This window comes from Caretta caretta, chromosome 10 (assembly GCF_965140235.1).
Source record: "Caretta caretta isolate rCarCar2 chromosome 10, rCarCar1.hap1, whole genome shotgun sequence".
Classification (NCBI taxonomy): Eukaryota; Metazoa; Chordata; order Testudines; family Cheloniidae; genus Caretta; species Caretta caretta.
The window spans coordinates 67,126,847-67,271,025 of NC_134215.1; the positions used below are offsets into that span (position 1 = coordinate 67,126,847).

General features: G+C 43.6%; 2 protein-coding genes and 1 long non-coding RNA gene across 7 annotated transcripts; 1 reads left to right on the top strand and 2 right to left on the bottom strand.

Moving 5' to 3' along the window:
• Positions 1-16,029: 16,029 nt before the first annotated feature.
• Positions 16,030-47,273, top strand: TM6SF1 (transmembrane 6 superfamily member 1). 5 transcript variants are annotated; one of them, XM_075133135.1, is made up of 11 exons: positions 16,034-16,295; positions 17,994-18,040; positions 20,165-20,268; positions 21,859-21,956; positions 23,286-23,389; positions 24,496-24,578; positions 26,053-26,174; positions 31,621-31,725; positions 34,376-34,468; positions 35,751-35,870; positions 46,404-46,771. In XM_075133135.1, the coding sequence occupies exons 2-11, from the start codon at positions 18,015-18,017 to the stop codon at positions 46,593-46,595; spliced, it is 1,047 nt and encodes a 348-aa protein (XP_074989236.1). In that variant the 5' UTR covers positions 16,034-16,295; positions 17,994-18,014; the 3' UTR covers positions 46,596-46,771. The 5 variants fall into 5 exon arrangements, with proteins under 5 accessions (XP_048722351.1, XP_048722350.1, XP_048722349.1 ...); XM_048866394.2 differs by lacking the exons at positions 17,994-18,040; positions 46,404-46,771 and adding an exon at positions 46,992-47,273 and having other exon boundaries at positions 16,030-16,295; XM_048866393.2 differs by lacking the exons at positions 17,994-18,040; positions 46,404-46,771 and adding an exon at positions 46,909-46,987 and having other exon boundaries at positions 16,030-16,295.
• Positions 47,274-48,947: 1,674 nt separating this feature from the next.
• HDGFL3 (HDGF like 3) lies at positions 48,948-105,742 on the bottom strand. The gene is made up of 6 exons (XM_048866396.2): positions 105,117-105,742; positions 67,224-67,300; positions 64,026-64,164; positions 59,306-59,464; positions 57,135-57,281; positions 48,948-50,209 (listed from the first exon to the last, which is right to left on the bottom strand). Exons 1-6 carry the CDS (start codon positions 105,198-105,200, stop codon positions 50,204-50,206), a joined length of 612 nt encoding a protein of 203 aa, XP_048722353.1. The 5' UTR covers positions 105,201-105,742; the 3' UTR covers positions 48,948-50,203.
• On the bottom strand, positions 51,113-53,037 carry LOC142073405 (uncharacterized). The gene is made up of 2 exons (XR_012670276.1): positions 51,768-53,037; positions 51,113-51,233 (listed from the first exon to the last, which is right to left on the bottom strand). It is a non-coding gene; the product is annotated as an uncharacterized LOC142073405 (long non-coding RNA).
• Positions 105,743-144,179: the final 38,437 nt, after the last annotated feature.

Consider the following 144,179-nt stretch of genomic DNA (forward strand, 5'->3'; position numbering starts at 1 on the left):
ACCGCTCTGGACAGCGCTCTCAACTCAGATGCACTGGCCAGGTAGACAGGAAAAGAACCGCGAACTTTTGAATCTCATTTCCTGTTTGGCCAGCGTGGCAAGCTGCAGGTGACCATGCAGAGCTCATCAGCAGAGGTGACCATGATGGAGTCCCAGAATCGCAAAAGAGCTCCAGCATGGACTGAACGGGAGGTACGGGATCTGATCGCTGTTTGGGGAGAGGAATCCGTGCTATCAGAACTCCGTTCCAGTTTTCGAAATGCCAAAACCTTTCTGAAAATCTCCCAGGGCATGAAGGACAGAGGCCATAACAGGGACCCGAAGCAGTGCCGCGTGAAACTGAAGGAGCTGAGGCAAGCCTACCAGAAAACCAGAGAGGCGAACGGCCGCTCTGGGTCAGAGCCCCAAACATGCCGCTTCTATGATGAGCTGCATGCCATTTTAGGGGGTTCAGCCACCACTACCCCAGCCGTGTTGTTTGACTCCTTCAATGGAGATGGAGGCAATACAGAAGTAGGTTTTGGGGACGAAGAAGATGATGAGGAGGAGGTTGTAGATAGCTCACAGCAAGCAAGCGGAGAAACCGGTTTTCCCGACAGCCAGGAACTGTTTCTCACCCTAGACCTGGAGCCAGTACCCCCCGAACCCACCCAAGGCTGCCTCCTGGACTCAGCAGGCGGAGAAGGGACCTCTGGTGAGTGTACCTTTTAAAATGCTATACATGGTTTAAAAGCAAGCATGTGAAAGGATTACTTTGCCCTGGCATTTGCGGTTCTGCCTTTGCAAAAGGTTTCTGGGGAGGGCAGCCTTATTTCGTCCTTCATGGTAGGACACTTTACCACTCCAGGCCAGCAACACGTACTGGGGAATCACTGTAGAACAAAGCATTGCAGTGTATGTTTGCTGGCATTCAACCAAAATCCGTTCACGCGGTGGGAGGAGGCAAAATGCGACCTTGTAACGAAAGCACATGTGCTATGTATGTAATGTTAACTTTCAAGGTTTACCCTGAAAGAGTGTAGCCACTGTTTTATAAAATGTGTCTTTTTAAATACCGCTGTCCCTTTTTTTTTCTCCACCAGCTGCATGTGTTTCAATGATCACAGGATCTTCTCCTTCCCAGAGGCTAGTGAAGCTTAGAAAGAAAAAAAAACGCACTCGCGATGAAATGTTCTCCGAGCTCATGCTGTCCTCCCACACTGACAGAGCACAGACGAATGCGTGGAGGCAAATAATGTCAGAGTGCAGGAAAGCACAAAATGACCGGGAGGAGAGGTGGAGGGCTGAAGAGAGTAAGTGGCGGGCTGAAGAGAGTAAGTGGCGGGCTGAAGACAGGGCTGAAGCTCAAAGGTGGCGGCAGCGTGATGAGAGGAGGCAGGATTCAATGCTGAGGCTGCTGCAGGACCAAACCAGTATGCTCCAGTGTATGGTTGAGCTGCAGCAAAGGCAGCTGGAGCACAGACTGCCACTGCAGCCCCTCTGTAACCAACCGCCCTCCTCCCCAAGTTCCATAGCCTCCACACCCAGACGCCCAAGAACACGGTGGGGAGGCCTCCGGCCAACCAGCCACTCCCCCACAGAGGATTGCCCAAAAAAAAGAAGGCTGTCATTCAATAAATTTTAAAGTTGTAAACTTTTAAAGTGCTGTGCTTAAAGTGCTGTGTGGCATTTTCCTTCCCTCCTCCACCACCCCTCCTGGGATACCTTGGTAGTCATCCCCCTATTTGTGTGATGAATGAATAACGAATGCATGACTGTGAAGCAGCAATGACTTTATTGGCTCTGCAAGCAATGATTAAAGGGAGGAGGGGAGGGTGGTTAGCTTACAGGGAAGTAGAGTGAACCAAGGGGCGGGGGGGTTCATCAAGGAGAAACAAACAGAACTTTTACACCGTAGCCTGGCCAGTCATGAAACTGTTTTTCAAAGCTTCTCTGATGCGTACCGCGCCCTCCTGTGCTCTTCTAACCGCCCTGGTGTCTGGCTGCGCGTAACCAGCAGCCAGGCGATTTGCCTCAACCTCCCACCCCGCCATAAACGTCTCCCCCTTACTCTCACAGATATTGTGGAGCACACAGCAAGCAGTAATAACAGTGGGAATATTGGTTTCGCTGAGGTCTAAGCGAGTCAATAAACTGCGCCAGCGCGCCTTTAAACGTCCAAATGCACATTCTACCACCATTCTGCACTTGCTCAGCCTGTAGTTGAACAGCTCCTGACCACTGTCCAGGCTGCCTGTGTACGGCTTCATGAGCCATGGCATTAAGGGGTAGGCTGGGTCCCCAAGGATACATATAGGCATTTCAACATCCCCAACAGTTATTTTCTGGTCTGGGAATAAAGTCCCTTCCTGCAGCTTTTGAAACAGACCAGAGTTCCTGAAGATGCGAGCATCATGCACCTTTCCCGGCCATCCCACGTTGATGTTGGTGAAACGTCCCTTGTGATCCACCAGAGCTTGCAGCACTATTGAAAAGTACCCCTTGCGGTTTATGTACTCGGCGGCTTGGTGCTCCGGTGCCAAGATAGGGATATGGGTTCCATCTATAGCCCCACCACAGTTAGGGAATCCCATTGCAGCAAAGCCATCCACTATGACCTGCACATTTCCCAGGGTCACTACCCTTGATATCAGCAGATCTTTGATTGCGTGGGCTACTTGCATCACAGCAGCCCCCACAGTAGATTTGCCCACTCCAAATTGATTCCCAACTGACCGGTAGCTGTCTGGCGTTGCAAGCTTCCACAGGGCTATCGCCACTCGCTTCTCAACTGTGAGGGCTGCTCTCATCTTGGTATTCATGCGCTTCAGGACAGGGGAAAGCAAGTCACAAAGTTCCATGAAAGTGCCCTTACGCATGCGAAAGTTTCGTAGCCACTGGGAATCGTCCCAGACCTGCAACACTATGCGGTCCCACCAGTCTGTGCTTGTTTCCCGAGCCCAGAATCGGCGTTCCACAGCATGAACCTGCCCCATTAGCACCATGATGCATGCATTGTCAGGGCCCATGCTTTCAGAGAAATCTGTGTCCATGTCCTGATCACTCACGGGACCGCGCTGACGTCGCCTCCTCGCCCGGTATCGCGTTGCCATGTTCTGGTGCTGCATATACTGCTGAATAATGCGTGTGGTGGTTAATGTGCTCCTAATTGCCAAAGTGAGCTGAGCGGGCTCCATGCTTGCCGTGGTATGGCGTCCGCACAGAAAAAAGGCGCGGAACGATTGTCTGCCGTTGCTCTGACGGAGGGAGGGGCGACTGACGACACGGCTTACAGGGTTGGCTTCAGGGAGCTAAAATCAACAAAGGGGGTGCCTGTACATCAAGGAGTATTTCAGGCAGGACTGCACGGAGGGTTCCAATAAGAAATGGTGCACCTAAGTTATCGTTGTTATTGGAACAAGGAGGTTAGCCTGGCCTCTGATTGATACATGGCTAGATTTACCTCGCTGCACCTTCTCTGTGAGTGACTGCAGTGTGACCTAGAGGAATGAGTCCCCTAGACAGGGGAGGAGGCAAATGAGTACAAAACAAATCTGGTCTATTTCTTGTTTTGACCCACTCCATCTATCTTTTACATCTTTGGCTGGCAGCAGACGGTGCAGAAGGACTGCATGCCATCCACATCTCATGGCTGCTTGGCAGAAGATGGTACAGTACGCCTGCTAGCCATCCCCATCTCTTGCCTGCCTGGCAGAAGATGGTGCAATACGACTGCTAGCAATCCTCATCTCTTGCCTGCCTGGCAGAAGATGGTACAGTACGACTGCTAGCAGTCCGTATCGCCTGCCTGCTCACCATAAGACGGTTCAATAGGACTGACTGCAGGACTAAAGAGAATGACCTGGTCAAGTCACTCCAAATTTAGTCCCTGCGCCCATGTCTGCCCAGGCGCTCCCAGCCGACGCGGCCAGGAGCACCTCGGACACGATGAGGACGACTACCAATCGTATTGCACCGTCTGCTGCCAGAAGGCAAGGGGTTGCTGCTACTGTGCAGCAAAGCCGTACCGCGTCTGCCAGCACCCAGGAGACATAGGGTGACGGTTACCTGAGCGGGCTCCATGCTTGCTGTGGTATGGCGTCTGCACAGGTAACTCAGGAAAAAAGGCGCGAAATGATTGTCTGCCCTTGCTTTCACGGGGGGAGGGAGGGAACGGGAGGCTGACGATATGTACCCAGAACCACCCGCGACAATGTTTTAGCCCCATCAGGCATTGGGATCTCAACCCAGAATTCCAATGGGCAGCGGAGACTGCGGGAACTGTGGGATAGCTACCCACAGTGCAACGCTCCGGAAGTCGACGCTTGCCTCGGTACTGTGGAAGCGCTCCGCCGAGTTAATGCACTTAATGCACTTAGAGCATTTACTGTGGGGACACACACACTCGAATTTATAAAACCGATTTCTAAAAAACCGACTTCTATAAATTCGACCTTATTCCGTAGTGTAGACATACCCTAAGGGTGCTTAGTTAGTGTATGACTCCTGCAATTGGGCACGTGTCCTGTCTTCTGGAGGGAAATACTCAAAATATCACCTTAAATAATAAGAGGGAAAAGCACAACTGCACAAAGTGTACAGAGTTGTGATAGCTATAGAAAGTATAACATAATACACATGGGACTGAAAAACTCATATTTACAGTTTAATAATTTTAAGATAAATATTTTTGCAGTTTATTGAAATTCTGCAGTTGAAATATAAATCAATGTTTACCACATTAATATTTTAATGTACCTGTGACAAGCAACATAAAACTTTAAGTTTAATAACTATTTTACTTAAAATATATTGCATATGTGCAGTTTTGAAATAATGAAATAGAAATGATTATGCACTTCTGAAATTAAAATTCAGTGAATACAGCTGAGGGTTGCAAATTTTGGCACTGAAGCTACCATCCAACAGGATCTGAAACGCCTGGATCAGCGATGTGGAAAGATGAGGTGCAGCAAATTCTGAAACAAAGACCACCTCCTTTTTAATTTACTACTCCTATGCCTATGAAAAAGGGAATGCACGTTTTGATTGGGAGACAAAAAATGGTACACTCTCAGTGTCAATTTCTGATGTCATGTGCTCACGGTACTCTAGTGCAGCCACACGCCACAATGCAGCTGTAATGGACAGGAAGGCGAGGGGTAATTATATTCTGCCTACCTACCATTCCCCACATAAATTCAGTTAGATAAAATGTCCTTTACAACATGCCCAACTAGAAAGTTGTATATCAGTAAGACTATGGAAGAAATTGTTCGGAAGAAACTATATTAATTCAAGATCATTAGCACAATAGTCTGGCAGAGAAGTATCAGGTGAGAAATAACCTGGATCCTTTTGCCATCTGCTGGAGTTTTGCTGTAGTACAACAGCAATCTTAAATTACTTGTGGCACCTTAGAGACTAACCAATTTATTTGAGCATAAGCTTTCGTGAGCTACAGCTCACTTCATCGGATGCATACGAAAGCTTACGCTCTAAGCTGGTTAGTCTCTAAGGTGCCACGAGTACTCCTTTTCTTTTTGCAAATACAGACTAACACGGCTGTTACTCTGAAACCTTAAATTACTTGTGGCACTTGATGCCATTTATCATCTCTCATGGCTTGGCAGGCTTTGTGGAAGCATGTGCCTATCAGAGGAAAATAATATGTCACCGTCCTGTGTGCAGGTTTATAATTAGGACAAAACTAAGACAGAGAAATAATGGACTATTTCAGTGAACAGAAGACCCTAGAAAAGGCAGAGGCAATTTCAATGTGATAGGCAAAAGCAGGAAAGGACACAACAAGGAGAAACAGCATAGCAGTCACTGGCCAGAAGTAGCACTGGGCAGGGGATCTATTTTCAAAATGCATTCACTCTACTCACTTAAGAGAATACAGCTAGAGAAATCATCACCTCTATGCTTCTCCTGATCTGTGGTGCAGCTGGATGGACATGGATGTACACAGGTCCCCAGCGACACTTAGAGTAGTGGTAGGGCTGTAATGCAACTTTTAACAGGAGTATGCCCCTCACCACTATCCCACTCCATCCCACCAGAATGATTCTAGTGGAACTGAAGGCACCAATGCTGTGCCCTTATTTGACAATTCATTTGTGGGAGTCAAGAGCCAGATTTAAAGGAGGAAAAGGAGTCAGTTGCCATGGAGAGATGGTACAAACCATGAAGAGAAAGAAAGAAGCTGCAAATGAGAGCAATGAGGCTATATAGGAGACCAAACTTTATTTTCCATGGATGCTTTTTCAAATCAACAGGCGATCTGGGCATCACTGGGGGGAGAGGTTATGGGCATTTTTATTTTCCCCTCTTCCCTTATAAAAAGAAAATAACCTAAAATTCACCAGAGCCCCTGCAAAACTGTCTATCAGCTGGGGGCCCTAGCAGCCTCCAGACTTCCTGCTTATTAAAATAATTCTCCCTGGTAAAATGTATGCAAATTGCCAGTTATGCACCAGGAAGAGAGGAGAAAGGAGTGGGGAGGAGAAGAGAAAGCAAAGATAAGGCAGTGAACTAGGGTAAAGGAGAGACAGAGGGAAAGGAGAGAAAAATGGGGCTAGAAGATAGAGAAGCATAGACAAGGTGGGTAACTGCAGAGAGAGAGAGAGAAGGATGTGCAGGAGAGACAGAAGGGAAAATAACTTTGAGACAAACACAGAAGGAAAGAAAATTGATAGAGAAAAAGAGAAGGGAGAAAGGAATGAGAATGAAAATAAAATCACAAAAATACACGGGAGACAACAAAGGAAAAGAGACATAGAAAGGGAGAGAAAACATAGGTATATGCAGCAGCAATCCACAGGGCTAAGAAAGAAAACTGTTATCACAGCTGTCTTTGTCAAACTTGGCTTTCCTGTATGTGAACACAGAGGATCAGACATTTGTTTTACCGTGTAATCTTTGTGCCAGCTCCCTGGTTCAAAAATGTTGGCCAGTTTTCTTTGGCGGTAGCAGCATGTGGATCACAGCCATTTTTAAAGGTGATGTCATGGGATTGTACTTATCCTGCACAAATCAGAAATAACACACAACACACTTCCCAAAAGGGGTACAAGTAAATGTTACTAAACCCTTTTCTGTTCTTTGCTTTCTTAGTACACTCAGTTTCTATCTAGGAAGTGCAACATAAATTAATAAAGAGGAAAGTGTTTATATGAAACATACAGTATTAATTGACCAAGAGCAACTTTTCATTTGATTTCATTATGTATATGGAATGGCTCAGCTACAGATAAAAGATTACAAAATTCATATGGATGAGAAGGTTTTGCTGATCAGTAGCAAGCACTACAGAAGGTCAAAGTGTGGCAGAGCATTTGAGATACAAGCTTCTGAAGTTTGCACAATAGCTTAAGCCAGCACAGGCTGACCATGGTGCCTTTCTTGTTTAAGAAACCATTGGGAGTAGGCGTGACATTCCCCTGCTGTTATCTGGACTGGTGATGCACTAGGTCACTCCAGTCCTCGACTTTGGGAGCCAGCCTTACCCTGCTCTGCTGTGAGAACCCCCACTCCTGGGCTGTTCACTCACAGCCTCTAGCATGTAAGCTGCTTCCAGCACATGAGTGAGCACTTTTGGCCAGCCGCTGCTTGGATTGTGCAACCAAATTACACTGACAATATCTCTGGTCCCAGACACAATCCTAGGAACCTCCGTCTTGCATTGTCCGGTTATGCACGCTGGACGATGCAAGCTTATTTGAGTTCATGAATTTAACAAAGAAATTGATATGTACCAGGCTTGTTATCCCAAGGGGAGTCTCTGACATGCATCAAACCAAATGCACTGCTTCAGGTAGAATAAACAAACAAATTTATTAACTACAAAAGATAGATTTTAAGTGATTATAAGTCAAAGCACAACAAGTCAGATTTGGTCAAATGAAATAAAAGAAAAACTCTGTTCCTGGAGAGTTTTGCCTGGGTTTGTTTTAAGCCATGAGGACACATTTTCAGCCTCATAACCTATGAAATTACAACCTATAACATTATTATAACAACAATACTCAGTGCATCATGAGCTTTCCGAAGACACCCAACATGACAAACTTTGCATTGGATACCACACAATCATATTATTAGGATGAACATGGGGGTGCAGGGTGTTCCCCTGAGATACAGAGTGTCACAGTAGGACTTTCCCATGATGGGTTTTCCTTTGAATCCTGTCAGGGTTGGGGTGAAGGAGGAGGTCTATTTGCACATGATACAGAAGAAGCAGAAATTCAGCTCTCATGCCTCACAGATTCCTGAGATAAGCACGATTCTTGGGGATCTACCAGAAGCACAAAGATGTCTGCCAAGTGGCCTTGTTCTACTTTACTGGCAGGGCAAGGCCAGCTCTTTAACTGAGATCTCAGAAGGTTTCTGCTGAAACAGGGTATTGTTTTCAGCCATTTGTTCCTGGAATTATTTCATTCTTCTCTCTTACGGATCTTGTCAGCTCCTCATTTTCCCCACAAGGGTTCAATTTTGTGTGCATGTACTCAGTCAATGTTTGCTGTTCTGATGCGAGTTTTGGAACTGGCACATATTTTTTAAATTATTACAGATTGTTCCGATAAGCAGTCAGCATCCTTTCCCCACTACCAAAACAGAGAGAATGCTTCATAGCAAATAATGTATTTGTAGCTTATTGTGCTCCCTGGTTAGGAATAATAATAATAAACCTAGCTTTAATATTGTGTTGTTCATCAGTAGAGCTGAAAGAACTTTACAAAAGAGGTCAGTATAATTGCAAAGGAGGTCAGTATCTGGAACCATTTGATGGAGTCCTTTCCTTTTCATATTCAGTTTGATGCTGATAAACATTCATGTATCTGATGGATGTGATTGTTGTAACTGGCAAAGGAAGACACTCATGTTGCCACCGTCACAACTCCTATGTTACACAATTTCCACAAATTGTGAGTTTACAATAACAATAATTTTAAAAAATGATAAAGTTATCCCTTCCTTTAGAACTCTTTGTGTGTCCTCTCTTCTCTTAGGCACTGCTCTTCCACAAGAGTCCAGGCAGGCAACCCCCTGCAGCTGCATGGAGCCTAGATTAATTAGTGGAATTCTAAGACTTCTGCTTGTCAAGAGACAAACACAGAATCAGGGCCTGAGATTCACAGCTCTTAGGGGCAGGGACTGACTTTATCTTTGTGTTTTGAAGAACCCCAAGCACAGTGTCAGTACAAAAAGTTAATTGTGGTTAGATATGTAGGTCACGTGGTATGTATCTGTTCCCTTCCCATCTTGGATGAGTGTAGTTCTGAGACTCTGGTTTTCAGTGAGAATACTCATGTTTACAATTTTAAAGTTTACTTACCATAAATATGTTCTAATGTTTGCTTCAAATCCATGGATCATTGATATTCAGTTTAACAATGAAATGGACTTTTATCATTGTTTGCTTCTTCTTTGCATGTTGCTCCTGTGTTACTGAGTACAACTGGAGGGCTAGGTGGCACAAACAGCATACACAACAAGCAACTGTGAATTATGGGGCTGTAATTCCATTGAGAGGTTTTGGTGATACCACTAAACTGGAAAATGAAATTCAATTGGCTTGTGAGCCAACAGAATCCTGAAAGATTGAATTACAGCCCTGTAAAATTTACCAAAATGTGTCTACAGGACCAAATCCTGATCTCATTGAAATTAATGATACTTTTGTCACTGGCTTAAATGGGATCAAATGTTGGCCTCTAATGCATGGATCGAGCAAGTGACAGTCTTGCATAGGCTGTCTCTATGCAAACTATGAGCTTCTATCTATGTTTTCTGCTGCTAGTTACTCACTACTGTTGGAGTTTCAGGCACACCCCTGAATATGATGGTGGATTCTTGGAAGTCATCAATTTATGAGATGTCTTTTGGTTCACATTGTGCACTACATGTTACAGTGAGCTAATGGTCTTTCACAACACCTCTGAAGTCTTTGGATCATATGCTTATGAAAATAAGTTTAGAGTCTGGATTTTTAGCCCCATTTGTCCAAATCACAAAAACATCATGCTGTTCTTATTTACATTATAGTAGCACTTAGATGCCACTACCAAAATCAGGGCCTTGAGATTTATAATAGATGTATATATAGTACCTAGCACAGAGACAGTCCATGTCCCAAAGAGTTTACAATCTAAAAGGCAAACAAAATAGATGCACAGACAAGTGAAGTGAGGTACCCAAAGGTCCACAGCAGGACATTGGCAGAGCTGGAAACAGAACACAGGTCTCCTGACTCTCGGTGCAATGTCACATTGCCTCTCCAAAAACTGGTGCTCCATTTGACAGGATTTACAACATCGCATGATTTTGTGCAATGTATGGTTCCCAGTCACTAGAGCTTCAGCAGTGGAATAGGTTGGATTCAGGACAGTTATAGGTCCACAATGAGGTGTGTAGGGAATCTTATGAATCACTTTGCTTATTCTTATCATCTGCATATTCTCATCTGCTTGCTTTCATGATCAACAAAGGGCCAAATACTAAGATAATTTCCTCCCCTCCCGCCACACACACACGCTATTGTGCAGCATTGATGTGCAAAGTCAAACAGTTATTGTGTAGCATCCACAAGTGGTGGCATTCCAACTGCTAATGATAAAGTTCCTATTTATTTATTAATCAAATATAATTTTGCAACATTAAAATGACAAATTTCAATGCATAAGTGACAAGAAATAGAAAGATTACAATTCTCATGGCAACAATAACTCACCAACATTGCACATATATAATATTCTGAGTACGAGTTAGACTGTTAAATGGACTGTAAACCTACCTTCATTTATACCGTAAATGTTGTTATTGCACGTGTCACCAGGTGGCACTATTACACATAGTCTTCAAAGAAAACCTGGATTTGTGCTGGAAATGGCCCACCTGTTGATCACTTTAGATAAGCTATTACCAGCAGGACAGTGGGGTGGGAGGAGGTATTGTTTCATATTCTCTGTGTGTATATAAAGTCTGCTGCAGTTTCCATGGTATACATCTGATGAAGTGAGCTGTAGCTCACGAAAGCTCATGCTCAAATAAATTGGTTAGTCTCTAAGGTGCCACAAGTACTCCTTTTCTTTTTGCGAATACAGACTAACACGGCTGTTCCTCTGAAACCTCTTCAAAGTTTGTTTTCTTCATGTGCAAGCAAGTTCTTAAATCTTGGAAGAAATGTGGGTGCCTGTGTTAATTTAGGGGTATAGAAGGTTCTGGGCAGAGTTTGCTGAGTGAGTGGCAAGAAAGTAATTGCTTTCTGCCTTGGTCTCTGATTAGAGCCAAACCTTGAGGCAAAGTTGCTCCCTGAGAGATGGTCAGGGGTGTAAAAGAAAGGATTGCCAGTATCTCTGTTCTAGGATTAGTGCATATAGTGTAAATAAAGCTAATTACACTTGGACTATGCCCAAACTGTATGTCATTGATTTCTCCTGCACTGAGAAGTCAACCTGCAAGACCCTTGACATCTGCTACTGCTTGGCAGAGGGAAAACGTTGTCAGAATGAGACAAGTGGTTGGAAAAAGAGGCAATAGTATATAGAGTATATGCAATGTCACTGAGTTGTGGGAGCATATATAACAGGGGATACAGTGAATGGTATTCTCTCTGTTTTGACTGAACAAGGAGGCAGGACATTTTGGGAAGGGATGGTATATTGGAATCAGAAGGTTCTGTGGCTGGCGGGAATGACCCTGGAGAGCCTCTCTAAAGCAAAGGCTGGGATGCTGAAATCTTTGAATGGTCTCTGCCTGTTAGGCATGACATCTGGAGGCCCCTTTGAGAGGAGAATGGGTGGAATGTTGGAGGCAGAAGGTTCTTTGACCATGGGAAATGACAAGTGGAGCTCTTTTAATAGTAGAAGGAATGCAGTATTGGAAAGGGGGAAAGCTCAATGGCAATAGGTCCTGTAACTGGAGACGGGCTGGATTGTTTGAAGCTGCTGGTTTGATGGTGGTTGAGAAGTCAGTTGGAGTTCCCAATAACAGGAGAAGGGATGGAATTCCCACTTCTCCACTCCTTTCATCACTTTCATTCTTATCTCCATGCATTCATCTCCGCCACCCCTCTATACCTAGAGTTTATTTCCAACTCCACTGTGCCAGGTACCCACTCTCTTTTTTGAAATCCAAAATGAAAACTCATGTCTTCTGTGAAGGCCACAAACACTAATCCAGATCAGTAAAATGCTGCCACCTTCCCATATATAAATGAATGTCAAATCCCTACTTTAAGACAGAACCTTCATGATCTCACGCAGGGTGTGGCTGAATTGGTTGTCTGACTATACAAACTGCAAGCATCTCAGGGCTTGTGTATAATACTGAGCACATTTTTGAGTATTGGCAAATAATAATTAATAGTAATGATCACAATCTTGTGGAGTGATAGGGCATATAGGGGAAAGGGAGAAGTATCAGTGAAATGTGCACAGTAGAGGATGGAATTGGGAGCCAGTAAGCTGGCTGGAAGACATGCAAAGAGAAATAGAGATGGAGACTCTGTTAGCAACGAGGACAAGACTTGTCTGGGGTCACAAGAAGCTGTGTAAAACATTAGATCATTGCTGTCCCTCACAGCCGCACACACATATTGTTGAGCACATGCAAGAGAATGGAATGGGCCATGATGAAGAATAACTGAGCACTATTATGGTAGCGGAGAAGAAGACAGCCTCACTGGAGCCTGCCTATACTCACCTCACATAAACTTTGTTATGGTTTGGTGTAATCTCAGTCCTGCTGTTCCCCATTACAGCTGTTCATAATAGGTAAGGAGGATTTTCCAGGGAAGACAAGCAGAGTTACTGCCACAGGAGATCTGCTGGAAGAGGCTACCTTGGAAGATGTATTGATTCAGAGCCTCTCGTGGGTTCCTGGATCCTGTTTCCCTGGGCAGCCCTTCTGTAACTGTATTGTGCAGCCCCAGCTGAGTGGAGCTGTGGCCAGTCTGGGTTACTGCAGCCACACTGTGGGAGGATTTTCTGCTACTAGACAGAGACAGGCAGTGAAACTGCTCCCTACTCTTTAGTGGATATTTGCTCACCACACTGTTTGCCATGATTGGGACTTTCTGCTCAAGGGCTGGAAGAGGGCTGGAACAGCAAGGGGTGTTCCATGACAGTATTAAGCTGCCTTGGCAGAGCAGTGATGGGAACTCTTGCCTGCACTGAATCTGGCTCGAGCCCATCCACCAAAATTCACACAATTTAAAATAAAAAAGTTATAGATTGATTTATTTGTACATGATGGTGAAAGCCAAAGAAATTCTTCTCACCCTCAAAAAGTTATCTGTTCTCTGGCCCTAAATGGTCAACAGCTTAAGAGCATAAGAACCTAAGAATAGGCATACTGGGTCAGACCAATGGTCCATCTAGCCCAGTATCCTGTCTTCTGACAGTGGCCAATGCCAGATGCTTCAGAGGAAATGAACAGGATAGAGCAATTATCGAGTGATCTGTCCCCTTGTTGTCTAGTCCCAGCTTCTGGCAATCAGAGGTTTAAAGACACCCAGAGCATGCAGTTGCGTCCATGACCCTCTTGACTAATAGCCATTGATGGACCTATCCTCCATGAACATATCTAATTCTTTTTTTGAAACCAGTTATATCTTTGGACTTTACAACATCCCTTGGCAATGAGTTCCACAGGTTGACTGTGCATTGTGTGAAGTACTTCCTTATGTTTGTTTTAAACCTGCTGCCTATTAATTTCATTGGATGACACCTCATTCTTGTGTTTTGTGAAGGGGTAATTAACACTTTCTTATTCACTTTCTCCACATCATTCATGATTTTATAGACCTTTATCATATCCCTCTTTAGTTGTCTCTTTTCCAAATTGAACACTCCCAGTCTTTTTTAATCACTCCTCATATGAAAGCTGTTTCATAACCCTAATCATTTTTGTTGCCCTTCTCTCTACTTTTTCCTGTTCGAATAGGTCTTTTTGAGATGTGGTTACCAGCACACAGTATTCAAGGTGTGGGCATACCATGGACTTATATAAAGTTATTATGATATTTACTGTCTTATTTTCTATCTTTTTCTTCATGGTTCCTAATATTCTGCTAACTTTCTTGACAGCCACTGCACATTGAGCAGATGTTTTCAGAGAATTATCCACGATGACTCCAAGATCTCTTTTTTGAGTGGTAACAGCTAATTTAGACCCCATCATATTGTACGCATAGTTGGGATTATGTTTCCCAATGTGCATTACTTTGCCTTTATCAACACTGAATTTCATGTGCCACTTTGTTGCCGAGTCACCAACTTTTGTAAGATCCCGTTGTAAGTCTTGACAGTCAGATTTGGACTTAACTATCTTTAGTAATTTTGTATCATCTGCAAACTTTGACACCTTACTGTCTATCCCTTTTTCTAGATAATTTATAACTATGTTGAACAACACTGGTTCCAGTACAGATCCTTGGTGTACCTCCCTCCCTCCACTGTGAAAACTGACCATTTATTTCTACTCTTTGTTTCCTTTCTTTTAACCAGTTACTGATCCATGACAAGACCTTGCCTCTTATCCCACGACTGCTTACTTTGCTTAAGAACTTTTGGTGAGGGACCTTAGGCCATAATATTTTCCTTTGAACAGTTAATTTGCTATATATGTTATCACTCACCCTTTACCTTGGTTTGCAGCTTTGAGAGCTTTTATGTGGCTGAAGTTTCTCATGCTTGTACAAGTATTTTCTGGCTTATGCATTACTTTATTTTGGGACAAACTAAATATATTTCATTTAAAACAAGTTTTCCACACTTAAAGGGAAAGTATCAGGTTATAAAACAATTCTAAATATAAATTTCCATATCTATTTTGCCTAATAAAATGGTTGATTGCTAAAGCATAAAGAATTTTAGAACTCTCATTTACTTTTCACCATTCTTGCCATTTGTTGAACATAAGAATTGTCAGACTGGATCAGACCAGTAGCCAATCTAGTCACTTATCCTCTTACCAACATGGCTGCTTCAGAGGAAAATGCAGAAAATCCTGCATGATACAGTTATGAAATAACCTACTCACAGGAAAAGTTTCCTCCTTATCCCATTACTAGCGATTGCTATATATCCTGAAATATGAGGATTTATAGATCTCTTCAAAACAAAACACCCCCTCCCCAAGAATTTTGGGTTTGGTTTTTTTTATCCTTGCTATTATAACTCTGGTTATAATCTATATAACCTTCCCATGATCCCTTCTTGAATCCTGAGAAGCTCTTGGCTTCAATGACTTCTAGTGGCAATGAGTTCCACAGGCTAAATGTCCCCTGGACAGAATATTCCTTACCAGTTTTAATTATGCCGCCTTTCAATATAATTGCCTAGTCCCTTTGACTTTGTGTGCTTCACTCAACTTGCTGGAAGAAGACAGACAAGTCGGTTTCACTTTTGTTTCTAGTCCAGTCAGAGAGCTTGCTTGTGGGTTTCGTGTATTCAGCGCTACAACGAGAATACTGCTGAAGTCCAAGCCCAAGTCTGGTTTTACTCACATTTTGTTTAAAAAAAAAAGTGAAAAGATTGCTATACCTATTGTTACAAACATGGGGAGAAAGGGGAAGACGGCTCTGTTCTAAGTGGCTCTATCTCTCTTTAACCACTGCAGCTGGAACAACTGCCTTGCACGCTCACTGTCCCGTTGGGGACGCCTTGCTCCAGTCCACTGAGCTAATAACGCCCCGCAGTAGTTTGCAAGGACAGCTAGCCTGGGACGATAAAGACAAGTGACTTTTCCAGGCTTCCCCGTCCCGATCCCCCAGAGCCCGGCCTCCCTGCCGTCTGGGACCATGTGCCGCCGCAGGGGGTGATGACTGGCTCTTGGCTCGCTCGGGCCAGCCAGGCCACAATAGCTCTCATGCCGCTGGCTGCGGGCGGAGGGAGGGGAGAGGTCCCGGGCGGGCGGCTGTGGAATGAAGCGAGGCAGCCGCAGTTGTCAGTCCCGTCACTGCTGCTGGAAGAACAACGGGGGGCTCCGGTTTCTGCCGCGGGGGGGCGGAGGGAGCGGGGGGGGGGGGCGCGTTAACCTTTGCGGCGCGCAGCCTGCCAGCGACGCGGGGGATGAGCGCGGCAGCCGGGCTGAGCCGCGGAAGGCAGGTCTAAGGGGCAGAGAGCGGCGCTCGGGCGGGGAGAACCGCTGAGCCGGGCCAGTGTCTCCGACCATGCCAAGCGCCCTGTGAGCGGAGCAGCTGCGACCGCTGCTGGGATGAGCGCCTCGGCTGCCACCGGGGTCTTCGTCCTGTCCCTCACCGCCATCCCCGTCACGTACCTCTTCAACTTCCTAGCCGCCAGCAGCAGGTGAGCCGGGGGGGGGGTCTCCTGCGCCCGGGCTGGGCTGGGTAGGGGGAGCCGAGCGCCCGCGGGGGCCAGGGCAGGGCGCGCTCCCAGGCTGCTCACTGCGTAGCGTATTTTTAGAAGCTGGGCAGGGGAAGGACAAATGTGGACCCGAGAGAGGTACAACAATAGCCAGCGCCAAGGGAGTGGGCGGGCGAGGCCGCAGGGGCTGGGAGCTGAGGCCCCGCGGGGCGGGGAGCGGAGGCCAGGAGGGTTGGAGGCTGAGAGCTTGGGGGTGGAGGGTGGGGTTAAGGGGGGACCTCGCCAAGTGATTTAGGCGGGAAATGGGGGCAAAAGGCTGAGAGCGGGGATCTGGGCTTGGGGAGCTGAACACTAGAGCCGGGCTCCAGGGTGTGGGGCTGGGGTGCTGGAGCAAGGCGTTGTCCTGGGTTGGGGCAAAATATCTCAGGTAAAGCGATGAGATTAAACAAGAGGCATGGAAGGACATAGAGATCCTATATCAAGTTCTCACCTGTCAGCACCCTGGCTGTGGAAAGGGGTGGAGGAGAGATCGTGGGTGGAATTCCCTTTGGAAACTGCAGATCCAAACCCAGCCCCAGTAAGTTCTTAATGGGTTTTTGTGCCCAGCCACAAAAATCCTTCAGGGTTTTCCCTTTCAAAACTGTGGAAGTCCCCACATCACTGGATCATTCATAGTCAGTTCCAGAGTCATCAGAGCCTAAGGTCACCATCATGCCCCCAAAGAAGTCACTTAAGGTTTTGCTATTGACATCAGTGGGTGAAGAATCAGGCCCTAAGTCTTACTGCATGGGAGTAGTTTCAATTTTTCTGTACCTCACCCTCCAAACAGGGCCGGTGTAACCACTAGGGCGCCAAGATTTGGGGGCGCTAAAAAGCAGTGCTCCCACATTTTTTTTTTACACTATTGCTTAGGGGCAGGTACCTGTCAGTCTCCAGCGCTCGGGCCGTGCCAGGGCCAGCAGCCTCTTCACCTCGGAGTCTCCCCCGCTTGCCCGGGGGCCACTCCTTCTCTCAGGCTTCCCGGCTGCTGCCGCCGCAGCCGCCCGGGAGGACGTGAGCCGGGGGCGCCGCAGTGGAGGAGACGCAAGGGGCCGGGCTCAGCTGGGGCCCCGCACCTGGCGGCCGAGAGCAGCAGGAACCGGGCGCCGCTCGGGAGGAGCCAGGTGGCCCGAGCCCAGTGTGGCGGCAGCCTCCGCAGCAGCAGGGGCAGGCGGGGAGCACAGGCGCCCTGGGTTCGGGCCACCCGGCTCCCCCTGAGCGGCGCCCGGTTCCTGCTGCTCTCGGCCGCCAGGTGCGGGGCCCAAGCCGAGCCCGGCCCCTTGCGTCTCCTCCACCGCGGCGCTCCCCACCCGCGTCCTCCCGGGCGGCCGCGACCAGGAAGCCTGAGAGGAGGAGTGACCCCCAGGCAAGCGGCGGAGATTCTGAGGTGAAGAGGCTGCTGGCCCTGGCGCTGCCCGAGTGCTGGAGACTGACAGGTACCTGCCCCTGCCCCATCCTGGTACCACCTGCCCCCCAGCCCAGTGAGTGTTATCTGCCCCACCAGCCTCAGTCCCCTGCCCCATACTGTCAGACACCCCAAGCTCACTGTTACACCAGCACCCCTGGGCAAAGGGCCCCCTGACCTTCACAGCTGTCATCGCAGGCCTGACAAACTCACTGCACCCCACACGTTTCTTACAGGGCACCTACCTACAAAGAGGAATGTGGAAGGGATCCACACAAGGCTGGTAACTTGTCAAGAGTGAGAATCTTTGTGAGATGTGTGCATGGGTAATATTGAAAGAATAACGTATTTACCTTAAAAGTCTGCTTTACAGACTTGGAGTAGAAATTAGTCACCAGGGGATAATGGCCCTTTGGGGCAAGGGGGATTTGTCACCCTGCCTAACCTGGCTGGTGATGCAGTGCAAGGCTCAATTGTTTAGCTTTGCACAATAGTAAGACTTTGAGTGGGACACCATCAGAGGCAATGGCAAACAACTGAAACGCCTTAAGGGTAAAAAAGAAACATTACAACAGCCCTTCTGACAGGCTGTTTATAATGCTAAGTTTACTAGTTTTCGGAGGTTGGGGGGGGCGGGGGACAAGGTGGAAGTTTCACCTAAGGCGCAAAATATCCTTGCACCAGCCCTGCATCCAAGGGAGAGTTTCCTCAGCTGCGCCCTACAAGATGTCCCTGAAGATTTTCCAGTGTTCTACAAAGTTCTACAAAAACTTAAGAGAAACTTTGGATTTAAAATGTAGAAAAGGATCCCAAGAGTCTTTCTCCTAAGACACTTCAGGACTAATGGAGCATAGGGCCACAGTTAGCATCAGACATGTCAGTATGCTCCACTGCCTAAAAGTTTTTCAAAAAGTCAGTGCATGTAATAGACTGTGTTGCTGGTTTGGGTTGGAAGGGTCCAGGTACTTCAGATATTTTTGTAATATTCAGTGTGCAGATTTCTAAAAAGTTAGTGCATGTTTGATTCATTGCCAATATTTCTTTCTAGTAGGTACACACCACTGTGCAGAAAGTCTGCATTTTATTCAATTGAAGTACTCAATCCTTACTCAATAAATAGATCCAGTGCAAGATCCACTAAGGCTGAATAGCAGGATTAAGATTGAAGGAGCAAGTCTGAAATGTAAAACCATTCTTAATTTCTTGTCAGTTTTCATATTGTTTAAATATAACTTTCTAATTTATTTTCTTGAGGAGAAAAATCAGACTTGTAACTAGTGTATCTTCTGAAACCATATCCTGATGTCTCCAATATTCAGAATATGTTTTTTGAACAACCTTATGGTTTACTTAATTCTCCCCATATTATTTTGTATGTAAGCACAAAGGGGATGGATTGATCTCAAGAATCTGCCCTAAAGTGAATTTAGAACAATTTGCCAATCTAGAGATGTAAATAGATTTTAAATGAATTCTATTGAAAAATTTTTTTTCCTTGGGGAAGCTAATGTTTTTCTCTTTTCTCTCTGCGTCTTGAGTATTTCCATCATTTGTCCACCAGCACTTTACACAGCCTCTGACATTTATCCTCCAGGCCTTGTATTATGGCCTCCATCCTTATGGAAAAGGAAGCCCTCCCTGCAGAACCCCATCAACTCTATTTGCAAAGCATTCACCATGAGTCACACATAGCACTTCTCTCCAGTGCCTGAGAACACTTCTATAGCATTTCCTGCCCCTGGCAATCTAGGGCCTGGGAGAGGGAGGCCAGAAATTGAACCCAGAGCTATCGTGAGGCACTGCACAATGCTACCCCCAGTTCACCAGGCTGATCAATTTGTTTTTTTGTAATTTTACTTTGAAAACATTTCCTTTCACAGCTAGGTACTTTACTGTGGCAGTTAAACTAGATGTTCATAATGGCCCTTTCTGACCTAAAAATCTATGCATATATGACTTTCACAGCCTATTTGTCCTAGTTTTTGCTAATGTCAGCATAGAAACTGAATTTAGTCTGACAATCTAACTTTCTGGACTAGTTGTTTATCAAGCTATTTTAACAACAAGGAGTCCGGTGGCACCTTAAAGACTAACAGATTTATTTGAGCATAAGCTTTCATGGGTAAAAACCCCACTTTTTCAGATGCAGCTTGTTATAGATGATGACATGTAACAAGCAGGCATGGAAGTTCTGAAAAACAGTAAAAATGTATAATATTATAAACTTTGCAAGGATTTTAAAAAGCAAAATTTTTCATTAGTAATTGCATTTAATTTAAGAATAAGGGGGTACACTTTTGCTTTTGAAAAGTGATCCTTTTGAGGTTAGCTGATAAGAAAAACTGCAGAGTTGAAGGGGGCACATGGGTGCTTGTTTTTAATTCCCTGTTTTTAAAAATAATTTCAGTTCCTGGGCAATTGTAGCAGTTGGATCCCTGATTCTGATTTTCGTTGGTCTAGTAGCTCGTACTCTGGTCAAAAGAAAACCTCCAAAAGACCCACTATTTTATGGTATGTATTAGTATAATCAAAGAATTTATTCATTGGTTTGAAAGTTACATCTCATGTGGACATACTTTATGGCTGTTACCATTTGTGTCTATAGAAGGGTAACATGCCTTTAACCTGATAGAAACCTTTTAATAACTTTGGGCCCGATGATGTAGGGTGCTAAGTGGATCTCAACTTCCACTGGAAGTTGAAGGAGCTGAGCAGGGGTTGAAATAGGGGGTGGAGGGAAAGGTAGTGCTAATCTTCAGCCTCTGCCAACAAACCAACTCCACCACTTGAAAGCCAAAATGAGATACTCACAGTGGACTGTAGAAGAGTTAAAAATCTGCTCTGCTGGGCCCATCCAGTTTTGTTCCCCTTGGTGGAGCTCAGGTGACACAGTGGAGCTTATTGAACACATCAGGCCTGGCTCCTCCCCATTAGGACCCATTCTCCTAATGGACTCAGTGGGCTTCTTTTGCGGTTTGTGCCCCTGCAGGAGGGTTTGGATTCCCAATTGGGCTCTATAGGGCTGGCTGCCCCTAGATGATACAGATTGTCATAATCTGATCATCTCTCTTCATTCTTACACAATAAATATTCCACTAATAATATCTAATAACCATCACTAGGCTTCAGCGTTAACACCAAAGTGTGATGAACGGAGTTGTTCTCACCTCTCAGTGCTATCGTTTTAGGCTGTCCACAGACTCAGGCAAGCATCTCAGCATCAGTATACTCTTTTCATATTTGAAGGTTATTGTCACTACCTTAAGGCCGGGGAGATGTAATTGTTTTTTAGTGAAAGCTTAGATTCTGGAGCACCATATGGCAACCTACAGGAAAAACTACTGGCACATTTAGTTGCCTCAAGCTCCAGCCCTAGACCCCTTCACACCTTGCAGGCAGAGCCCATGGCCCAGACCTACTATGTATTTTTACCCTCTGCTACTCATCCCATAACCATACACCTTTATCCTCCAAGGTACTGCATATGTTGCGTGGTGCTGACAACTCTCAGTTCATAAAAGTCACTCCCTATTGAGTCACTGAACACCTTTCAGACTAGGTTTCCTATGTGGTCATGGCTCATGATGGCAAAGCAGGTTCGCCCTGCTCCACCCCAGAAAGGGCAAGTCACATTTTCCTTTCCTTTTCTGCCAGCCCCTCCCCTTCTTTCTTCTGAGTATAACTGGAATGTTCAGTTTTCCTCAAGCAAGACCAAATGTTTGCAATTGAGGCTGTCTACATTATATGGTAGTTTCTAAGGGCTACCCAGTCCTCTTAAATGTGATGCTGATCACCCACTGAGGTCTGTAGGTGCTGTGCATGTGGATGTATGGAGTACATGTAATTAAGTGTAGCTATCTTGAAGAGTACACCTTGTGGCAAAATATTGGTATCTTAAAGTATTTAAACTAGGTATTGCTAGGTAGCAAATTATATTGTCCATTATATATCTGTCTGGATGTTTTCCTTACAACAGATACATCTCCCCCCAGTTAGATGTTAATCTTTTAACAGTTTAATATTTCAGATTATGTACTGACTACCTGCGATTTGCAAGCCTTTTTATATACACTAATTTCTTTTCTTTTCATATTACTACAGTTTATGCTGTATTCGCTTTTACCAGTGTAGTGAACCTTATAATAGGACTTGAACAGGATGGAATTATTGATGGATTCATGACCTACTACTTGAAAGAGGTAAACAATCATTCAGCTTATGAATTTAAAATCTTTACTATTGATGATTGGATAAAATCTTTATTATAAAAATGCCCAAGGCAGAAAAAAGCCATTAGAAAGTTAACAGGATATGAAGTTCAGTATTATAATTTATTTCATATGCCTTGGACATTGAAGAGGAAGATACTGTCATTTATTAGTTTTCATATAGGCTATGAAGTATATTTACCACTGCAATTTGGCTTTTCTCTTAATAATATAAATAAGAGTACTTATATGTCCAAAAGAATCTTCTTGGGTTTGATTTTACTCTCATTAAAGTCACTGACAAAACTTTCATTGGCTTCAAGCCCCAGCATATTATTTCATTTAGTTGCAATAATACTGTTCATAGGGGACTTCTATGGCATCAGTGTAGTTAATGCATACATTTCTACTGAACTAGTTAAAGCATGCATTTCTGCAGAACTCCATAGAAATTCAGCAGTCATTAATGGAGAGCGAAAGTGAAATATTACAAAACCTGTAAGCTTAGCCTAGAAGAAAAATAATGAATCTTGTGTTTTTGCTTAATCCTTTTAATAAAAGGAACCAAAATGGAGTGAAAAACCTGATGGTGCCAGATATCAAGTTGGCAGAATCTGTTCCCTGCTGAATCTCAGTGTCCACCAAAAATAGCACAATGAGGGTCCGATCCAACATTCACTGGTGTAATTGAAAAGACTCTATAGACTTCAGAGAAATTAGTTCAGCCCTATGAGCTTAAATATTACCATCATTAATGTGCTCAACACTATTGTTGGGTCTCTAGATTGATAAAAATATCTTTGCTGAATTAAATCAACCAGTCTTTACATTTCATCACTGATATATATATGTCATAACTTCAGATTTTTGAACATCAGTTTTTTTAGAAACAGGAATTTCCCATAACGTTGCAGACCAATGATTGCTGTTTCAGTACTGGATCCCCAGATACTGATTTAGTTGGTGTTGGTCCTGCTTTGAGCAGGGGATTGAACTAGATGACCTCCTGAGGTCTCTTCCAACCCTAATATTCTATGATTCTATAAGAGCAAGGCATAACCCCCTCCCCACCAGAATGCACTTACTTTTGCAATACTATACTCTAAAAGGTATGTCTATATGGAAGTTATTTCATCCTAACCCCAGATGATGATATGGATGCCTTGAAACGAGAGTTGACAGCCAGAAAAAAAGGGATCCCTAGACTGAATGAACACCAGTCACTTTATTCCAGCCTGTTTACCGGCTATTCTTAATACAGTTCTAAAGTTTATTGAATTTCCTTTGCCATTGCACTGTTTTAAAATCCATTTTCTTTAGGGCGAGCCTCATCTGAACACTGCATATGGCCATGTGATCTGCTATTGGGATGGCTCTGTGCATTATCTGATGTATCTCTTAATGGTGGCAGCTATTGCGTGGGAGTAAGTCAGTCTGATGTTTGTGTAACATTTGTTTAGCTTTCCACACCCCTGTATAAGCCACAAACAAAATTAATTTCCTGTGGCTATGCAATGTTTAGATGTTTGAGTTTTTTAAATATTATTTTGTACTGTGTAAATTTGTTGGGCCAAATTAAGCCCTACTGAAATTCCATTACTCTCTGCAGAGTTAGATCACAACTGGATTTGGCCTCTTGTTTCAGATGCACAAGGGGGAGCAAATAAACAACCCGTGTTCTCTTGCCTATGCACTATAATTCAAAATGGACACAGTTAATTAGTTTGGTTAATGAGTGTTTTGTTGATGGTGGTGGTTTTATTAATTATTATCATTATTGCTGAACTTGATGTAGGCAGCAGAATAAAAATTCTACCATGACTTTTATCTGGACGATTTACTGTACAGGACAAAACACAGTGCATTTGTATAATTTATATTAGCTAACCAGAAAGTGGAAATCCTAAAGAGAATGCATGTTCAAACTCCGTGGTATAATTATTTCAAGAGAGCAGAACAGTGTCTTGGTCAAGACTACATGGTCTTCTTTCTTTCATTTCTACCAGGAAGTACTGTTTAAATAAAGAGGTAGTAATAATTTCTGGAATATAAGAGTCTTATGTTGCTTACTCTTGTGGAAAGAGTTAAAGAAAATAATGATTTAAATGCACATTGCAGGGGAAAATATTTCAAAATATACTGTTTTGAAACATCAACCTTCTGGTAACAATCATTAAAGCAAATTATTTTCAAAGCCTTGTACAACAGGTGCCCACTGAGCCCTTCTGTGAGTAAAACCTCCCACAAAACAGGTAATTAAACACACAATCCCATATTGCTCATATAATTATCTTGTTTATACACAAAAACGCAGTGTCCCCGCATAGGTTTGTTTCTATCACACCTCTGTGTCCACCATTCACCACCACATTAGGCCCAGATCTTTAAAGGGTGCTAGGCATCTAAATACCTTTGAGGATCTCAGCCTTCTCCCTTAAAATGCTATCAGCAGAAATCAGTATAATCTGAGGACAGTTTTTGATAGTAGTGTTCTAGGGATTGTGCATTAAATCAATTATTTCTGTTTCAGAGAAAGTTACAGAACCATTGGCCTATACTGGTTAGGATCCATTGTCATGAGCATTATTGTCTTTATGCCTGGAACTATTGTGGGTAAGGAGATTATTCATATAACCAACTTTCCCATGTGAAGCATTAACATTGTTTTGTTTTCTACTTCCTATATTGGGTTAATAAAAAATAAGGCTACCTAATCTCATAACCAAAATATAGTATATTGCTCCTTACTTTAATATAACCTTGGAGGGACTTCAGGAATATAAACAGATCAGTTAACCAGATACCAAGGATTTTTTTACTTTGGGAAGTTTGTGGATTTACCATTCATTCCATGGCGACAAGAAAAAGTTTATCATCTTATTTTGCTATCGGCAATAAGGCCCTGATCCAAAGCACACAAGTCAATAGAAAGATTCTCATTGAATTAATGTGCTTTAGTTTGGGATATGAAAAAATAACTATATCTGTTTGTTATTAGTGTTTAAAAATTGTTCATCTATGGATTAGCATAAAGAGCACTTGTTGCTTTACAATACAGTTGTCAGGGGTCAGGCAAAAGGCATCCATAGGCACTTTTGGACAAATGAATTCACAGCTGCTGCGGCTTGAGAAATCGTTATTAAATCATGTTTATGTCATACAATTGTTGACTTGAAATGCTTTAAATTTTTCTTACATAAATAAATTATTTCCTTCTTGCAAAAAGCCTAACATTATGATTTTTCAAAGATGATTCGGGCGAGAGGGAGGTTAGACACACTACTGCCATAAATGAATGTTAATGTGTTTACAACCACTAGTTGGCTTTGAAAATCTCAGCCCAGGTATTTATAGCTAGGATGGAGCATTCATGGTTCAGCCTGATTAGTCCATTGCCTCTCTCTCTCCACACACATGTTGCATGTTTACTATGCCACAGAAGCTCTTCACCTCTCTCCTATACAAGCTCAAGATCTCTGATTTTCAGGGAGTCCTCTCTGCCACTGATTTTGACATACAGACCAGATCCTCAGCTGATGTAAAAGGCACAGTCTCCACTGATTTATAGCAGCTGAGGATCTGGCCCAGAATTTTTTGTGACACTTTTTCCAAGCATTGTCACTGCCCTGCATTAGAAACCAAGATTTAGTAAGCAGAGCATATCAGACTTAAAAGTGTCAGTTTTTCCTTTGTGAAAGATGCCTTTATCTAGAGCAGGTTGTATTAACAGCTTTCTGAGCTCTTCCATCCCTGTGGGTATGTAGAAAAGAGGTCAGCTGAGGCAGCCGACTGTCACAAACAGAAAATCTCATCTTTGAAACACGCTGTACTGTATCTAGTTGTTACCTGCTTGCATGTGGCTCTTCCATTTGCCAGCACAGGCTTTTCCAGATTTATATGCTGGGTTGCAAGATTTATATGCTGGTTTACAGATTTATATGCTGGGTTGCAAGCATTTAAAAAAGCTTTTAACATCCAGCATTATTGTAACTGTTTGGTGTGGATGATCCATGGGATATGCTGTAATTGTCTGCATATACAGTTAGTATACAAATTCTTCACGTTTTATGATTATTTCTTTTAATAGGTAAATATGGAGCAAGAATGTGTCCTGCTTCTTTCTTAAGTGTACCGTATATTTGTCTTCCTATATGGGCTGGGTTCAGAATCTATAATCATCCTTCAGTGACTTACAATACTCCCATCAAGGTAATGTTACTATATTAAATGTAAACTACTATACTAATAGCATTAAAAAGACTAAAAACTTGCTCATTATTCCTGCAGAGTTTTAGTGGAGTGCACTGTAAAGATTTATTATGTTTGTAATAGAGATAATATTTTAGTTAGTTGTTTTGTTAGTTTCATTGTGGAGTGCAGAGGGAAGCAAGGTGATCGCTGGTTAGAATGAAGGACTAGGGGTGAGGATGTGTGTATTCTGTTCCTGACTGCCATTTGCTCAGGGCAGATCTACGCTTAAAACCCTGCCGTGGTGTACAGTAGATGCTACTATGCTGGTGGGAGAGCATCTCCTGTTGGTATAGTTAATCCACCTCTGCAAGACACAGTAGTTATGTCAATAGTAGAAGCCCACCTGCTGACATAGTGCTGTCCACACCAGGGTTTTAGGTAGGTATAACTGCATCGCTCAAGGGTGTGGATTTTTTTTTTAACATAGTTTTACTGACGTAAATTTTTAACATAGGCTTGGCCTCAATCTATGACCTTTATAGTCCCAGTGCCTCAGTTTCCCCATCTGTAAAACAGGGATAGTGATACTTCCCCAGCTTTGTAAAGCTCCTTATGATACTAAGATAAAGGTGCTATATAACTACAGATAGTAATATTATGGAGATTACTGTGAGATTTCATATAATTGGACACCTGCTTGCTTTTTAAAATGTTTGTATTGCTTGCTATTGGGTTTTATAGCGGAAATATATCATCATGCTAGGTAGTAAGGAAGTGATTTTGTGTTAAACACCTTATACCTATCCAAAGCTCATTTTGACAATCATCTTCATCTACAGAGATGGTATCTACTCACAAACTAGCTAGGACTCTGTAATTGGGCAACAATAGGATTAGTTGGTCAGTCACAATATGCAACATTTGTTTATGCACAATTTCATGCATTGAGAAAAATGGTTACCTGAAAAGTAGAGCAAAGAATGACATGATGTTTAGCTATTTTGGGCTAGAGGCGGCCAGGCTTACTGCCAGAGTACATTCCAAACCCATTTTGAGTGTCAACATATAATGGATTAATGGTATTTGTATTACAAAAACACCTTGAGGCCTCAGAAAGGTCCATTTTGTGGTAGGCACTGTATATATGGATAATAGGAGACAGGTCCTACCCTTGAACATTAAGAAATCTAACAAAAAGAAAAGGAGTACTTGTGGCACCTTAGAGATTAACACATTTATTTGAGCATAAGCTTTTGATGCATTTGATGAAGTGAGCTGTAGCTCATGAAAGCTTATGCTCAAATAAATGTGTTAGTCTCTAAGGTACCACAAGTACTCCTTTTCTTTTTGCGAATACAGACTAACACGGCTGCTACTCTGAAACCAGAAATCTAACAGGCTCTCTGCGTACAGGTGATCTTGCAGGACACACTAGTTGAAGATGATGCACTGGAAGATTTTCAAGAAGCTTGTGAAAGACACATCAATAATGGTTATAATGCAGTAAAGGATTTTTGGGGCAATGAAGCAGGTACAACTCCTAAATCTGAGTCCCAGGAGGCACTTCTGAATATCATTATAAATTAGGATTCATTTCCATGGAAGCCAGATAGGGGAAAGCTCAGTGAACCTTCCAAACTGCAACTGTAGAGAGGATTTGAGTAATATGTAAACAGAACGCTCAGAAATCTAACGAAAGGCATAAAAATGGGATAGAGTCAAGCTATATGGACCAAAGCACTGTTTGGTCATGTTGATGGTTGCTCCTTATGCAACAACATGCATTAGTGAGGTGAATATGGTGTTCGTGTAGAGGTGGATAAAGCTTTCGATTTGCCCTCTTCCTATCCCCAAGAACTGTACAGAAATTGCTGCCTATAATATGGTAAAATATGGTAGCTCATTTGCAGAAGCATGGCCAAGCTTCTTATGTTTATGAGATTGGTAATTACTACTACTTTGTTAACCAGATTTAATGTGTCACATTGATGCATGTTTCAATCAAGCTTAACTTTAAAAAAAAATTGTTTAAAAAAGGCAAATGCATGGAAAGCAAGTGTTGTAAACACTTCTTTTTTTTAATTTACGTTTTTATTGAACAGCTCTTTTGTGTGTAAAAATTGAGCCTTTTAGTTTCTATTCTCTGAAGGTCATAGTAAGTCCTCAGTGTAATTCTAAATATAGAATCTTTTCATCCATGCTTTAGATTTTTTTCATGAAATTGCCTTTCCTGAGGGAAAATAGAACTACATCTTCACAGCTAATTTATGATCTGTAGAAGACAAGAATAGTTGAGAACCTAGCACACATACTTATGTTTAGTAACTGTATACTTCAAAATTCTGTGAAAATGAAATAAAACCAATTGTAATATTTTAGGCTATCCTAACTGAAATCTAGTTTTCAGAAAATAGTTGTGAGTTATTAATACTGATTTGTTTAATTAACAATTAACCACACTAAATCCTACAATGATTTGGCCCCTTTTCAGCAGATCTTTTAAGTATTTACAATCAGCTTCAAAATCCAATTTTAATTTTTGAACTAGCATTATTCAGAGACAATAAGGGAGTTAGGAAACAAATGGCATGATAGTTCTTAAAAATGTACAAATATATACAAAGTACTTACATTAAAACATGATTGGAATCAATTTATATACTGTTGCGTAAGCCATTTATTGTTACAGACTTACTACAAACCAGTTAAATACATACACTTGGATAACAGACAAGCTTCAGTTGTTCTCAAAGCAGAGGTAGAAGCATAGGGGAGTTATGCCACAGTTTAGAATCAAACTGAGCTGTAATATGGTATTTACAGCTCATGGTGGATAGGTCTATAAATGTACTAGTAACTCAGGGAACTGTCTCAAGTAATTTAAGTTCAGGAAAAGTTAATGAGCTGGAGGGCAAAGCATAAATTCAGCTTTGCACACGAATTCTGGTGGGACTGGTTTTGTTGCATTCAGCCTGTTGATACTAGTAGATTGTTCTGAGCTCTTAAAGCTTGATCCTGGGAGGTGCTCCAAACAAGGCACTCAGCAAGGATTAGGGAATTAGGAGAAAATTCTAATTGCACCTGCAGACTTCCTTCCGACATACAAAACAGCAGCATGAGCACGACTTGTGAGGAGTTGGTTTGTTGTTTTCAGCAGAAGGGAAGCCAGCAGTGGATCAACTTTGATCTGGCAGGAACTGTTGTTTAATTCATGCCAGGGTACATTGGTATGACTTTGCTGTATTAAAAAGAGAGAGATGGGCACAATAACTCAGTAGACAAGGTATTTCAGTCCAGCACTAAGCCTTTGCACAATGTGTTGGCCTATCTTTCTACTTTCTTTAGAGCTTTACATTTGCATTGCCTTTATGTAAATATATACATACAGAAAAGAAAAGGCATGAGTTCTCTTCTCTGTATCCCTACAGCAACTTAACAGACAAGTTCTATTGGGTAGGTTTGTCCTCATTGTCACCTTGGCTAATCATTCTATCTGCTCTGTACATAACACAGTGCTGTGGTTTCATGTCACTCATAAATATGTATGTCAGGTTACTGTTTCCTTTTAGAAAAGGGTGTAATATATACAGTTAAAGTTCAGCCTTCACGCAAACGTAAAATGGAAACAATCCATTGACTTTACAATTATTCTTTTATAGTTCCATCTTAAAAGTATTTGTTACACTACTTCCTTTTAAAGCCCTTGTTTTTCCTGTTAATACTATTGGGTTAAACACATTCTTTGTCTATGATGTTGTAAACACTCCTACAGCAGCAGGCTTTGATACCTTAAATATTCGTCGCATCTGACGAAGTGGGTATTCACCCATGAAAGCTTATGCTCCAATACATCTGTTAGTCTATAAGGTGCCACAGGACTCTTTGCCGCTTTTACAGATCCAGACTAACATGGCTACCCCTCGGATACTAAATATTATAGAGTAACACAGATCTAAATCATACTTGTCTTACTCACATGAGCCTACCTATTGATCTAGCATGAGGAAGCAAGAAGAAGACACAGCAGAACTGCCTCGGAGATCTGTTTCTGAAAATTTACCATTGGTTTTAACAATTTTATGAAGTAAACAGCCCTACATATAGGAAGTTTTTTATTTTTTGTTAAACTATGAGCCAAATTCTGTAGTCCTTGCTTTGGAGTTTTGCCTGAAAAATATTTTCTTCCATTCTGTCATTTGAACATGAATGTTTATGATTATGTCATTGTACAACATATTTTGAGACAGTAATGCAATCATGTATAATAAGGAAATCCGTTTTGTAGGAGGTCTTTTTGTTGTGTGCATATCAATGCATGGATTATCGTTCAAAAGGGAAGTGGAAGTGAGTGAGTCATATAAATGCAGTGCTTTTAAATGAGGAAGATGGCTTGTTCTCTCAATTGCAAGGAGATTGCATCTGGTGTGTGCATGTTGGGCAAGAGTGCATAATGGTGAAGAAAAAAAAAAGCATCCTTGAATGTTTGAATGAAAGTTTGAATGAAAACTCTGCAGTGAGTGAGCTCTCGTGATTGCCCCAAACCAGGTTTTATCTGAGGTACTTACATAGCTCCCATTACATCAGCATGCCTCACATATTTACCCCCACATTTACCATTCCTCTGAGGGAGGGATCATCTCAGTTTTACAGCAAGGGACCAGAGGCTTATGACAACTAAGCAACTTGCCTAACATCTCGTAGGAAGTCTGTGTCAGAATAGGGAAGTGAAACTGGGTCTCTGGTGTCCCAGGCTCCCACTTTAGCCACTGGGCCATCCTTCCTCTCCTGGTCAGCCCTTCGATAAGTAAATATTGGATATGGATTTATGATTACATAATACATTTTCTTATGACCCCACGTAAGTGGATATGCACTATGGTTTTTAGAAATAAAATGGCATACGTAAAATACTCAGTGGCACAATAAGAGTGGGTATGAGGAAGCCATTTTATTATCTTTGTGTAAATTATCTTGTAAAGTGTCACAGACTGATGAAAGGTAAGCCATTCAACATGAAGATTGACACTGATCCTCACTCAGGTGGACCATTAGAGAATCTACTTAAAGTTTGGGTTAGCTTTAACTTTGAATGGTAGGAGCCTGATTCTGCTTTCTGTTATATCATTGTAACATTGTTACAGTACTTCATTACATACAAAAAGAAAAGGAGTACTTGTGGCACCTTAGAGACTAACAAGTACTCCTTTTCTTTTTGCGGATACAGACTAACACGGCTGCTACTCTGAAACCTGTCATTATATACAGAAATGCTGCTGCTCCCCCTCATACACTTAAATCAATAGAGTGACTCTGCATTTACACTAGAATAGCTGAGAGAAGATGTTGTCCCTTTGGCTCCTGTCAGGGTGTTTCACCACCTTAACTTTCTTTAGAGACAGATTTGAAATGAAATACATTTAATGTAGAATTTGTGATCTACTCTTAATCTTATATTGTATTGTAGGTGATTCAGAAAGTCCAGAAGAAAGGACTACTGAGAAGACCACTAGATCTAATGTTGGCTATATATCTCATCCTAGCAACTGGGTTTTGCATATTTAGGGGCATGGTAAGTGTAAGGGGCAATAACAACCTGGGATCTCTTAAGTTTTATTCACAAAGCTTTTACATCTGTTGCTCTTCAAAAGGAAGTGTACTATATGCAAACCAAGGGCCCAGTTAGCTCCCAACTAAATGGAAAACTTCTCAGTGGGAGCAGGACTGGGCCCTAAGAATATGAAGGAGAAATGAAGTGTCTGTGGCATTATTAGAGAGACAAGGTAGGTGAGGTAATACCTTTTATTGGTCCAACTTCTGTTGGTGAAAGAGATAAGCTTTAGAGCTTACACAGAGCTCTTCTGTAAGCTCCTCTCTCTCACCAACAGAAATTGGTCCAATTAAAGATATTACCTCACCCACCTTGTCTCTCTAATATCCTGGGACCGACACGGCTACAACACTGCATGTAGCATTATTGTAATTACTGTAGCTTTGCCTCTCCATTTGCATTGTGTGAAATTGGTTTTCTGAAAGAGACTAGCTATATGACCCCCAAAGAGCAACAGAGTAACGATAGCCCAAGTGTGGCTCACAGTGACCTAAAAAGCATGGCATTCATTGGTTTTTTTTGGTGGTCTACTGTTAATATATTAATGAACAATACCATGGATGCACACAAGCTAAATTAAATCTGCATTCATGTCTTTCTAAAACATAGACACGTAACTAAACTCACATAGAAAAACATGCAGCTTGCATTATGAGTGAGAGAGTAGAATCTTTTTATCTGAGAACTATGTTGGGTTTATCCCAAGTCTCCTGAAATTGTAAATGTCTCATTCTTGCCTATCAAGTATAGATTGTTTTAAATTAACTTTGTCTATGGATTTATAATACATCTGATAGCTTTGAAATTTCAGAGGGAATCACACAGAATTTAAAATACTTTCTTCTTGGAGCAGTGGTAAACCTACTCCTAGGGTCAGTTTTGAAGTATTTGCTGCCCTAGGCAAAATGGAAATTGCACACCACTGAGTAAACAATCACTAAACATTTTGGTGCCCTAGACAACTGCCTGGTCTGCATATTTGGTTGCGCTGACCCTGTTTAGACCTTAATTCATATATCAGGTGATCAGAAGTAACTTTATCAGCAATTTGTTCTACTTAGTGCATGTCACTCTTTTGTAGTTCTTCTGGCTTGTATTATTGCTTTACTTTTGCTCTCTGGTCATATTTCTGAGAAAATTTGCCTTCAGAAATCTTTTAATTTTTGTTTACTTCTGTCTTGTTACTGGCATCTTCATTTGTTGCCGCTCAGGACACTCCCTAGTTCTGTTGGTGCTGGCTAACTGAATAAAACACAAAGCAATGTGGAAAGAGATATGACACATTTTTCACAGTGTAATCTCTTGCCCAAGCACCCAGCTACAGGCTGCCATGCCACTTCCTCATTTTTTCTGAGCTTCTTTTCCTATCCCATTTCACTACCCAGTTCTTCTCCCATTGTAGGAACTGTTTCAGTGACATCACTTTCTCAGCCATGGATGGAATGAACAGCTTTCTATTAAGCTCCAGTAATTGTGGCAATATGTTATTGGCCAATAAACTGTGGTTCCTCAGTGCAGACATACACCTGTTTTTCAGATGTGTCTCCCTCTCCAAGATGTGCCATTGGCATGTACAGTGGGAATCTTTGTATTTTTCCCAAACCCAGACTTACAAAAGCCAGTGTAGTTGGCAGCTGCAATACACACAGCTGGGCCTTGTCAGTAATTTAGACACCAGCAATGTCTCCTGGGAAAGCTCTTATTAAGCTGCTGTTGAAACTGATGGATCATTTTAGAAAAGTATTGAGTACTTTGTAATCATTGCTTGTTATCATGAATTCAGCTCCTTGACATAGTAGTTGGGTCACCATGGAGTTTTTTGGCAAATTTGTTCTTTACAGTTTGTTGGATTTTCTCTCTCTCTTTTTTCCTCATTACAGTTTTTTATAGTAGCTGGTTTTGGAGTTCGCATCATTCTCCACTATTACCTTATTGCAGCACAGCTCTTGTTTAAATCTCTACATAAACTCTACAGTATATGCTTACCTGATTTTTCTACTATTGGGTGAATTTCCATTAGGCATTATGGATTGGGTCAAAGCCTAGTTGTCAGTACAAATAAAATAATGTTACGGACCACACATACCTGGTATACTAGCTTAAAGACTTTCCAGTGAAAAACTAAGGCTCCTAATGTTGTCCCAGTAGCTAGAGCACTAAACTAGGACTCAGAAGTCCTAGCTTCTATTCCAGCCTCTGTCACTGATCTGCCGGGTGACCTTGGGTAAGTCCTTACCCCTCTCTGTGTCCCAGTCTCCTCATTTGTAAAATGGGGACAATGATGCTCACCTTCCTTTATAAAAGTGCCTTTGAGATCTACTGATGACTATACTATCTAACTGTTATATAGCATTTTTTTGCTCTATGAACCATTCAAGGGACCTGTGAGGCAGGCAAAGGGAAGACTAGATTTCAACAGTGACGTCAGCCCATTTCTGTGATGGTGACCAAGTGGATCACCTTGGCAAAGGACCCAGTCCCTTCTGGCCTGTAAGCAAGCCTTCTGTGTGGCAACCGCGAGCACAGTTGTAGAGCCCACAATAGCAAGGGTCAGGTTAGTTTGGTTTAGAGTGACTTCTTTGATCACATGCAATTTTTAACATCTCTGTAGATTGCTTTGGATTGCCCTGCTGAACTCTGCCGGTCATATATTCAACTTCACGAGCCCTATATCAAGGATCCTGCTGCTTATCCTAAACTTCAGGTAAAGAACTAACTATTACGTATGGGATGTTCTAAAATTATGGGTGAACAGGCACAAATATGAAGCAACAGGTTTCACTGGGCTTACCAATGAGGGTGCTAACTGTGATGTGGCATCTGCCCACTGGGAGTGAGACTGAGACCATTGTGCATTTCACATCGGCCTCTGAACAGCCATGACAAGATAACATTTGTTTATCATTGAGCTGGGTTGGATTCAGACTGGGGACCTAGCAGTGTTGGATTACGTATTTTATCACTTGACCACCCAGTCCCTTTTAATATATTCCCCAGGCCAGATCCTTAGCCCCTTTTTAGTCCCCTTTGTGCTGCTCTGCATGTGCAAAGTGGACTTAAAGTTGCCTTTAAGGCACCAAATGAGGATTCCCCTAGTGCAGTGGTTCCCAAACTTGTTCTGCCGCTTGTGCGGGGAAAGCCCCTGGTGGGCTGGGCCGGTTTGTTTACCTGCCACATCCGCAGGATCAGCCAATCATGGCTCCCAGTGGCTGTGGTTCGCTGCTCCAGGCCAATGGGAGCTGCTGGAAGCAGCACGGGCCGAGGGATGTGCTGGTCGCCGCTTCCAGCAGCTCCCATTGGCCTGGATCAGCGAACCACGGCCACTGGAAGCTGCGATCAGCTGAACCTGCGGACGCGGCAGGTAAACAAACCAGCCCGGCCCGCCAGGGTCTTTCCCTGCACAAGCGGTGGAACAAGTTTGGGAACCACTGCCCTAATGTAATAGCAACCTAAACAGGTAAAAGGGTGGTGTAGATAGGAAATCTAGCCCTATATTTACCCTTTCTCTTCTGTATCACCACTGACACATTCCTCTTTCCTGTAAAACCACACAGCATCCTTTGCCAAGCCTGTTTACTTGATCATCGCATGAGGGTTGACCTGAGGGTTCTTAATACCCACAATACTTCTATTTTTAAAAATGACAAACACTGAGATGCATAGTGTCATTTATAGGGAGGCAACCAAATGAGTAAACCTCAAATGAAGGATTTGCCTTTTCTGTGAGAAATCCATTCTGGCAACAAGCTGAATGAAGAAGCTTCACTCTGGAAAGTGGTGGGGTTCTGGAGTATTATGATTTCATTATTTGGAGAATCTTTGTGGAGTGTTCTGTTTATCTACAGGGATATCTTTCATCATCTGCAAACATCCTCTAGAGAACATAATCTTGGAATATTCCAATTTCTCTGTCAGCAATTGGCTGATTCCTAAATAGACCTCTCTCTGAAAACACAAAACAGCTCATGTTTCTGTTTAAAATGCAGATGCTGACATACATGTTCTACTCTGTGCCTTATTATATGATCGCACTGTATGGCCTACTGGTGCCTGGTTGTTCTTGGATGCCTGACTTAACCCTTATACATGCTGGAGGACTAGCCCAGGTATTATAGTTATTTCTTTGTAAAGATATTCATTGGTGAATTTCTAGTTGATAATGCTGTAACTAGAGAAATCTCACATAGGTAAGGAGCCCCAATTCACAACCTTATGCTGGTTTTATGCCAAAGTAATTCAGATGACTTCAACAATTACACAAGCATAAAACCACCATCAGGGAGTAGAGAATCAGGCTCAATAGGTGCGTCTCAGGTGTGACATCATTGCCTTGGAAGACAGTTTTTTCTTTAGCTGCATATTTTTATCTGGCTTGTTTGTATTATTTAAGCCTTATTAAATGCTGTACATTTCCCTAAAGAAACCAAATATTTGGGGTAGGATGGGGTGGGGGGTGTTAAGCCATAACATCTACCCACTTTTTAAAAAGATAGTTAAATATTCTCATTGAGACACTCAATGTTTTGGTCAAGTGAATGGTTTAAAAAGAGTCTCATTGGTGAGAACAGCTGTTAGTCGCACGGTGGACAATATCAGCTATTTTCTTAGCACTACAGCTACTTCTACAGCACAGGGGAGCTTCCAGTGTCATTTCTAACATATATTCACGTTCATCTCCAAAAAATTTCATGTTCTTCCCAAGACCCACACTTGCTCAACTCATTCCATCCTGATTTTGTTAAATAAATGTTTATGATTAAATGGTGACTTATATAATGTGCAATAATAATTAATGGACACTGGTGACACAAACCATAAGACAAAATAATTTGTCAAAAAAAAAATTCCACACAGGTAAATTGACCTGGCCTAGAGTACACATACGGAGCTATTTACCATTTGAGACAGGACACTTATAAAAAGTCTGGTATAACACATCTAATTGATTTGCCTTATATGTGGCAAAATGAAGGACCCCATAATATTTAGAGGATGGAGAAAATTTGGGCCTGAAGCTGTCACAACAACTCGAGGATAGTGCTAGAACACAAGGATACAAAGGTAATTGTCATGCTGTTGGGCTAATTGAGATTCTTGAATGAACTGGTGCATCTGGGCCATAGATGAATATCTGTGATTACATGGTTAGATTATACATGCTTACAACACAATTTAACTACCCAATACGGTGATAAGAATTGTCTTTAGCAACCGAGTAGTAAGACTTTGTCTCAACTACAAGCTGTTAGTATACAGTCCAAGATTGCCAATTTTTCCCAGCATGGAGATAGCATAGAATCATAGGACTGGAAGGAACCTTGAGAGGTCATCTAGTCCAGTCCCCTGCACTCATGGCAGGACTAAGTATTATCAAGATAATTCCTGACAGGTGTTTGTCTAACCTGCTCTTAAAAATCTCCAATGATGGAGATTCCACAACCTCTCTAGGCAATTTATTCCAGTGCTTGACCACCTTGACAGTTAGGAAGTTTTTCCTAATGTCCAACATAAACCTCCCTTGCTGCAATTTAAGCCCATTGCTTCTTGTCCTAGCCTCAGAGGTTAAGAAAAACAGTTTTTCTCCTTGCTCCTTGTAAAAACTTTTTACATACTTGAAAACTGTTATGTCCCCCCTCAGTCTTCTCTTTTCCAGACTAAACAAACCCAATTTTTTCAATCTTCCCCCATAGGCAGGGCCAGATTAACTCTCCTGTGGGCCCGGGGCTATTAGATTTTGTGGAGCCCCTGTATACAAGTCTTTTTCCTAATTTAAAACAAAATGATCACAATTATGGCATCGAGGCTATTAACGCTATACTAAACTTGCCTTTTAATTAACAAAAAGCCATTCTGTGGTTACATTTCAGTCTTAAAACATGTAGAATATAGTTAATTTAATTTAAAATAGCCTACTTCTTACCTTAGAACAGCTGTTATATTAGTTTCTTTCTGGGAGAGAGTTTGAGTGCAGGAGGGGATGCGGGCTCTGGGGGGTAGTCTGGTGCAGGAGGGGATTCTGACCTGGGGCAGGGGGTTGCGGTGCAGGAGGGGGTGCAGGGTCTTGGAGGGAGTTTGGGTGCAGGAGGGGATTCCGACCAGTGGCGGGGGTTGGGGTACAGGAGTGGGTGCAAGGTGCAGGCTCTGGCCGGGAGATGCTTACCACAGGCAGCTCCCGGCCAGCGGCACAGCAGGGCTCAGGCAGGCTGCCTGCCTCCATGCCGTGGCCTCTGCTGCTCCCAGAAGCGGACGGCTGCTGGCACGTCTCTGCCTGCCCCAGGAGGGAGGGGGACAGCATGTCTCCGTGCACTACCTGTGTCCGCAAATGCTGCCCCCGCAGCTCCCATTGGCCAGTTCCAGTATGGCCACGGCATGCAGGCAGCCTGCCTGAGCCCTGCTGCGCAGGGGCACCCTTAGCCCTGGGCTGCAGCCCCTAAAGCCCCTGCATTAATCCGGCCCTGCTCATAGGTCATGTTTTCTAGACCTTTAATAATTTTTGTTGCTCTTCTCTGGAGTCTCTCAATTTGTCCACATCCTTCCTGAAAAGTGGTGCCCAGAACTGGACACAGTACTCCAGTTGAGGACTAATCAGCTCAGAGTAGAGTGGAAAAATTACTTCTCGTGTCTTGCTTACAACACTCCTGCTAATAAATCCCAGAATGTTGTTTGCTTTTTTTGCAACAGCATTACACTGTTGACTCATATTTAGCTTGTGATCCACTATGACCCCCAGATTCCTTTCCTCAATATTCCTTCCTAGGCAGTCATTTCCCATCTTGTATGTGTGCAACTGACTGATCCTTTCTAAATGGAGTACTTTGCATTTGTCCTTATTGATTTCATCCTATTTACTTTAGACCATTTCTTCAGTTTGTCCAGATCATTTTGAATTTTAATCCTATCCTCCAAAGCACTTGCAACCCCTCCCAGCTTGGTATCATCCGCAAACTTTATGTGTACTGTCTATGCCATTATCTAAATCATTGATGAAGATTTCGATCAGAACTGGACCCAGAACCAACCCCTGCAGGACCCCACTCGTATGTCATTCCAGCATGACTGAACTACAGATAACTACTTTCTGGGAACAGTTTTCCAACCAGTTTTGCACCCACCTTCTAGTAGCTCCATCTAGGTTCCATTTCACTAGTTTGTTTATGAGAAGGTAATGCGAGACAGTATCAAAAGCTTTACTAAAATCAAGATATACCATGTCTAACGCTTCCTCCCTATCCACAAGACTTGTTACCCTGTCAAAGAAAGTGATCAGGTTGGTTTGACATGATTTGTTCTTGACAAATCCATGCTGACTGTTACTTTTCACCTTATTATCTTCTAGATGTTTGCAAACTGATTGTTTAATAATTTGCTCCATTATCTTTCCGGGTACAGAAGTTAAGATGACTGGTCTGTAATTCCCCAGGTTGTCCTTATTTCCCGTTTTATAGATTGGCACTATAGTTGCCTTTTTCTAGTCTTCTGGAATCTCTCCCGTCTTCCATGCTTTTCAAATATAATCGCTGATGGTTCAGATATTTCCTCAGTCAGCTCCTTGAGTATTCTAGGATGCATTTCATGAGGCCCTGGTGGCTTGAAGACATCTAATTTGTCTAAGTAATTTTTAACTTGTTCTTTTCCTATTTTAGCCTCTTCTGATCCTACCTCATTTTCACTTGTATTCACTATGTTAGACGTCCAATCACCACCAACCTTCTTGATGAAAACTGAAACAAAGAAGTCATTAAGCACCTCTGCCATTTCCACATTTTCTGTTATTGTCCCCCCTCCCCCGCATTGAGTAATGGGCCTACCCTGTGCTTGGTCTTCCTCTTGCTTCTAATGTATTTGTAGAATATTTTCTTATTATCCTTTATGTCTCAAAGGATGTCTCAAGCTAGTTGGATCTCATTTTGTGCCTTGGCCTTTCTAATTTTGTCCCTACATACTTGTGTTATTTGTTTATATTCATCCTTTGTAATTGCAATTAGTTTCCACTTTTTGTAGGACTTTTCTTTAATTTTTAGATCATTGAAGATCTCCTGCTTAAGCCAGGGTAGTCTCTTGCCATACTTCCTGTCTTTCCTACGCAGTGGGATCGTTTGCTCTTGTGTCCTTAATAATGTCTCTTAGAAAAACTGCCAACTGTCTTCAATTGCTTTTCCCCTTAGACTTGCTTCCCATGGGATTTTATCTACCAAGTCCTGTGCTTTGGACGATTTGTTTGTTGTTGAAAAAAAGCCTCATCCACCTCTTTTTCCTGGTTCGGGGCAGTGAGTTGTATGGGCCCATAGTGCCTAGGCTCCAGCAAATTCAGGGCCCAGGGGGCCTGGCTCCACCAATGTTCAGGGCCGGATCTCTCCCTCTGCCCTGCCTGCCGCCCCCGCGCGCTTCCCTCGGAGTGTCCCCCGGCCCCACCTGCCGCCCCCATGCGCCTCCCCCTAGCGTCCCTGCCTGCCCTAGGCAGCAGGCGGCTGCCCCCTGCAGCTCCACACTGCACTCCCTTGCCAGCCGCTTCCGGCTACAAGGGAGCAGCGCTGAGGGCGGGCTAAGGCAGCTGCTGCACCTGCAGAGGGAGGAGGTGCATGGCAGCCCTCCCACAGCAGGCGACTCTGAGCGGGGGGACGGGACTCATCCTGGCTGGACCTCCTGAGCAGCAGCCTGGGGGGGGCTTGGGTGAGTGTCATGCTGGGGGGACCAGGAAGGGCCCCCCCTCCCACAGAGCTCCCTGTTGCCGACAGGGAAAGGGCTGGGGGGGGGAGTCCTCTTTGGCCCCCCACCCCAGCCCCAGGGCAGCCTACCTGCTGTACCCCAAACTCCTCATCCCCAGCACCCAAACCCCCTCCTGCACCCCAGCCCTCTATCCCAGTCCAGAGCCTGCACCCAGCACCCAAACCCCCTCCCGCACCCAAACTCCTTCCCAGAGCCTTAGGTCGGAAGGGAGCGGAGAGGGGGGAGAGACTTGGACCTGTTCTGGGCACCACCAAAAATTACACAAACCTGCCACTCCTGTCCTGGTTAGGTGGTCTGTAGTAGACCCCTACCATGACATCACCCTTGTTTTTTACCCCTTTTATCCTTATCCAGAGTCTGTCTCTTATTTCCATCTCAACCTCAGTCCAAGTGTGTACATTTTTAATATATAAGGCAACACCTCCTCCCGTTTTTCCCTGCCGGTCCTTCCTGAGCAAGCTGTACCCTTCTATACCAATATTCCAGTTGTATATTATCCTACCAAGTCTCTGTGATGCCAATTATGTCATAGTCGTGTTTATTTACTAGCATTTCGAGTTCTTCCTGCTTATTCCCAGAGATATATGATAGCCACGTATATCATAACTCACATATCAGAGTGGAATTTGGCAAGATTTGTAAATGGAAAGAACCAGAGCGTCAAAAGATATCAGAATTGATGTTATATGCTTGAACTGGCACAATGCAAACAAGCTAATATAGGCAAGCCAGTGTCAACATGTCCAGCAAAAGCATATCAGTAAACCACATCTTTTAACAGATTACTCAGGTTTCACTCATTCTTGGGGAAGAAACAACTTCTTCAAACCTTATTTACCATGAGGAAAATGAAATCAAAAGTCAAAACACATGTTGTGTCTTTCTGTCATAGCTCCATAAACTTCATGTGCAGACATCAGACTGAAAACTTTTCTCACCATATGTTTCTCACAGCAAATATTCATAACTTCTGTATGCATCTGGGTTATTAAGTCATGTGCAACATTTTCTTGCTGAAGGCCGAAGAACATTGTTTGATCTCGTTTGTGGTCTGGCTAAAGGACACTGCTGATTTAAAAAAGGAGGAAGGAGAGGGAAAGCCACTTGCAATGCAGAAGTGAGGCTTACAGATTTCCTTTTTAGTCATTTAAGCAAATCTGGGACCCGAGCAAAAATTCTGCTGATTGATAGCAGTAGCTAAACCATTTGTCAAAAGTGATACACATTGTAGCATAACTCCCAAACTCTTCCTTTCCCTACCCAAGAACGAGAACACATGTACCAGCTTGCTCAACATTTAAGCAGTAGTTTGCAGTTACCAATATGCAAAGGCATTTCCTCTAAATGGTTTAGTGCACTGCAGAGTGAACTGAAATAATTGTCCAACTAAAAGCAATTACACTGATTTGGTCTAGAGCCCATACCTGTTAATTACTCAGGAAGAAAATGAGGGAGACAGGTTGTGTTTTAAAGGAAGTTGGGGGGAGGGGGTGTCATTTTCCATCTTTTTTTGGTCTTTTTAATACAAGTGACACTATTTCAAGAATTGTATTTGCTAAATTTTAAAACACCTGTAATTATTAATTAAAACTTATGGTTTGTGTTCTGTTATGGACAAAGAGCCACCCCCCCAAAAAAAGTAGAAAACTAAAGATGGAAAGCCAAAGCATTTTATCCCATGGGAATCTCCCTGGTGAGAGTTCACACAGTGCTACTAAGTGGGAGACTTTTGTTTCTGTCCTTTTGCAATTTATGTGTTTTTGCAAATGTAAATCTCAGAATAGTGTCTCCTAGGTTAAAAAAAAACACCTGAAAGGGCCAAGCCATTAGCATGGGAGAGGAGACATCTTTCTCAGAACCCTGTCATTTTAAAAGTTACGTAATGGGCCGCAGTTTGAATTACACTGCAGTGTCAGTTCACTGAGACTCCAAATATGGGTTATGACCTTCTGGGGTCACTGATCTTGTGACGCTACTTAACAATCACAAGAGTAGCACTTTAGGAGCCTTGATTTTACAAAGACTTTAGTTATCCTCTAAGACCTCACTAAAACGAACAGTTATCTATATGAGAAACTGAAGACAGGACTTACATGTCAAGTGATGAAAGGTTCAGCTCCTGTGCTGCAGCAAAACAGTTCCCCTCCCCACCCCATACAGACATAGCCCAAGTAATTCTCCCTTCCCAGATCTGAGCAGCAGGAAGTTTCTCTACAGGTTGCTAATCAGGCCCAGCTGTGGAGTATAGAGGCCAGGCCACATTCTCCTTCCTCCCTCAGCCTGTCTAGGCCACTGAGACATAGAAAAACCTGGCCCACTCAACCCCCGCTGCTTCAGTGGCTAGTCTGCAGGCTCTTATCTAAATGAGAACACACAGTGCTCAGAAGGGTTTGCTTGGTTGCCACATATCCCCTGTCTTTCCCTGCTGACTTTCCTTGGCCTTACAGAGCTCAAAGAGCCTGATGCAACCCCCTTGGAAATCAGTGACAGTGTTTCACTGATTTCAGTTGGCTTTAGATCAGGTCCAGGATGGCGGGAGACCTGCCCCTTCCCCTTGTCCAGCCCAGCCCTCTTTTCCTGTCTCAGCCTGCTTTGTTGGTTGCAGAACAATACAAACACCAAGACACCAGCCAAACAGCATTCGTAATAGGTCTGCAGCCAAAATGTGGGTGAAAAAACATTTTCTGTAGATGAGACGCTTTATTTGTGACTGCCACCTGCAAACTGCCACCTGCACCGCTGGCATTTAGCAGCTCAGAAGTTGCTGTGAGCTTCAATGACCAGCAGATTAGTAAAGGCTGAGATATGGCCCTCTTGCTGACAGGGTGACCAGATGTCCCGATTTTATAGGGACAGTCCCAACATTTGGGACTTTTTCTTATATAGGTGCCTATTACCCCCACTCCCACCCTGATTTTTCGCACTTCCTGTCTGGGCACCCTAATGGTCCAGCCTGGGCTTCAGCTCTAAAGGGGTCTCCATGTTAAACCCCTACATTCCCCATTCTAAAGGTCTGATATAAGAGGGTTCCTAGGAATGGCTTATTCCCTGATGACGTATGATTATAGAAATCCTACACAGCAAGGCAGATCTTGCTCTCAGTTATACGAGTGCCAGCCCATTGGCAAGACGTGCACATCTTCTGGATGTCCCTGCTAATGCACTGCGAACAAGGGGAGAGCTAAATTTTCATCATCTATTGGAAATACATCCTACACACAAAAAGGACATGTTATTACCCTCTACGGGAACATTACATGTTCATGAGGGAAAATCCTTTGTGTGCATGAGTGTATTGCATAAAAAATGGGACATGGCACACTGGCACTCTTAAATTTACACAATCGCCCCCCCCTGCTCCGTCTCACTTGTCCAGATCCCTTCCCCATCTAAAGGATTTTTCCCCATCCAGTCACTCACAATTCCTCTATGACCCACCCCTCCACAGAACCTTCACCTTATGTGGCATAGATTTGCCAGCATTATATGAAAACCCTTAGCCATAAATGGAAATCTGGACCAAGCAGCCCTAGATTTTCTTGCCAGCTTGGTGCTAATGCAGTTGTCAATGTGTATTTTATGCCCCACCTCCTGCCCCTGTTTCTAGTTAGAGAGCATGGGTGAACTCTGGACCCCAGTGGAGTGAAATCTCCCTTCCTGCAAACTGGGCGTCTGCAAAAAGATGCACAAATGTGGACTGACACATTCCTTGCCATTTGAGCCCTAATCTGGCTCCCAATTTAAATGAATGTGATTCTGCCCATTGCCTATAATTACAGCTAGGTCGGGCTCTTGGTGACTGACAGGCAGATAAAGCGATTTGATTTTTTTTTAAAGGAGAATTCCATTATCTGAATTGATAGCAGCAATAGAAAAGGCCCAGAGCAGATCAATGCAAATGATTAGCGGCATGAGACAGCTTCCAGACGAGGAGAGAGTATAAAGGCTGAGAGGAAGATGAGTAAGTGACACAGTGGAGGCACACAGAGTAATAAGGAGAGCAGATCTGTCGGGTGTGCCTGTTGATCCTCGCTGCTAATACAAGAAACAGAGGAGCCATAATGAAACTGAAAGACCACAAACCTAAGACTGATAGAAATAATTCATTTTACATGATGCATAATTAGTCAGTGAAACTCAGTCCATGGAGCTAGAAATAAGGCCAAAGATAGGATCCAAATTCTATTTTTGTGAATAATAAAAATAGCCAGTTTCATTAAGCTCAGATAAAAATGTAGAAGGGTTATAAACCCTTATGTGTCAAGCTCTCACTGCTTGAGATGAAGAGGAATGTTCTTCTCTGGTCCCCTAGATACTTCAGGGTGGCCATAAGTGCCTAGACAGACAGGCCCACATTAGACAGCAAAGAGCCTTCCGCTCCTTACCCCTGCTGCTGATGTTTTCAGCACCTTGCCCCTGGCCTTTGCTGGCTCTCTGAGCTGCCTGCCCCAGTGCAGTTCCCAGTGTGAAGTAGGGAGTGGGGTTGGGGCCCCGGGAACAATGGGAGGTTGAGCCATGTTCCCAGCAGTGGTGAGCTGCCAGGGGTGGGAGCTAGGAATGTGGAGGAGACAGACTGAGTTACTAGGTTATTAAAAAAATGCAATATATGGAGTGCCCCTGAGTGAGGCTTGCTTGGTAACAGATACTTAGGGAAATACCAAGAGCCACTCTGCTAACATGGGTTTGCATTTGATTTCTTTGATTACTCTGCTTCCTGACTAGGGCTTTCCAGAGCAGCTCTCCCCTGTCAGCTGGGGTGGTTAAATATACTGAAACCACTAGTACCTTTTCTGTTTTAATGCACATTCTCTATGTAACCTCCTTGCAGAAGATGATGTATTAGAACAAGCACATAGACTGTATGCATCTTGCACCTTTCTGCTTTGCTAGGCAAAGGCAAAATTCTCTGCTTTCGGACTCCTGGATAACTCCTGCTGACACCAGCTGAGAGCAGGGTTTGGCCCATAGTCTAATACTGCATTAAGTTCCAGTGTTCCTTTCCCTCACTGTCCCCTCAAAATCAAGCTGATGTTTATCTTCCCTTCTTCCTCCTGCTGCCAAACCATCAATTTGGGCAGATGATAGTTAATTTAAGTGAGATGTTGCTTGATATAGTAGATAACAGATGGAGACAAAAGACAGCAAGTATCCTGAGTGCTTCTATCTATAAATGTTTATTTATGCTAAAAATATGTTTCAGTGCCGTGAGCTCTCCTCTAGATATAACCTTAGCTGTACAATTAACCTATATTCCAACAACTCCCAGCTCACTAGCCCTTCCGGGCCCGATTTTGCAGAACTCCTACAGAAGTCAACAGGAGTTTTACCAAAGTCAGGTGTACAGGACTGGGGCAAAACATATTTTAGTGAGACTTAATTAGCTCCTTAGTTTTCCTATTTTCTAACATTTTAATACAAACTAAGGGTCAGATCCCGCACAAATTGGTGTCAACAGCAATATTACCATTGATTCCTGTGGGTGTTAGGCAAAATCTATAGACTTGCTACTGCATTGGGATCTATTAGCGCAGACTCTGTGTCCATGAGGACTTCACTGGCACATTGCATGGGTCCATGTCAGTGGCCCCTCCTGTATGAATAGGGCCTAAGACGTATGGGAGAGCGGTAGAGAATACTGAATTTGTTCACAAAATACAGCTGCTACTATCACATGGGAGGTACCATTTATTTGTATTATATCAAGGCCAGAATGATGTCAGATCAGAGAGTATTTTTATACTGCAGTCCAAAAGAATGATGGAGAATTGGGATTCAGGCATAAAGTGGGCTGCACAAAAAATGTTATTGGTAATGTGTGCATGTGAATATAGTAATGCAGATTATGCTGTCATTCCAAAATGTACATCATGCTTACCCATTCTTTTATATATATATATATGTATCTGCCACAGGCTCAGTTTTCCCATATTGGTGCTTCTCTTCATGCTCGAACACCTTACATCTACAGAGTCCCCGAAGAGGCAAAATTCTATTTTCTAGTACTGAACATAGTGTATGGAATCCTTCCCCAACTGCTGGCTTATAGGTGTGTCAACAAACCAGAGTTTTTTATGAAAGCAAAAGAAGAAGAAAAAGCTCAATAGAAAGATTGCTTCCACCTCTTCTTTTTTGCTATGTATATAATTGGTTTTTGAGGTAACTGGACTCTCTTATAGAATCCAAATGACATGTGGTTTATCAAAAATGTGTAAGATTGCCCAGTCCGCTTTGTGTATCATTACTGTAAAGAGAGAAAATAAAGGGAACTGCCTTCAGTTAACACTTCTCAACATTTTGCTTTTACTCTGTCATGGAGATAATTTCTAAAGCTATCCTTGAGTAAGTAAGCAGTTTGAGTTTTATTATTAATACCACATGGAGCTAAGTAATAATTATTTCAATGTTCTGCCCGCACAGACTACTCCTGGGAGAATTCTACGCAATGCAGAATTTTGCAGAAATTAATGTTGTGCACGCAGAATTTCCTTTCTTCCCCACAGAAATGGGCTGCAGAGCTGTTGGCCGTTACTAGGGTCCGCTAGACCTGGCAGAGCCCAGCTTGCAAACAGAAGACAAGGCTGCGGGAGAGGGAGGGAACTGGAGGGTTCCCAGCAGCTGCGATTCCCAGCATGCCCTGAAGAAAAGAGGCAGTAGCATGCAGGAAACTCTGTGCAAGACCGGGACCCAGCATCAAGCTGTTTCTCCCTTGGATTCCTGGGCTCTAGGGGTAGAGGGTGTGCGTGTCTGGGCCAGGGGGGGTCCATGGCTAGGCTCTGTGGGGGAGAGTGTCTGGACTGGGGAGGCATGGCTGGGCTCTGGGGTGGGGGGGCAGGGAGGGTGTGTTTGGTTCCCCCAGTTGGGCTCTGGGGGCAAAGTAACAGGAACTGAGTTGTCATAAGGATTTCTTTAATTCTACTATTCTATTCTACTCTACTCCTATTACAGACATACTCGCTGACAAGTATTTTGAAATAAATTACCAAAATAATTGAAACTGGCATGATTATATAGTATTATTTTGACAAATTTGCAGAATTTTTAATTTGTTGGTGCAGAATTCCCCCAGCAGTAACAGACTGGATTGTTTCAGCATTACCAATTCTCATAAAACTATGGTGGATTGTTTTGGTTAATATTTGGAAGTATGAACAATTAACATACATAACATGGTTACGAACATGTTTTATTGATCAAAAAGTATTTCTTGCAGATCAGCCCTGTTAAAAATCCTGAGAAATCTCTTAAAGAAGACTCTACATGCGAAAAGCAAATCATATGGTTCTGGAAATGCTGTTTAAGCATTCAGTCTTGCTCAAGTGGTGAGCACTCCAGGTCTCATCCAGCTAAGCATCTATGCACATGCTTAATCATTGAAATTGACAGGACTATTCACATGTTTAACTTTAAGCACATGGTTAACTGCATTGGTGAAGGGGGCGTCAGAGGGCTCAGCACTTCGGAGAATCCAGGTCTTAAACATTTCCAGGTGTTTTCAGAAGAGTTTTTCCACTGAACTTCTCTACACAGCTGCTTTTGCTCCTGGTATTTTGCCATAAACAGGCAGCAGCTAATATAGAATTTAGTAAGGCCTTGGCTGGTGGAGCGTACGTTTCTATTTGCAGTTAGAAGTATTTCTATTACATCAGAATATCTTTATACTAAAAATAGTACATTTCTGTCTCATTTATGGATGAAAATAGAGGATAAACTTAACGGGAAACATTTCATGCTTGGGTATTCTAGAATTTCTAAATTTGGAGAGTTCTTTTTTTCTTTTTTATAGTCTAAACACAGTGTTTGGCTCATCCATGTGCATGTTTCAACCTATACGGGGGGACTTACATACTTTAACTGGAGAATGTCAAACCCTGAGGGGAAGTTCACAGCAGTGGTCAGAAGAGGGTGTCTACGCTTTACAACTCTAGCCAAAAGGGCAGGATTCAAGACTCCCAGAGCATGTGTTGGTTGCAGTTTTGTTGTAGCCGTGTTGGTCCCAGGGTATGAGAGAGACAAGATGGGTGAGAAGCTCTGTGGAGCTTCAAAGCTTGTCTCTTTCACCAATAGAAGCTGGTCCAATAAAAGATATTACCCCAGCCACTCTGTCTCTACCGTAGCACACGTCAGTCAATGTTTGACCGGCAGAAAGGAGCTCATAACATTTATTTCCTCCAGGATCCAAACCTTCCTGGGTGTAGAGTCCTCCCTTATATATTTGAATTCAGCTCCATCCCAGCACATTCTCCCCAGGAAAACAAAACAAGAGCTGTTCAGCCGTCGCAGGATTTACTGTCTCACAAATAGGTATCACGCCCCCAATGTTTCCTCTAGTGCTTTCAAAGAAACTTTGAATATGGTCAAGGTGAATTTAATAACCTCTTGTTATCCAGAAAAAAAAAGCAATGTACAGAAAAAAAAAGATCTCACCTGGACTTGTATCTATTATTGTCAACTCAGTGTTAACAGAATGTTTTGCTTTAATACTTGAGTTACATTAATACCTCACATTATTACACGTATGAAGCCAAATATGACGCTAACTTAGTTGCTTACAACCTCAAACCTTACTCCCAATACACATTCCAATAAATTTATTCTGTAAAAACAATACATTTTTTGTTTTTGTTTTTTTTGTTTTGTTTTGTTTTTTACAGTAAACTTGTCAACTACAAACCTTGAATACGCAAAAGATGTTCCAAGGACAAGCATAACAAGGATTGATAAAACCAGACTAAATATGTTTTCACAATAAAAGCTGGCATAAAAATAAATAAAATTCTCTATTATCACAATAGCAACAATAATGTACACAGAATAATGGTTTTGGAATGCTTACTTCCTAGTCTAGATCTATTTCCAAAATTAAAAACAAAAACCAAAAACCAAAAACAGAAGAATGACAGGATCCTTTTTTAAGCCTTTCAATACTGAAAATTCGATGTTTTGGTTTGGTTTCATAAGGTTTCTGTATCACAATAAGCTTAGAAATGGAAAACATCCAAATGAATGAGCTCAAATTGTGTTGGCATTGGAAAAAATCCTTGTATTAATCTAAAGAAACACAAAAAGACTTTCACTAACTCCACATATAGGTACTAAGCCAGATAGTGTACATTACATCGTGATTTTGAGAAATATTAACGAGTATAACTAGCTAGGTATTTCTAATAAGGAAAGATATTTTATTACAGTATTGACCGTTGCAATGATCTCAGCTGAAGAAGAATTTTTCTTTCATTTTGTAAACGGATCAAAAAACAAGAAAGGATGGATACAGTGTAATTTAAAGTTATGTTTGTAGGTGGAATAGATTCTTGTGGTCTTGTATGTAGGGGATTAATTCCTACGGTTTGCTTGTTTTACAAAAATGCAGATTTTGAACTATTTAATTTGGAGTTTCTGCCTCTTCTCTTTAGAAAAGGCTTCTACCACATGTACAACTCTGCAACATCTCCATAAACCTCAGTCACTGGAAAAGGGCAACTCCATGCAACCAAATAATATGAAAATCAAAAGATATCCCTTAGAAAAAGGGTAAAATGTCATTTCTGCAAACACAACAGATAGGAATGTGAATAATGTGCATACAAACTGGGATGCTGTTGATGATACCAATGAATAGATGTGCTGACTCATATCAAATCCAAGAATATTAGACAACCAAACACGTAACCTTCTTGTGTTTTCCCTTCATGTGCAGCAGTCAATATGTTGGTTAAGTCTGAAAGAGAGGAAAAAATGTATTTAATGTAAGATTTAATGCATCAAGCTGCAGAGAACAAGATTCAAATGAATGCCTTATCTTTACATTTCAGAGTCACAGTTACACTCACTGCATGATACATGGCAATAGCAAGATTATTTTTAAGGAAACAGTTTGTGTTGCGTCATAAACACACATTATGACAAAATATTAAAGAACCTGGCTTGAGCATTTCGGACTTTATTCAAATAAAAATCTTTGTTCCATTTATGTTGGTGGATTTTGTCTCCCTGCCCCCATAATTTCATTATGAAAGGTGCAGGATACACCAAACACAACCAAGTTCTGTAGTTTTCTGTTTCATCAAACCCTTGGTATGCATCACGCAAAAGGTTAGATCACTGCTCTGTCCACAGGAGCTCCTGGGCCTTGCAAGAAGTCACTAGAAATGGCTGTGTGTTCTGCTCAAGCAAATGAACACTTGCCCACAATGAAAGAAATACAAAAACTGAGGGGTGTGTATGTTATTCCTGAAGATATAGCCTGGCTTGGAGCGCTCTGTGGGATGAAAAACATAGGCGGGAGAAACTCCCATGTTACTATTGAGTCAAGGCCAGCTCTTGTGCCCATTATCATTAATAGGAAGAGAATCAGTCCCTTTCTGTGTGGTCATAGCAAGTCTCTTGTCTTCATGTCTCAGTTTCTCCATGTAAAATGGACCTAGTGATACCTACCTACCTCACAGGGATCCATTAATTTTTGTCTCTCTCATGGGAGATGCTATATGAGTACTGCACACTCAGGCAGGGCTTCCCTTTGGGGACTGTTCTAGAAATCACTTGTAAAGAAAGGATTCGGAATGTTACCTGACCTATCTACCTACACACAAATTATTGAAGGAAAGAACCACACCACACACAGTCAACGTGAAGCAATCAACAATATATTTGTTTTTGTTCATTCCGAAAAAATCAACATCAGGAAAAAGGGGGCCAGAGGGTGAATCCACAGGGAATGGTGCGGTTTTCATTTTACACAGGATCTGGAAGGGAACAGGAAAAAGAAAACATTTTAACACTGTAGCAAGAGCAGCTCCCGCCCTGTACAAGCCCTTGCGGCAGTGTTATTCATCAATCACACCATGGCTGTGGGTGAGCATGTCTCTCTGAACCAAGCGGTTCAGCTGACTACTGCTGCCAGCTAAGGGAGCTCACTAGCACAATGGGCCCCCAGTCTGGCTGTAGCCTATAGCTGCTTATGGCTCTCTGGCACAGGGACCGCCTTTTTGTTCTGATTTACACGACAGCTGGCACGGTGAGGGCTTGGTCTGTGACCAGGGCTCCTAGGCACTCTGCAATACCAATCTAATTAGTAGAGGTCTGTGCTTTTGTTCCTGCTTTCTGTCCCCTATCCCTGGTAGGGATTCTTACAAAATATGTCCCATACCGCATGTGCAATGTTCTTCACGGCCCTTCCCCCTCCATTTCCCAGGCCAGTGATGCTTTGCTCTCCAGAGCTCCCACACTAACTTTCTTCTCTCTCCTGTTTATGTGTCGCTCGCTAAGGTTATACTTACAGGTGTGTCAGAGCCTTTGCCTGGAGATGCTCTCATTGCTGTTGTGCTTCCTTCCGGAGGGAGGTGCAGACACCCGTTAAAACAATTACAGACCGATTAGTCAACCAAATCCCGGTTGCCTTTTACTACAAATCCCTACTGACATGGTCGTTCTCCTGCATTAACGAGAGAGGCAGGGGCTGCACTAGTCAGTCCCTACAATGAAAACGTTACATGAAACATACAAAGCTATCCCACCATAGTGTTAAGGCTTTGCTCTTGCCAACGATAATGTGCCCATGGGGTTGAACTGAGGGGGCAGTGGTGGCCGCAACTATTTTCTCGGACTCAGTCGCACGTTAACGCTGCAACTCCTCCTCACAGCTCAGAATTACGACTTAAGTGCTGGGCCATAGCTTAGCACATGAGATAGAATAAAGACGAAGGGGTCGGATCCTCCCCAACATGGCTGCTGCTGCACAGGTGACAGAAATTCAGTCTGATACCACCCACACCCCCCGCCCATCACAGGGCATGTCTTGCCTACTCACAAATGTAGCAGGGGGTTTGGCCCCCAAGCCCGCAGCTCCCCTGATGGCCCACACTGCCCTCTGGAAATCTGTGCCTCTGCTCAGGCTCCTTGATCTCCCACTGCTCCTGCTGAAGCCATGCTGCCAGGCTCCCCCACTGGCTGCTGCCCCAGAATCTGCCTTCCAGAGCCGCTCCACTGCATGGATGGGGCAGAGGTTTCGTTAATGCTGACCCTAGCAGTGTTTACATACTTGCTAACGTCCGAAATGTAGGGCCCTACCAAATTCACGGCCATGAAAAACACGTCATGGACCATGAAATCTGGTCTCCCCCTGTGAAATCTGGTTGTTTGTGCGCCTTTACCCAATACTATACAGATTTCACATGGGAGACCAGCGTTTCTCAAATTGGGGGTCCTGACCCAAAAGGGAGTTGCACGGAGATTGCAATGTTATTTTAGGGGGTCGTGGTATTGCCACCCTTCCTTCTGCGCTGCCTTCAGAGCTGGGCGGCCAGAGAGCGGTGGTTGTTGGCCAGATGCCCAGCTCTGAAGACAGCGCCCCGCCAGCCGCAGCGCAGAAGGAAGGGTGGCAGTACCAGACCAGGCCACCACTTCTGCACTGCTGCAGGTGGCGGCTCTGCCTTCAGAGCTGGGCTCCCGGCCAGCAGCCGCCGCTCTCCAGCTGCCCAGCTCCGAGGCAGAGCCGCCACCAGCAGCAGCGCAGAAGTAAGGGTAGCAGAACCGCAACCCTCCCACGTAAACTTGTCACCCCCCCGCCCCCCCACACAACTCCTTTTTTGGCTCAGGACCCCTACAATTACAAACCTGTGAAATCTGAGACAAATTGAAATTATGGAATTTATGATTTTAAAAATCCTATGACTGTGAAATTGACCAAAATGGATCGTGAATTTGGCAGGGCCCTACCTGTGGGGCTTGGGGGTAGTGGTGGGCATGATGCTGCAGGGAGCAGCCAGCACCACAGGTCTGATCAGAGAGCCTCATCCCCATGGAACTGATGGACAGAGGATTATGATGCTGGGAGGATGGCTATCCCCCTGCTACCCTACCCTGGTGCCCACCCTGCCCCAGATCAGCGAGGGTTTCAACACGACGGTGTCCACGCAATGACAGCTACAACTTTGAGTGCCTTTATTTGCGTTGCTTTGAGTCAATCACTCATCTTGCTAGTACAGTGCAAAACCACCCTGGCACTGAAGCAAACAAAACTGGCCTGAAAATCAGGGACCTGAAACCAGCTCCCTGCTGCCCCACCATCCCTGTTGCACCTACCGGAAACTGGGCACAAGAGAATCTGGCCTCCTGTAGGTAAAAAATGTGTGTGGAGTCAGGAAAGCTGCACATGGAAGTACGGCAGAAGAACAGAGGATCCAGTCAGAGAGGAGCTAGTGGCCTGGGCGTAGGGACTACTGCCAAGTTCAAATCCTAGTGCTGACACTTCCTCCCTGTGTGGTGTTAGGCAATTCACTTAATCTCCCTATGCCTTAGTTTCTCTACTTGTAAGATGGGAATAGTGATATTTGTTTACCTTCTTCATACACGTGACAATTAATCGGGCATTAATTTTGAGGTCACAATGATTGCAGAATCCAACCCTTACTAAACATGCTGCGACGCAAAGTTGTTATTCTAGTTTTATACAGTAAAAGCTAAATGAAATTAGAAATGAGAAATGTTACACTGGAATATTCTGCTTAGAAGGTATTTTGAGGAAGCCTAAACATAGGTACGCAGCAAAGGGTTCTATCCAATGGGCAAGCAGTCTCAGTGGCTGCGAGCTTATAGAAGCCCTGTTAAGATTCATATTAGCCAACAGACTTTTGAGGTTCAGGTACAAGATGCAGTAATTCTGCGGTATCATTTTGGAGAGGCAGCCATGCTAACAGCAGCAGCAAGGGAGGGGAGACAGAGGATCCTGGGAATAGCTGGGAGGCTAGTATGAATTTAGCAGCAAGCCTACAAGAGGAGCTGAACCTGTGGGCTGGTGTGATAGCCAGCAAGCCTGGCTTATGATCTAATATCAAGGTGGTGTTCTCTGGCTAAACAAAGATCAGTCAGATGGCGAAGGTTTTTAAGGGGCGCTATGACCCAAGGGCACATGTTGATCTCCTACCTCTCAGTCAAAGCAATGATGATTAAAAGACAAACCCTGTCCCCTTAGAAGATGGGAGAGGTGCCTTCAGCACACTGGAAAAGCATCCAGGCACTATATAAATGGAGTGACTACTGTGATATTATTAAGACAAAAAGCAGTCTGTGTCCTCTGGGTAACTCATGCATGGCCACAGGAGGATGCATGCTGGGAGCACCAGAGACATGGAGTCTCATCTTCAAGAGCTCTCCTCCTCTGGGCAGCACTGCAGTTAAGTTAAGATGAATGTTTGTAGGCCTCCCATCATTCTAGCAGGTTTCCATGGCCTTCCACGGCTTGGGAGGCCACGCGGCTAGGCAGTGATCCTTGCATGGTTCAGCACCATACCAAAATGGTGGGGCTGACCAAGCACATTCCAGAGAGCAGCTTAAAGAGGCTGTTTGTTATATATAATTAGAGGTGCCAAAGTCAGCATCTTTTCCACACTGAAAACTGTAACAAAACAACTAATTTTCTAATTCCAGTCTTGCACAGGAACCTGATGAAACCTGAGCTTCCCTAACATAGAAAGGGCAGCCTAAGGTATATTTTTGTATTATGTTCCTGGCACCTTCTTATGACCAGATAAACCCACAGAGCTTGATTTTCCTCCCCACATAAACCAGGTCTAACTTCACTGAGATAAAGAGAGTTGCATTGGGGTAAGTGAGAAGAGGAGCATGCCCACTCTGTTCAAGTTGTGCATTACTGTTCAACTGCTCTTTCATAGATTGTAAGGCCAGACGGGACCATTAGATCAGCTAGTGTCACCTCTGGGTGAAATTCTTTGGTCTCTGATGTATCAGTTCCTGTGTCTTGAGCTCCATAACGTGTGTTTGACTAAAGTACATCTTCTAGAAAGGCATCCAGTCTTGATCTGAAGACATCAAGAGATGAAGACTCCATCCCTTCCTTGAAACAGAACTTTAAGAGCTACTGGAAAGCTCCAAAGAGAAATCCCGAGGAGGACTGAGGGTGAAATTTACCCAGTGTACAGGGGCGCAGAAGTCCTGTAGCACAGCAGAACCACAGTGGTTCCACTACATACGAGGTGGGCCGCCACTAAATAAGCATGACTCTGGATACCATGCCCCCAGTGCTCTTTATCAGCCCCTCAGAAACTGTGGTGTGGCAATGTCTGTAGTGGCCTGGGGACATAGCTCTGAGTGAGTGAGTACAGTGCTTATAAATCCCCATGGAGGAATTGTGCAGGGATTGTGGACCCCCTTCCAGCACAGGGCTTGGAAGTGCTGCAGGACAGTGCCTCTCCCTGTGTGTGGGTTAGGGTGGTGGATTCCATCCCACTCCAACCTCCATGTAGTTATAACTCTCTCACACATTTGATGCCATAGTTACTCACTGAAACTGGTCATTAAGCATTTCAAACCTGACCAAGAGACTAGGTACCGAATCCTGAACTTTGAAAAGTCATCCGGTCTTATTACTACGAGCAGGCAAAACTCCATGCATGGTAGTACCTTCTGACCATATGCTGAACATGGGATGTAGCTAGGGTGACCAGATGTCCCAATTTTATAGGGAGTGTCCCGATTTTTGGGTCTTTTTCTTACATAGGCTCCTATTACCCCCACCCCCGTCCCGATTTTTCACACTTGCTGTCTGGTCACCTGAGATGTAGCCTACCGCCATGTTACTCCCACAGGTATGTGTCTGGGAGTCTGACCCAAGCATTTGGCATACACTTTGCACCAATCCCCACCCCTAGGATCAGTGCTTACTTAGTGTTCTGTATGCCAGTGACAGAGCCAGCTCCCAGTATACTGGACAGCATGCCCAGCAGTTAAAGGGGTATAATCATGACAAACCCTCCTCAATCATAAAGAGCTCTGAAGGGGAGGTCGGAAGATACATTTGAGTGTGCGGTGTCCCACTGCATCATTCCCCACAACCCGGCCTGTTATCTGTGCAGTGTGAACAGAGTAGGACAATACAGAACAGGAGTAATTGTTTTTTTAAAGGTGGCTGCCGTTTGCCCATTGGGACAGGCCAGGATACGATCTAAACACATCAAGACACATCAGTTCTCCTGACCAACACTCTCCTTGTCTGTTGCTGGGCTCATAGTAACAGTGCCAGGGAGTGCAGTGGGGACAAGTATATGTGGATCAAGCTTGTGAGGCATGTGCAGGTTACTTCTTTGTGCCAGCTGCCCTGCTGCTCTGGGGCACAATGCCATTACATGCCCCCTTCAGCACAGTGAAACCCAGAGCAGGATCAGCCCAGAAACCTGCACGCACAAGGCCTGATTCTCCTCTGACTTAAGCCTGTCTGAATCAGAAGCGGCTCCAAAGAAACTGGCAGAATTATGTAGGTGTAAATCATGTGAGCGAACAAGCAAGCCCACTGCATTTAGTACGTCACAGTACAGCATGCACAGGCCCTGATTCTGCTCTCGCCTCAGTTTTGTAACAGCGCAACTTCACTGGAGCTACTCCTGATTTACACCGGTGTCAGCGAGAGGAGAAATCATACCCAGAGTGTTTGCTAAGGCTTGCTCACTCATCTAGGTTGAAATTCATCCCTGTTCAGGTCTAATGCCACTTACACCCTCAAAGCAGGAGTTGAGCAGGACTTATGCAGTGTGTATAGGCCTCTGCACAGGGTGCACTTCACCCCCGAGGGTCTGAGTCTGAGGATCAGTGGTAACAAACTGCACACAAAGGGAATGTGAACGGAAGATTACCCCTTCGCTGGTTTTCTGCAAATCTGAAGAAGTGTTTCTTGTGTCATTGCCTGCGTCTCCCGCATCAGAGCCGCTCTTATTTTCTTCCTCTTTGCAGTCCTTATCATCTTCATCTCCGGGAGATTTCCGTGACTGCTTGGAGGATTTCTAAATAGAACAACACAGTTAACAAACAAAAATCAAACTTCAGGGTGAGAAAGACATAGCCTGTGTTTTACAATGTGCGTGCAAGTCCATTCTTCTTGTCCTAGCTCATGGGCCCCTGTTTGAAGCTCTTCCTAGATACAGTCAATGGGGGTGGAAAGCATAGATTGGTTTCAACGTTCAGAGTTACAGCAACCGATGAAACGAGGAGAAATTAACAGCTGAGATAGGTGGGTAGCATTGCTAATCAGAGGTAGAGATGATAACAGGAGAAGGGTCATCTGTAGGTTTGGTTAGTTAATGAAATGATGGTGCCAGACTGACAAAAGTTTTGATTAAACACAGAGGTGCAAAACGAGAGCAGAATTGACAGAGCTGCTTTCCATACTTTCTTGGTGCTGTCAGTTTTAATATATGAACATTAAAGCCATACGGAACCATACATCATTCTTCTTCCCTTTATGTTATGCAATTCTCCAGCACAAAGGGATAGACCGTGGCTTTACTAATTCTCCATTTGTGCAGAGTCTTCCAGAAAAAAAAGGGGTAGACAGGACCTGAATTTCTAATGTGAAACACACACAGGGGAAAAAAATCTTTTTATGTATTTTTTTTTAAACCTACAAGTTCCTGAGTGCTGAGATCTAAGGTTTTTGTTCAGATCCTGGCCCATCTCTCATGCAAAGCTCAGCAAATCTGAAACTAGTCCTGAAATAATTAATGGAATATTTTTCAGTGACATTGTAAGAGGCCAGATTAATAAGACAAAATAAATCAAGCACTAATTCTTATAGGGGATTTTTTCCCTTGATTTCAATGGGCTTCAGATCAGGCTCATGATTAAACCAGGTTTAAAAAAGAAACGAAAAAGAAGAGCAAAGCCATCTTGAGCTGTTCTTGAAAGCACATTAATCAAAACATGACTGTTCTGGCAGTTTCATCATACACTCGATTATAATCAGTGCCCATGTATTCCTCAATTCTACAGTCATAGATTTTTGCTGTGGAATCCACCCCTTGTTGCAGACTCATACTACAGAACCCAATATTTCGTTAAAAGAAAAATATGGGCCATATTGTGCTACCAGTTTTTAACTCCCTGGGAGCTCTGCTTAAAACCAATGGCATGATACGGCCCTATGTTTCTAGTTCTTATGGTTGTGAAAATAACCTTGAAATGTGAACTGGGTGTAAATTAAAGCATAGTTTCCAGACAGCTTAAAATAAGAGCTCAGAGAGGGGTGAACTGCCTCATTCATCCCAGTACAGAGTTAGTTCTGAAAACTGAAGATGAGAATTCAAATGTTGACTTTGTTAAATGTTTCCCTCATCTATATTTATATTTACCTTATTTAAATGTGCTTGTCCCACAACCCCAGCTGCCTTGGTCCCCACTCAGCTACTAATGCCAGAAATACCCATTACACAGCTGCCAACCATCCAGCTTCCCTTCACCACCACCAATTTCTCTGATCTAATAAAAATGATAATCCGGGAAGTGTGTAAAATATGTTGGGGCAGATCCACAGTTGGTGTAAACTGGCATTGCTCTGTTGGCTTCCATGGAGCTGTGTTGATTTAAACCAGCTGACAATCTGGCCCACTGAATAGAACACCAGTGCTACTGTGCTGACAGACAGACAGACAAATATGAAAATGAATAATGATCTCAAATACTTACGTGGCTCCCATTACCACAGTGCCTGAGCCCCTGGCAAGCTTTAATGTATTTATCCTCCCAATACCCCTGTGAGGTAGGGAAATGCTAATAACCCCATTTTACAGATGGGGAAGTGAGATGCAGAGAGACCAAGTGACTTGCCCAAAGTAATATATTAAGTCTGTGGCAGAGCAGGAAATTGAACCCAGGTCTCCCAAATACCAGGTTAGAGCCCTAACCACAAGACCAGCTTTTCTCTCTAGTTCAATAAACCCCACTATTTTGGAACAGAAATCTAGACCTGCAGAAGGCCGGGCTAAACTGCCATTACAATGCACAAGTGACAATGGAAAAGCTTCTGGATCACCTTTGAAGTGTAAGATTTTTTTCGTTTTGAGCCTGCTTTTTCATTCTTTCTTTTGCCTTTTCCATCCTCTTCTACCCGATCACCTTCCTCCTCACTGCTTGCATCGGCCGTATTTCCTCCTTCTCCCTCAGTTTCTGAAGAGCTCTGTTGCTGGATTGCCTTTGAAATAATAAATAATAATAATAATTAACTAAAACTTCTCCCAAATAATTAATTTTTGCCATGTCCCATATTGCACAGGGAGATCCTAAGAAGAGAGAGCTTGCACTTCAATCATTTTACTCAGGAACAAATCAGCCTGATCTTACAACCATCAAAATAGAGGGCTGGCAGAGGCAATTTCTTCAGTAGCCACTTGAAAACAGTTATCAGATGCATATTCTGAGATGACACGCTCAGAAAGGTTTACAGTATGGCTGTCAAGCAATTAAAAAAATTAATCATGATTAATTGCACTGTTAAATAATAACAGAATACCATTTATTTAAATATTTTTGATGATGTTTTCTACATTTTCAAATATATTGATTTCAATTACAACACAGAATATAAAGTCTACAGTGCTCACTTTATATTTATTTTTCTTTACAAGTATTTTCACTGTAAAAAAACAAAAGAAATAATATTTTTCAATTCACCTAATACAAGTACTGCAGTGCAATCTCTTTATCATGCAAGTTGAACTTACAAATGTAGAATTTTGTAAAAAAACCCCAACCTTCATTCAAAAATAAAACAATGTAAAATTTTAGAGCCTGCAAGTCCACTCAGTCCTACTTCTTGTTCAGCCAATCGCTCAGACAAACAAGTTTGTTTACATTTGCAGGCGATAATGATGCCTGCTTCTTGTTTACAGTGTCACAGGAAAGTGAGAACAGGCATTCTCATGGCACTGTTGCAGCCGGCATCGCAAGATATTCACATGCCAGATGAGCTAAAGATTCGTATGTCCCTTCATGCTTCAACCACCATTCCCGGGGACATGCGTCCATGCTGATGACTGGTTCTGCTCGATGACAATCCAAAGCAGTGTGGACCGACGCATGTTCATTTTCATTATCTGAGTCAGATGCCACAACAGAAGGTTGATTTTCTTTTTTGGTGGTTCGGGTTCTGTAGTTTCTGCATTGGAGTGTTGCTCTTTTAAGACTTCTGAAAGCATGCTCCGCACCCCATCCCTCTCAGATTTTGGAAGGCACTTCAGATTCTTAAACCTTGGGTCGAGTGCTGTAGCTATCTTTAGAAATCTCATATTGGTACCTTCTTTGTGTTTTGTTTAATCTACAGTGAAAGCGTTCTTAAAATGAACAACATGTCCTGGGGTCATCATCCGAGACTGCTATAACATGAAATATATGGCAGAATGCAGGTAAAACCGAGCAGGGGACATAGAATTCTCCTCCAAGGAATTCAGTCACAAATTTAATTAACGTATTTTTTTTTAACGAGCATCATCAGCATGGAAGCATGTCCTTTAGAACAGTGGCTGAAGCATGAAGGGGCATACGAATATTTAGCATATCTGTCACGTAAATACCTTGCAATGCCGGCTACAAAAGTGCCATACAAATGCCTATTCTCACTTTCTGGTGACATTGTAAATAAGAAGAAGGTGGCATTATCTCCTGTAAATGTAAACAAACTTGTTTCTCTTAGTGATTGGCAGAACGAGAAGTAGGACTGAGTGGACATGTAGGCTCTGAAGTTTTATATTGTTTTGCTTTTGAGTGCAGTTATGTAACAAAAAAAATCTACATTTAGAATCATAGACTTTAAGGTCAGAAGGGACCATTATGATTGTCTAGTCTGACCTCCTGCACAACGCAGGCCACAGAATCTCACCCACCCACTGCTGTAACAAACCCCTAACTTATGTCTGAGCTACTGAAGTCCTCAAATCGTGGTTCAAAGACTTCAAGGTGCAGAGAATCCTCCAGCAAGCGACCCGTGCCCCACGCTGCAGAGGAAGGTGAAAAAACCCCCAGGGGCTCTACCTATCTGCCCTGGAGGAAAATTCCTTCCTGACCCCAAATATGGCAATCAGCTAAACCCTCAGCATGTGGGCAAGACTCACTAGCCAGACACCCAGGAAAGAATTCTCTGTAGTAACTCGGATCCCACCCCATCTAACATCCCATCACAGGCCATTGGGCATATTTACTGCTAATAATTGAAGATCAATTAATTGCCAAAATTAGGCCATCCCATCATATCATCCCCTCCATAAACTTATCAAGCTTAGTCTTGAAGCCAGATATGTCTTTTGCCCCCACTGCTCCCCTTGGAAGGCTGTTCCAGAACTTCACTCCTCTAATGGTTAGAAACCTTCATCTAATTTCAAGTCTAAACTTCCTGGTGGCCAGTTTATATCCATTTGTTCTTGTGTCCACATTTGTACTGAGCTTAAATAATTCTTCTCCCTCCGTGGTATTTATCCCTCTGATATATTTATAGATAGCAATCATATCTCCTCTCAGTCTTCTTCTGGTTAGGCTAAACAAGCCAAGCTCTTTGAGTCTCCTTTCATAAGGCAGGTTTTCCTCAGATCATCCTAGTAGCCCTTCTCTGTACCTGTTCCAGTTTGAATTCATCCTTCTTAAACATGGGCGACCAGGACTGCACACAATATTCCAGATGAGGTCTCACCAGTGCCTTGTATAATGGTACTAATACCTCCTTATCTCCACTGGAAATACCTTGCCTGATACATCCCAAGACGGCATTAGCTTTTTTCATGGGCATATCACATTGGCGGGTTATAGTCATCCTGGGATCAACCAATATTCCGAGGTCCTTCTCTCCTCTGTTACTTCCAAGTGATGCGTCCCCAGTTTATAACAGAAATTCTTGCTATGAATCCATAAATGCATGATCTTGCACTTTTCACTATTAAATTTCATCCTATTACTATTACTCCAGTTTACAAGGTCATCCAGATTTTCCTGTATGATATCCCGGTCCTTCTCTGTATGGCAACACCTCCCAGCTTTGGGTCATCCACAAACTTTATTAGCACATTCCCGCTTTTTGTGCCAAGGTCAGTAATAAAAAGATTAAATAAGATTGGTCCCCAAACTAATCCCTGAGGAACTCCACTAGTAACCTCCTTCCAGCCTGACAGTTCACCTTTCAGTGTGACCTGCTGTAGTCTCTCTTTAACTAATTCCTTATCCACCTTTCAATTTTCATATTGATCCCCATCTTTTCTAATTTAGCTCTTAATTCTCCATGTTCAACCGTTATCAAATGCCTTACTGAAATCGAGGTAAATTAGATCCACTGCGTTTCCTTTGTTTAAAAAATCTGTTACCTTCTCAAAGGAGATCAGGCTGGTTTGACGCTATCTACCTTTTGTAAAGCCAATTGTATTTTGTCCCAATTACCATTGACCTCAGTGTCCTGAACTACTTTAATTTGTAAGGTGCACTTTCATGACAAAGAGATTGCACTACAGTACTTGTATGAGGTGAACTGAAAAATACTATTTCTCTTGTTTATTATTTTTACAGGGCAAATATTTGTAATAAAAAATAATATACACGTTGATTTCAGTTACAAAACAGAATACAAGATTTATGAAAATGTAGAAAAACATCCAAAATATCTAATAAAATTCAATTGGTATTCTATTGTTTCATGGTGTGATTAAAACTGTGGTTAATCGCAATTAATTTTTTGAGTTAATCAGGTGAGTTAACTACAATTAATCGACAGCCCTAGTTTACAGAGAAACCGAAGTGCTGGTGACGGCAGTCGGCAGAGTGGAAAACCAATGACTCAGTCCAATAGGATCTATCTGTCATTTTCTGGTTTGTGCTGGGCAATGCAAACTCGGAGATCTTGGCTGTATGGGAAAGTGACCCAATCAGTAGAAAGGGTGGCAGCCCAAAAAACCAACATCTCCCTAGAGGGAAATTTCAGATCTGACCAGGAGGTGGAGAACTCTCACCCTGTCCTCCTCCAGCAGTCCAGAGGCCCCCCTGAATACCACCCCTATCAACATTCAGATCATCTTCTGCATGACTGAGAATGAGGGACAGGAATACAGGATAGCAGGATCAGCTGCAGACGTTCCATACTTTGGAAAGTGCTCATTGGATAACAGTTGTCCTCCATCTTTTGGAGGTGGTTTATGCTCTTGAGGGACCATAGAAGATAATCTGGGTTTCTATAGCCCCTTGACTGTTCCTCTCTGGCTGACTGACTCTGTCCCTAACATATGACAGGGACAACTGTTAAATGCAGTCACTGCTCCTATCAAAACCTCCTGCTCTGCCTTCTCCCCTCCCCAAATTTCTATAATGCTTTATGCATTGTCAATGCAAAAATCCTCAGCCCATTGACAATGTCAAGTTAGAGGGCAGCACAGTGCTATAAAAATAAACAACAAAAGGAACTGGTCACCAAATATTCATGTTTACATAGAATTCAATAAACAGCCTCTATATTTTAATTCACCTATACCTGCTGCAGAATTTTCCAGACTACTGCACAGACCGAGGGGCTGTGCTGTACAATTAAGATCCCATTTGTCATAGAGTACGGGACCATGCTTATCTTTATGTTATGCAATTACATTCCCATCACCAGCTCAGAAACCCCTCAATACTATCCAAACCACGGCCTTCTAGCACCAGCCACCCAGTAGTTACACGGATAAGACACCCTCAAAAGGAATATAAGTAAGATAAGGAGGAATGGAAGGGAAGCTGTCATTTACCTGGTATCCAGTAAACTTGACTCCAGGGTTGTTTTCTATTTCCCACAGTCCTTCGTTAAATCCTTTTCGTTTGTTCGACTTCCCAAACTTATCTTTATATTCTTTATATGGGAAGAGGTCTTTGGGCCCCAGAAACGCACTGTATTTTAACAAAATTGACATTCAAAAACTATTGTTAGGATTTTTTTCCCTGTAAGTTAAACCCATATTGCAGATGTGATGCCTATTCTTTTGTTCATCACAGTAAATCATTACACTCTGGCTGGTTTTGTGTTAGTGCTGTGAATCTGAATTCAGGACCTCAGCTTTTGATGTTACGAAATCATGCTGTGCATCTCTACAAACAATGATTACTTAGTCTCATGTATTATATTAATTACTGCTGAGAATTCTGCAAATCGGTAACAGACTAAAAATAATACTGTATAAAAAATTGAAGTGCATGGAGAACTGCTAGAACCCATGCGCCACAACTTACCCCTTGGTTATGTGGCCATAACGGCTGTCGTATTTATTATTATTACCTTAGGGGCCCCAATGTGCTAGGCGCTGTACAAACACTGAATAAAAAGATGGATCGTGCTCACAAACGCTTACAACTAAGTATAACAAGAGACAACTGATAGGGGATACAAGAAAACAATGGGACGATATTGGTCGGCATTACTAGCAGTGCTATCAACACACCTGGTGCCTAATTATTGCCAAGTTATTTTGTAGGCATCACAGCTAAAAGACTTAGCACTATGCCCTTTCTGCCGCAGGTCAACCCATCCCAAAAATGGACATCACGATGCAGGGAGGAAGAAATAAAATTAGCAAGAATTTACCTACAAAACCCATGGCTATCATTGGATTATAAAATCCTACTCACATTCTAGGCAATTCCTGGCAAAAAGAAACTTTGGAAAATATACCAATAATTTCATACATAAAACCTAAAAAAACCCATCATTTCTTCTTCGCTTACTATTTCTCAAAGACTAGTATTTTTACACTTCCATGGCCAGTCATAATTTGTATCAAGCATGATGGAGGGAAAAAATCCACTTCATTCCCATTGGAGAACCTTCTGCCCATCAAAATAAGCTCATAGCTACCTAACCACTTTATCTTTTACTGTAACCCTTTTCCTACCTCCTACGCACTTTTATGGCCCCCATCACTGTAGAGTCTCAGAACTTCACAGTCTTTCATGTGTTTATCCCCACAACACCCCTGTGAGGTAAGGTAGGGCTAATATCCCCATTTCACAGATGGGGAACTGAGGTAGAGAGAGACTAAAAGACTTGGCTAAGGTGACAGAGGAGGTCAGTGACAGAGAAAGGAATTAAACAAAGATCTTCATCATCCCATGCTCGCACCTTGACCGTTGGGCCATCCTTCTTCCCACTTGTGCAGCTTCAGTTGAACTAGGCCTTGATCCTTTTTGCACTTATGCATGTGAGTAACTTTATTCATGAGTGGTCCCATTCCCTCAGGGGCCTGACAGCATGGAGAGAGCTGCTGTACTGAGGCCTTAAACTGTAGGCTCTTTGGGGCAAGGATCTGCTCTTACTATGTGTCTGTAGAGCATCTAGCACAATGGCACCTGGATCTAATGTGGCCTTTGAGAAATCCACACTTGTACAATAATAATACTAATGTGGAGAATGTACATTTACTTAAAAAGCTAACGAGTAATCTCCCAACATACATGATAAAAGTGACATCAGAGCAAAGAACCCCAAGAAGTTAACTTTCCTTTATCTCTAAGAAAGTATTCCCTAATTTTGCTGCTACTGAGAGATCTCTCTTCATATGGCCAAGGGCTCACACCAAAGCTATAGGGAAAACAATTACAGCGGATCATGTGAAACTCACCCTGACACACCTGAATTTATCTCATCCATAACATATGGAAATTTTAGTTCAGTTTTTACACACAAGGTAAAAAATAAAAATCATCCTTCGTGGAGGAGGATAGTTTTCACTGCTCTGCCATAACAGAGCTAACGAGACGCACTCTGCAGTTTATTATTAGTTATTCTTTCTAAAATATGGAGATAATTGCACAATACGTTTCTATTCCTGAGGTAAAAACCAGATCACAGGCTAATAATAACTTTGAGGCAAACTAAGTCATTAGCCCAAAATTAAGCCTCTGTAGAGTTAACAGTAAGCAACATCTAATTAATATTATTCTTATTCTAAGATGTGGTAATTAATTATTTAGAGACTCTTTACCCCTCCTCATTTCCCCCCCCCCATTGCCCCACCCAGCTCAGTTCTTCCACCCTCCCTTCTGTTCCACCTTCCTCCACCCCACAACACAGAAGAATATTTATTTTAAGCACTAAGTGGAAATAGCGTGAGACTCCTGTTTCAGCTTTGCTCTTTTTCCATTTGCCCACCACCAATCTTCTCACCCTATCCTGTTCTATGTTTATGTAGAAATACAAGCGTACAGGGCCAGATTATTAAAAGTACTTAGGTATCTCACAGGATTTTCAAGTGCACCCAGGTGCCTAAGATCCCACTGATTTCAATGCATTTTAGGTGCCAAAGGGCTTTTGAAAATCCCACCAGGTGCCTAAATACCTTTGAAAATCTGGCCCATAGTCAACAGAAAATCCTTGCTCTTTCACTGACTTTGAGTCAGTTACTTCCCCCAAATTAATATTAACTTGAGCTCAAAATTAGAGACACTCAAGTTTCAATTAAGAAAAAACACTTTCTAAACCACTCTTTATTGCTGAAGGGACAAATTCTGATCCCAGTGAAGTCAACGGGAGTTTTGGTACCAGCTTCAATGGGATCGAACTGTGCCCAAAAAGGTGTTTGAATACAATACATTCATCTTGGTTACCTCAAGTACAATGTACTTTTATCATAGATCTAGCTCCCGGTGATCCATTAACAGTCATGTCAAAATGTGTACATGAAAGAAACCTGGGCCCTGATTCCCATTGACATGCAGGCCCCGATGCACCACCCTGGCCCTGTAGGATGGCATTCACAATCACACCCACGTTAAGGCTCCTTTACACTACCAATGCCAGATTCAGGCCCATAGTATCTACCTCTAGTCTCACACTGGTTTCAATCAAGATTTACTCCATTAATGTTAATGGAGAGACACAGGAATAAGAACAGTTTGAGTGAAAGGAGATTCAGGCCCACACATTTCAAAAGAAACCACCATGTTCATTCACTTACGTTTCATGAGTCCCAAAAAAGAAGATAGGGTACTTATTTGCTGGAGGCTTCACAGCTCCCTCAGGGAGTTCATCAATCTGTGGGATAGAAAGGGACACCGGACTGTTACCATGTTCCATCCAATCTCAGAAGCCAGACAAACCACAAAGGTGTGATTGGAGATTTCACAACTTCTTGGAGGTCCCATTCTGTGCTTGGGGCTTGTTTATTTTAATTAGTTTATATTTTATAACAAGTGTATGTGTCTGCGAAGCACCTCAGTGGCAAAACTGAAGAGTCAATTCCTCAATTTAGCCACAGAACAGGGACACTGGGGCAGCCATATGGCAACCTTCTACCACCCTGCACTACCTATGTATCTATCGATGGTACTTATATGGCTCCCATAACCACAGTATCTGAGGGCCTCACGATCTTTAATGTATTTTTCCCCACAACACCCCTGTGAGGTAGGGAAGCATCATTATCCCCATTTTACAGATGAGGACCAGACAGACTAAATGACATGCCTGAGGTCACACAGGAAATTTATGGCAGTGGAGGGACTTGCACATAGGTCTCCTGAGTTCTAAGCTAGCACCCTAACCACCGGACCAACCTTCCTCTCAACCCTCTTCCAGAGAAGTCACATCTCCTGTTCTATTGGACTGGGAATGATAACTTCATCTCCATACCCCATTTGGTCCGTGGTCTCTGCTGAGGCTACTAACAAGGCTACAAAGGAATGCTCCTTGTGCTGCGGGTTTTTGTGAGGTGTGCACTTATCTCCCAAGAACTGGACAGAGACCACCAAGCTCATGTCACACTCGTCACCAAACAGACATAGGGCAACAACTTTCAATACAGAACTAGGGCCAGATCCTCAGCGGATGTAAATCAGAGTAGCTCCAGTGACTTAAGCCTGGTGGTGCCACATTACATCAGCTGATGATCTGGCTTCTGAGCCAGCAAGGAACCTGACCTTCTAAGACATTTCATGAAAACTTTTCAAAATTTTGTCTACGCGAATGTAAGTGTTAGGGATCTTATTTAAACTCATATAAAGGAAGAGCAAAGAGTGACTGGGGGTTCAGACTAGTAGCAAGTCCTTAGCTGACCTCAGTATGGCCGCTGGCAAGAACTTCACAGCTATTCTGTGCATTCTTCAATACCAGAAACAGATGTCCAGGACGTTACCTAAGCCCCGGTTTTCACTGACATTCATAACCTGTTTAAATGAGGGCCCACCAATCAGATTATTTCCTGGTTAATTCCTATTTTAAATACAGGTACCAGACTGTAACTGCAGGAAAAAGAATGTGAAGGGAAACATTCAAACCCTGCCACTCACTTACAAATGCAGATTGGTAGCCAGTCAGGGTTTCCATGGCTTTCAGATTGCAACAAATATTATGTTACTTAAAGCTAGAAGTGTCTAAACTTCATACTAACAAGGTCTACAATGATAATTTACCAGGAGCCTGGGGGATGCACCCAATTTGCAGGAATGGGTCATACTACAGTCACCCCTCATCTTCAGTATGAACAGGAGAGAAACTAGGTCCAGAATGGGCCAGACAATGTGGCTAAAAGGAGCACTGCACATGGGATCACAGTGGCAGTCTCTGCAGCTACATCTCCATGTTAAATTTGAAGTCAGCCATGGACTGCATTGTAGAAAGATGTGGCGTACAATGCCAGTGGAGTTTTTCCTGGAATAAAACTAACAGCTGCAAATCATCTGAGGAGTGAAGACTGATATTGAAGAGTGAAGACACGCTTAGCGTTGAATGCTGATCAGGAGGAACTTTTCTTACACAGAGTCCCAAGGAAGGATATTCACATGACCCTGAGACTGGGGGATGGGGTGTTATATCAGATGATGTTCTGGACTCTGCAGGAGTGAGGATCCTCTCCCGAGCACTGTCTGCAGTGCAGTCAGACCACTTGCCACATTCCCTGGCAGCTTCTGTTGCCAGCTATGAGCAGCAACGAGGAGGTATGGGGAAGGGAGGTGTTGAGTTCTCTCTCGGTCTTGCTGCTCACCTGTTCTCTATTCCTCAGTACGTTCATCCATTAACTGACCACCCCACTGCCTTTGTGTCATCTTAGGCAGTCATCAAAGAGCTTTTCACTGCTCTAGAAAATTGTGCACACCACAATCTTTCCAAAAGTTATTAAACGTAAATCTGCACTGGACAGCTCCAGGATGAGCTTGTAAAGCTCCCACTGCCTTACATGTACACTCCAACCTCCTGTTGTGTTGCCGAGGACCAGACACTTCCTACCTTCACTGACAGGGCTGTGACCTACACCCTTCAGATTAAGGTCTCTCTACTATATGGGGGTGGAGTCCATCTCTAAGGGTATGTCTACACTGTGATAAAAAACCTGCGGCACTGAGTTTCAGAGCCCGGCTCAGGTGACTTGGGCTCGCAGGGTTCAGATTGCAGGGCTACAAAATTGCAGGGTGGACATCTAGGCTTGGGTTGGAGCCCTAGCTCTGAGACCACGCAAGGGGGGAAGGTCTCAGAGCCCAGGCTCTGGCCCAAGCCTTAGGGTGACGAGACAGCAAGTGTGAAAAATCGGGACGGGGTGGAGGGTAATAGGAGCCTATATAAGAAAAAGCCCCAAATATTGGGACTGTCCCTATAAAATCAGGACATCTGGTCACCCTACCAAGGCTGAACGTCTACAGTTCAATTTTATAGCCACACAGCCCAAGCCTGGCGACCTGAGTCAGCTGACTGGAGTGAATCGTGGCCATCCCATGGGTCTTTTATTGCAAAATAGGCATGTCCTTAGTGTCATGCAGGACCCCATCCAGTTACTGTTGAACTCAAAGGCAAAATTTTCATTGAGTTTAGGGGGAAACAGAACTCAGTAATACCAGGTTCTCTGTTCTTTTGCGGTTTGATAAGACACTGTGCAGCCTGCTCACGTGAGACTATTAGGGGAAAACCTGCATGACCTGCCATACAAAAGAAAAACATGACGGGCCCCTTTTGATTGACTGCTGAAGGTACAAATGCCTCTTATTTAACTAACTGAATAACTTCAGCACTCCTTGAAAACGACTACTATTTTCCACAAAGGGATACTTAGGAGGACAGCAGCCACGCCGCCAGCTCCCTGCTGCTGAGCTCAGCCCCAAATCACTGCCACTCTCCAGGATGTTTTGATTAAATCCACTAAGATTTGGATCCGCTATTTCCCTCAATGCCAGCAAGATCAATGCAAGGGGGGCAAAACCCTGAATTGCTCAAACCGGGAACAAAAGAGATAAGTGCACCCATGTTAAGACAGTGTGCTGTAGTCACAGAAACATAGTGAATGAAAGGAGCATCTGTCTACTACACCGCCTAACTGCTGCTTTGTTTTGTTTCTGGAAGGAAACAGACAGATTTTAAAGTGCCTGGTATAACCTGCAATCAAATTGGAGGGGGTTGTTTTTTTCTGAAGCAAAACAGACGGTGCACTGACTCTTGAGCCACGCTGTGCATGAATCTGATCTGTGCATTGACCACATCATAATCATTTAGTTCAATTACCCCTAAAATAAAGCAGGTGGTTTCAGATTTCCAGTTTTCTCTCCTTTACTTCTGTTGCTTTCATCTGCTTAATGAACAACAACAGCTTTCTTTCTAAACAAGCTTAGCACAGTAGTGCCTCCCAGCATTTGGTTGCTCGCCAAATGGCCCAACTTTGGAGCCCTTTTACTAGGCTTGTGGTAATTAAATGCAACGTGCGAGGTGCAGGTCTGCAAGTGGAACATGCACTCCCCACATTGAGTGGTACATGCACCCCCCACAGCACTAGTTGGTGCAGGGGTTTTAGAAAAGCATGTTGCTAAGGTCAACAAACATGAGTAACAGATCAGACAATTTCTGCAATCTCCTTGAAAGACCTTATTGTATTCAGTTTATATATGATTGTGGGCTGGGACTGTACGTAACTTCTGTGGGGGCAGATGGGACAGACTATACTGACTAGACCAGAGGTGGGCAAACTACGGGCCACATCTGGCCCGCGGGACCCTCCTGCCCGGCTCCTGAGCTCCTGGCCCAGGAGGCTAGCCCCCGGCCCCTCCCTGCTGTTCCCCATCCCCCGCAGCCTCAGCTCGCTCCGCCGCCAGTGCAATGCTCTGGGCAGCAAGGCTGCGAGCTCCCGGGGCAGTCCAGCTGCAGAGCCCAGTGCTCAGTGCTACGTGGTGCGTGGCTGGCTCCGGCTGAGCGGTGCGGCTGCCTGTTCTGGTGCAGCCGTGCCGCCAGCCACCGGTGCTCCAGGCAGTGTGGTAAGGGGGCAGGGAGCGGGGGGGGAGGGGGTTGGATAGAGGGCAGGGGAGTTTGGGGGTGTGGTCAGGGGGCGGGGGTGTGGATGAGCTCAGGGCAGTCAGAAGGCGGGGAGCAGGGGAGTTGAATGGGGGCAGTCAGGGGACAGGGAGAAGGGGTGGTTGGATGGGGCAGGGGTCCTGGGGGGCAGGCAGGAATGAGAGGAGGGGTTAGATGGGGCGGCAGGGGGCAGTCAGGGGTGGGGTTCTGGGGACAGTCAGGGGACAGGGAGCGGGGGTGTGAGTGGATGGGGCAGGAGTCCCGGGGGGCCATCAGGGAACGGGGGGCGGGGGGTTGGATGGGGCAGGAGTCCCAGGGGGGGGGAGGCATCAGGGGGTGAGAAGCGGGGGATAGGGGATGGGGGCCAAGCCACGGCTGGCTGTTTGGGGAGGCACAGCCTCCCCTATCCAGCCCTCCATACAATTTCCAAAACCTGATGCAGCCTTCAGGCCAAAAAGTTTGCCCACCCTGGTCTAGATAATACTAAGAATGTGCCAGACCAGTATGGATTTTTGGGAAAATAAGTGTTAAGTGGATTTCCCGGGAAATCCATATGGAGAGGTTAATGCAAAAACCGAGTCATTTGACACTATGCCCTCAAGAAAGGGTCATTGTCTGGTGATTACCTGTTACAGAAGGCCAAGAGCAGAGGCCCGAGCTGTATGAAGAAATGGCTGATCTGCCCAGCCTTGGTTCTGAAGCAAAGATGGATGAACTTGTAAACAAGGAAAAAACCTCGTTGTGGGGTTTGAAGCACTAAAACCTACCAGAGTCCTAGGTTGGAGTTGGGGTGACCTCTGGGGTAAGCCTTTTAGCATGTGTATAGGTGCTTTTCTTGTCTTAATGTTTTCTCTAAAGCGGTTTCACCTTAAGAATCAGTGTGCTTGCTTAAAAGGAGCTGGGTGGTAACTTATCACTCTTGGCAATACACTGTTCATCGCCTTCAGAGTGAAAGCGAAGTGCAGACACTGGCCTGTTTAGGCAGTCTGGCTTGCTGGGGATATCACAGTGTCGAGCAGGGAGCTGTGCAGCCTTAAAATCCCTGGTCAGGAGGGAATGAAACGTGAGTCTCCACCCAGAGGAGAGGTGACTGCTGGGAGCAAGAAGGCTAAAGCTAGTGCCCTTGGTGGGCCATGGAGGAAGAACACAGGTGCAGTTGTCCTGAAACTGCAAAACCACATAAAGGACAATTTTGCCATAATTTTTCATGCACAAATCCTTTTAGTTTGTAAACAACCTCAATAAGGGCCCAGTCTTGCAGCATACTAGCTGGCTCCTCATGTAGTATTCCCAACTCATTCCTGAAGGCTGGATTCTGCAGCACTTAACCCACAAGTAGCTCCACTGGAAGCAAGGAGACTGTTTGGAGAGTGAGGTACTAACTCTCTGGGCTACACTGTGGCGATTAAACCACAGTCCTGTCTGGGGGTGGTGCCGAGCTCCGCGTTCCTAGGAGAAGCACTGGCGAGACTGTGCTCCAGAGAAGCCCAAACCTTCATAGAGCTGCTTCTTGCACATGGGGGAGATGCAGCGTGCTCCATCCACTAGGATGGAAGAGATTGTTCCCTTTTGTGTGATGCCCCACTGTGCAGGCTAGTGCAGAGTGGGGGGGGGGGCGGGCAGGGGGGCCATGACCCTTCCTCTTCCTCCCTGCCCCCCTTTTCGGGTGTTCAGCTTCCCAGCAGGCCCTACGGTCCCTGGAGCTCAGGGGCTGTTACTATCAGCAGTGCTTGCACAGCTACCCAAGGGAGAAAACAGCAGATTTTGGCCCTACATTTGGAATAATGGAACATTTCCTAGAGCCCCACTAACTTACACCTGGCCACCAAGGGTCTATACAGGCAGTCGCAGCACATAGTCATCCCAACCACATCCTCTTTCCCTTAGGAAGGCCTCCTGTGCTGGGAGGTAGCACGGTATGCAGCCACGGCTCTGGCTCTTGGCGGTGTGGCAATCACCCCATGTAGGGGGAAGCAATCAGCTGAGATGGTTTTCTGGCTGCTTGGTGCCATCAGAGCAGAAGTTGGCCCATTATGTTTGACAAGGTATTCTATATGGCAAATGTATTTTGCTATCACGAAAACGTGACGCAAACAGGAAAGATTAACTTGACTGTGCATAGATACATATGTGGATGTAGAAACCACAAAAACAGGGCATTTAAATTGCAGAGCAGTAACCACTGACTTATGATATGCAGTAAGTGCCTTTGACTGGAAAAAGCACACAGAAGCACTGCAGAAATCCAAATCTCCAACTGAAATTTCTGGAGTCAGAGTACAGCAATCAAGTCAAACTGCAAACTGGTTAAAGTTGCTCATTATTACCAACAAAGACAAAGCATCTTGATATTCTGCAATTAGCTAATTAACAGAAAGAATGGCTAAAAGCAACCTTATTCAGAATCTATTGGTGGAACAGATTACTCGCTTTCCACCATGCTGGCGTTTTTATCTCCATCAATTTACCCACTTCAGCTAAAGAAGGAAAATACATGTTTTTTAAATAGAGTAGTGTAAGCTACTGGGAGCCACCAGAATGAACAGATCCTTTTTTCAGCAATTATTTAAAATAATACATCTTTCAACAAATGTCTAATATCATGTCTTTCTTCCCAGAGGAACCCAAAGTACTTCACAAATTATGAACATATTGCTTTAGTGAAATGCAATCACCATCACAGCTTCACCAAATGTAGTCTTCCTTGCACCTTGTGCTATGGAGGGCAGGTCTAAGTAATCAGGCAAATACCAGTTGTGCATGGATATAATTTCCATGCAGCATACTTTGCATGTAGACCTTCACCTCCATTATTTGAAACTCTGGTCCAACAAATGTTTTCCATCACTAGTTTCTATTATCCTAATTCTGTGGTACTTAAATCAAGCCAAACTTCCATAGAAATTGCCTAAGAACTGCAAAATTTGGCCCTCGATTTTCAAGACTGCATATCACTTTAACCACAGCATAATTCTTCCTCTGCTGTGGATCATACCCTAAAACTACAAGTGGGCAATGCATTTTTCACCGGCTTTAAAAAAAAAAAAAAAAACTTCACAAAAGGGTGGGACTAGAAACAGAATCTAACAATAAAAAATAATTACTCTGCTCTAAAAGTGAAAAAAAGAAAAGACTCTAGGCATGTGAAAGTAGAATCAGCAAAAAAAAAAAAAGAAAAAAGAGCAAAATGGCATCTCTGCTGCTGGAAGTGACTGAAGGTTACTGTACACACAGCAAGAAATGACAATATAAAGGCATCAATCCTTCCTTTGCTTCTGTGCATGCTCAGGACCACAACAAGATTTAAAGAAGACAATGAAGAGTTAACTGAAGCCCAAATAATCCAGGCGGGCATGGCCTTGCTAAGCAGAAGCAGCAGTCCTGCAGTTGAATGCATCTCTAATTAGCACCATATTTACAAAAAACCCGAAAGTTAAAATTTATTAATGGCTGCGTTGCCTTAATCTTCAATATGAAGCTGGGACCCAGGAGCTTATGACTCTGATCCAACAAACCACTTAAGCATCTACATAACTTCGAAGCCAACAAGACTATTTATGTGCTTAAAATTATGCATATGCTTAATTTTTTGGCTGGATCAGGACCTACCCTTCCCAGAATGCAATGTTCCACCTTGATCCAGATGGTCACATGAAGGCAGCTGCAAATTGCTCCATTTTCTGCTAACAAAGTGTATCCACAGCAAGCTCTCAATGATGTTTTTGCAATATTACTGTTAGCCACCAGGTGGCGCAATTGCTAGGTCTGTTTCTTTGAAGGTATAGGAGTTGAGTTGAGAGAAATCTTGTTGCTAACTTTGGAGGTTGGTTAAAACAACAAGTAAGCAGAGTAGAATTTGTTGTGCCTGAATTTCTCTGTCTGACTGAATCACTTCTGATGCAGAGACGTTGCCTGCAGGTTATATCCACCCAAGCAAACCAAGCTTCACATGTTGCCAAAACAGGACAGTCCTTGAGTGGGCAAAATTTGGCCACCCTGGTTTGTGGTCTTACCCCTAAGATATAAAGGTTTGTGAATCCTGAGTAAAGAATAAACGAGCTTGAAAATAAAAACCAAGGTAGCTAAGTTGTTGAAACAACAACAACAGACAAATTTTACAGGCTGCATGAGCACAAATACCTCCATTCTCTCCTGCCAGCTTCATTCTCATGAGCCAGTGGGAGATTAAAACTGACAAAAGTCCTGCTCTCTGCTATGCTCAGAGATCAAAAATTCTGCCACGTTCTACATCCTGTCTGCCCATAGCTGTCGGGAAGGGTGGCCTGAAGGCATGATATGCTCATTCACAATACTGGGTTTGTTATTGTTGGGTTTTACAGTGTTGAAACTGCGATTTTATTACTTTACTGGGGAGCAGGGATAAAGTGGGAAATGTCAAATCAGGGCTGAATCAAATATTTGGGCTTGTCCACTGGATCATAATTCTTTCATCTACATGAAGAGTGCTTTGAGTGTGGACCTTTGGCCAAACACATAAAACCAAATTCTTTAACCAGAGCCTCATGCATTCCACACCCCTGTGCTCCAGAATCCAACTTTCATTAACAAAAAAAACCCAAAACAAAAAAAAAGTTGCTAGCCCTTACAATGGTGAGGGTAACCTCAAAAATGTAAACAGCTCCTGTGCTGACTCCTGTGGTCTGCGGACTGACTTTTACTAATCATTTTCAGATTTAATTAATTTTTAAAAATCCCTCCATTTTTTAATATGGGCCTGCCACACCATTTCCAATCTGCCACAGCCGATGTCAGGAGTTTTGCTGCAGAGTTTCAGTCCAGCTTACTGCAGAATACACAAAGCCTTGTATATTATGTGGCCCAGGACCAGCCCTATTTGAAAAGGCAATGGGACCTAGGGAGACTGCAGGTATCAGAATGCCGAAGGGAGCTGGCAGATCCTAAAAGATGTAATACTAGAGGCTCAACATCAAGCTATTGTGACGCAGAGGGGAGATAAGAAGAGCCACAGGAGAACAATATGGTTGAACAGGGAGCTTTTTAGCGATCTAAAAACCAGAAGGGATACATACAGGAAATGGAAGGAGGGGCATGTCATCAAGGAAGTTTACACGGGAATAGCACGAGAGTGCAGGGACAAAAATCAGGAAAGCCAAGTCAAAGAATAAGTTACAGCTAGCAAGAAAGGTTAGAGACAACAGGAAGGGGTTCTACAAATATGTCTGACAAAAAAGAAAGATCAAGGATTGTGCGGGTCCGCTGCTCAATGGAGGTGGTGAGCTGATAACAGAAGATGATAGGAAGGCAGAGATGCTCAATGCCCACCTTGCTTCAGTCTTCTCACAAAAAATAACATGTGACTGGATGACTAGCGCAGTTACCATAGACAATAAAGGGGAAGGGATGCAGATCAGGATAAGTAAAGAATAAGTCAGAGATCTCCTGACTAATTTGAATGAATTCAAGTCAGCAGGGCTTGATGCTACTCACCCCAGGTGCTGAAGGAATTAGCTGAAGATATTGCACCATTGGCAATAATACTTGCAAATTCCTGGATGACAGGAGAAGTCCCAGAACACTGGAGAAGGGCTAACATGGTGCCCATCTTTGGAGAAAAGGAGGAGCTGGGGACCTATAGACCAGTCGCCTGACTTCGATATCTGGGAAGCTACTCGAGCAATGTATAAAACATTCAATTTGCAAATACCTGGAGGATGAAGGGTTGATCATGCATTTACTAAGAACCAACCACGCCCAGGGCCAGCCCACAACATTTCGGCACCTGAGGCGGGGAGCTCAAATGACGCCCCCATGCCCCCTTGCTTGGGCCAAAACTTTGAAAGGTCTCAATTCTGCCTTCTTCCTGTTCTACTCCTCTCATGGTACTGCTCTGTTACCTACCCCAATAAAGGAGAACAACTTAAAATGCCTTGTTCCAAAATTTGAAGTAATACTTAACTTTCAAAGGCCTGAACAGCAAATGTAACTTTTCTTGTCTGCATAGTAAACACTGGCATTTTTATCTGTTTGAATAATCAAAGTGGTGCTTCTTGTGCAAAGACGTGAACTGCTTCCTGAAAGTCCAGTCTGGGCCAGCTCATGCTCTACTGAGATGGTTGCAAGGCCGACCAGCCTCTCCTGTGTCATTGTGGAGCGTGGATGTGTTTTTATTAACTTCAGCTTGGAGAAGCTGCGTTCTCCACTGGCAACTGTTAAAGGAAGTGTTAGAAGTATGCGCAGAGCAACAAAAGCATTTGGAAAGAGGGTGGTCATCTTATTTGTGCACATATATTCCAGAACAGCCTTTGGAGTTGATCCTGCTAAAATGTATCTTGAAAGGGCTTTCAGTTCATCACCTAAATCACTCGCATCAATATCGCGCATGTCATCATGTGTCAACACTGTCTCTAGTGCCCTGCATTGCTGGTGTAGGTCTTCTTCAGGTATAGTGAGGAGTTTGGGAATATCATACAACATCCCAAATATACTGCTGTGTTCCTTGAGCTACATGAAACGTTCAACTGCTTGTATTGCACAATCTAGCACCTGGTTAAAGAATTCAGCTTTGAATTGTTGTGTGGGGTCTTTTATGGGATTATCCCGTGTCTCGTAATCAAAATGTTTTCTTCTTCTTCGGTGACTCTTGTATTCTTGAATGGGTGGGAAAATAGCTTCAGTGTGAAGTTCCTCTGCCAGCTTCTGCGCACTCTTCAGAACGTTTTGAAATCCCTCATCTGACTGGTAACACTGTCAGTATGACTTTGCTTTGTCCAGTTGTTCCATTGTTCCAGATATATCAAGGTCAACACCTTGGAGTCTCTTGCTTACAACATTTATTTCAAACAGTATGTCATGCCACAACACTAAGCCACACAGAAATTTGAAGTTATGTATGTTTCTGGTGATTCCATTTCCCTCTGCCACTGTTCTCCCACGAACAGTTCCTGTCATAGCATTATCCTCCATAATGGCAACTATGGCATCATCTATCTTCCCAATTTGGTGTTTGATAGGCTTTATTGCCTCTACTTGACTTTCCCATCATGTGGCACTCAGTGGTTTCAGTGTCAGAGAGGATGTTCCCAGATGTTGCTTCAAAATTTGCCATCGATGAGTTGATGCAGAGAAAAATACATAGATGCTTTGAATTACATTAAAAAATTCAGCAGCCTCACTAGAAGCTGATGCTGCATCACTGACCACCAAGTTCAGTGAATGAGAACTGCATGGGACAAAAAAAGCTTGAGGGTTTAACTCTTGGATCCGTTTCTGCACTCCTCTGTTCTTTCCTCTCATGGGCACCATTATCGTAGCCCTGACCTCTCATGTCAGCTATTGCAATTCCTGTATCTTCCAGCTTTTTAAGAAGCACATTTGTCATACCAGCTCCTGTAGTATCATCAATGTCAATATATTTTAGAAAATGCTCTCTGACAGTCACCATTGCAGGGACATTTTCACTAGGTTCTGTTGTTGTTACAAAATGTACCATTAAAGTCATTTGTTCCGTATGGCTGATGTCAGGTGTGCAGTCCAGAATAACAGAGTAATATCTTGCTGACTTCAGATCTGCCACAATCTTCTGTTTGACTTTTGTTGCCAGTAACTGTATGATCTCATTTTGAATTGTTTTTCCAAGGTAGTTGTGTGTGTACATTTCTTGGGTGGTGACTCTTCTTAGATGCTCCTGGAGTACAGCACCAAACTCAGCCATCAGCTCCACAATTTTAAGGAAGTTTCCATTGTTTGGCACATACAGCTGATCTGAAGTGTCACACTACGCTAGGTTTTGGGTAGCAAGCATTCTCACAAGGGCAATGAGCCTTTTCAGAACATTTTGCAAGTAAAGAGACTCTGATGCAATCTTCTCTTGATGCTCATCATCTATGGTGGCCTTTAACCTTTGTCTCATCTGAAGCTCTTTCCACCTATGGAATGCTCTCTGGTGATTTGCTGCCTTCTCATGGCATGCCAGATTTCTAGCCAGATTTTTCCAGTCCTTTGTTCCTGTAGAACCCAATGTGGCTGGAACATTAGACTGGAAGAGTTTGCAACAAAAACAGTATGCAGCATTCTGGGTTTTTGAGTATATAAGCCATGGCCTCTCCACTTTGTCACCATTGGGGATTTCACACCAGTAATGTGTTGGATGGAAACTTCTATTTTCATTGTCTTTGGGGAACACGAAGTTTTTCACTTGCTGTGGCCCATGCAGTACAAGGAAGTCCCTCAGGATACTGCTCGAGTGGGTCCACAGTCCTGGATCATCTAGACTTAAGGAACTAAACTCAGCAACAGCTGTTTCTTGCCCCTCCACCACTCTCTTCTCTGATCTACACTTTTCTTCAGGAATGTGCATGGTTACATCCATTTGAGATAGAGATATGGATGCTGCAGTAGCTGCCAGGTTACCCGCACTCTGACTAACTAGAACATCAGGCACCTCCTCACATCCTCACCGGGGCCGGAAGGCTCACTGTGAACATTTGTGTCTATATATCTCAGGAGAGCTCCTTCCTGCTTAGATAGAAAAGCTTCCTTTGCTTTCTTTCTTTTTCTGAATGCTGCCCCAGAGGGGCGTTTTCTTCTTTCACTCATGACTGCTGTTCTGTGCCAGCTATAGAGGCCCTCAGCACTCAACTGAAGGGGACAAATAAGCAGGCTGGTAGCAGGGCCTGAGTGAGGGAAGATATCAGCATCTTAAGGGCCTAACTGGCTCCTGCTACTTCAGTTGACTGCCTGTTCGCCTCAAGTGGGTTCAGGGAAGCAGCAGGAAACAGGAAGCTCCCTGAGGAGCTGGTGTTAATCAGTCCAGGCTCCTGGGGGTGCTAGAGAGGTACATAAGGGGTTCCTCCTTCTCTCTCTCCCTGCAGCTCCTGCTGTTTTCTGTTGTTCCCTCACACCTTTTCTCCTGCCTGCCTGTTATGTCTCTTGTGCCCTCCTTCCTCCAGCACAGCACTCCACCATCTCTGTGCATCTAGAGCAGAGAGAATACATGTGCACCAGCAGTAGACACAATTTTCTACGCTCTGGGTCCTAGTGGTGCCCCCCTCCTCAGTTTGCCTCATGGTAAGGCCAGCCCTGACTATGCCAAACCAACTTGATTTCCCTCTCTGACAAGGTAACTGGTTTGGTGGATAGGGGGAATATGGTGGACATAATATACCTGGACTTTAGCAAGGATTTTGACAGTCCCACATGACATTCTCATAAGTAAGTTGGGGAAATGCAGGTTTGGTAGAACTATCATTAAATGGATACATAATTGGTTAAACAACTGCAAACAAAGAGTAACAATTAATGGAATGATGTCAGATTGAAAGGAGGTCTCAAGTGGGGTTCCACAGGGGTTTTTTCTGCGTCCGGTGTTATTTAACGTCTTTATTAATGACCTGGATGTACAAATAGAGAGCATACTGATCAAAACTGCAGATGACACAAAGCTGGCGGGGGGGGGGGGAGGGGGGGTTGCAAACACTTTGGAGAATAGAGCTAAAATTCAAAGGGATCTGAATAAACTGGAAAACCGGGCTATCCACAACAAAATGAAATTCAACAAAGACAAAGTGCTATATTTAGGGCAGAAAAACCAAATGCGCAAATACAGAATGGGAGATAACTGGCTTGCTGCTGGAAGCACGGCTGAAAAGGATCTGGGAGTTGTGGTGGATCACAACCTCAACATGAGTCAACAACGTGATGCTGCTGTAAAAAAAGCAAATGCAGTTTTGGGTTGCATTAACAGAGGCGTAGCATGCAAGTCAAGGGAGGCGATAGTACCGCACTATTCGGTGCTCGTTGGGCCTCAGTTGGAGTGCTGTGTCCAATTCTGATCACTGCTATATTAGAAAGGATGCAGAGAAACTGGAAAGGATCCAGAGGTGAGCGACAAAGATGACCAAAGGGATGAAATGCAAACCATATGAGCAAAGGCTGAAGGAACTGGGGATGTTTAGTTGGGGGAAAAGGCGAGTAAGAAGGGACATGGTAGCCCTCTTCAAATACTTGAAAGGCTGCTATAAAAAAGATGGAGAAAAATTGTTCTCTCTTGCCGGGCAGGACAAGAGAAAATAGATTCAAACTACAGCATAGCAGATTTAGATTAAATCTCAGGAAAAACTTCCTAACTGTAAGAACAGCTGGACAATGGAACAGACTGCCTAGGGAGGTTGTGGATGCTGCTTCACTGGAGGTTTTCAAAAAGAGGCTGGATAGCCATCAGTCTTGGATGGTTTAGATACAACAAATCCTGCATCTTGGCAGGGAGTTGGACTAGATGACTCATAACGTCCCTTCTAACCCTATTGCTCTATGATTCTAATGTGATGCTCCACTTCGTTGTGAATGGACACAAACATACTAAAGATGAGGGAGGGTGCAATCTGCTCCATCTTCTGCAAATTAAATGCAGCCCCCAGGCTCCATCCAGAGTGGCTCCCAGTTTGACACTCTTGTATCAGATACTATTTGGGGCTTTGGTCACACACTTAATTTTATTCCTTAAGGAAGGTGTAACACAAAATATGCCTGCTTGCCCCTCACTTGCCTGGGTTGTTAGTGCATGCCTTATAGCTACAGAGTATGCTGGGATTACTGAAACACTCTTTTTCTTGAATTGCAAGCAGTGAAAATACTCCTACCTTGAAAAAGAACATACAATTTCTGTCCCTCAAAAGCACTGATTACAAGACCCACAATGTTGCAAGCTGTCAACCGATATCTCTTTTGTCTGTGCCTTTCACGGTGATGGAGCGTTTCATTCTTCAGTGCATCTCCCTAGAAGTGGATTCAATACTCAGCGTTGAGCAACCAGACTTTCTGAGAGGTTGGAGCACCTAAGATCAAGTGCTAGCTTTGACAACATTAATCGAAAATGGCTTTCAGAAAAATCTGAAGATGGGAGCCATATTTCTGGACCCGACAACAGCATATAAGAGTTTGGCACATGGGGCTCTTAGTCAAATTGTCAAGAGCACTCCTAGCATGGGAAGTCATTGACCTTCTCTGCAACAGACATTTCTGAGTGCACACAGGAGACAGATTTAGCGCATGGAGAAGACAAACCAATGGTCTACCTCAATGCTCTGTGCTGCCACTGACAACTTTCAGCCTGTACACAAACAACCTTCCACTTACTGAGTCCCGCAAGTTCATGTACACAGATGGTATTTGCCTTAGGTGACCAAGCACTGTCATGCCCAGAACTTGAAGATGCCTTAAACGCTTACTTCATTAAGATGGCTGAATTCTGTAGTCAGTGGCATTTACAACCAAGTATAACCAAGACAGTTTTGAGTGTGTTCCACCTTTACAGCTCCAGAGCAGCCCAAGAACTGGACATCGTTCTCAATGGACATCACTTGAAACACGAATCCCACCCAGTTTAACACAGACCAACCCCTATATAGATCTCTTACATGTTTAACCACCTGAGGAAAACTGCGGCTAAGGTGAGGTTTCATAACAACCTTCTAAGCAAATTGGCCAGCACTTCATGGGAAGCAATTGCTCAAACTCTCCAAGTATCCAGTTTAGCCTTCTGTTACTCTGCAGCAGAATACTGTGCTCCATTCTGGTTCCATTCTTCTCACGTCAAGTTGGTTGACGCACAACTATATTCAACTATGAGCATCAAAACTGGGACAATTCGACCCACACCAGTCCTGTGGCTCTCAATGTCAAGCAACATCACTCCCCCACACGTCCGCCATGAAGATGCTACAGCCAGAATAGCTGAGATGTTCAGGCCAAACTCAAGCCTACTACGATACACAGACCTCTTCTATCACCCAAAAGCACACTTGTCATCGAGGCACCTATTGTGGGCCTACTTGCCCTGCCCAGATTTCTCTGTGACATCAATGTGGCAAGAAGAATGGTCTGCAGCTGATGTCAGAAACCAGTCTCTTATAACTGACTCAACCATGCATGTGCCAGGCTTTGATTTGCCATGATGCTCCTGGGCCCTTCTGAATGGATTTTGAATGGGCCAGGGTCAGTGTGCAGGCAGTCTTCACACGAGGCCAACAAGAAGATCCCACATGCGGCTATGGCCAAAGGCAGTCATTGTCTCACATCACTGACCACTGCCCTCTGACCAGATCTGATAGTGGGCTGAGGCCTGTGCACTTCGCTAATGAGTCTACCACAAATTGCCTTGACGAGCTCTGATCCAATAAGATGACAATGGATTACAACATTGTTAGTGCCTTGCAACACAATACTGTTTTGATATCAATTCTACTTCAACACTACAGTGTATTCCAGGGGTGTATTTGTCATTCCAACAGGAATGGACAGACACCTAACAGACACATGATGGGTAGCAGTGTTTTGCAAGGGCCGGTGCAGAGCCTACTTATTTAAAAGCACAGGTGCAAACGTCCACACCAATGTAGCTGTTTGCAAGATCTGGGCTATTGTTAGTTTCACAGTTCAGTCACTTGGGTCACATTCTTTATACTCTTATTTACTAATTTGTGTAATACCTTTCACGGAATAAAGGTGTTAGTGGCCAAGGGTGAAATTCACTCTGGAGACAAAGGCACTCTGCAACAGATGCACTAGTGCGGTATCACTCGAGTGGCCACGTGAAGGGGTGGCTTCTGCAGCCCCTGGATGTTATGGAGAAAGTCTTTGCACTGGCCCATACAGACTTGTGTTGAAGACAGGCTGGAGGAGGGGCCACAGGATTCATGATGACGTGGCTCTCATGGTCCTAGTGTCCAGTGTGGATGGCCTGCAACTGTTATTCCAGCCCAAAGGTTGGAGTGGTGACTCCAGGGGAGGGAGGAGCTATGTACTGTAGTCTTGCGTTCTAGCCTGGGGAGTTCCAGAATGGATTTTGTCTCCCAAACTAAAGTCTCTCCATAAAGCCCAGTTACTCTTGTTTATTTGCAAGTACAGTAACTCCTCACTTAACGTTGTAGTTATGTTCCTGAAAAATGCAACTTTAAGTGAAACGATGTTAAGCGAATCCAATTTCCCCATAAGAATTAATGTAAATAGGAGGGGTTAGGTTCCAAGGAAATTTTTTTTTTGCCAGACAAAAGGCATTATGTACATTTTAAATAATTTTAAACAAGCAATTTAATACAGGTATAAGTTTTAAACAATTTTAAACAAGCAATTTAATACTACAATCATCATTGCTGAGTATGAAGCTTGGTTGAGGTGGTGGAGTCAGAGAGTGGAAGAGGGTGGATTGTCTGGCTGCTCCTCTTGCTGAACTTTCGGAACTCGAAAAAACACATCTAGAGATTGTTGTTTTGCTTTACTTTTTTTTTCTTGGTAAATTTCTTTATAGCAAGTCATTAGATGACCAACTCCCCTAATCACTTTGGAGCTGTCAGGATCGACATCACTTAACCCTCAGCCCGCCCACTTCACCCCCTCTCCCAAGCCCCCACCCTTGACCCGCCTCTTCTCCCTCCCCACCTCCTCCCCCTTTATTTTGCATGCTGTGTCCTCGCTCCTCCTCCCTCCCTCCCTCCCCTCCCTTCTGAACACGGAAAGCCAGCTGATTGCTGCGGGCAGGAGGCAGGGAAGGGAAGGGGGAGGCGCGCTGAGTCCTTGCTCCTCCCCCCTCCCTCCTGCCCACGGCACTCAGCTGGCTTGCAGCATTTAGGAGGCAGGAGGGAGGAGCGACGACTTGGCACGCATGCTCCCTCTCCCGCCTCCTGACCAGGGCAATCAGCTGGTTTGCGGTGTTGAGGAGGCAGGGGAGAGAGGGGGAGCCAGCGCGCTGAGTCCTTGCTTCTCCCCACTCCCTCCTGACTCCGAAACAAGCCAGCTGATTGCTGCGGGCAGGAGGCAGGCGGAGGAGGAGGAGGAAGGCGCTGATCCGTGGGGTCTGCCAACGGGTGGGAGGCGCTGTGAGGAGGGGGAGTAGAGAGGCTGCCAGCTGTGGAGAAAGCAGGCAGCCAAACAACATAATAGTGGAGCATTGCACAACTTTAAATGAGCATGTTCCCTAATTGATCATCAATGTAACAATGAAACAACATTAACCAGGACGACTTTAAGTGAGGAGTTACTATGAAGTGAACTGCACCAACATGAACCCAACATGGAGGAAAAATTATAAACGCTAACTGAATAACAATGAAATTGTAGAATGAAGTGTGACTGTGTTTAGCTTAGATCGAATGATTCCTTGTTAGCCTCCCAGTAAACTCGAGTGGTAAAATTAAGCACACGCTTAATGGTTTGCAAGATTGGGGCCTTAATTTGCAGTCCCCCTCCCCTCCAAAAATGTTAATATATTTATATTTTCCTATATAAAATACATGTTATGTTACATTTATGCAACCTGACTTTAGACAGCCTTAACTTAATCTAATTTGTTGTTTTTCCATGCATGTTAATATTAAATATTATAATTGTTTTTCCTTTAAAACAGAAATGACATACATAGTATGCAAGAGAACTTGGTTTTCACCATGCTGCTACCACAGTAGGTGATCAAAAACATGTTTTACATCAGTTTACTATTTCGTTTCATACAGCAGCTGTGAAGAAACAGCATATTACACTAACTCATCTTGTGCAAATGACTAGGCAAAGGCAATTACATAGAGAAGAAGGCATGGTTACTAAGATATATGTTTGGAGCTGATAAGAACATCAGGGAACACTAAACGTATATAATTCATGCTGGGATCCAAATACTGTGCTGAATTAGACCTCATGCATCTCTATGGAGTTCAGATGTGTGCCTGTACGTCTGCTTTCACCATTTTAATCCCCAGGGTCTCTCATTTTGCTACTGTAACCCACTGGTGAGTGTGTGTTACAGGTCCTCCTCTGTGCCTTTACAGCGAGTATATAGAGCCAGGGGCACGTTAGCTCAAGCTGTAACAAACTATGCTTTTTAGCTCTGGCTGTCCCCAGTTCAATTCTTCAAGTGTTGGACAAGATGGCAACCATCTCATTATGTTGGTCTTCCAGACTATAAACTTTGGGGCAGAAATTATATTGATATTTGTGTCATGTACAAGGCCAACCCTATTGTTGGTGCATGACAGGTAACTAACAATAACAACAATCATCATCTAGCTGCAACTGCCGTAGAAGCTAACTTCCAATTGAATCAACTCTTTCAATACCTCTAAGGGTATTGCCACTCTGGAAGATGAGATATAAGTCGAGCAATGTCACAGTGGTTCATCTCTCTAAAGAGACTGACCTCTCATCATCACCATCGTCTTCTAGCCTAAGTCCCATCGATATGGGGTTGGCTCTTTGAGTCCTTCTCTGTTTTGAAGAAATTCCTTGGAAAATCCACAGCAAATCAGATCCTATTGTATAACATCCATCCATCTAGTTTGGGGTCTTCCTATCCATCATATTATTATTATTATTACTATTTATTTGCATTACTGTAGTTCCTAAGAGCCCCAATCATGGATCAGGAACTCCTCACAATATATTATCCCTAAAATATTTATTGTCTTGCCTTTCAAAATCTTTACAAGCACTGCTGAGCACAGGGCTTCACAGTATGCACCAAACTGGTAGTAAGTATTTGCAGGATCAGATCCCCTCCAGAATAATAATGTGGCAATCATAGCAAGAGAATGGATTCATTCATAAGGCACGATATTGTATAAGAGGCCTCGCAAAATATTGGTACAAAATGTTAACAGTGTTTTAATGAGGAGCCGATGTCTGATAAATACAACCTTTCTAATGTTTTCACCTCTTAATATAGGAATTTTTGTCATTTTGACAGAAGCACCAATTTAAAAAAAGCTCCTTCAGAAACCTGACCCAAATCCTCCAGAAAAACAAAAGCTCCAGGACAGACTCATTCGAACAAATGCAGGGAAATCCAAATCTTTTAACCTACAAAAGAAGCTTGTTATCAGTGCTACATAATTGCCATTTCTCAGTTTTCAACCACAAGGGCTTACTAACTTTCTTCAAGCTGTAAACATGTGGCAAAGAAATGTTTGCATTTGCATCAACAGGGCAAATAGAGATAAGAAGTGTGAACACTGGTAAAGAAGGAAGACCCTGAAAAAATAGCTATAGTTAAAGAGCTGGGAAGGGAATACTTGAACAATGCGAACATGCGTGAATCAGTTGGTCCAGATGATACACAAAGGGAACCACTGTCTATTGAGTTTGCTGGACCACTGACAATTACTTTTGAAAAATCATGGGTAGTTGGAGAGGTACTGGAATAAGCAAATGTCATACTGATTTTCATGAAAGGAAAGAAGAGTGGGTGCATTTTAGACTCCAGCTTTGCAATACACATGCAGAGCCTGGCACCTGCATGCAGCTCCATTGACTTCAATGGAGCTTTATACAGGCAGGGCAGTCTGCTTCCACAGGCAGCATTGCAGGATCTGGTCCTTAGACTATAAATTCCCTGGGATAAGTACAGTGCTCCTTCCTCCGTATGGCTCACAGTGCCTAGCGCACCAGGGCACCTCTCCTGAAAACTGATCTGCACTGACTGACCACTATGCATGCATGAAGGGCTGAGTAAAATAATGGGAGAGGTAAAAAAAAAAAAAATCAGCAAACATCTGGTAGGATAATGGAAAAACAAGTAATAGGAAGCATGGGATTATGAAAAGCAAGACAAACATGAGCCCCTGATATTGCAAACACTTCCACATATGAGTAATCCATGAATAGATGTAATCTAATTTGACTTTAGATAACAGCACCTCATAAAATCCTTAGTGAAAAATGAATTCACATTGGCTCAGATAGAAACAGTGGCATCTGGACTGAAAACTGACTAATAACTGATTGATTTAAGCAAATGATAATGATAAAAAATAAAATCATAAATTACTCAGAGGAGGTGCCTGCTTTGAGTGGGTTCACTATTAGGACCAGCCTCCTTTAATAGCTTCACTCGGTTCTGGAAGAGGGAGGAAGTGATAGTACACTGGGAAAGTTTGCAAACACCAGTGAGGACAAAGATTTGATTCAGCTCTCACACCAGCATAAACATGGAGAAACTCCACTGAGGCCAATGGCATTAACAACAGTGTGAGAGTAGACTCAGGGCCCTTGACCAACCTGAACTGTGGGCTGAAAATAACAAAACAGAAATTTTGTTTGGAAAAGTGAAAGTGAAGGCAATCAGACACCATGCGAGGGAGATATCTGGGAAGCAGCAATGCTGAAAGGGGCCTAGCGAAGATAGCGGTGTGCAGGTTAGACATGAACTGGCAATGTGATATGGCTACAAAAGAGGTCAGCGCAATCTGGGCTTCTTGGCCAGATACACAGCCTGTCACAGAGCAGGGAGTGTGACGGAGTGTATCAACCCCACACTGGTGAGGCGAGGGTTAAGGAGCTGCCCTGGACGAAGGAAGCCATGCCCCCTCACCTCTGCTGGGCATGCTCCAAGTAGCTGGAGCATTCAAAAGGGAGCAGCTCAGCTCAGTCTGGGCTGACTAAGGAGAGCAGTTGGGTTCAGCAGCCTCCTGCTGAGATGCCACCAAGATTCCAAGCTGCTGGGACTGAGCCTCCCACCAAATTGCTGGAAGCCTACCAACGACGAAGCCAAGGGCGACGACTCACTATCGCCTGGGAAAGGGGCTCCAGAGATGAACCAGGGAGAGAGCCAGGTGGGATCCCAAGACCAAGCCGTGACATCAATGGAGGTACAGAAAACAGGGGTAGGAAGTGACCCAGGGAGCGTGAGTAAGGGTACCAGACCCTATGCCATGTATATGGCCTACTGCTTTGTAGCACCCTGGGGTCGAAATCTGGTGGAGTAGGGTGGGCCTGGGTTCCACCCCGCTTGGGACAATAGCCCCTAGGCAGAGCAGCCCTGGACTCTCACTGTTGGGTGATGTTACCGTGAGCTGTAGCTGCTAGGCAAGCGGCCCCAGACACTCACCACTAAGTGGTACTGCCAGGCTGGGGCACACAGGCTGTTCCCAGCAGGGAGGTGACAGTTACGCTCTCTGTTGCCCTGCTGTGACCACACCTAGTACACTGCTCCAGCTCTGTGCACCACAATAAAGTGAAAAGAATTTACAGAGAAGCAGCAAAAGCAATGCAGGGGCTGGAGAGACGGATAAACAAGTAATGATTAAGGGTGATCGTTATCCCAGTGCAGAGGGACCACATACAGCTGTCTGCATCACTTCCGCTCTTGGGGGCAAACTGCACCTCTGCTTTCATAGCCATGGAGGCTTCCTTGGCAGCAGAACTGGGGTGGTCTCATGGTATAAACTGGAGGGAGGGGAGGGGATAAATCATATAGCTCCCTTGAAAAGCAGAGACCAAAACTTCCTGGGAGCATCGTCCCTATGTCTAGTTTTCCCCAAGCGTCCTAACAAACCAATGTATAGGAAACATTAGGTCTAACATATTCTCCTAGCTCCTCAAGGTCCATTTGCAAACCACCACCCCTGCCGGATTTACTTCTTTTCTTAGCTTATAACTATCTCCAGCCTTGCACAGAACCCACCTGCGCAGGGTCCCATTTAATCAGACTAAGGTATGTCTGACTCAAAGTACTTTCACACTTGAACTTCCATTTTGGGTTAGGAGTCATACATATTTATGACTGGATTTTTCTCTCAAAACAATACCCATGCTATTTATACTTGGGGAGCTATACAGTATCCTGGCTAGTAATAAGAGAGACCTTGAAAACCCATCCCACAAACTGCAGCACTAGAGGGATTCATGAAAACAAAAGGTGTCAAAATGGTGCCAAAGGTGTCAAAATGCAATAGTGCCCACTGTTGTCCAGTCCATGAGCAGCCAGAGACCCAGGCACAATCCCAGTGTGACACAACACTCCATATTCTTCATATAATATTATGATGATATGAGTATGGTATAATTTTGATGTATTTTATGCAATGTAGGGCATGTGAGAGATCATTGAAAAGGTTATGATTTGCTGAATCTGATTATCCTATTCGTATGCATGTATCATTTTTGTATCTGGAGTTAGGAATATTGACTGTGTATTTGTATCACAAATATGTTTACACCTGGGGAACGCCCACCAGCCAGAATGCACTCAGTCTAGATGGCTGGCTGGGAAAGGCCATTAGAAAAAACAACAGGCCTTAGAAAAAGCTAATCTCCCACTGGGGATCCTTCCTGAGGATGCTACAAACAGCCTCCAAGTCATGGCTGCTATGACACTACAGGGGCATGTGACCAGATCACCTGGTACTGGACTCCATCTTGGAATACCAGTGTTCTTCCACTGACTGGGCATGGGAACCAAGCTTGGAGTCAAAGGGTTCCCACCATATGCAAAAGCTATTTAAGGCAGGGGAGTGAAATCATCATGGTTCTTCACTGACTCTCCACCCAAAGGAGACTCTTGGAAAGACCTGAGGAACAAGGACGGAACTGCAGGGGAAGTGCTGGACCCAGGCTAGAGGGATTTCTAGCCTGTGAAGGGAATACCTGGGGTTTTAAGCTGCAAGCAAGTGCAGCTTTCCCCTTAAGAGCCTGCAGCTAGCTTAAATTATCATTTAGGGTGCGAATTTATTACTCATATCCAATCTCTTTAGTATATTAAGCTTAGGTTGTGTATTTGTTTATTTGCTAGGTAATCTGCTTTGATCTGTTTGCTATCCCTTATAATCACTTAAAATCTATATTTTGTAGTTAATAGATTTATTTTTGCCTTGTCTAAAACCAGTGAGTGTGGGAGTCATAACTTGGGGCAAAAAGCTGTTGTACATTTCCTCTCCCCATTGAGGGAGGGGGCAAATTTCATGAGCTTACGCTGTACAGATCTCTGTGCAGTGTAAGACGGTATAATTTTGAGTTTACCCTCCAGAGGGGTGTGTGCACTTGAGTAGCTGGGCAGTTCCTTAGCTGAAGCCTTTCCATGTAGAGCTCTCAGCGTCTGTATGTAGCTGCAGCTGGGTGCGTCCCTGCCTGTATGTGTGCTGGCGGGGGCTTGAGGTCCTGCAGCAGTACAGTGTAAAGAGAGCCCAGACTGGTAGGTCAGGCGGGCTCAGTGGTACCCCAGTTCCAGGTGGCATCCCGGGGGGAACCTGTCACACCCAGGTTGTGACTTTTTTTAGAAAAACAAAGGTGTCCATGGTTCACTCCGCATACTTTGTGCTGCTTCAGTGACATAGAACAGCTGCAAACCTGACTTACCTGGCCAGCTAAGCTAAGCGATGGCTGCTGTGTGTCACAGAACAATGCAAAACTCCCAGAGCTTCCCAATTAATCAGGGCCAGTGTGTGGATCTCCTCAATAATGGACTCTGATACTCAGCCCATTTGCATCTCTTCTGTCTTTTCTGAATGGAGCCTTTCAGCCCACTTGTTCTCATTTAAGGCCCTCTGTCGGTGAGTGACTGAAAGCAGACTGACTGCGCTGTCCTGCTGTGATTCAAAGGCATCAAAAGCTGGTAGCCTTGCAAATATGGATGGATCTGGTAGCCCAAATTTTCTCACTGCTTTGCCAGCTGGCCTCTTGAGTAGAGCAGGCGTGGGGACAGAAAAGAACCCAGGTGGAACTCATCACAGGAGAGTCTATGAGGCAAATGTGCAATTGCCCCAACACCATCCTCTGGGATCTCTCTGAAAGGAAAAAATGTAGAAACTGGTCTTGGTTATAGATAGATGGGAATTTGTAGAAGAGACAGTCTAAGAATACCAGTCTTCAGGCCAGAAGCTACCTGTGCTATCTCATTGACTTCACTGGCACTTCATGGAGGAGGCGGGGGAACTGAAGGAAGAGTTTTACCTACTGAAATTGTTCCTTTTGTATCCCTTGCATGCTTTTCCGTTTAACTAGCTACACTGGTGCAAGCTGGAAATTAGCTGTGCCTTTTGGTAAGCTGAGTCTCCTCTGCCCCATAACATGGTATCTGAGTCTGACAGTTGCTGATGTGTTCCCATGCAATCGCATTTGTAAGTAGGCGCACATTACGGGGTCCTAAGAGCGAAGGCAAGTGTATTAGCTTCCTGGGCTCGAACATCCTTTTATGATTAGCATCACTGCCTTCCCAGCAGTCCCAACCAGTTCAGTGCAGTCTGGTACCTTTTCTCCATCTCATGGTTCATCTGTCTTTTTTCCCTTTCTTCCCTCACTTTGGCTGGGTGTTATATATACACACATTGCTTTGTTAACTTATGGTCTTAAGGAAATTCCTTGGTGTATATAACATTCATGGCTTGGCTTTTTCTCTCTGGTGTTATATGGTGCCTTCAGTTCAGGCTGCTAAACGAAGCTGGCAGTTAGCTTCTCTCTAGGCTTTTACATGCTGCTGCAAGGCAAAATAACCTGTTGTTTCCAGTCTGTATTTTTAGGGCTGCAGCTGTACGCTAATTATCTCTCCACGCTGGTGTAAGAGGCTATTTAAAGGGATTTAGGGATATAATGCATTTTCATAAACATATTTCTCCAGACTTATACCCCTTCAACCTGGGGGGTTTGTATTGAACATAACACTGCAGCACGTTGTGTCCAATCTTTTATGCTGACTTCTGAAGGCATTTGTAGACTTTAGGGAGGTCTTACTAAAGGCTGGGAGATGAGTATTAAATCTTGCTGAAATCCAAGAACATTCCGTGTCTTTTGGGATCAGCAGTGATGCAAAAGATAATATATGGGTTGACCCAGGATCATCTGGAGTATGTGGGACTTTGGAATGGAGAAATGGGAGTTACAACATAGCCATGGAAGTCTGCTATTTTATGTTGCTGTAGTATTTATTCTAATTAGTTACTTTCTTTTTGTTTGTTTTCAGCACAAGAAAAAAAACTACAGGTTTATGTGGGTCCTTCAGCTTCCATGTCAGACAGTAAGAGAAAAAACAAAGCAAGACTGGAAATGAATCTGCACTTTATTTCCAATTTCTGTATCAGGTTTAGAAATAACAGTTACAAAAAATTATGTAAAACACTCTGAAAAATCCAAAGCCAGTAATGAAGAGCCTTTTCTGAGAGTAGGAAATGAGGGGAGACTGGATCGATTTCCTCCTTTAAGTTTTAGAAGGTTTGCCTCATGAAACTACCTCTTCTGCCAAGTATTTCTTGGACTCCTTTAAAATACTGTTTATTCTAGTTGCTCCTCTTGTGAATCATCCAAACTACTGGAGCCTTTTTTGTTGATGCTGCCTCCGTCAGAGTGCACAGTTAAATGGTGTGCTTTCATTGCAATATGCACCACCTAGATTTTAGGCTTCTGTCTCTGGTATATGTCACTAAAATATTTTTCACAGACTCATAGAGGTTAGAGATGTAAAGGACTCATTAAGTCATCTAGGGCTAGATCTGTAAAGGTATTTTGGTGCCTAGAGATGCAAACAGGCTTCCAGGCACTTTTGAAAAATCTCACTAGGTGCCTATCTGCATCGTTAGGCATGTAAATATCTTTAAAAATATGGTCCCTAGTCAACATTTTGCCAGTGAAGGATTGTTCCTTATGGTGTATTTTCTAGTTGTTGTTACCATTTATTATGCATATTCAAGTAGCACTTAGAGGCTACTACGCTAGCCCACATGTAGAAAAGGTCTCTTCCACAAAAGGGTTTACAGTTCAAATTAAGATTTAAATCTCCAAAGCGAGTTGCTTCTCCATCACTGATTAATCCATATCACTGTCAGGAAGCCCTCTTGATCTTTCCTCAAAGGACAATCATATATCATTTGAAAGTGTTTTTTATCCCCAGTCATATTGTTGCAAGCTATTATAAACATATGTTTCTACATGTTAACACTCTTCTTTCTACATTTAGTGTAACACAACATTAAGGTTGGGAAATCAAGCACTCACTAGCAGGAAATGCAAAGTTAAAGTTGAAAGCACAAACCTTAGCGTTGTTGCCTACATTTACATTAGTTTGTACAGCACTTAGCACCACAGAGGCTAATCTCAGTTGGAGCCTCTAAAAGTTACTTTAATGCAAATAAGATATAATAAGAAGAGGAATTTATACTCTGCCAGTATCATCATACATTATTTGTCAATTAACAGAGCATGTGTCAATTATAATATAAACTAGCAATTTTTATACCTCTCTGAAGTGAGTTACAATTAAGTACATACAGTTTTGAGAATCTGATTCACTACAAATTTCACTCAGGAGACAGATTAACCACTAGCATAAGCAAGCTTTCCATGCAATTGCGTCCACTTACAACTATAATGGCTTTAACCTGAAATCCACAAAGCAAGTAATGATTGATGAACATCAGCTCAGTAGTGTTAAAGTTATGAGGGGAAAAAAGGAGTCCAACAGAAAACTTAGTGCTAATGTGTAAAAAACTTTCAATACTCATAGCTTCAAAATTATTGAACCAATATCCTTCATTCTTGCCTATTCCTTGAGTTCACTCAGATTTACAAAAAAACATGCCATGGTTAAACAAAATAGATTCAGCTACCGTTATTTGTGTACAAAACTCTCACCTGAGCACTTGGAGATGGTTATTTAACAACAACAAGCCATTGAATTTTTTTAAAAAAAGATGAATTTTGCCGAAATTTCCCTTGAACAGTTATGTCTGGACTGAGTCCAACCATGGAACATTTCAGTCCAAAAGGGAATTTGTTTGTCAAAAGTTAAGAGCAATTTGAAAAGGTGTTTTTTCAAGAAAGTTACATTAAACCTTAATTATAGCAGTCATTACTCTTCCCTGCCATGACCCTCAAATAAATTCTGTTTTAAAGCATGCTTCAAAACAGAGCACAAGACAAAGAGCGTGAAATTAGAGGAGATCCAACAACTCCCAAATACAGGGAAATTTACACTTACATTTCTCATTATATTCAGCTAACAATATTAACTATAAATACAATGAACCACTGACGTCAATAAAAGAGCATCCTCTTACATCTGCTCCAATATCTGAAAATAAGGCTTAAATTCAGATTATCTAAGCAAAATGTGCAAAAAGTCTTGAAGGTAAGAAAGGGTTCCATAAAGGGCTTATCTCACTACATTTGACACGTAGAACATCGGGTGTAGCCACAGGAGTTTTGCATGCAGAACCCCTTATAATGCAGGAGCTTAGTAGCTGATCATGAAATCATGGCACAGATTGATCCAATATGACAAAATAATGAAGAAAGCCTACCAGGGAATATCGTTTGCACAATTCTGATAGTGACAAAGGTGTAAGATAGTGTGACAGGATACTATTAGCAGCACCCTGGTCACTGGGTTTGCTGCAGCACAGGGAAGAGTACAAGCTTAGTTGAAGCCATTAATACACTTTCTGTTGAGGGATTGTGAGCACCTAGGTGATCATCACTGAGCTAATGAAGTATTTGGAAGGATCAGGATATAAGTGGGAGGAACAGGAAGCAAGGGGCAGCTCAGAAAGTGAGCCTAGGCTGAGGAGTGAAGGCGGCATGGACGCCTCTCCTTGCTGTATACCTGCATTACATGGTCTTACTTTGTAACAAAAGAATACACACATACACGTTGGTGAAAAGATGACAACCTGGTGTGCGTTTGTGACCGTGAGTCCATGCAAATTGGACAGGCAGTGGAGTACGCTGGGTAGTGGCAGAGGCGCCCTGTGACACGTGGGGGCTTCTCCAGGATTAGTAACTCCCTTAGCTGAGGAGGAGACTTGAAGGGGACCTGTGCGAAGGCAGAAGATCCAGGCACCACGGACAAGACACAGCGCTGGCTAGGGGAACAACAACAGGAGATGCGGAAGACCCAGCAGACAGGGATGCAAGCACTTCTGTGTTGGCAAGTGCAGCCCCAGAAAACGTTGCTAGCATTCATCAAGGAGCAGGCCCGGGGACAGGAACAGCTCCTTTAGAGGCTGGTGAGCTCCAGCGAGGGGACTGGAAATTGAAATGTGGGCCTGGTTCTGTGTAAGATGGCCCCGGGGGATGACTCTGATGCCTTTTTACTACCCTTTGCACAGGTGGCTACTAGCACTTAGGCCAACCCCTTATCTGGGAAGTGAGGATCAGGTAACCTATATTGCCCTGAGCAAATACACTAGACCAAAGACTATGATACGCTGAGGACTGCTATTTCAGACAGAGTCGGCCTGTCTGAATACCACCAAATATTGACAAATATGCCAAAAATTCAGGGCAGCCAGCTGGAACGGCAGGATATGTCCCAGGGCCTTTGCACAGAAATGATCAGACTAGGCCACCTGATGGTTGCATACAGCTGGATAGACAGCACCAAGGCCCCAGTGGACTCCATTATTCTGGAGCAATTTAAACAGCGCCTCCCTGCAACTACATGGGTCTGAATTTGGAGGAACCAGCCAGAATCATTAGAGGTGGCAGAAAAATTAACAGAGGAGTCTGTGGAGGCAAACTTTCCATGGAAAGAGCTCCGTACCCTTATAATCAACGGTGAGGGGAAGGTTGAAGAACCTCATACAGCAAAGCCTGGGAAGGGGATGCAAGGGGCAAACAATGATGGCCCAGCCGCCCACTACCAGTACAAGGGCCAAGGACACATAAAGAGAGACTGCCCCTGCATGAACTGTGAGTTTGTGGAGTTCTCTGGGTGGACAGGCCTAGAAAGGGGACCTGAGATAAGAACAATTCTGGTTGAAGTAGGTTGAAGAACGACAAGGGGTGCTATGAATTCAGCGGCAATGAGTTCCCTCATATGGAACACCTTGGTTAAGCTGCAGTAGCGACAAGAGGGGTCAATGATAACTATTTATTATATACGTGGGGAAGAGAGCCCTTATCCCATGGCGGTTATCCCATTGGAAGTAGAAGAAAAGTGTAGATGGCAGTGAGTAGGGCTAATAAAGTCTTTGCATTAGTTGGTAAAGTTAACAACAGACTGGACTCCATTTGCTTTATGTAAAAAGGGTTGATGATGGGGGGAGGGACCCCAACCGATGGGTCTGCGCAAAAAGCTCACGAGTGTCGATCCTTCCAGGTCCAGTATGTGACAACAGACAGATGGTAACAAGCTCAGAAAGATGAAACACACTGGAAGACTTGAGGGAAGGAGGAGGAAAAGTTGAGAAGGAAAAAGTGAAGCCAGGAATGCTAGATCAGGGACACCTAGAGAAGGAGGATGGAGGCTCAGCCAACTCCCAGGAGGAATAAGTCCTGGGCAAGGCTCAGGATGGAGAACAAGCTGAAGAGAGAGGTGGGTCGCGACAAGGAAGCCTTGGAGGGTGAACCTACCCTGATAGGCCCAAACCAGGACCAAGGTAAGTCAGGGGAAGACAGGGATCCCGAAAATGTGGCTCTAGAGGGACAATTCATGCAGGTAGATATAAACCATGAGCCAAGTAAACTGGAGGAGAGATCAGTGAGGTGTGACTGGTGCAATGACCTATGGGCCGAGGTGGAGATGTGGGGAAAACCTCCACCCTCAAAATAAACTTTTTGTTGGTGGAAGGCAGGAGACCATCACCAGTAGTCCATGGAAGGCCAGCTGCAAAAGGAACAGGAACCTCTAGTAGAACCCCAGCCCCAGAAAGAGGGTGGGGCACGGGCAGCAAAGAAGACCTCTTCCAGAGGCAAGAAAAGGCCTCAGGAGAAATAAGTGGGAAGGTGTGAGACAGGGCACAACTAGTAGCACCCTGGTCACTGGGTTTGCTGCAGCACTGGGAAGAGTACAGGCTGAACTGAAGCTAAATATACACTGTGTTGGGGGACTGAGCAACTGAATGGTAATCACTGTGCTAATGAGGCAATTTGGGAGGATGTAAGTGGGATGAACAGGAAGCAAGGCTCCGCTCAGAAGGTGAGCCTGGGCTGCGGAAAGAAGGTGGCATGGAAGTCTCCCATTGCTGCATGCCTGCATTACACTTGTTACTTTGTAAGAAAAGAACAAACACCCACCTTGGTGAAAAGGTAACAACCTGCTGTGTGTTTGTGACCGTGACACCATGCAAGCTGGCCAGGCAGTGGAATACATTGGGTAGCGACAGTGGTGCCCTGTGACAGATAGATAATGAGAGGGAGGAAAAGTAGGACTAGGCTGAGAGTGATGAAGAAGGAGGAGATATAAGAGACTCAGATTTAGCAGCAGGGCAAAAAGTGATAGCAGAAGACCAGAGCAACAACAAGGGGAGGCTGGAGAAAAAGCACAGAGTGATCTTTAAGCAAATAGGAAAGGACTGGACAGGTCCCAAATGGCCAAAGAGAAAAGCTCATAGATTGTAACTGGTTTTGGCATTAAAATATAGAGAAAGATCTGTTGTCTGTTTTTGATGGGCTCTTTGAAGTTTTCTGGATCTAACTGATTTTTGTCTGTCATTCTTTGCCAAAAAGGATAAACTCTGCCAGGGAAACCCTACCTTCTCTTGTCCTTTGTCCAATAAGAAAACAAATGGTCTCTTTAAAATATCAAACACTTTAAAATGTAGAACTGTACTTCCATGATTGTTTGAGGGATTGATATTTCCAAGATGCCATACATACAAACTGTAGTTAGTAAGTTGTTGTTAGTTAGGTATCTAGCATATTAACTTAATGTGTCAAAACCAGGGCCCTGGTCCTGCCCTAGAATCCATCAGTGAAGACACTGTGACCATGCACAGTCCTGTGGGATCCACTAATGTGGACTTCTACTTCAACATCAGGGCCATAGTTTGTTTCTAAAATTTCTTTGCATGTGTCTTAAATGCATTTTTCCACACTGTTCTTCACTGTTTTATTGAAGAGTGAAAATTAAGACTGCTGGAATTATTTCACCCCCTGGTAGTTTATTTTTTTAGGTTCTTTAATACCATAGTATTAACGGTGTTACTCTTCTAGGCAACAATCCAACAAAGCACATGCTTAACTTTAACTTAAGTGCCACATTAGGATTACTCAGTGCTTAAAGTTAAACATGTTTTACGGGGGTTTTTGGATTGGGTCATAGTTAACAATAATTTTTAAATGTGTTGGGCTGGAAATTACCAGCCTACCCTTGTATTTTATTAAAATAATTTCTGCAGCTGAACATATCACAGACAGTGGTCCCCATTACAATGCCAGAGTTTACTAACAGTTACTGGCAAGAGGTATCGATCAAACACGGATTCCCTAAAATGTATAAATACCTCAGAAAACCTATCTTCTTTAAGCGTGACTCTTGTACATGTACCAGGCAGCATCACATGTGCTGTCAAACATATCTAACAAATATGATATACAAGGCACTATCAATATAAAGCAACAGCAAGAAATTATAAGGAGAAGGAGAGAGATGTGGGTCTAGAAGAGAAGAAATTCAGATTCCCAAGAGACTGCAAACTTTAGATTAGTTAGTGTAACATCATCACTCTAAAGGACATACTTTCGCCTAATTGAGAAGTGAAAAGCATCTAAACCTTCTATGTGTGGCAAATTAAAGTTTACTGCAATACCTCTTTAGATCTCTTTTGTACTGTTCCAAACCAACTTAACCATCCTTGCACAAGCTATCTGAGTCTACCCAATCTCGTTCTCTTATCCCGAGCCACGTTATTTTACATTTAGTTCAATGAACTGCATAAGTCACTTACCTGGGCAAACTCCTACATTATTCAGGTCATTCAGAATTTTGTTCCTCTCTTTACATTTGCATTAATGGTCTCCTTATTTTTTAATCACCCTCATATTGTGTCATCTAATTGCTTATTATTTCTTCAGGGCCACTGATGAAATGAACACAATTATTGATTTTTTGTATTCTTCCTTTCATTTAATCTTAAATGGCTAACCAATGGCCAATATTCACCCTTTCAACAAACTAGAAGAATATATCTGGAAGGTGCAATGGATATTTTTCTATGAGTCTAGTAATGATATGGCCCCCATCTTGGTAGTAGCTGAGCAAGTCACAAACGTTAATGACTTTATTGACACAACACCCTTGTTAGGTAGGGAAGTGGTGTTGTTCCTATTTTACAGACAGTGAACGGCGGCCCAGAGAGACTGCATAACCCAAGGTTGCACAGGTAGCCAATAGCATAGCTGGGAACCAAACCTGTATTTCCTAAATCTCAGCCTAGTACCTCAACCATCCGAGCATGCTTCCTCCATGCATACTAAATGCCTCTTCCGCCTATGTAATCAATGTACTGTCAGGGCTGGATCCTCAGCTGGAGTAAATCTGCCTAGTTCCATTCACATCAATGGAACTTCACTTGTTTACATCAGCAAGGGCTCTAGCCGCTTAGTATTTATCTCATGGCTGTAAGTGCTACACACATCTTATTACACCAAACTGCTACTCTTCTTTTTGATACAAGATTGGACTTAATCCACTCACATAAGTCACCTTAGATACCAAACTTACAGACTTTGGCCCAATTCCTGCCATCCCTATTCACTGGCCCCAATGTAGGTTAATGAGAGTTTTGTCTTTGAGTAAAGACTGCAATATCAAAACAGAGAGAAGTCAATATGACTTCAGTGGCATCTTTCATATTCCAAGTATCCAAAAGTGCCTTACAAAGACGGGTTTTATAAAGCGAGACTTTACAACAGAGCATGGAACGACCTGAGTGACTGTCAATTGGAGTTTTGACTAAGGACTGCAGGATTTGGCCCTTTGCAAGTTATTAATTTGTGAGATGATGCTCAATATCATAAGCTAGTGAAACTCAAGAGTCACAGCGTGCCATCCGTTTTTAAGCAGAGCTCCCTATTGGTTTCTCTACACATCAGCCACTTCTACCTCTTCTCTCACTGTGCAGAATGTTGCTCTTGCCCACACATCTTGATCTTCTTCCTGCTGAAGCCAATAGAGTTAAACGGCAGATTCATATTGGTAAGAGGCTGGCTTAGTGTCAAAGCTGGCTACTCACTTTCTGTCCTGCTTTAATACAGCTCCACTTCACTAAATACAGGTAACTATTTTGCCCTTCTATAGCACTTCCTGCCAAGGACCACCGAGTCTCAACACGGCCTCTGAGAGGGGCCATTGCAACAAGAAATTATTTAAATACAGCAATAAATAACAAACCCTTTGGATTACTAAACCAGTATTTTTAAAATAAAATATGTAGCTTTTTTATATGTGAGTTTAAGGATCAAGCATACAAATGGTTTATAAATGTTATACTGCAGTATATACAAATCTGAACTTTGATTATACAAAGATCTTCGGCTTAAGCAAAACCTCTTGATAACTGGGGTTCAGTTAATGAGGGGAGCTGACTTGCTGTCTCACCTGCAAAAATCTCTACTTCTCTCCTCACTTGCATGACACAACAGTCTCCTTGGAGCACAGTGAAGATTAGTGTAAACCCTGTGGCCTTAGCTTCACATGGAAAAAAGGTGTGTTGTTAACTTGTGTTCGCTAACACAAGGTAAAATCCTCCTGAAGACAAAGCAGTCTCATAGCCTTTACCTCAACCTGCAAAACTTCATGTTAAAACCATAGATGACTTTGTCTTCACTGGGGTCTTCACTTAACAACACAAGTTAACAACACACCTTTTTTCCTAGTGAAGACGTATCCTGAGGGACAAACTTTTGACTAGCCTGCTGGACACACAATCAAAGATGTGTCCATCTGTGCTCAGTGTATGATAAAAAAATAAAGAAAAGTTTGCTGAAACAAAGAGCCCTATCCTGTTTTCCATTTACTTCAATTAGTTACCATATGTTAGCTAACACGAGTTAACAACACACCCTCTTTACACATGAGGACAAGGCCACAGGGCTAGTCTTCACTGTACTCCAAGGAGAATGTTGTTGCATTCAAGTGAGGAGAAGAGTACAGCTTTTCTTAGTAAAGTCAATGGGAGTTTTGCCATTGACTGCAATGGGAGCAGGATCAAACCCAAAGCTGGAATTATCTGAGTTGTTAAAGTCACTTGCTACTCCATTTTCAGATTAAATTAAACCATTATTTAAGTAAGAAAGAAATTGATTTAAAATAGACTCCATCACCGTTAGCATGCTGTTGGCCATCACAAGCAGATATAAGAATATAAATGCTGATCAGAGACATTAATTACGAATACAATGTGAAGTTTAGACACGGATCACTTGATAATTACCTGTTCTGTCCATTCCCTCTGAAGCACCTGCACTGGCCACTATCTGAAGACAGGATATTGGGCTAGATGGACCTTTACTCTGACCCAGTATGGCCATTCTTAAGTTCTATGTTCTTATGCCTATTCACAAATGAATTTCAGCCCGCTCTGCCAAAGCAATTGGGTGTGCTTCCTTATTTCTGTTCCCTTTAACATTTAGCATCCTCTGATTTTTCCCTTCTCTATCAACCTTCATTTAAGCCTCCGATACTGGTTTTCCCTCCTTGTACTGTGTCTACACTCAACTCGCACTCTCAGTCACACTCATAATGACCCTTGCTTCACTTTTCACCACTTACATATACCCTTTTCTCAATGTTTTCTCAAGGGCATTGGTAAAGTCCATGCTACCTTGACCCTGCTCTCCTGTACTTTCCTGCACGATGTGTACAACCCTTTATAATGCATCCGACGAAGTGGGTATTTACCCATGAAAGCTTATGCTCCAATACGTCTGTTAGTCTATAAGGTGCCACAGGACTCTTTGCCGCTTTTACAGATCCAGACTCACATGGCTACCCCTCTGATGCTTAACCCTTTATAAAGTTCAAGCTCTCGCAGATCATAAACACCAACAACTTTCTTTTACTTGTGAATGAAAACAGAATGCAGCTAACATAACAAAGTACACCATGGTGACCAAAAAAGGGGGAAGAGAAGGCTGTAAGTATGCCATAGTATCAGATCGCCCCTGGGAATGCCCTGCTCTGTTTTGTGGCTCTCCTGAATATGGACATTAAATATACAGTGGGATGCTTATTTGGTTGCCAAATGCCCATGATGCTTTTCCAACTCAGTTATTTCAAACCAGTTTATAATCAAAGATGGGAAAGGAATAATAAAATAAAAAATTCACAACCCCAAACCACCACAAAATAAAAGGTTTCAGAGTAGCAGCCGTGTTAGTCTGTATTCCCAAAAAGAAAAGGAGTACTTGTGGCACCTTAGAGACTAACCAATTTATTTGAGCATAAGCTTTTGTGAGCTATAGCTCACTTCATCGAATGCATTCAGTGGAAAATACAGTGAGGAGATTTCATAGAATCATAGAATATCAGGGTTGGAAGGGACCTCAGGAGGTCATCTAGTCCAATCCCCTGCTCAAAGCAGGACCAATCCCCAATTTTTGCCCCAATCCCTAAATGGCCCCCTCAAGTATTGAACTCACAACCCTGGGTTTAGCAGGCCAATGCTCAAACCACTGAGCGATCCCTCCCCCTATTTATTTTCACACAGAACATGAAAAAATGGGTGTTTATCATGCACACTGTAAGGAGACTGATCACTTAAGATGAGCCATTACCAGCGGGAGGGGGGGGGGGGGAGAAAACCCTTTGTAGTGATAATCAAGGTGGGCCATTTCCAGCAGTTAACAAGAACATCTGAGGGGGGGGGGGGGGAGAGAGAATAAACAAGGGGAAATAGTTTTACTTTGTGTAATGACTCAACCACTCCCAGTCTCTATTCAAGCCTAAGTTAGTTGTATCCAATTTGCAAATTAATTCCAATTCAGCAGTCTCTCGTTGGAGTCTGTTTCTGAAGTCTTTTTGTTGAAGAATAGCCACTTTTAGGTCAGAAATCGAGTGACCAAAGAGATTGATTATTTGAGCATAAGCTCCTCACTGTATTTTCCACTGAATGCATCCAATGAAGTGAGCTGTAGCTCACCAAAGCTTATGCTCAAATAAATTGGTTAGTCTCTAAGGTGCCACAAATCCTCCTTTTCTTTTCACAAAATAAAACCAGCCACTGCCTCACAAGCCCAGAACTTCTCCACATGATCAGCTCCCCAATGAGCCTGCATTTGGAGGGGCGCGTGGAAAAAATGGAGGCCATGTAGACCAACTCCTCCTCTCAATTAATAAGTTGCATCCTTCCGGATTGTGTCCATGTTTACCACTAATCTCTTTGTAGTAGACCATGCCTCCTCCGCCCCCTGCAGCCCCAAATATGGTGTATTCCGTGCATCAAGCACCCTGCAAAGAGTTGTTGCCTAAATTCTAGGCCTTGCTCTCCTCCCATGTGTGTTTCCCATGCAGTGGACACTTCCTGGGCTGAGAGAGAGACAGATCTGGCCTCCTGATGGCTATGCCTGTTTGTCTCTTTCTCTCTCCCTCTGTGGCTTCATATTGTGGGCAAAGGCAGCTTTTCTGCAACTGCCTGGAAATGTGCATGTGGGAAGGCTGGCGGGAGCCCTCACTAGTGGGGAGGGGGGGAACTGTGAGAGGGGAGGGCGTATAATAAATGGCATCATTATCATGCAGAGCTGCCAACTCCCCATAATAATAATTTAGGTACAATCCCCACACGCCCCCTCCCCTTCTCCCAGGACGGGGGTGCGGGGGTGCGGAGAAATCTGCACATTCAAGCAAAGATGCACAATAATCCAGCGGGGAACAGACACCCGCTCCCCTGTCGCTCCCCGCCGCGGCAGGCATGGAGGGCCGGGGCGGGGGGGGTGGTCTGTGTCTGCGGCTGGGCTCGCAATGGACCCAGCAGCCGCCGCCGCCGCCGCCACACGCCCCGGGAGAGGCAGAGGAGAAGCAGCGGGGAAATGGTGGGGCCGGGCCGGGCGCTGCGCTGGGAGGAGGGGAGGGGGATCGGGCTCCCTGCATTGCCCCCCACCCACCCCCCGGGCCGCGGCCCCGGCCCTCACTCACCCTGGCCGGCCAGTGCGGGTAACCTTTCATCTTGGCGAACACCAGGTCTCCCGCCTTGTACTCGCGGGGCCTCGGACGCGCCATCGGGAGCTTCCCTCCGCCGCCCGCCCCGCGCCCCCCTGCACCCGGCCGCCCCTCGCGGGGTGCGATCCGCCCAGGCAGCGGCAGCCGCAGCAGGGTCGGGCCCCCGGCACCAGCCTCTGTCCCCGGCGGCGGCAGAGGTGGGGGGGCGTGTGTGTGTGTAGCGGGGGAGGGGGGAGGCCTTGGACTCAACCCCACCGGCCCCCAATGGCTGGGATCCCGCTGCCGCCGCGGCAGGGCCCGGGCCGAGGCTGGAATCGCCCTGCGGGCGGAGCGAGCCTGGCCGAAAGGCAGCCCCCGGGCGAGCCCGCTACACGGCCCGCGCCCCGCGCTCCATCCCCGGCGCCGCAGCCTCGGCAGCCGCAGAAATATGGATCCTTCTCCTCCAAATTATTCCTCGGGCAGCGACCGAAAACAACAGGATCTTCGGGTGGTGATTTTTTTTTTCCCTGCTTTCCCTTCCTGTTATTTTCTAGGTGCACGGATCCGTTTCTAGGAAAAACAGCAGAGTTCAGAGCGGCTCAGTCTGCTCGCTGGTTGCCTCCCTGGTTGAGGCGCGGGGCTCTCTCTTTATGCACCGTTTCCACGGGGGGTTGAGGAAAAAGGGAAAAGCCGGATCTAAGTGGATCCTGCCAGATCCTTGCAGCCTCCCCAAATTCCACCACTTAAATACAAAACACGTCCAAGCCTTTCCTACTGCACTAAAATAATCTGGACCCCCTCCCCCCCGTGTGCCCTCGTGCCACAAAGACCTGGATCTAGGAAATGGAGCTTGTTGGTGGTTGGGCCTGAACCCCCAAATTCCACCTCCCAAGTATAGAACACATGCAGCCACACTCCTACTGCACCAAAATGTCACGACTGCAGCGCATCTCAGCGCTGCAAAAACCTGGATCCAGAACATGGAGTACGGCACTCCTGGTCCCCAAAACAACAGCCAACATTCACAAGAAATCCAACCCATTCTAGTGCACCAAAAAATTCCAGACCCCCAGGTGTCCCAGCACAATAGCACTACCCAGGCCTAGATCTGGGACATGGATTGGTGGATTCTTCCCCATTTGCACCAAAGCCCCCAAAGCCCCATAACCTTACTACAAAACACATCCAACCCCTATTAGGGCACACACAAAAATTCTAGAATAGATTATTCTAACTGTCTAGCATCTTGATGCTACAGAGACCTGCTCTGGGATCCTGCTGGATCTTGCAGATTTTTGTGCTCAGACCCCCAAATTCTACTGTCTGAATACAGAACAAACCAGCTGCTCCTACTTCACTATGAAGTTCTGGACACCAGCATGTCCTAGTGATGCAACGACCCAGATTGGGACATGGATCTTGATGGATCCTGCTAATTTTTAACTGCAGTATCCTACATTCTGCTCTATAAATAAATGCACAATGCACCAGCTCCTAACACTAAAAAAATTCCAGACCCTATTACAAAATGACATGGCAGTATCCCAAGATCACCAATCCAGCACCTGGATCCTGCAAGTTTTTTTTTACCCCAAAAGTCTATGAGCTAAGTAGCAATTTGCAGAAATTCTACTTCCACTTGATTACTGTTGATATTTATTATTTATATTGTGATGGTGCCTGCTTGAGAATCTACAGTCAGATGTTGCATTAAATGAGCTTAAAATGGGTATGAATTGCTGGCCTTCTAAAAATAGGTGGCCAGTCAGTGCAAAGTTTCACACAATCTTTGTTTTTAGGCCCTTTGAATTTTCTACATGTTTTTTGTGTCATTTCTCTTCAAAACTATTTAACAGGAAGTCTCTGAATTTGGCCTCGGGCTGGAATTTGTTCTTGGCAGTCCCACTTTTCTTTATAGACTCCTAAACTTTAAAATCAGAAGGGATCATCATGATCATCTAGTCTAACCTCCTACACATGGCAGGCCACAGAACCTCACCCACACACTTCTATAATAGACCCCTAACCTCTGACTGAATTACTGAAGTCCAGTATCTCCTAAAAATCATTGTCTAATGACTACGCAACACTTGGTAGAGAGGTGAGCTTGAGTAGAGCTGGTGCAACAAGTAGTTTCGGGTTGTTTTTAAATATTAGAGGTAGGGTAATTGAAAGTCATTGTTCATCCTAAAATATTGTCCATCAGCACTTGAATTTCTATACCCCACTTGGCCAACTCCAGGACTAATTAAGCCTTAAAAACCCATGGAAACTAATATGCAGAAATCTTCACTGTGAAGCAGTGAAGGTTCTACATAGATGCCTCAGTGCAGGGGGAAGGACTAGATGATCTCTTGAGGTCCCTTCCAGCCTTACATTTCGATGATTTTATACAAAATCTTCCCAAAACAAACCCAGAAAAGCATGGAAAGTGAAAAGTTAAGCCACGCAACAAAGCGTATCCTCTACTATTCCATCTATGAGCCGACCCCTTATCATTATTGCAACTACCATACACCACAAACCTCACCACAATATAAACTCTGCACCCTTTCACCCATCTGCACAAACCCGTTTGCTAAATTACAACTACAAGTGTTGGGGGAAAATAATTTGTTAAAGGGGTACCTGCAGGACGGCAGTTAAAGAGGACAATGGGAGACTGGCATCTCTAGGGGGTAGTGTTACGGTTGTGATATGGAGAATATTTTATCCATCAGAAGCTGTGCATGCTTACATCTTGGTCAGCCTTCTCCAAGCTATGGGTGAAGATGTGGTAGGGGAGGCAGTAATGCTGACTAGTGGTTATAGCACAGATTGTTTGATACATGTCAAGGTTCCTTCCCCACTCTGAACTCTAGGGTACAGATGTGGGGACCTGCATGAAAACCCCACTAAGCTTATTTTTACCAGCTTAGGTTAAAACTCCCCCAAGGTACAAACTATTTTACCTTTTGTCCCTGGACCTTATTGCTGCCACAACCAAGCGTCTAATATAACAGGGAAAGAACCCACTTGGAAAGGTCTTTCCCCCCAAAATCCCCCCAAAACCTACACCCCCTTTCCTGGGGAAGGCTTGATAAAAATCCTCACCAATTTGCATAGGTGAACACAGACCCCAACCCTTGGATCTTAAGAACAATGAAAAAGCAATCAGATTCTTAAAAGAAGAATTTTAATTAAAGAAAAAGTAAAAGAATCACCTCTTTAAAATCAGGATGGAAAATACCTTACAGGGTAATCCGATTCAAAACATAGAGACTCTCTCTAGGCAAAACCTTAAGTTACAAAAAGACACAAAAACAGGAATATACATTCCATTCAGCACAACTTATATTATCAGCCACTTAAACAAAACAGAATCTAACGCATATCTAACTAGATTGCTTACTGACTTTTTACAGGAATTCTGACCTGCATTCCTGCTCTGGTCCTGACAAAAGCAACACAGACAGAGAGAACCCTTTGTTTCCCTGCCCCCTCCAGCTTTGAAAGTATCTAATCTCCTCATTGGTCATTTTGGTCAGGTGCCAGCGAGGTTATTTTAGCTTCTTAACCCTTTACAGGTGAAAGGGTTTTTCCTCTGGCCAGGAGGGATTTAAAGGTGTTTACCCTTCCCTTTATATTTATGACATCACCCCCAAATCACAGATAGGGTGAAACGCTGGCTGTGATTTCTTCCTGGAACTCTAGGAGAAAACCGAGTTAATAAGACACATGCACCTCTAAATATACTACGAAGTATATAAAGACTAACAATATTTTTCACATCTCAAGGATGATTTTAACCAGTTGATTCTGGGAAACTTTCACGGGAGAGTGCATCAGCCACTTTGTTAGAAGCTCCTGAGATGTGTCGGATGTCGAAATCAAAATCTTGGAGAGCTAAACTCCACCGAATAAGTTTTTTGTTATTTTCCATGGCGGTATGAAGCCACTGTAGCGCAGCATGGCCGGTTTGCAGGTGGAACCGCAATCCCCGAATGTATGGGCGTAGCTTTTCCAGAGTGTAGACAATGGCGTAACATTCTTTTTCACTGATTGACCAGTTGCTTTCCCTCTCAGACAGCTTCTCGCTGAGAAACACTACAGGGTGGAATTCTTGATCCGGTCCTTCCTGCATTAAAACTGCTCCCACACCACACTCGGACGCATCTGTGGTCACTAGGAACAGTTTGTCTAAGTCTGGGGCCCTTAGCACAGGGTCAGACATGAGTGTCGCTTTAAGCTGGTTAAAGGCCTTCTGACAAGGCGTGGACGTGTTGTTCCTTGACTTTAGCAAAGCTTTTGACACTGTCGCCCACAGTATTCTTGCCAGCAAGTTAAAGAAGTATGGGCTGGATGAATGGACTATAAGATGGATAGAAAGCTGGCTAGATTGTCGGGCTCAATGGGTAGTGATCAATGGCTCCATGTCTAGTTGGCAGCCGGTATCAAGTGGAGTGCCCCAAGGGTCGGTCCTGGGGCCGGTTTTGTTCAATATCTTCATAAATGATCTGGAGGATGGTGTGGATTCCACCCTCAGCAATTTTTCAGATGACACTAAACTGGGAGGAGAGGTTGATACGCTGGAGGGTAGGGATAGGATACAGAGGGCCCTAGACAAATTGGAGGATTGGGCCAAAAGAAATCTGATGAGGTTCAACAAGGACAAGTGCAGAGTCCTGCACTTAGGATGGAAGAATTCAATGCACCACTACAGACTAGGGACCGAATGGCTCGGCAGCAGTTCTGCAGAAAAGTACCTAGGGGTTACAGTGGACGAGAAGCTGGATATGAGTCAACAGCGTGCCCTTGTTGCCAAGAAGGCCAATGGCATTTTGGGATGTATACGTAGGGGCATTGCCAGCAGATCGAGGGATGTGATTGTTCCCCTCTATTCAACACTGATGAGGCCTCATCTGGAGTACTGTGTCCAGTTTTGGGCCCCACACTACAAGAAGGATGTGGAAAAATTGGAAAGAGTCCAGGGGAGGGCAACAAAAATGATTAGGGGACTGGAACACATGAGTTATGAGGAGAGGCTGAGGGAACTGGGGATGTTTAGTCTGCGGAAGAGAAGAATGAGGGAGGATTTGATAGCTGCTTTCAACTACCTGAAAGGGGTTTCCAAAGAGGTTGGCTCTAGACTGTTCTCAGTGGTAGCAGATGACAGAACAAGGAGTAATGGTCTCAAGTTGCAGTGGGGGAGATTTAGGTTGGATATTAGGAAAAACTTTTTCACTAAGAGGGTGGTGAAACACTGGAATGCGTTACCTAGGGAGGTGGTGGAATCTCCTTCCTTAGAAGTTTTTAAGATCAGGCTTGGCAAAGCCCTGGCTGGGATGATTTAATTGGGGATCGGTCCTGCTTTGAGCAGGGGGTTGGACTAGATGACCTCCTGAGGTCCCTTCCAACCCTGATATTCTATGATTCTATGACACTCTTCGGTCCACTGAATGGCATTTGGCAGTTTCTTTTTGGTTAGGTCTGTCAGTGGGGCGGCGATTTGTCTGTATTGTGGTACAAATCGCCTGTAATATCCGGCCAAGCCTAAGAAGGATTGAACCTGTTTCTTTGACCTTGGGACAGGCCACTTTTGGATAGCATCCACTTTGGCCTGTAGGGGGTTGATAGTTCCTTGACCCACCTTGTGTCCAAGGTAAGTCACTCTGTTTAGGCCTATTTGACACTTCTTAACTTTAACCGTTAGTCCTGCCTCCCTTATGCGCTTGAAGACTTTTTGTGGATGTTCCAGGTGTTCTGCCCAGGAATCCGAAAATATGGCCACATCGTCAAGGTAGGTGACTGCATATTCTCCTAATCCCACTACGAGACCATCTACAAGTCTTTGGAAGGTGGCGGGTGCATTCCGCAGCCCAAAAGGGAGTACATTAAGTTCATACAGCCCGACATGTGTGGTGAAGGCTGACCTTTCCTTGGTGGATTCATCTAGTGGTACCTGCCAGTACCCCTTGGTTAAGTCCAAGGTAGAGATGAACTGGGCCTATTCCAGTTTCTCTAATAGTTCATCTGTGCGTGGCTTTGGATATTTGTCTGGGCGAGTTACAGCATTTAGCTTACAGTAGTCCACGCAAAAACGTATCTCCCCATCTGGTTTGGGAACTAGAACCACTGGAGATGCCCATGCACTGCCAGAGGGGTGGATTACACCCATCTGTAGCATATCCTGGATCTCCCATTCTATAGCAGTTTTAGCTTAAGGAGACACCCGGTAAGGTTGGACTTTAATTGGGTGAGCATTACCTGTGTCAATGGAGTGGTATGCTCGTTCAGTCAGTCCTGGGGTGGCTGAGAACGTCGGCGCGTAGCTAGTGCACAGCTTCTTGATCTGCTGTCGCCGCATACGCCCAAGGGTCATGGAGAGGTTCACCTCTTCCACGCCACCAGCACTTTTCCCTTCGTAGTGGACACCTTCAAGCCACTCAGCGTCATCTCCTCCCTGGGCTGTAAACTGACAAACCTTTAATTCTCTGGAATAAAAGGGCTTTAGAGAATTAATATGGTACACCTTAGGCTTTCGGTTGGAGGTGGGGAATGCTATGAGATAATTAACAGCTCCCAGGCGCTCCTGGACCGTGAATGGCCCTTCCCACGATGCTTCCATTTTATGGGCCTGGAGCGCCCTTAAGACCATGACCTGGTCTCCTACTTTGAAGGAACGCTCTCTGGCATGTTTATCGTACCAGGCTTTTTGCTCTTTTTGAGCATCCTTTAGGTTTTCTTTAGCAAGGGCTAAAGAGGTTTGGAGGGTGTTTTGTAGGTTGGTTACAAAGTCCAGAATGTTAGTTCCTGGAGAAGGTATAAACCCCTCCCATTGCTGCTTTACCAACTGTAATGGCCCCTTAACCTCGCGGCCATATACAAGTTCAAATGGTGAAAACCCTAAACTGGAGTGTGGTACAGCTCTGTAGGCAAAAAGCAACTGCTGCAACACTAGGTCCCAATCATTGGAGTGCTCATTTATTAATTTACATATCATGGCCCCCAAAGTTCCATTAAATTTCTCCACCAGGCCATTTGTTTGATGATGGTAAGGGGTGGCAACCAAGTGATTCACCCCATGAGCTTCCCAAAGGCATTCCATAGTTCCTGCCAGGAAATTAGTTCCTGCATCTGTGAGGATGTCGGAGGGCCAACCTATCCTGGCAAAAATGTCTGTTAGTGCCTGGCACACACTTTTAGCCCTGGTGTTGCTTAGAGCGACTGCTTCCGGCCATCGGGTGGCAAAATCCATGAAAGTCAGTATGTACTGCTTTCTTCTGGGTGTCTTTTTCAGAAAAGGACCCAGAATATCCACAGCTACTCGCTGAAATGGAACCTCAATGATGGGGAGTGGCTGGAGAGGGGCTTTGACCTGGTCTTGGGGTTTTCCCACTCTTCGGCATACCTCACAAGACCGGACATAGGTAGAAACATCCTTGCCCATTCCCTCCCAGTAGAATGACCTCCCCAAACGGTCTTTGGTCCTGTTCACCCCAGCATGGTCACTAGGATGATCGTGGGCTAAGCTCAAGAGCTTTACCCAGTACTTAGTTGGAACTACCAACTGTCTCTGAGGATGCCAGTCTTCCAGGTGTCCACCAGAAAGAGTTTCCTTGTATAAAAGTCTTCTTTCTACAACAAACCTGGATCGATTAGAAGAGCTGAGAAGTGGTGGGTTGCTCCGTGCCACTGTCCAAATCCTTGAACTTATTATAGTCAGAAGCCTCATCAATAGGCATCTTATTGAATATGTCCAGAGCTCTTCCAGTTAATTTTGCGACCAATGTGGTCATCTTGTGAGCTTCAGGAATTTTATGGAGAGTGCACAGTCTCTCAAAGGTGAGAAAATATTCAGCAATATCACTGGATTCATCATACTGTGGACATAGTTGCTCCCATTTGTGGATTGTTGGGGAAGGATGGTTAGGGTTATCCAGTAGATTCCGCTCAGCCTTTGCCTTTTCCCTCTTCGCCTCAGCATGCTTCCTCTCTTTTCCTTTTCCTCCATTTCTTTTTCCCTTGCCTCCATAGCTCTCCTGTGGTCAGCCTCCCTTTCCTCCTGAGCATGCTTCCATTCTTTTTCCTTTGCCTCAACAGCTCTCCTGTGGGCAGCCTCTTGGGCTTTTTCCTTGGTTTCTGTCATGTTTGCCTCTCTGTTTTTAACTAACCTTACACCCGAGAGTTAGAAATAAAAACAAAACAAACAAACAACTTGGCTTGTCCAAAAAAACCCCCAAAAACAGATTGTGCTGTAAACGGATACCTATGTTCTCTGATAGTGATTGTCAGCCTACAGAAAAATCCTTTAAGAAAACCCCTAACACCTCTGTCTCCAGGCAAATAGACAGAAAAATCCTCTAGTTGCTCTTAGCTAAAAAAAACAACCCACCTCTTCAGGTCTGTGAAGACTTGTAAATTTCCCTGCAGGAGGTTAACTATCCTGCCTTTAGGTAGAGAAAACTCCAGCTCACAAAAGACAATTTCCTTTTGTTTCTGCTCTGGCCCCCAAGCAGAGACAAAAAAAACCCCCTAACTGCTTTCAGCTTAAAACCTGCTTTCCAGCAGCCCAAAGGAAAAAAAAATTCCTTTTAAAATCTGTGCTTCTGGTTCAAAAAATCTCAAAATATTTCAAGTTAATCCCACTGCTCTGCCACCATGTCAAGGTTCCTTCCCCACTCTGAACTCTAGGGTACAGATGTGGGGACCTGCATGAAACCCCCCCAAGCTTATTTTTACCAGCTTTAGGTTAAAACTTCCCCAGGGTACAAACTATTTTACCTTTTGTCCCTGGACCTTATTGCTGCCATCACCAAGCGTCTAACAAATATAACAGGGAAAGAGCCCACTTGGAAAAGTCTTTCCCCCAAAATCCCCCCAAAACCTACACCTCCTTTCCTGGGGAAGGCTTGATAAAAATCCTCACCAATTTGCATAGGTGAACACAGACCCCAACCCTTGGATCTTAAGAACAATGAAAAAGCAATCAGATTCTTAAAAGAAGAATTTTAATTAAAGTAAAAGAATCACCTCTTTAAAATCAGGATGGTAAATACCTTACAGGGTAATCAGATTCAAAACATAGAGAATCCCTCTAGGCAAAACCTTAAGTTACAAAAAGACATAAAAACAGGAATATACATTCCATTCAGCACAACTTATTTTATCAGCCACTGAAACAAAACAGAATCTAACGCATATCTAACTAGATTGCTTACTGACTTTTTACAGGAGTTCTGACCTGCATTCCTGCTCTGGTCCCGGCAAAAGCAACACAGACAGAGAGAACACTTTGTCCCCCCCCCTCCAGCTTTCAAAGTATCTTATCTCCTCATTGGTCATTTTGGTCAGGTGCCAGCGAGGTTATCCTAGCTTCTTAACCCTTTACAGGTGAAAGGGTTTTTCCTTTGGCCAGGAGGGATTTAAAGGTATTTACCCTTCCCTTTAGATTTATGACAAGCACAGATTGTTTGATAGGATTCTGGGAAGTCCACTGGGTACCTGAGGAATAAATGTCCCTTGCTGAGTGGAAAGAGGCAGCAGCTGGCCTCTGAGAAGCAGCAGCTTCATGTGTTACTTGCTGCCTGTTTCCACTCAGCAAGGGACACTTATTCCTCTGGTGCCCAGTGGACTTACAATTATAGCACCTCTTGGGCTCCCCTGCTTGTACAGGAGATTTGGGACGAGTAACAGGGGAATGGGGAGACAAACGCCCCGCCTCCTTTTTCCCAGGGGTAAAACGGTGATTTTGCTTTCCCCCAACCCCGTACCCCTCTTCCAATGGTTTATGTTTAATTGCAGCTTGTGCTTGCTCATAAGAGTCTGCAAACCCAGCTAATTCACCCACTGCATTCATCTTTTTGTCCCACAAATACGGTTTTACATCATCACTGCACATATTCAGGGATAATTCCTGAGTAACCAAATCACACATTTCTTCCAAGCTTGTAATGCCTTTCCCCCTCACCCCCTTATCTACCAAATCTCTCATTTCATTTACATAAGCCACATTACTGAATCCAGATCCACTCTTAAAACTCCCGAATTTAACCCTGTAAATTTCAGGTGTAATCTGAAACTGTATCAAAACCAGTTCCTTAAATGTACCATTGTTTGAAGCATCAATAGACATCTTATTGAATATGTCCAGAGCTCTGCCAGTCAATTTTGCTATCAATATGGTCATCTTTTGATCTTCAGGAATTGCATCGAGGGTGTACAGTCTCTCAAAGGTGATGAAATATTCAGCAATATCGCTGGATTCATCATACTGTGGATACAGTCTCTCCCATTTGTGGATTTCTGAGGAAGTGGAGCCAGAAGATGGGGGGTTTTGTCTCTTCCACTCCATAACAGCCAGTTTATGCTTCTGGGCTTCAATCTGGGCCTGTAGTTCTTTGTATCTTAACTCCAGGGCTCTTTTGCCCCTGGCTGCTTCTGCCTCCATAGCTCTCTTGTGGGCAGCCTCCTCCCTGGCTGTTTCTGCATTAATTTCCATTTGTTTTAACTGCATCAGTCTTTTATGTTAATTTTCTTTCTCTGCCATTTGCAACCTGTGCAGTTCTAGCTTTTTCTGAGCCTCGCTCTCACTCATGTTGCTTATTTTCCTGCCTCTATTCCCTTCCCTGAAATAAGCAAACAGAAAATAACAAACCAGTAACCACTTTGTCTGTTCACCAGCCACCACACCCAAAACTCACTTAAAATCACTACCGGTATCTCAAAGCAATCAGCTGTGCACAGATCCTGCCGATTATGCCACTGTGACGGGTTGGATCACAGAAACCCCCTTGGGGTTGCCAACTGATGTGCCAAGCCCCTGCTTTCCCGTTGGCTTGGGACTCCAGAGCACTGCCTGGTCGTGCCAGACACGCTTGCCGACCACAAACACAGACCCAGGTCTGAACCACGTCCCACAAACTGCAAGCTTAACTGAAAGTAGCTTAAGAAGTGTTCCTGTCTTTAACACTCAGATGGCCAACTCCCAATGGGGTCCAAACCCCAAATAAATCCGTTTTGCCCTGTATAAAGCTTATGCAGGGTAAACTCATAAATTGTTCACGCTCTATAACACTGATAGAGAGATATGCACAGCTGTTCCCCCCCCCCCCAGTATTAATACATACTCTGGGTTGAATAATAAGTAAAAAGTGCTTTTATTAAATACAGAAAGTAGGATTTAAGTGGTTCCAAGTAGTAGCAGAACAAAGTGAATTACCAAGCAAAATAAAATAAAACACGCAAGTCTATGCCTAATACAGTAAGAAAACTAAATACAGATAAAACCTCACCCTCAGGGGTGTTCCAGTAAGTTTCCTTTTACAGACTAGTCTCCTTCTAGTCTGGATCCAGCAATCACTCACCCCCTGTGGCTACTATCCTTTGTTCCAGTTTCTTTCAGGTATCCTTTGGGGTGGAGAGGCTATGTCTTGAGCCAGCTGAAGACAAAATGGAGGGGTCTCCCCAGGGTTTAAATCGACTTTCTCTTGTGGGTGGACACCCCTTCCTCCCCCTGCGTAGAATCCCAGCTACAAGATGGAGTTTTGGAGTCACATGGGGAAGTCACATGTCCATGCCTGACTTAGAATTTACAGGTAGCAGCCATGGTTCACATGCTACCTTGCACATCCTCAAGTAGACTTCTTATGTGGATTGGAGCCTTCCAAGATCCATTGTCCATTAAGTATTTCTTGATTGGGCAATTAACTTGCACATTCCTTTCTCAAGAAGCTGACCAAATGCTTTACTAAAGCTATTTAGAAATCAAGCAAGTACACAGCCAATATTCATAACTTCGAACACAAAAATGATACATGCATACATATAGGAGGAATAGATTCAGTGGATCATAACCTTTACAGAGATATGTTACATGGCATATGTAGCATAAAACATATTCCAGTTATGTCATATATACATTCCTAAGCATATTTCCATAAAGCCTTTGGGGGTGCAACGTCACACCAGGTTCTTCTCCAGGCTCTGCTATTGGCTTCCTGACTGACCCTGCTGACACACTGTAGGGCTCACAACTGTGAATGCCAACCTAAGGGCAGACTGTCAGAAAAAAGGGCAGACACCCCACACCGGTGGTATGTACTATCATTGGATTTCACCGAGCCAGTGACAAATGTGAACTCCTGGATCACTACCATGGTCTCACAGAGTCCCCGTAGACTCTCCACTCTATCTTGCCACCCGGACTTTGTGATAAAAGGTCACAAACCAAAAATCACACAACATCAGATTGCTCCCAGTCCCAAGAGACCAGTCACTTATCCCTGACCAACTGGTACTCTAGATCTTACACCAGAGACAATGCTGATAGCCAATATTATAGTAAACTAAGTAAATGTTTATTAGCTAAGAAAAGGAAGTGAGAGATATTGAGAAGTTAAAGCAAGTAAAATATATGCGCAGGTGAGTCACAGTTTGTAATTCTAAATGGTGGCAAGTGATGTAATAAACTGCTAGTTTCCCAAAAAAGCTTTTCAGCTACACAGATTGTCTCTGGGGATCTCCGCTTTGCATCTGGTACACTTCCCTGTGAGAGTCCAAACAGTCCAGAGAGCCAGAATCCTTCCTTCAATCCATACTTATAGCTTCTTCTCAAAGAAAACAAGCTGACAGTGTCACTACCCACATGGGCTTTTCCTTTGAGGACAGAGTGAGGAATGCATTTTGAGTCTTTGACCTCTGATCATCACACACAATGACCACTTGCTTTGAAGTTTGCATGCTTTTGTTAAAGTTCTTCATTTGCATTCCACACGGCTTCTTTCTCCTTTGATGGGTTATTTAGTTACAAGGGTATACACAATGTAAATGTTTGCTACTACATTGTAACAAGATACAGATAAATGAAAACAATTCAGGTAACATCCCATTAGTTTTCATGAAGTTTAAACACCAACTACATTCTTATACATTTAACAATCATTTTGATCTATACTAATACACAAGTGAATTAGCCTGGGGCTTTGGCATGAGCTGGCACCTGGTCTGCCAGTGTCACACCCACAATGCAAAACTGGTGTATGAAGGAGTGTTACTGACATTTTTCTCTATAAGGCATCAGCCACTACATTCTCCTTTCCCTTGATATGAATTATTTCTGTCAAATTCTTCTAGGGCTAGATTCCAACAAAGTAATTTAGAATTGGTTCCCTTAGCATCCAATAAGGTCCAATAAGTCCTCTATTCGGGGTGTGGAGTACGGGCCAGACTGGGTGATAGCATTTAGTTTCCTGTAATCCACACAAAATCTCATGGTTTTGTACTTTCTGGCTACCATTATAATAGGAGATTCCAAGGGGCTTTTTGACCTAGTGATTACCTCCATTTCAAGCATGCTCTCTACCTCCTCCTGGATTTGCTTCTGCATTTCCCCTTTAGCCCAGTATGCTCTGCTAGGAGCTGGGGGTGGGGGGAGGTTTGAATGGAGTCTACAATCTTGTTAGTTAAACCTGGCCAGTTGTAAAATACCTGTTTGTGGTGCTTTAAAAGGGCCAGCATTTCTTGCTTTTGGGTAGGATTTAAACCCTCCCCAAACTCAATGATTCCCAGACGAGTTTCTTCCCTGCTCTCTTTGACCAAATCAATTAAAAGGGTGGAGAATGTTTCCTCATCAGGATAACAAATCATGTTTTCTGCCATCTCCCTTTCATGGTAAGCTTTTAATCTATTGATTTGCATGGTTTGCACAGCTCCTGTGCTATTGGGCTTCCTTACATCGTGTAACTTTATTCACTCTTTCAATCACCTCAAAAGGTCCTTCCCAATAATCCTGCATTTTGTTTTTCCTTACACGGATCAGAACTAACACCAATATCAAATGATCTTTCTTCAGTATGCTGATCATACCAAACTTAATATGAATGACATACTGCCCTTCCAGCTGTCCTGCTTCCTCAGTACTGCCCACCCAAGAGTCTCAGATTAAATCTAGGGGTCCCCTCACTTGTCTCCCATACAACAGATCAAAGGGGGGAAAGCCAGTAGACTATTAGGGAATACTTCTGTACACACATAGAAAATAAGGGAGTAACATGTCCCAGTCATTCACACGCCTAGAGACATATATTCTTACATATATTCTTTAAAGTTCCATTAAATCTTTCCACAAGCCCATGGGTGATGGGGAGCAGCCTTTATATACTTCACTCCAGATAATTCCCATAACTTTTTAAAGACTACAGATGAAATTTGCACCACAGTCTGTCAAGATTTCTCTGGGAAAACCTGCTCTGCTGAAAATGGTGAATAAAGCTGTAGCCATGGTCTCATCTTCAATATTAGACCAGGCTGTGGCTTCAGGGTACCTGGAGGCAAGCATATATCTCTTTCCAGTCCTGAAAGATTTAGTGAGAGGTCCCACAATATGTACAGACACTCTGGCAAATGCCTCTTTAATAATGAGCAAAGGCTGCAATGGTGCTTTGCAAGGTCCCTTTAATCCCTTATGCTTCTGACAAAAGTCACAACTCTTCCAGTAATCTTTTACTGTCTCAAACGTGCAAGGCCAATAGAAATTCTGTTTCACTCTGTCACAGGTTTTTTCCACTCTTAAATGCCCTGCAAATGGACAATCATGAGCTACTTGGAGCAATTCTCTCCTGTATTTCTCAGGCACAGCTACCTGCTTGCAAACCTCATGAGGACACCTCTAGGAGCCTCTCTATACAACAAACCTTCTACAAAAAAAATAAATAAATCTACCCTTTCCTGCCCCAGCTGGGGCATTATTCTCAGCTGCAACCCTCTCTTGCTCCAGAGAAGACAGTCAGCTTCTGGGGCAGTCACAAACTCCTTTTGCATTTCACTTAAGCTCAGAGCAGACTCTGGCATGACAGAAGACTTTGCAAATTCCTCCCCAGAAGGCAAGCTGCTACTGAAGGGCATTTCCCCTCCCCTTCACAGCCTTCCCTGCTGACCACAGACCAAGCAGGTGAATCAGATCCATACTCTCCCTGGGACCTAGTTATAACAATATGCCTAGTCATGGCTAAAATGTTATTACCTAGTAAAATATCAGCAGGCAGCAAATTCCTGATGCCAACCATAACATCACCCTTAAAACCTTCCCACTTAAGGTGGACTTTAGCTGGAGGTACAGTGACAGAAAATTCAGCAAAAGCTAAAACATTTAGACTTTTGCCAGGAAGTCTGTCCTCTTCCCTTACCAAACTTTCTGTAACTAAAGTGATGCACTCTCTCCACTCTGTACATTCAATGCCATTCACTCTCACACCCTTGATAAATTCTTCACTACTTCCCAAGACTCAATCCTAAAATTGTTTAGGAGGCCATTCTCCTCCTCCACAATTTCCTCTGGAATCAAGGTGGTAGCACTGACACTCATGGTGGGGGTTGTGGGTGTAGATTGTGGGGTGACCTTAAGTTTTGGGCAATTTGTTTTTTTATGACCAGGAGCCCCACAGTGATGGCAGACTGCCTGTCTTCCTTTCGGGTAAGAGGTTTTAAAATCTCAGGCTCCCTTGAGGTTTTTAAACAAAGTTGGGGTTAGGTTTATTCCTAGACCCCCTCATCTCTTTTAACCTGGAGAGCAGAGGGATTATCTTTCCACTGGGGTTTGTGTCCATCATGAGCTCTTGACACAATATATTCATCAGCAATTTCTGCTGCCTCCAAAGCTATGGAAGGTTTTTTGTCACAGGTGGCCGCTTTTACCTCATCAGTGACCGTTCACAATAACTGCTCCTGTGCCACCAAATCAAACAGCTTGTCATAGCTACTTTCAGCCCCTGCCCCACTACTTATTTTTCATATAATTTTACATTTTATGCACCAATTCCACATGAGTGACATTGTCAAACATTTTAAGATTTCTGTACTTCAATAGGACCAGGGGTGATCTTAAACCTCTCCAATATATATTCTTTACATTTCTTATACACCATAGCTTCATCCACCTCCAGATCATCAAAAACTTGTCTGGCTTTCCCAATCAGCCTGGTTCAGAGGATAGGCATCCATTTATCCTCTGGAATCTTATGGATCCCACACTGTCTTTCAAAATTGGACAGGAACTCCTCAATGCAGTCAGTCTGTTGATAAATTGGGCAGGCTTTCTCCCACTCCTGGCTGTTGAGAGGAGATGTACTCACAGTCTAAGGCGGTTCCTTTTGCTGCTCCAAGACCTTAAGCTGCTACACACGAGTTCTCTCCTGAGCTGCTCCATGCATCTTTGGTGGAATTCCTCCTCAGTTTTAGCGTCGGCTTTGTGTCTTTGGTATGCTCTCACCTCAGCTTCTTTCTTCTCCTTGTTCCAGAATTCCACCATCCTTTTTTAATGCTCACGTTCTTTCTTGCCTTCCAGGAGCCTCAGACAAACTAGTTTTGATGCAGTGGTCTTTGTGGCACCTTGGGTATTGGGATGCTCAGATCCTGCTCTTTGGTCAAAGTCTATGAGCAAAGCTCTCAGTTCCTGATCTTGGGCTTTCTTTTTATGGGATAGTCCTCTATTTTTACATAATTTTTCAAGGTCTTGTGTGTCAAGATCCTCATATGACTGTGAGACACTCATTGTGACTAATGGTTAACCCTTAAGACTCTCAATATCAAATTTAAACTTTTGACAGCATTGGGTTATGATCTTTAATCTCAATTGACCTGTGGCATTTGAATCCTGTCACAACTATGCCAACTGTCATGCTGTCTGAGTTAGGTACTCACAGTTGTGAGTTACTCCTGACAGCATGACACCTGCCAACTCATTTTAGTCTCTTGCTGCTTCCTTTTTCCATCTATAGAACAGGTATAATAACCACTGTTATAAAGCTTTTTAGGAAAGGTGTGCAGTAGTACATAAGAATGGCAATGCTGGGTCAGACCAAAGGTCCATTTAGCTCAGTGGTTCCCAAACTAGGGGCGGCGCTTGTTCAGGGAAAGCCCCTGGTGGGCTGGGCTGGTTTGTTTACCTGCTGTGTCCGCAGGTTCAGCTGACTGCAGCTCCCACTGGCCGCGGTTCACCGCTCCAAGCCAATGGGGGCTGCGGGAAGGGCGGCCAGCACATCCCTCGCCCCGCGCAGCTTCCCACAGACCCCATTGGCCGAGAACGGTGAACCGTGGCCAGTGGGAGCCACGATCAGCTCCTGTGGACGCGGCAGGTAAACAAACCGGCCCGGCCCACCAGGGGCTTTCCCTGAACAAGTGGCGCTTCTAGTTTGGGAACCACTGATCTAGCCCAGTATCCGGTCTTCTGTCAGTGGCCAATGCCAGGTGCCCCAGAGGGAATGAACTGAACAGGTCATCATCAAGTGATCCATCCCCATCACCCATTCCTAGCTTCTAGCAAACAGAGGCTAGGGACACCATCCCTGCCATCCTGGCTAATAGCCACTGATGGAGCTATCTTCCATGAGTTTATCTAGTTCTTTTTTGAAAGTAGTTGTGTTTATCATGTCTACACATATATTCTGCTACTGAATTGGGATTAAGCTGCTGGATGACACCAGAAAATACTCCTCCCCACCCCAAATGCTTTGTATCACAGCAGGCCAAAGACTGTATACTTCCTATCCTGGACCCTTCATAGAGCCATGCTCACTGTGATCCCAGAGAAAGCAAAAAGATCTGCAGCATTGTGTGTCATGTTGCATGCATGTGACTGAGTGAAGGCCACACACCTGCTCTTTGACTGTGACATGTTTCCTAGGCTGGGCTGTGTCACTGCTGTCTTGTGACATAGCACAGCCAAGAAGCAGATGTGTGACATGCCTGTCAGTTCCCAGACATGCATGAACCATGGCACAAAAGGCTGAAGCCTTCTCACACACTGTATTGATGATTTTTTCCCTCTTCTGCAGTTTCATGTCATACAAAGGGCCAGATTCACTCTTCTGAAGCAGTGGAATGGGAATTGCACCTCCTTGTGCCAGTCCGGCCCACTGTGCCTTATGGGGCATTCACCCAAGGGAGGGCAGGCAGTGGTCTCACCACCTGCCTTTTTGTAGCATTTCTGTTAGGGGAGAGTGGATTTCATCTCAGATAAGGTCTACGCAGGAGTCCTGCTTGTGGAGGCTACCAAGGGAAGCACTGAATTATCACATCCCTGGCTGCTTCTGTCACACCTCCTTCCTGACTAGCCAGCTTCACACATTCTTGGGTCTCCCAGAACCCAGGCAGGGAGGTTTACAGAAACTACTGCAGATCCCCTTCCAGGTGGGCACCTGCTGCTGAGGGACCTGGGACAGGACGTTATCGCAGACCCGGAGTGACTCTCACCTCTGGCTATCAAAAATACAAAAGCTGTGCCCATTAGGCTTATCCTACAAGCCTGCAATTTCACCAGCTGAGGCCAAATGGATTTTGTTCTAGATTTCTGAGTTTATGCTTGCTGGACAATTACAGTAGCTATTATCACTGATAGCTTAGTGAGTCAGTCTGAGGAGAATGAGTACAGTTTGCTTTGAGGTAATGTGAAACAAATACATGCTGGATCATAACTGCCCCAAGTGGCCCACATTGTATTTTATGTTCTTTGCCCTGGGACTAGCCTATTTGCAATGACAATTGTTTATACATCTGTGCAGTCCTGTCTAGTGATCCCATATCAGAGGCGGACGAGGATGCATGTCAGTTTCCCACAAGGAGGAAAATCTAAATATACAGGCGTATTTTGCCTGCAATGCCTTATTGTGCAGCCAGAGTTAGGACAGCAGAATCTGAAATATTTGACAAACATCTCTCACCAAAATACACCCCTTTTGGAGATCCATACGTGCCGCTGCAGGTGTGTGCAGGAGGTATAGGAAGCATCAGGTGGATAAATGTTTCTGCAGTGGAGTGACGATAATCCTTTATTTGAGCTATTTGGACCTGATGAGAAGATGTAGCCCTGATCTGCTTTCATATTTACTGAAACAGGTGGAATTGCCACCAATTTAAGAACTCTACTAACCTTAATTAACTCAGAACAATTCTAAAAAACTTTGAAAACCTATCTTTGTAAGCAAGGCCTCTTTCAACACATTATTAAGAATGTGGGTTAGGATAGGAAGAAAAGGAAGGCAGGCACTTCTGATAACAAAAAAACAGACAAACCATTCAGTAATATTTAGTAATAACCATGCATCAGCACAAATATTTCTGCTGATGCATGGAAAACCCAGCATAAACAGAAAAGAAGCTCTGTGTGTTTAGCAGCTCCTTAGTTTGTATAATAACATAAGATGTATCGTAGGCCACTGACACCACCTTGAGAAATTTGCAAAACATTCTGCTTAGAGACAATTCTGCTGCTATATCATATATTGTATTTATTTCTCTTATGCTGTTACTAAGGGGACTTTATTTGCTCCTGCCAGTGCACAAGCAAGAGTGGGAAGGAGAGTGAAGGGTGTAAGGAGCAGGGTAGGATCATAAGTGTGCTAGGAAGGTGCACGTGCTAATGCTCTAGCATGACCTTAAGTCCTTTGAAGTTAATGGAGCCTCACCCATTTGCACCTGCAGAGAATTTGGCCCTATAGCTGGGTTGACATTTTCATCAAGAAAGACTCCAGTTGACTTCGGTAGGCTTTGGATCAACCTTAAGAGAAAAGTGTATGGACATAAAAGGCCTATCAAAAGCAGTGTCTGAAGTCATGACTGTAGCTTTAAGCACACAGATTTTTTGTGCATGAAACATTCGATGATCAAGTTTTATCACATACAACTTGGATACTGCATACAAACTAGGTGGCTACTATTGTGACATGGAACTACATAACCTGGGAGCCCAAGTTCCAATATAGCATAAGCATGTCAGTAAATATGATCATTTTATGAAAGTTGGTGAGTAGTAACTCCTAGGGAAATTCTGCACCAAAAATTAAAAATTCTGAACATGATATTTTAAAATTCTGCAAAATTCCGCATATTTTATTTGTCAAAGTAATGCAATATAATCATGCTGGTTTCAATTATTTTGGTAATTTATTTAAACTACCATACAATGGATGGAGAATGGGAGTGGAGAGCATTGGAGGAAATGCCAAAGCCCCCCTCTGTCTAATAGTAATGTAGCTAGGTTTGACCCTTTATTTCTAGTTATTAGTCAACAAATATATACAGCCATATGCTCAGTGTTACTTCATAGTCAACTGAAGAGCAACTGAGGGCTGGGAAATCAAACTCACAATTTATATTGGCTACTGACCATCTCCAAAAAGGTCAGTAGCGAACAGTTCATGGAGCACATTTTGATAGGAAATGTTTTCAGTCCAAAAATTTAGACTAATTCTAATCACTAAAGCACTATAAGTATTTATAAGGCCATACTGTCCTTTACACCACTCTGGCAATATAAAGAAGCCTTAAAACTTTACACTTTTTTTATATTCCTGGGGGAATTCACAAATACAATGGGAACAATTCACTATGCAGGCAGGCTGCTACATTCTCCTCAGCCTGAGGGGACAAGGCCTGCCCCACGTCTACCTCTTCAGAAACACCCTGAAGCCTTGCCCCTCCATGCCGAGTGTGCTGCAATAGCGAGTGAGAGGAACAGAGTGTCTCTCTCTCACACACCACTGCCCAGTCTCCTCCTCCTGGTGGTGATTTATGTCTCTACTGACTGCTCTGAGCACCTGAACCGACCTGCTTGCACTGCTGGGGAGGGGCACATGACCACTCTTGTGTCTTCCCTTTGCTTCCCCATCAGAAGTCATTTTTCTGCAGGGAAGCAAAAAAATCTGCAGGGGACATGAATTCTGCACACATGCAGTGATACAGAATTCCCCCAGGACTAAAGTTATAAAAATTATTGTTATATTCTTCCCTGAAATTCTGTCTTTAGCCATCTCTAGTGGTTTGCTACCACTTTTCTGTTTCCCCCTTGAATCCTTTCTGAAATCATGCTGTAAACTGTAGGGCAGGGACCAGGTTTAATTAACCTCTGCACCTCCTTTTCCTGCAGGAAAATATACATCTGCAATGACATAGATTGCAATGTTTAGTATTTTGCTTATGTCCACAATAAGTTACTGATTGTCTGATAAATATTTTAATAGGAAATTGTTCTGGACCACAATTGTAGCATTCCCTTGTGCGAGGCAAGTCTGAAAGCACTATTTGCAATTACAGAACTACTTCCTGTCAGGCAGAAAGAGTTCATGATGTTATATGTCCATCCCAACATGCCCAGAAAGGCACTTACCATACCCATTAGGATACCCTTAATTACTGGGGAGAGGAAGTTCGCCAGGGGATCTCAAATATTCTCTTTCATAAGCTTGGGAGTGAAGAGGGTGCATATCACAGCAGGTGCAAACTACATAGACTCAGGCACCTCCTTATGTTACTAGTGCAATCTACTAGGTACCCTACAGGTTGATGATAGTGGTTACGTTGCACGTTACAAATTGTGTGTGTGTGGCTATGTCTGCACTAGGAGCTGGGGACCGGATTCCCATATTCATGCTACTCAATGAGGGCTAGTGCACTAAGAATAGTAGTATAGCCCCAGTAACATCACAGTGGTGGCATGCGCTAGCTATGCCATGTCTACCCAGGGGGTTTTGGCAGGTTGTGCTCGGCTTGGCTAGCACGTGCCACGGCTTTCCATTGCCCGTGGTACCATCGGGGGGACAAGAGCAGAGCGGGATAGGAACGGGGGAGTCGGAACAGAAGAGGACAGGCAGAGGGGATCAGGCTAGGGGACAGGGGCAGGAAAGGGTAGATAGAAGCAGAAGGGGCTGTAACTACAGCTACACACTGTCTTTCAGAACCTAGAATACAATCCAGGATTCCTAGGTCTAAACATTTCTTTGCTGTCTAGCAAATATCTGTGAAGCCCACTGGCAAAGTGCACATCTCATTCTTGTTTAGTGGCTGCTTTGCACAGAGGATAGCTGCCTACTATTCTGCTTAGACTTATCCATTAGCTCAAGTGGCAGTGGATCTAAAGGTTCCAGTCCTGCCTATGACTCGTGTGGGAATCAGTATGGCTACACACAAGGGAATTTCTGGGTTTCCCAATTTGCTTTTTTTAAAACCTAGGAAAATACATTGAAAAAAAGCTATGTGAAGAGAATGTTAAGGTAGCAAAGTCAAGCACTCAGAAGTTAGGAAATGCCTGGATGAAGGTTGCCTACACAACATTACGTCATCCCCTTGTGAGCATGCATATGGTGCAGTCTTTAATTACATGATTATGCCTGATTTTGTCCACACACACCCCCTTCCTCATTCAGAGCACAAGATGGCTGAGTGCTCACTGAATGAGCAGGTATTCCATAGCTCTTTTTATCCTCATCAGTCAGCATGTGGCCCCCATGCATTATTTACTGCACACACTCCAAACCCTGCACTGAATTCAGAATTTCCTCATGGGCTTTTCTATTATGCTTATCACGATCATAGCCAAGTGCTTCTTACTCTTCACAAATGTATCTTCACAATACCTCTGTGAGGTGAGGGGGTATTATCCCCATTTTACAGATGGCAAACTGAGGCACACAGAGATTAAGGTCAAAAGTGTCCACTAATTTTGGATGCTCAATTTGCAATGCCTATGGCTTGATTTTTTCAGAGTATTTAGCATTATGTTCAAAGCACAGCTCCCACTGAATTCATTTTCGGCTGTGCGTGCTCAGCATGTCTGCAAATCAGACCCAGGGTCTCAAGTTAGGGCACTCAGAACATGAGGAACACACAATTAGTGACACCTGTGAAAAGTTTGGTTTAAGTGACTTGGCCAGCACCACATAAGAACTCTGTGGCAGGGATAGAATCCAGTTCTCCAGGGCAGTATTCCACTACCTTAATCATGAGACCATGATCTTTCTCTCCCTGCAGTCCCATGCCTTATTCGTTACACACGTTCCAACATCTGCAACAAATGAACAGGGGTCCTAAACAACCGTCTCCGTACTGACTGAGGCAAGGGTTCTGTGGAAAAAGCAGTATGTGATCATGTAATTAAATTATGCATCATAATGCATATGCACAAAGGGACTGAATTAAAGTTGCAGAGCCAACATTAATTCTAGCATTTCATAACTTCTGAGTACTTGACTTTGTGAAGTTAATGTTCTTTTAATGTAATTTTTTCTGAATGCAATAGATTTCAGTATGTCATTATCACTATAAATATGTTGAGAAGCACATATCACAAACTGGTAGCTTCCGCTAACATACCCTAAATGTAGTCACCTGTGCTACTGGGATTATCTTGTAGGATAGATTTTGTAAAGCCATTTCCTTTAACATCCCTGCTCCCTTGCTTTTAACTTTCTGTTTGGTAGAAGCATTGTTCATTAAATTAAGGATTCTCATCCTTTGCTATGCCAATCTATAAAACGCCTTGTGACATTATCCGATAAAATATGACCATGTAGATCATTGTTGCTACCACTGTTATATAATTGCAACAAATCGTGTACAAATTATGTCACGTAAGGTGTCTATGAAAGGTTATGATTTGCTGAATATGATTATGCTATCTGTATGCATGTATCAATTTTTGTATTTGAAGTAGTGAGCATTGGCTCTAAACCTGTATTTCAAATGTTTGCTCCTGTGGTAATGCCCACAAAGTATTTAGCCTGCACATCTTGAAGGGACTCTTCAAGTTAAGTGGCCCATCAAAAGAACTCTTAACTCACAATGGAAGACACCCATCTACACTGAATGGACTTTCCCTATGAATGTTCCATTTGAAGTATAGGTAATGACCTCTGCTGTGACTAAGCGAAATCATGTATGGACATGTGACTTGCCCATATGACTCCAAACACCATCTTGCAACCTGTAATTTTCCACTAGGTGTGCTGAGGACTTAGTTTGAAACCATGGATTTCCCTCCACACGGCAGAAGCTATAAAAGGCTCTGGAAACATCTCCATTTTGCCTCTTTCCTGCTCAAACCTCTATGAATTACACTAATGGGAGCATTCTAACCAAGGGACTGAGGACCGTCCAATAATTTGGAAACAACCAGAGATTTAACAAGCCAGCAGTTTATTCCATCACTGCTACAAGCCTGATCCAAGAACTTTGCAATTACTGTATGTTTTTGATTCCTTTAACCAATTTTAACTCTCACCTTTCTTTTTACAAATAAACCTTTAGATTTTAGATACTAAAGGACTGACAACAGCATGATTATTGGGTAAGATCTGAGTTATATATTGACCTGGGTGTGTGGCTGGTCCTTTGGAATCAGAAGAACCTTTTGTTTGATGAAATTGGTTTTAAATAACCACTCATCATTAAGTCTAGTGTCTGGGTGTTGAATCCAGACTGGAATGCCTAAGGAGACTGCTTTTCTGACTTCTTGTTAGCCAGCGTGGTGAAACAGAAGTTTACAATGCTGAAACAATGCTTTGTTGCTGTTTTGGTATACCTTATGGGAGAATAACCACCAGTTTTGCAGTGTGTCTGCCCTGTTTATCAGCAGTTTGTCCTGAATTTGGTCTTCTCAGTTGTGACCTACGGAGGCACGGTTATATGGCTCTTAAAGCAGTCCCACTTACAGCCATGTGACACTCCACCCCTAAAGTTACAAAGACATAGTGCCTAGGAAAGAAAAACTGCAATAGATGTTTCTCTTCAGAAGAAGAATTTTTTAAATGTGTCATCTAAAGCTATGGAAATGTACTGGGTGAGAAATACATTGAGAGCTGACGGGAACAGTAATTTAGTACCACATTCATGACTCTCACCCCATCATATGTTCCTCTCATAAATACTGGAGGAAAGCATTCCTCTACACACCCTATGGTAAATTCATCAAGGTGCTTTTTAAAATGTGACTTAATGAGTACAGTAATTATGTCCTGAAGTGGACAGCAGTACATATTTAAGAAGTGCTGTAACTTTACTTTTATGTCACCTGAATGATCATACCAGAAGATGGGGAATAGGAAGAAATTGTGTGATTTGCAGGTAGCCCCTTGGATTGTCTTTGTCTCACTTAGACCATAATACCATGTTCAGAAATAATGGTCTGGGATTTGAATCTAGTTTACCTATATCCATTCCTAGATCTGCAGCATCCTTCATCCAGTTCTGCATCTCATCATTTGTACAGCACCTAATTCAAGCTAGTTATGGACTTCAGGAACTGCCACTATATAAATGCTAAATTATATTATTATTAATAATAATCCTATCTGCTACCTGCTCCTTAATCTCATGTCATAAGCAAAATTTTAACATGGCCAAAACTGAACTCCTGGAGTGAAATCCTGGCCCCCTTGACTTCAGTAGGGCTTGGATTTCATCCCAATCTTTCCTTTCAAATCTTCTCCAAGCCCCTATTCTCTATTGTTGCAGACAAGAACACCATCCCACCTTTCAGTAACTCAAGCCTGTCACCAGGATGTCATCCTCCATTCCTCCCTCCCCCTGGCCTCACACATCCAGGCCTTGCCCAAATCTTGCTTCTCTTTCTCTCAAAACATTTTAGAGATCCAACCTTTTTCTCCATCTGGCCCTTATTCCCCATTCTGAGTACTATAACCTCCTCCTCTCTAATATTCACGTGGCATCTCTGTAGTTCACACAAACCACGGTTGCTGAGATCATCGCCCATTGTTCTGACCATGATAGTCTTCTTGGAATCCCTCCCCTAGCTCCCCCATAACCACTACATCAAAGTCAAGCTTCTTGTGATGCTTTGCAAGGCCCTACATATCTTCACCACTTCCTGCTTATCTAACCTTGTCTCTTATCATGTTGCAGCTGCATGGTGTTTTCCTCTTCACCAGCAATGCCAGACTCAACATCCTATTTATCCATTTCTCCCAGAACCATCTCAGTATTTTCTTCCACACCATCACCCCTCTACTCATAGAATGTCCTTCTTGAGCTGCTCCTCAAAATCATCACCTTATCCTCTCTTAAATCCCTCTCAAAGACATGGTTCTTTCATGACACCCATAAGAGATGGCTAAGTTGTCTACTTATCCAGGGTTTAAGTGTTGGTAGGTAAGGGGCATAAGGAGACTGGAATGAGAGCTGGAGGATAATGGGGCAGGGAGACAAGGGTGATGAATGGGCAATGGTGGATGGAAGGAGGGGAAATTAGTGCATATTGCTAATAACAATTACTACAAACATATAACTAATATGATATGTATCTATCAGCTCCCTGATCACTTTTCTGTATGCTGAATCCCTTTCCCTCACCCAGAATCTGACATTGTCTTTCTACACTTGTACACTCTTCAGGGCAGTGATTGTTTTTTTGTTGATGTTTGGAAAGTCACACAATCATAAATAATAAATAACAGTAATAATAATAAATCAGGGTCACTGCACTTACGAACAAACAGCCAATATACACCAAGCCCTGGGAGGCTAATGAGCCCAATGCTCTTCTTGGTTACATCAGTTTAACTCCTTTGGACACAATGAAGTTACTCCTGATTTACATCAGTGTGAAGTGAGACAACCCCCTAAAACCACTTTTGTAACTTATTGAGCTGTTAGAATAAAAATGTTACTAAATAATACATACACATTTGAATAAATTTTTCAGACACACTATTACAAGCAGGAATTGTAGATGTTACCAGAGAAGTGATGGCATTACTTTTTAATTAGACTATAATGAGTTGATGAGGACACAGCTTGTTGTTAGCTGTGGATCACTTGTTTGGCTTCTTTTTTCTTCCTTGGTGGTGGTTTTGTTTCTGATTAAGTGGATCCTTGCTTATCAAAAATAAATATCAGCTCAAACCTTTACAAAAAAAGTTCACAGGGCTGTAATGTTTCAGAATAAGCAGCAATGCAATACCCATCTTCACAGTGAGTGGGAGCAAAGGGCTTAGCAAGAGGCTGCAAGTAATGTATATAAAATATTTAGTCTGGTTAGTATTAAGAACATCAAAGAGAATATTATGAGATGAAAAGTCAGATAGAATTGGCAATGACAGGCCTGTACTAGGCTGGCATCTATAAACTGCACCTTCCTATTGGACCGAATCCTGTAGGCCTTACTTAGGCAAAACTCCCATTGAAGTCTTCAGTGAGAATTTTGCCAAGCTAGACACTGAGTAAAGAGTTCAGGATTGGGTTCAATATTTGTACGTATCTTAAGCCTACTGCATGCTATTCCAGTACACATCTTAATTTGTTATTTACTGTCCTGCACCTGCAAGTCCATGGGAGTTGAAACACCTTGCAGAATCTGATCCTATGCAGGCTAAAATAGAAGCTGATGGTCTCTCTTCCATAGGAATGCAACTCCTGTTGACATGTGCCACATGCTGCCCACACAGAACAGAACAGAGGTTTTGGTTACGCACAGTGCAAAAGGGTCCACTGCAAATTTCTACTGGGGTGAGTAACAGGAACTGGAGGTGTAGCACAGAGATAACAAATGCTGCACCTATTAATATGTCACCCATACAAATGAATTATCCCACCTCATCTGCTTCCAGTTTGAGCAGAGGGGTGAGTCTAGTACAGCCTAGGACTTCTCTGGCACCTTGAAGCAAAAACTGCTCTATGCACCTGTCAGCAGCAGAAAATATGCCCACTTTACATCCTTTTGAAAGACAAGTCTCACACATCTTGTAAGTTGTGTACGTGCAGGTAGTTGAGTTGGTTTATATTGCTTGCATACATGTGGCCTCTCTCCACATTAGCATTTCCTTCTGGGGTACTTTTACATAATGCACAATTAACCTATGGAACTCACTGTTCCAGTACATCACTGAAAACAAGAATTTACAAGGATGCAAAAAAGGATTAGCCATTGATCTGGATAATAGGAATATCCACAGCTTCAGGAAAGAGCAGTCACATTTTAAAAAAAGGAATATAAACCCTCATGCTTCAGGGTACAAGCCAGCCACTAACTGATGGGGGTGAGGAAGAAACTTCCCCTGAAGGCTGATTATTCCATAATTGAAAACTATGGTGTTTCTGGCAACTTCCCCTGACAAGCATGTCGTACTGACCATTGTTAGAGCCAGAATACTAGATTTGATGAACCACTGGCCTGATCCAGACTGGCAGTTCCTCTGTTTCTTGTTTAGAGGATGGCCCCTAAATGTGCAAACCACAGACAATTTCATTTAATTTTCATTTCCAAGAGTAATGAAGTGGCAGAGTCTCCAAGCACAGGCGGCTGGGCTAGATGACCTCTCTACATTTCTATGATTCCAAAAAGTTCTAGTTAATCCCCAAACCAGAAGCCTTATTTTTAAGTCCTTGCTCAGTAGTATTTTGTGGCTATACTAATTCTCCTTTCAGTTAGTGCTCATATAGACACACATGGGAGTGGAAAAATTCCTATCCTGCATAGAATCCTCCTTCCCAATGTCCTGACTCTGATTTTTCTGGATGAAGACTAAGATCATGATTATTCTGGACGAACCGGAATTTATGGCCATAGGACAGGGGACTATTTTAAAAGTACAATACCGCTCACAGAGATCAGTTTCCGTCATGTGCCAAAACTGATCAGTCCAATACATTTAGCATTCCACAAATGTTATTTCCTGTTGCATATAAATAAAATGAGCATGTTTCTAACCACTGCTGTGATACTGGATCATCACTGTCCATCAGCGTACTGCTTTCCGCCTCTTTCATTATGCACATGTTTCAAACTATCATAGACAGATTAACCAACCAACCAAACTTTGCTTTAAGGCTAACATCCCCACTTCAAAAGAAGTCTGTCCCACTCTATCAATCTCACTGAAACTCTAATGATTATTCTTTATACACATAGCCACCAGCATGTTCTGCTTATGGTTCATTTAACACTGTGGAGAGCTGCTCTGGGGTAATGAGTAGATGTGATGCCCAGATTGGGAGAATGTGTTAAAATGTCATTTACTATATGGGCTGAAAATTATTTGGGAAGTCTTACTTTACTACAGTCACTGGTGATGCTGTTTGGGTCTGATCCAGACACCTCAATTATCATGAACATTTGGGGAAAATAATGAAATGCACCCATCATTACTTCCAAGTGGAGCCACCTGAATCCTATTGTCATGAGACAAAAATAAGACTCTTTAAGACTATACCTACTGAACATTAAATAAACCCCAGGAGCTCCTGATGCTGCTGCCCAGGAGCAGAACGTGCTTCTCTCTTATGAGCAAGGACTACTTCAGAAAGAGATTTTAAAACAATGCAGTAGTTCCCCTGTTTTGTAACCCAATGGGAAAACCCAACAGGCCAAATCCTGCTCTCACCTGACACAGCCTGCACTGATGAGAGGCTGGTGGCACGTTGCCAGTCATGCATCTGAAACAAAAGGCACTGAATGAACTAGCAAACAGAATCAGAAATAAGAATAAGGAGGCATCCTGCTTTGCAGTGCACAATGGTTCAGAGAGGGTGATTGCAGCATATTAATCACTAGTTACTGCCATTCATAGTTCTGAAACCACCTAGACATTCTGCTGATAGCAACGTAATGTACTAGCCAGCTGGAGGGCTGGACTCACCCTTCTCCCAGTTAACCACGTGCCCTGGGGGCCATGCTCTGTCCTCTAGAGCAGTGGCCAGCCTTACTTCCCCGGTACTATTATGTGCTATGGGGGGATGTATGCCACACACACAGGGTGGCTCACTAGCACACCACTGGCTTGTGATGTGTGAGTTTTTGCCCAGAGGCAGGTATGTGGTTTCTATTGCCATTGGTTGATTCAAGTGTAGGGTAACAGTGAAATGCAAAAGATAAAGTCAATCCAGTCCAAACTGGAGCATTTACTCTCTGAAAAGTGCAGCTTGAACTCTGACAGCAGAGAGACAGAGAAAGCCACATGAAGACAGTCTCTATTGTCTTTGATGTAATCCTCCCTAGGCTTGTGCCCTTGCTCCCCAGGTGGGGTTCCAAGCCCTTACAGCTCCACTCAATTACAGACCTAAAAGTGGCAATTCTTCAACAAAAAAACTTCAAAAACAGACTGTAATGAGAGACTGTTGAATTGGAATTAATTTGCAAACAGGACACAATTAACTTAGGCTTGAATAAAGACTGGGAGTAGATGTGTCATTACACAAAGTAAAACTATTTCCCCATGTTTATTTCCCCCCCCACACGGTTCCTCACACGTTCTTGTCAACTGCTAGAAATGGCCCACCTTGATTATCACTACAAAAGGTTTTTTTTCTCTCCTGCTGGTAATACCTTACCTTACCTGATCACTCTCGTTACAGTGTATATGGTAACACCCATTGTTTCATGTTCTCTGTGTATATAAAGTCTCCCCACTGCATGCATCCGATGAAGTGAGCTGTAGCTCATGAAAGCTTATGCTCAAATAAATTCGTTAGTCTCTAAGGTGTCACAAGTACTCCTGTTCTTTTCACAGCTCCACTGTAATTGTTAACAGGTATCTAAAGTTTCTTGTAGTACCTCACTGTTTCCAGCAGAGGTCTCTGCCTACTAAGAATTAAAGACTAGTTGGAAACAGCACGCACAAGATGGGCAAAAATCCTGTTAAATCACACTTAGTCCCTCTGACCAGGTTAAGCAGCTTCTGTGAGCTGAACATAATTTACTGGGAGAAGTAAAAACATGATTCCATGACTGTAGATGCTAGTAGTTTAAAGCCAGAAGCCATCCTGCTAGGAGATAATTAACAGTTCCATGTCACATCTACTGTGACATCCCTCATTCGGGATGGACGCATTTCAGAATGACTGTGTGTCTAGGTTTGGGCAAGGAGATAGGGCACAGGTGCTATCGCATCTGCAGAAAACAATACACAACAAGCAGGCTGGGGTTTAAAAGCACTCTTGTGGTAGCTATTTTTAGGTTCCGGAAAGGGTTAAATTGTAAAGAGCACACTCCTCCTTGCTGTAAAGCAAACAGGTTCTTTTCTTCAAAGGAAAATAAACTATTCCCTCCTTCTCAGAGTAGAAGCAAAACCTCACAACTGGGATTAGAGGCAGCTGCTGAGAAACAGTGACATGAAGGTATGTCTACACAGCAACTAGACACCTGCGGCTGGCCCGTGCCAGACAATTTGGGCTTGCAGGGCTTGGACTGTTTCATTGCTGTGTTGACCTTGGGGCTCTGTCTGGATCCCGGGCTCTGGGACCCTGCAAGGTGGGAGCGTGAACTCCTTAATTCTAATCCTGGCTTGTTGTCTGGCTATGAGCAAATGATTTGATTTGTGCCTCAGTTTACCCATCTATAAAATTCTATTTATTAATCTACTTCACAGAGTGATTGGGAGGGACTCTGAAAACACAGATTATTACACAGTTATTCCTCTCTGTCTGATCCTGATCTGCTGAGAAACCTTAATAACTTAGAAATGGAGGCTTCTACCTTCATCACTGACAGCTCAGATAACATCTGTAGGGTCGGGTAGAGACCTTTCCCCTCACACAAGGAAAGAGATTTATTCTCTCAGTGCCAAGCCCTTTGCTGGCTATGTACGCTTGGCTGCAGTCTGGTGTGGTGACTCCCACAGTATGGGGAACCAGCAACCCAAGGAGCCAGCTGGTACAGGAGTCTTCTAGGTGCAAGGAACCTGGAAACCCTGAGATCCCCAGATCAAGTTGGGGCTCTCAGCTTTCAGGGCTGCCAGGTTCCCTGCCACACAGCTTTCAGGGCTGAGCCAGGAATCTGGGATCCAGTGCTCCCAGACCCCAGCTCCCTAACAGGGACCATGGGAAAAACCCAGAAAGACCTAACTAAAGTCAGGGCTTCCGGCTCCATAGTAAGTAACTCTAGAAGCCTGGGGTCCCAACTTAGGGCAGTTCCCTGCCAGCATTTGGACCCAAATTGTTTTCATAAAACATTTCAGGTTCAGTGAATCACCATTTTATGACCAGAAAAACCTTATTTTTTGTCCAAAAATTTATGACCAGCTCTATCTACAAATTCTTCCCTGGCTGTCCTTGGTTGTTTGCGGCCTTCTCTGTGTCTGTCTCTGGTGTTTTGCTCTCTCTCTCCTACACAGCTGCAAACCATTCAATCCCCCTGCATTTATTAGACCCAGGGTGGGAACTCTTTGGGTCACATGCCCCAGCTCCTTCTCCAGCCTTGCATGGGGCCTGTGTTTTGGGTGGAGACTCCTATTGTTGCAGCTCTTTGGTCCATCAAGGAGCTTTTTACATTTATCTTGAATGAAGTGCAGCTGTGACACCCACCAGCTTCAAGGAGGTTTTGGCCAACCCCCAGCATAACAGTAGCTGGCAGGGGTGTTGTGAGGGCTATTTCATCAACTCTTGTGAGCACCATAGAAACATCTGTAGATACATTTGCTCATCTGATCCTTCCTGCTTGCTAGGCTGAGGTTCTTATCGTTTCAAAAGAATCTTTCTGCACGACCCTGTGTCTTCCCAAAGGACAAGATGACTCAAGAGGCTGAGGTCACGCTTGCTCAGTAGGCTCACACTTTGCAAAGGTTCAAGAAGGGGCAGGGAAAATGTCCTTGTGCTTCTAAGTCAAAGGTACCGTTGTCACGTTTGGCCTTTCTTTGCTTGCATTTCTACAGTTAAATTTGTTCTGCCTGATTTCAATCTCAACACAGTATTGTGGTTTGAAGGTTTGGCTTGAACAGAAACACTATTGGTTTGTGATCCACAGAACAGATGAAGAAAAGAGGAGACAGGACACAGGAAGGGAAAGAAAGGGTGAAAACAGGAGTAGAGAGCATGCAGGGTGCTACAGAAAGATGGGGGCAAGAGAAAAAAATTCTCATGAGAAGGCAGATATGGTAACACCCACTGTCCAGACCACTTGCCTATGCCAACCTACCTTTGGACCGGACCAGGAGAGGGATGGAAGTATAAAGACCCTTTCTCTTTTGTCCCTATGGAGGGCTTAATCACAGTTACTGTCTTTGTGCTCAAACTGGGAGAGGTACACCCCACCAGCAGCACTAGACTCACCATGGGGAATGGGTGAGGCAGGGTCCTCTCTATAATAGCCTTAAGAAGGGGAAAGCATGAAACGCCCTGTAAAAGGGAGGTGCAGGTCCTGTTCTGGCCTGGGCTCTCCCAGCTTCCCTGGAGCAGTTCTGGCATGCAGTTAGAATGATCCCAAGCATTAGTGTGTAGCCCTTCTCTGAAAATGTGGACTGTTACTTAACAGCCACTGTATAGTCATGTTGGGGCAAGAGGGCTCTTCTATCGATAATAGGGCTCCCTATTGGCTGGAAAAAAATCTCTGAAAATTGGATTCTCCCTAGGAACTGATGTCAGCAGGGCTGCAGGAGTTATGTGAGAGGAGAAGCTGGCACTGAAAGGATTCAGAAGCAGAAATTCCCAGTCATACAGGATCCTGACTTTTGAGTTTGGAATGTGATCCTGAATATTAAACTGTACATTACAAAAAGCCAAACTCTCAGAGGAACGTTGCCGACCAATGTGGAGAAAGGGGTAAGTCATGAGTCAAGATAATCCCCTGGTCAGAATTTTTAGAGCTATGGACATTAAAGCTTTTCAGTACTTCAAAACTTGTAGGGAAAGAAGGCCTTTCTGTATTGCACCTGTCACAGATTTGTTGTAATCCTGCTATTACTTAGCTGTTTTACAAATCTGTGAGTGAGATTAATTCAGTTACATGCAGGTGTGTATTCATGGTTTGCAACAGATTAGATGGTATCATACCAGCAGTCACTGTAATTTTGTGCATGGATAAAGTTGCACAGATAGTTTTATGTCTCTAAAGCTACTCAAAATTAATACTTTAAAAATAGGACAGTTAGATTTTCAGAGCAAGGGGCTTATGGAAAATTTATAGGGCTTGATCCTGCACTTGTGAGTATCTTTATCCATACCGTAGTCTACTTGGCTTGACTAAGGATCCCATGCATCGGGAAGAGTTTGCCCCACCTGGCCAGGTTTTGGCACTATGAATGCTTGGTCAAAGTCAATAGTTTCTAAACAACATTAATAGCAAATGTAATGATAATTATTTGAATTTTTCAGTGTAATCAAATTTTGGGGTGGAGGAATATAACGCGGCATATTGTAGTCCTTGCAAGCCTCTTTGCTTAAATTATGTATGTGATAGTGGTAACACTCTGCACTGTAAATATTGCGAGGGTGCCAGTCACACTAACATTGCTTTGGGTGTGTCAGTTTCCTCACTTTGAATCCCCCTTTACAGCAGGCTCTGGAAAAGTTCTCATACTTTCACTGGTGCGACCACTGCTGGAATACTGTGTCCACTTCTGAGGTCCACGCTTCAAGAGGAATAAAGTGGAGAGATTTCAGAGAAGAGCCACAAGAATGAGTAAAGGGTTAGAAAACATGTCCTATAGTGATAAACACAAGTAGTGCAATTTATTCAGCCTAACAAAGAGAAGGCTAAGGGGAAACTTGATTTCAGTCTCTAAGTACTTACTTGGGGAACAAATGTTTAATAATGGGCTCTTCAGTCTACCAGACAAAGGTATACCATGGCTGGAAGTTGAAGCTAGATAAATTGAGACCAGAAATAATGTGTACATTTTTAACATTGAGAGTAATTAACCTTTGGAACAATTTACCAAGGGTTGTGGTGGATTCTCAATACTGGCCAGTTTTAAATCAAGATTGGATGTTTTCTAAAAGCTCCGCTCACAAAATTATTTTGGGGAAGTTCACTAGTCTGTGCTATAGAGATCAGACTGGATGATCACAATGGTCCCTTCTGGCTTGGAACCTACGAACCTTTGAAATGTGACATACGAAGAACAGGATAATTTTCTCTTTCCTTTTAAGCAAATTATAGTTCAGAAAATACACATTGGGGTAGAGAGGTAGTAATGGCTACTAATTAGAACATAGGACTAGTTACAGGGATCAGATTTAGGTGCCTAAAGATGCAGATAAATGCCCAATGGGGTTTTCAAGATGTCCAGATGCCTAACTCCCATTGATTTAGGCTGCTTTTGAAAAGCCCATTAGGTGCTTATCTGCAACTTTAAACATTTAAATCTCTTTAAAAATCATGCCCCCGGACTCCTGGGTTCTATTCTGTGTACTCTCTTTGTGACCTTGGACAACTCATCCAGCCTCTCGCTTCTTTAGTTGACCTAGCTAGAAAATAAGTATAAAGATAGTTATATTGCCTCCTATTAATGTTTGAGTACTTTGTGATTCTTAAATAAAAGGTGCTAAGGTGCTATACACATGCTAAAGCAGATCTAAGATGATACCCAGTGTAAGTGGCTGCAACTCCAATTTCGGGTTTAAATGCTTTTATCTACTTCTAAAACCTCTGGCCAGCAATTTTTCTTTTAAACTGAAAATCTGCAACACAGAATGGGGGGGAAAAAAAAAAAGAAACCGTTTTCCTGCTGAAAAATTTTTTGCTTGCTAATTTGGTGCATGTGCATGAGAGCAGGATTAATTTAAGAGACAATACCTGTTTGCAATGGTCATATACAGCAAATTGAGAAGATACACACTTTAAAAATCCCCAGATATATCTATAGATAGATAATTTCTTTACACAATAGAACAATTCATAAAACATTTTCCTGAATGAATATATCTACCCTGATAGTTTCCATGGTACGATCCAATAGGATTAGCCTATTTGTTGATACCTTTAAAAGCTGAGATGAAAACTGAAAAAAAGCCAGCTAATTCAAACCATATGGGTGTCACATGACTGCATCATCCCTCCATAAAGTGACACTCAGACAGCCCTATGAATACATAGTATATGCTCTGGGGAATGTGGGCATTAGAGTGAGAAAGTTTATGGCCAGAAGAAACCACTGGATCATCTTGTTTGACTTCCTGTATATCACAGGCCACTAAACGCCACACAGCCCTGGAGAAACCAAAGTATCCTCTCATTTGCCCACTTTGTCTTATTGGGAATCAACACGATCCCTTAGCATTAGTAAAAAGAAAAAGGAGTACTTGTGGCACCTTAGAGACTAACCAATTTATTTGAGCATAAGCTTTCGTGAGCTCACGAAAGCTTATGCTCAAATAAATTGGTTAGTCTCTAAGGTGCCACAAGTACTCCTTTTTCTTTTTGCGAATACAGACTAACACGGCTGTTACTCTGAAACTTAGCATCAGTAGTCGCTGCCTTATTTAGGACAGATCTTACCTTTAGGTACAACCGGTGTGTGTGTGTGTGTGTAAAATGCTGAGCCACCCCACAACAGCCTAGTGGGAGTGCTCTGAGAGACACAATGCTTCAAGGTACTCCCTAATCTGCAGGGAAGATGTGCTCAACTTCACTAGCTGGTGCAGGGAAGACAGGGCAGGATTTGCCTGTAAATGTTTATTCACGCGGGCTGCTCCCAGGGTCACCAGGGGTCATTAGGTGGATTTCTGTTGCTCTTTACAGCAATAAGTAAATCCAAAATAAAAAGGGATAGTAAACAAATGGAGAAAAATATGGGGATCCCCTGAAAAAAAGAGTCTGGAGTTTAAGATAAAATTTCTATTTACGATGGTTCAGGTAGGCCTCCGGAAGTCATAAGACCCGAGTTCCGTTTCTTACTTTGCCTTTGACTCTTACTTTGTGTGTTTGTTTATACTCATTGTGCAGACTCCACTTTCATATATGAATACCCAGAAATTTATTCCTCAGGCTCCCCACCTTTGTAAAGTACTCTGAGACCCTGGAATTAGACATGCTATTTTATTAAAAGTGTTTGGGGCAGATCCTCCTCTGGTGTAAATCATCAGAAGTCAATGGAACTGTGACGTGACACAAGCTGGAGAGCTGCGCCTAACTGGTAGGTATTTTTCCACAGACAATGGCAGCACCTTTATTCGGACTTAAAAGTATTTCTTTTCAGAGAATTCAGTCCAAAATTAATCACCATTGCTGTGAGACATTATTTTTTCAGCTTTGAGAGAAAAGCTGGAGCTTCCTCCTGAAGAGCGTCGAATTTACTGAAGATTACAGAGGTCGTGGATAGGAAATACAGAGATTTTCAGGGCAGTGTAAACCTTTATGATGAAGGTAAATGTCTGGGATTCTCTGCAAGAGGGATCAGATACCATGGTAATGGGACCATATAATCACAATGAATTATATTATTATCTGATTTTCATACCACGCTCATCACTATGGTATCTGATTGCAAAATACAGTAATAAAGGGAGTCTAAAATAGGGCCATTTGTAACAGATAAGAATGTACTTATGTATAGAAAAACAAAGATGAGGCAAAGGAAGATAACTGCTCAGGGCGCAATGCTCTGGGAAAACTCTCTTCCACCATTTGGAATTAAGGCCTGAAATGTATCCGTCTTGCTTTGTTCATGCGTGTTCATGTGAGGTCACTTATACTGACTGTAGCTAGAGAGGGCTGGTGAAGAGGAGAAAGAAGGAGTATAGGAGTCAGTCATTTTATTATTTAGAGGGAAACATACTGATCTGAACATTTCTTCTGATCTAATAATGAGTGTTGATTCATGTATTGAAACATTCACGTGCCTTGTATATCTGACTATCTCTGGGTGTGTCTTCCATACAGTAATGTTCCCACTTAACAGGGCAGCAGACAATCATTTTGGACCAGTAAAGTAAGATTCAAGAAGGTACTATCAATTCTATTTGTGACCCAGTGCTCAGCACTTTGGCCTTTGAGAGGCTGCTGGGCCGGAACATTAGGGAGTTTTCTCTTTAGTATGCTTGTTTCACTTGAGGATACTTTTTGTATATTGGATTAAACACTTTTATCTTTATTTGAAATGCCTTGAGACTCTCCTTTCATGTTGTCATGAGTGCACTCTCGCTCACTCTCTTTATAAGTTTGTGGAGCTAATTTTTTTAGAGGAATGACAGCAGCTGCAATACAAATAATTTTTGCACTTGAGAAATACCTATGGCTAATGACTGCAATTTATTGACTATTAGAATTTAGATTGTAAGTACAAAAGGGGAAGCTGACTGAAGATCAGAATAGGATTCTCTTGCTCTCCCCCTGTGCAATGGCCAGGTGCATTGTAGGGTGTTTGATTTTCCTTTAAAGAATCTGTGATTATCAGCTGGATACCAGACTAGACAATTGTAATGGTCTGTTCTGCTCAGGCATGTGCTGTAAAGGTTCAGATGGGCACTTGTACGCACACTGGTACTATGTTAGAGAAGGCACAAGTTGTTAATGGTGTATGTGCTCGTGAGCTTTTACCCTTAGCAGCTATCTTCAATACGTATTTACAATGTTATTAAAACACAGCACTTCAAATTGACTTTGGCATGTTTTAGTAAAAGGCTATGCAGACTGCTTGAGGTTTGCAGTATGTATTTGAATGCAAACGCACATGCCTGATTGCCCCTGGGTGTTGTTAACAGTTGTTATTACTGACCTGGAAATGATTCCACTTTCCTTTATCTTGTATGAGTATTGTCTTTGTCTGGGTTGTACCAGATGTGCAATACTTGAACTCTGTAACACACTGCTAATCAGTACATTGCACATTTATTTATTTATTTTCCTGATGCAGCTCTAAGCTACATTCATCTGTGCTGCATGTTTGGGTTGGTTTGTTTAAAAATGACCAACAAATCCAGTAACAGAAAACACACTGTACTGTAACAAATCCATAGCCGTGTAGGCACTACACAGGGGTCTTTCATATGAACTTCACCTCAACATGGTAATAGAATTTAGATCTTTCTTCTCCAAGAACATGGTCATGGAAAAGAGAATCTCTATTAGTTGTTAAGCAATGTACAGCCTGATGTGGCCAGCTCTGATACTACCCAATAGAGGGCAGCACGCGCACAAACACACACGTGCCCAGATCATTACACTATTGTAGACACAGAAGAAAGATTAACAAACTGTACCAATTCCTGGCTAGTAAAAATGTGACATGACAAAACTATTTAGATGTAAGTTTAACAATGATTGCCTTGCCCCCCAATCACTCTATGGTGTAATGGGATGGGGTGGGAAGCTAAGATCAAACATTCACTCTTGCTTTTAGTTTTCCCAGTAGAGTAATTTCCCCTGAAAGCACCACATTTAGGGATCTGGGGCAAAAATTGGGGATTAGTCCTGCTTTGAGCAGGGGGTTGGACTAGATGACCTCCTGAGGTCCCTTCCAACCCTGATATGCTATGACTGACCAATTAATACTACCCCTGCACACACAAATCCCCCCCACCCAGTTTTGCTGGTGCCACTCTCACACAGATTCCCACACAGATCCCACTCCCCTATTAATACCTGTG

Bases quoted from the DNA above. Each gene is read 5' to 3' on its own strand.
- TM6SF1 (XM_048866392.2), top strand. From the start codon at position 16,204: ATGAGCGCCTCGGCTGCCACCGGGGTCTTCGTCCTGTCCCTCACCGCC. The intron at 21,957-23,285 runs GTAAACAATCAT...CATTTTCTTTAG, and splicing joins TGACCTACTACTTGAAAGAG to GGCGAGCCTCATCTGAACAC. The intron at 26,175-31,620 runs GTAATGTTACTA...ATTGTATTGTAG, and splicing joins CTTACAATACTCCCATCAAG to GTGATTCAGAAAGTCCAGAA.
- HDGFL3 (XM_048866396.2), bottom strand. From the start codon at position 105,200: ATGGCGCGTCCGAGGCCCCGCGAGTACAAGGCGGGAGACCTGGTGTTC. The intron at 67,301-105,116 runs GTGAGTGAGGGC...TCTATCCCACAG, and splicing joins ACCCGCACTGGCCGGCCAGG to ATTGATGAACTCCCTGAGGG. The intron at 59,465-64,025 runs GTAAATGACAGC...ATTATTTCAAAG, and splicing joins TCAAGTTTACTGGATACCAG to GCAATCCAGCAACAGAGCTC.